General features: G+C 46.9%; 5 protein-coding genes and 1 long non-coding RNA gene across 22 annotated transcripts; 1 reads left to right on the plus strand and 5 right to left on the minus strand.

The window, feature by feature from the left end:
- Positions 1 to 5,093: 5,093 nt before the first annotated feature.
- Positions 5,094 to 30,362, minus strand: LOC149325302 (uncharacterized). 3 transcript variants are annotated; one of them, XM_089562376.1, is made up of 3 exons: positions 30,268 to 30,345; positions 28,538 to 30,189; positions 5,094 to 6,940 (listed from the first exon to the last, which is right to left on the minus strand). In XM_089562376.1, exons 2-3 carry the CDS (start codon positions 29,153 to 29,155, stop codon positions 6,782 to 6,784), a joined length of 777 nt encoding a protein of 258 aa, XP_089418502.1. In that variant the 5' UTR covers positions 29,156 to 30,189; positions 30,268 to 30,345; the 3' UTR covers positions 5,094 to 6,781. The 3 variants fall into 3 exon arrangements, with proteins under 3 accessions (XP_089418502.1, XP_089418501.1, XP_089418504.1); XM_089562375.1 differs by having other exon boundaries at positions 28,538 to 30,362; XM_089562378.1 differs by lacking the exon at positions 5,094 to 6,940 and adding an exon at positions 25,240 to 26,808 and having other exon boundaries at positions 28,538 to 30,362.
- A 4,709-nt stretch (positions 30,363 to 35,071) lies between these two features.
- LOC149325303 (uncharacterized) lies at positions 35,072 to 41,695 on the minus strand. 8 transcript variants are annotated; one of them, XR_016286480.1, is made up of 6 exons: positions 41,054 to 41,695; positions 40,222 to 40,278; positions 39,994 to 40,109; positions 39,677 to 39,842; positions 37,617 to 39,309; positions 35,072 to 35,218 (listed from the first exon to the last, which is right to left on the minus strand). XR_016286480.1 is itself a non-coding variant. In XM_089564071.1 (6 exons), exons 2-5 carry the CDS (start codon positions 40,364 to 40,366, stop codon positions 39,286 to 39,288), a joined length of 393 nt encoding a protein of 130 aa, XP_089420197.1. In that variant the 5' UTR covers positions 40,367 to 40,368; positions 41,054 to 41,680; the 3' UTR covers positions 35,072 to 35,218; positions 37,617 to 39,285. The 8 variants fall into 8 exon arrangements, 1 of the variants encoding a protein (XP_089420197.1); XR_016286481.1 differs by having other exon boundaries at positions 39,677 to 40,109; positions 41,054 to 41,105; positions 41,191 to 41,693; XR_016286479.1 differs by having other exon boundaries at positions 39,677 to 40,109; positions 40,222 to 40,368; positions 41,054 to 41,105; positions 41,191 to 41,692.
- Positions 41,696 to 42,539: 844 nt separating this feature from the next.
- Positions 42,540 to 44,789, minus strand: LOC149325304 (uncharacterized). 7 transcript variants are annotated; one of them, XR_016285999.1, is made up of 4 exons: positions 44,602 to 44,760; positions 43,784 to 43,840; positions 43,239 to 43,671; positions 42,540 to 42,871 (listed from the first exon to the last, which is right to left on the minus strand). It is a non-coding gene; the product is annotated as an uncharacterized LOC149325304 (long non-coding RNA). The 7 variants fall into 7 exon arrangements; XR_016285997.1 differs by lacking the exon at positions 42,540 to 42,871 and having other exon boundaries at positions 42,923 to 43,404; positions 43,556 to 43,671; positions 44,602 to 44,776; XR_016286003.1 differs by lacking the exon at positions 42,540 to 42,871 and having other exon boundaries at positions 42,926 to 43,404; positions 43,521 to 43,671; positions 44,602 to 44,766.
- A 1,539-nt stretch (positions 44,790 to 46,328) lies between these two features.
- LOC149325305 (uncharacterized) lies at positions 46,329 to 59,369 on the minus strand. 2 transcript variants are annotated; one of them, XM_089562990.1, is made up of 12 exons: positions 55,969 to 59,369; positions 54,985 to 55,059; positions 53,043 to 53,169; positions 52,778 to 52,854; positions 52,543 to 52,602; positions 52,295 to 52,354; positions 52,112 to 52,174; positions 51,358 to 51,420; positions 50,764 to 50,957; positions 50,294 to 50,453; positions 49,298 to 49,409; positions 46,329 to 47,455 (listed from the first exon to the last, which is right to left on the minus strand). In XM_089562990.1, the coding sequence occupies exons 1-12, from the start codon at positions 56,153 to 56,155 to the stop codon at positions 47,377 to 47,379; spliced, it is 1,257 nt and encodes a 418-aa protein (XP_089419116.1). In that variant the 5' UTR covers positions 56,156 to 59,369; the 3' UTR covers positions 46,329 to 47,376. The 2 variants fall into 2 exon arrangements, with proteins under 2 accessions (XP_089419116.1, XP_089419117.1); XM_089562991.1 differs by lacking the exon at positions 52,543 to 52,602.
- A 6,154-nt stretch (positions 59,370 to 65,523) lies between these two features.
- LOC149325306 (uncharacterized) lies at positions 65,524 to 97,691 on the minus strand. Its single transcript, XM_089563978.1, has 10 exons — positions 97,334 to 97,691; positions 90,741 to 90,835; positions 88,597 to 88,765; positions 83,892 to 84,003; positions 81,185 to 81,330; positions 80,107 to 80,245; positions 75,177 to 75,318; positions 71,158 to 71,263; positions 69,904 to 70,005; positions 65,524 to 67,546 (listed from the first exon to the last, which is right to left on the minus strand). The coding sequence occupies exons 1-10, from the start codon at positions 97,521 to 97,523 to the stop codon at positions 65,850 to 65,852; spliced, it is 2,898 nt and encodes a 965-aa protein (XP_089420104.1). The 5' UTR covers positions 97,524 to 97,691; the 3' UTR covers positions 65,524 to 65,849.
- Positions 97,692 to 97,770: 79 nt separating this feature from the next.
- Positions 97,771 to 116,008, plus strand: LOC149325307 (tRNA-splicing ligase complex subunit RTRAF). Its single transcript, XM_089562379.1, has 8 exons — positions 97,771 to 97,993; positions 98,668 to 98,792; positions 101,646 to 101,745; positions 103,753 to 103,842; positions 105,510 to 105,598; positions 108,816 to 108,887; positions 111,159 to 111,207; positions 115,645 to 116,008. The coding sequence occupies exons 1-8, from the start codon at positions 97,933 to 97,935 to the stop codon at positions 115,797 to 115,799; spliced, it is 741 nt and encodes a 246-aa protein (XP_089418505.1). The 5' UTR covers positions 97,771 to 97,932; the 3' UTR covers positions 115,800 to 116,008.
- Positions 116,009 to 121,510: the final 5,502 nt, after the last annotated feature.

A 121,510-nucleotide genomic window follows, 5' to 3' on the forward strand; every position in this document is an offset into this window, starting at 1 on the left:
GGATACTCTCTCCGCAGCACTTAAACGCTCCAAACAAGATTACTACCAAAATGAAATACTTAGAAATGGAAATGACACTCGTAAAAAAGGATTGGGTTACAATTAAGGAATTTCTGAATATAAGCTGAAAACAAAACGAGCATACCGAAAGTCTCTGACCGTGAGTGTACTTTAACTGATCAAACTGACATTGCTAATGCATTTAATTCCGTCTTCTCGCGCCGCGGTTCCCCGCCTCCAAGTAGTTACTGTGGCCCTCGTCGATGCCCTCCATATTTTTACTTGCGCCTTCCTTCACCAGACGAAGTCTTCCAAATAATTTCTAGCCTAAAAAATACCGCTCCTGGGATCGATGAAATTCCTTCTTTCAAAGTAAAGCTGGTGGGTCTTGAGCTGTCTAATGTTCTTAGTCACATTATTAATTTAGTATTTAGGACTGCTGTTTTTCCAACTGAACTTAAAAAAGGTAAGGTGACGCCGATATTCAAGAAAGGCGACAAAGAATGCCTAAGTAACTACCGTCCAATAACTATATTGCCTTTCTTTAGAAAAATAATAGAAAAGATAATTGTTACTCGCATAATGAACTACCTCATTAAATTCCAGCTGTTAGCAGATGAGCAATTTGGATTCCGGCCTAATTACTCCACAGAACTAGCTTTAATCGAATTCACAGACAGTATTAAGCAATATATTGATAATGGGTTGTTTGCCGGTGCTGTTTTCTTAGATTTCGCCAAAGCATTCGGCACAATTAACCCCACTAAACTGTACACTAAATTAGAATCTCTAGGCATCTGTGGGCCTGCTTTAGCTCTTTTACGCAGTTATCTTACTAACCGCATACAAGTTGTCCAGCTGCAAGAAACACTGTCTTCCCCTTTAACTATTAATTTAGGAGTGCCACAAGGTTCCATTTTAGCTTGCTTTTTCTCATTTTCATCAATGAATTACCTTTGTCCTTAATTAACACAAGATGTATACTTTACGCGGATGATACGACATTATTCACTCAGGACAGCAATTTCACAAGCCTAATAAACAAATTAAACATGGACTTACAGAATATTGTTTTATGGTGTGAAAATAACTTACTACAACTTAATCCTACAAAAACCACTTTCATGATATTGCGCTCTCATCAAAAGCATGTCATCCCGAGCCCAGCCATTTATCTGGGACATCATATTATCACTCCTCCGAATCCATTACATTTCTCGGCATCACGCTTGACTGTCATCTAAAATTTCATCTACACACCAAATCTATCAGTAAAAAAATTTCATTTGGAATAAGAGTGTTAATAAATACTAGACATATCTTTCAACGCCATGTTCTCTTATCCCTGTACTATGCTTTCATTAACAGTCACCTTAATTATTGCCTATCATCATGGGGTAATACCTATTCATGCCATATATCATGTATTTCTCATCTTCAAAATCAAGCGCTCCGAATTTTATCTTTCAGCCCATACACAGCCACTTCTTCACCTCTTTACTCTGACCTAAATATTCTTCCATTGAAATGCCTCCTTAATCTTAGGTTAGGTCTTCTAATCTACCGCGCTCGCAATAATAATAATCAACTTCTCTGTTTTTCCGCATCTTTCCTTTCTAATAGCAATAACACTAGATTCTCTGAACAAAACCATATGCCTCTACCAAAAGTGAACACAAATTATGGAAAACAAACTGCTTTTTTCTCCGCCATCAAAACCTGGAATTCATTACCACTAGCAATCAAATCCGCTCGTTCGCAGCCCGCTTTCTACACTTTACTAAAAAAAATCTCCTGTCAACCCATTCAGCTTCATGCCATGCTTAAGGTTGCCTTCATCTTATTTTCTGTTCCCCACTCGGACAGCAAACGGTCATATTGTTACTCATCTGGAACCTTTTTTTTTTCTTTCTTTCTCCGCGTGTGTTTTATATCTGCATTTATTCAATGCCCATTGTTATCTGATGTCTTTTTGTGTTCTTTCTATTGCTCTTATGTTTTGCTATTGTATGCCTTTTTGTTAAATTATGCCCGCTAACTATTGTATAACTTATTCATTGCCGCAAATTACACTAAAAGGTTTGAACTTGATTGTATACTTTTATTCCAGCTCCTCTGCCAAACTTATGCACTTTCCTTATGTATTCCTGATGGGAGGTCCCCCAGACAGTTTTCACTTTGGGACCTCCTACTGTACTAACTTCTTTATGAAACTTACAACTCATTTGTATTTCGTTTTAATAAACCTTCAATAAACAACGCAGGAATCAGTTATCAGGTTGGCAATCTCCGTGAGGTTGCTTGAGTTTACAATTAATTTTATACACTATGGCACTGAATTTTTTCTCTTCTGTAGAGCTATAATATTGCGTGTAACACGATGCGACGAGAATAAAACATACAACTTGAATTGCACACTGTGTAAAGTTCTTCGAGAGTTTGGGAGAGTGGGGGAAAACGCGACACAAATTTCAAACCGGCGCCATTTTTTTTATTCAAGGACATCAAAAGACAAATGGTGCCGAATTATTCCCTACCGTCCTGACCCTACTATCGCTAAATATGAAACGTAGAATTGAATAGCAACACACGGAAATCTAATGAAACAAACTTTCAAAATGCCAGATTTTGTCCACCCCCTGGGGAAAAGTGAGACAGTGAGCGGGGCAAAATTAGACGCCCTTCCATGTATGGCATCCATGAATTCCATGTATGAAATCAGATCACCGAATTATGAAGCTAATTTGATTGCTAGTTCAAAAGTTAGGTGGCATTAAGTAAAAAAGTGTCGCGTTTTGCCCTGTGTCGCATTTTGCCCCACTCTCGTACAAGTATGAGTTGAAACGAGTCAGCACAAAGCGACACGTCTACTAGAAGTCGCATTATAACGTGTCGGGTTCTTCAGCTTAAAAACGCCTGCATTGTTTAAAGGACTACGATATGACTTTAAGGCAGAGTTAGGAAGAAAAATCAATTTATGATTTCCGATATCTGCAGTTCTCCGCAATGTCTTGGCATAGACACTGCATCAACAGATGGCGGAGTTTGCTCTCTGCATTTAAATGTAAGAAAATTTCACCCGCTAAGTTTGGGTTATTGGTTCATTGTGGTTTGAAGTCCCAAAGCGACTCAGGCTATGAGAGACGCCGTAATGAAGGGCTCCGGAAATTTCAACTACATGGGGCTCTTTAAGGTGCACTGACATCGCACAGTACACGGGCCTCTAGAATTTCGCCTCCGTCGAAATTCGACCGCCGTGGCCGGGATCGAACCCGTGTCTTTCGGGTCAGCAGCCGCGCACTGTAACCACTGAGCCACCGCGGAGCGGCTCACCCTCTAAGTAGAGTGCTCGTTTGATGCGAGTATTTTTGCGCTGCCCATACTTTAGAGCAGATGATACTGGTTGGGGTCCTTGTCGCCGTTCCGATTAATGTGTGTTGTTGCAGTTCAGGAACCTGCGGTGACTTCGAAGCATGGCCGATGCAATGCTTTTCAGAATTCTGAATTTTTTGCCGTTCCAGTTGTAGTTCAGTTCAGTTTGTATCGTATGTGTGTCAGTTCTACGCTCGGTACTGTAAACAAGTACAGGTCCGATCTCATCCCGTACAAGTCAAAAATAAAAAAAAACTGACTGTGTCTTCGGTGAACCCAACGAGATCTGAATAAGGTACTATTCCTTAATTCCTTGAAATATTTTTGGATCTACAACATGACAAGGACGCGGAATTTGCGACGAGGAGTCAACAAACACTAAGCCAAACATGCAATCCCAAACATTAGAATCTAAGCATCTTTATTTTGGAGGCCATTCCCCGAGAACTTCAAATCTACTCCTAGTATTGCTTCCTACGGGCTTCAACTGCTTAATAAGAATGGTTATCCTCAAGCTCCCTTGGAATGCTCTCTGTTATCCTACAATACCAACGATTATCTGTACGCCATGCATCCTGCGCTTGTTAATTTTTCCTCTTTATCCTACCATTATAACTACAGTGAACTAACAGTAATGGTAGTGTAAAAAGCGGGAGCTGCGGCGCATGGGCGCCGTGGAGCCGGTAATGTCGACTGCCGACAGGGGCACTGGCATAGCGTTAATGGCCACGTCACGGCCAAGCTAGGTCAGGGTGTCTTAGAACGCGCAGCTACAAAAAGAAATTTAACGAAGAAGATGACACATGTGCAGTGTGCGGTAGATCTGTGGAAACAATTGAACACCTCACAATCAAATGTGACGGTATCCATCCGGATGTCGATGCAGGCGCAGTCACTCTTCTTGAGGCTTTAGGGTTTAAAGATAACAATGGTCATGTAAATAAATCTGCAGTGGAAGTTAGCAAAAAGCGATTGGAGGACTGGCGGCTGAAAAGCAGAGATGTGGCATAAGGTTAGAATTGTACGAAACCGTATGTAAAGATGGCAGCGATTTTTAATGAGAATTGCCAACACAGTAAACAAAAAAAAAAGAAAAGCTGAGCATGGTGGCAATTGCCACCACACCGTTTCAAAGGGGGCGCTCCTATCCATCCATCCATCCATCCATGGTGCGCGGATGCTACTTCCAAGCTTGTGTGTTACTGTGGTGCATTGGAACAATGTTATGCCGCCGTCTCCGCCACTGCTACTACGTCTCCGGTCGTCGGGAACCTTCGAGGTCGTTTACACGTTTGCAGCTTGGAAACAGGTAAGCCGCAGTCTGGGACAATAGTTCCTCAAGGTTTACAGCTGCGGTTGGTTTCCGATGGAGACGATATGTTGTCTTGAGATAACTTTTTAGGAAATCGGAATATGCAGTCGTTTCAAATTCTCAATTTCAATCTATTTCTTACATAGATACGCGACGTGAATTTTGTCCATGAGGTAAGGGCAAAGGAGACTGCTATGTCTCCTGACGAGGCCTTCACCCCAGATGTATACATGTCTCACAGGCGGCACAAAATCACTAAAAGTATCTTGGACACAATGATATTTAAAAACCTAACCATACAGGTATGCGCACAAGAATGAGCAGATATGAAGACACTGGAACACAATTTATTTATTTTATTTATTTCAGATACTGTCAATCCCATTGGGATTTTTACAAGATGGGCAGATAGAAGGTACAAATCGAATACAAATGGAATGGAATTCATTAAAACACTGTTGGTTACAAATAATTACATGAGTATGCAAAAAAATACCGATAACAGAAAATAAAACAGAAAACGATAAAGCATTTTTCACAGAAAAGGGTGTAACTTTATACATTGTTAGTATTGTGTCCATACAGATGCTGTTATATGCAGCGATATGAGTGGCCTGTTGTACTTGTCTAAATTTGTTTTAATTATCGCGCAACTGTTCTTCTACTACAGTTGCGAATTTCTACAAAGCTGTATTAGTAGTGATAGAGGGGTTCAAACTATTCCATCCTTTTATGGCAAGCGGGAAAAATGAATATCGGAAACAGTCGGTTCGGAATGCGTACTCTCTAAGGGTTAATGGGTGCTTGTTTGTGAAGACGGTTATATAATGTCTAATATACTGTTCATAACAATCATTGCCCAAGTATTTCACAAAGCAACAATACACCAATTTGACTCATGCAATTTAAACCGCTTTAGATATCAGATTTGGATATCGCGGTGCTCGGGAATAGAGCGCTAGCCACGCCTACGAGCTCGCGTCACACAACGGTGCGAGTGTCACGTGTTTCTTTCGAAGCGCCCGGCTGAAAGTGGCTAGCGGGTAGAAAGCACGTGGCAGGCGCGTCGATGCGCGACGCGCTCGATCGCGGGCTCAATCTGGTCGCATGGTTTCGGTTTCACCCGTGTACGGCCCCAAACTTGCTTTCGCAGCAGCGGCATCGCGAATGGCGTTTTCAAAAATATCAGAATTGATATGGATATTTCCTACGGTAAACTACAAGCCTCTTAATAAATGGGGAGCTTAGCGGTAATACTTAAAAAGTTAGTTAACTCTTTGATAATAGTTAACCAGCCTGCTGGTTCGCACGTCTTAGCTGCATTCTGATGCAGTACACCGACGACAATTATATGCCGAAAAAGAATGCTATTGCAACTAAAAAGGCCCTTTTCTTTAATTCCCCCAGCATTAAGTGAAACACCCTATATGTACACCCCCCGTCAAAACTCTCCAGGCCAAAGCGTCCACTTGTAGCGGAATGAATGTCCCTCGAATGCTCCAGGCAGAGGAGCACTCAAAGTACCCGACATGCATCAAGCTTATCTACCGAAATAAGAAACCTTCTCTTAGAATTTCAAGGCACTTTGGTCTTTAATCGTGCCGTGACGGCTCCATTATGCGGCTTAGGCGAAAAGCCGTTGGCCCCCAAGACTTTTGACCAAGGCTGTACAAACGGTGCGCACGAAAAGAAATTGCCATAAATGGTGAATGGCCGGAGCTCGGAGTTCGCGATACGAGGCGCTCTGATACCATGAAAACACCGAAGATGAGACTTGGCGGGAAGTCCAAAATTTGTTCATTCAAGGGGATAGGGGTGGTGTGGAGGTGATCACGGACAAATAATTTGTGCAAAAATAGTCTGACGACCTGTCCGCTTCTCCAGCTGTCAGCTCACGAGTGAGATAGCGCTTAAACCGTTTTGGAATGCGCAGACGCTTGCGGCGATATCAATACAATGGCATTCTTGGGGCCGCAGCAGACACTGCAGTCTTGCCAATACAGCGTTCTTGAAATCGTCCCCGACGGTCAAGTATTCGTTGAGCAAACAGATGTCGTGGCTCCCGATAAGCAAGAAAATGTGAACTTGTGCGCAGAGTCACTCATGGCCGGCAAACAACCAGTGAACAGCGGCGACGACACAAAGCGCACTAGCGAGCGGACGATTTCTGCCGATCCACCTTGAGCTTAAAACACGGGAACGGCCAGGAATTCTCATCGCCGGTTTGCATGCGCAAACGGAGATCCTCGTGTCGGCCTGTTCGCGCAGAAACGGAGCCTAATTAGTGGTCAATGTATTTTCATGCACACTGCACTCTGTTACTGCTAACTCCAATACCCCGCTACTTACCAAGCTTATGCTCCATCGTCAGAGAGCTAAATAGTACTTCAGTCTTCTTCACATTATTTCTTCAGCCTACAGATGAACATTGTATGTGTCGTCAAGCAGGAGCTCAAAATTTGTCCAGCAGGGATGTGTCATCAAAAAACTCGAAGTTACTCAAATTTCCTCCTGCAAGTTTTACGCAAACTGTTCTTCCCAATCTAACCCTGTGGATAACTATTGTAAACATGCAGGGAATAACAGCGGTGAGATCGTGTCCGTGGCTTGGCACCTGTTGTAATCGGCATTTCCAGTCTCCTTCTGTTGAGGGCGCTGTACATCACACCGCTGTACAGTTCCTGTAGATATACATCTCGAAGCGATTCGACACGAACTATTTGCAAGATTGCTGGCGTTTGAAATGAGCGAAATGCTTTTTAACAGTCAATAAAACGTATACCCGTGTGTTTCAGCGAAGCCTGCAAGTAGTTTTTAAAAATGGTCTTGGAGATATAACGATGGCTTATTACTAGACGCAGCGGTCCTTGGGAAACTAGTGATTCATGTCAGCTAGTAAGCTGGTTAACTAAATTCTAATAACTAACATTTTAACTTGCATTTGGGAGTATGATTGCAGCCAAAAATTTGCATCTATAGCTTTAGTGGTCACCTCAGTTTTTTTTTATAGAATTTCAAGAGTGAGATCACGCTCGGCGCGATCATCATCATCACCAGCCTCACTACACCCACTGCAGGGCAAAGGTCTCTTCCAAGTGTCTCCAATTAACCCTGTCCTTTGCTGCGCCAGTAACTTTGTTAGATGGAATAAAGAAATTCCGTCAGCGCACTCTGCTTCACGGAAGAACACCACAGTTCCCAATTCAGGCCCTGGAATAACAGGCGGCGAATAGCATTAGCGAAATCGTGTCTCCGCGCCTGACACCCTTCCTTATTGGAATTTTGTTGCTAACTTTATGAAGAACTATGGTAGCTGTGCAGTCATCACAGATGTCTTCTAATATTTACACATAACACTCTTCTACACCCTGTTTCCGCAATGCCTGCATGACTGCTGAGGTTTCCACTGAGTCGAATGCTTTCTCGTAATCAATGAAGGCTACATACTGGGCTTTGTTATTATTCTCATTCGCGATAGCGCAATGAATTTCAGCGATGCTGCGTGCAATTCGAAACTTACGCTTGTTGTGCAACGGCGCACGTTATTCGGTATTGCATTGGTCACGTGACAATCTCTGTCCCTGCCGCACCGTTGCTCCAAAGCACCCACACGGGCGAAGTATAAAAATGTGACGTGCGTCACCAACTGATGTAAACAGGTGCGCGCCCCTGTGTGCGCTTTTCAACCGCGTGGCTCTTGTATCACGGCCTCATAGCGCAATACATAATCACGTTTTCAAAATTCTAAACACTTGCATGGCAATTACTGAAGACCAGCTACAAATCTCTAAATCAGGTGCGGAACGGTAGTAGCCCTGAAGTAATTATTAGGTTTATAGTTTGTTTTTGTCGGCAGGTGTTCCACAGGGCTCTGTTTTATCGCCTTTGCTTTTCAATTTATTTGTACATGAATTATCAAGTGCTGTAGCAAAACATTACATTTTTCAATACGCCGATGACACTCTTTTGTTGTCAACAAATGCTTCGCTGTCTCTGGCCATGGATGTGGTGCATGTTATGGACTGGTTTCTAGATAATTCTATTTCAATTAATAAAAAAACTCGTCTTTTTTCATAATCCCTGTAAACAGTTTCCCCTCGTTGAACCTTTGTTGTTATTTTCTTCAGATTGCCTTAATTGTTGTTGCATTCATATTTATTCTTAAAATAGTGTCAAATGCCTTGGTATACTTTTTTGACAGAGAAATGTTTTGGAATAGTCACCTTATCTTAGTATGTAACAAGCTTCGTGGTTTGTCATGTGTACTATACATTGTTCGTTACTTATTACCTTTTCAGACTGGCAGGCTTACTGCACATTCCCTTATTTATGACATGCTCAGCTATCGAGTCACTGTGTTTTATCACTGCTCAAAAACTAGGCAAATGAATTTACGTGCAATACTTAGGAACATTCTTCGACCCGTGACATACAACTCGGACGCTTCACCTGAGTGCAATTTATTTCCACTTGTACAGCTGCCCTCTTTTGATGCCCTTGTTTGCCTTGTTCTCATTTCCCTGTGCCACGCTGACTAATCCTCTTATCTGAGTTTTACAGGTCCACTCAGCGCCTCCCCCCCGTCGCAGCCCGTTCAAAGCCTTTGTTCATTACACACCCCCCGGATATAAGTTTTTCCACTATAGCAGCTTAACGAATCAAGATTCACCTCCCTCCCCTTCCTGACACGCATCCCCCCTCTGACACCACTTTCCTTCCCCCACCCGGGGCCCCTTGCCATACCCTGTGAACATTATATTGCCAATAACTTCTCCTCGACTCTTTTCTTGGCCCCAACAGACCAATATGAAGTGCAGGGAATAATTTTGTCCATGAAAGATAATTCAGCTTCGGGCCCCGACGACATAAAGCCGAAACCATTAAAAGCAGTGAGTGGTATTGTAGCAGTCCCATTAGCCCACATCTGTAACCTTATCATGACAACAGGCGAGTTTCCAAGCAAAATGAAGTTAGCAAGAGTCACAGCCATTCATAAAGGAGGATCTTTTGATGATTTAAATAACTACAGGCCTATATCAATCCTCTCTGTCTTCTCTAAGATAGCAGAGCATATCATTAACAATAGGATAACCAGTTTTCTAAGTACACACAACATAATAACGAAGGAGCAGTATGGGTTCTGCAAAAATAGGTCGGTGGAAACAGCCCTTCTTGGAATTAAAGAAGAAATTCTTGATAACATAGAAAGGAAACTTTTCACACCAGGTATCTTTTTAGACTTCCGAAAGGCGTTTGATTGCATACAGCATGAACTTCTTTTGCGTAAACTACCCTATTACGGGATCCGAGGTGTAGCACTTGCTCTAATAAAGAGCTATTTAACTTCCAGATCACAATTCACAATAATAAATAAAGTCGAATCGGAGATGGAAATTCAATATGGAGTACCCCAGGGGTTTATTATTGGACCTGTATTATTTCCGCTATACATTAATGATATTGTTAATATTCAAGGGCACAAAAAAATTGTTTTGTACGCAGACGATACAAACATCTTTTTCTCAGGAGATAACATACATGAAATATGCGCGGAAGCTAATAGTTGGCTTAGAAATTTAAATACATGGTTAAACTCAAATAGGATGCAACTGAATACGACAAAAACAAAATATTTATTGTTTAGGTCGAAAGGACCAACACATTTTCCACCCTTACCAATAGAATTTCAGGGAGTATCCATTCAACACACATCAACAATCCGATTCCTAGGAATCGTGTTCCATGAAAACCTATCATGGACACCTCATGTCGACGCCTTAAGAGCAGGTATAGCCAGAGCAGTTGGTTTACTGAATAAAATAAGATCACTTCTCCCACCCCGCCGTGGTGGCTCAGTGGCTACGGCGCTCGGCTGCTGACCCGAAAGACGCGGGTTTGATCCCGGCCGCGGCGGCTGAATTTCTTGAAGGCGAAATTCTAGAGGCCCGTGTGCTGTGCGATGTCAGTGCACGTTAAAGAACCCCAGGTGGTCGAAATTTCCGGAGCCCTTCACTACGGCGTCTCTCATAGCCTCAGTCGCTTTGGGACGTTAAACCCCAATAAACCGAACCAAATCACTTCTCCCGTCTGGGGTTAAACGTAAAATATATTATGCACTTGTCCACTCGCGTCTCATTTATTGTTCTCTGGTGTGGTCAACGACAACCGAGACAAATATGAAATACCTATTATCATTACAAAAACGAGCTATGCGGGCCATTGGAAACGTGCCCTACACGGAAAGCACTGCCCCATATTTTACCAGATATAGCATTCTTCAGGACCAACAACTGATTAAACAAAAACTATCTCTGGAAGGGCTACACCAATACCGTGCAGATACACCGAAATTTCAAGAAAAATATCAAGCTAAACAGTCCACGTATGAACTAAGACAGAGCGAAATAGTTAGGGCCAGATCACGTACAAACTATGGCTTACAGAGGTTATCGTCGCAAATACCACAACTCTTCAACAAATACCCTGACATATTAAACTTAATAAGTTCTGTTGTGTCTCCTGTTCAATTGAAAAAGCAAGTTAAAGCAATATTTTTATCTGAACAAGAGGTGCATGGGTTAAACTCCTGAGCCAACTCTTAGTGCTATTAATGTGTATTATGTTGTATTATCATCGTGCACTATAGGTCATATTCCATTACTTATGCACACTGGATTGCATTTCACATTATCAATTTTTGTTTGGTGAAACATTTTTGTTTACTGATAAACTTGATGGAGTACATAAGAAAATGTTTTTGTATTATTACAGTTCAAATAAGTTATTTTCCTTTTCTAAGACGGTGTGTATCTGTATCTTTCTGTATTCTGTATTGATGTGCTTTACTTTGGTCTGCTTATGATGTGTAATCATATGTACACTTGTGCTGCTTGTGCTGTCAGGGGGGCATAGCCTAGTCAGGCCCCATCAGGGCCTTTTGCTATTGCCTCCTTAGCCAATTTGTACCAAATTGTCTCAAATAAAAAAGAAAGAAAGAAATGTCTTGGGGAAGGAGATTCCAGCTGACACAAGTTCGGGGTATGAATGAGTCATGAAAACATTTGGTGTGACATTTAGTACTATACAAATCGGTACTGACGTTGAACTGCTTTTTTTACTAGCTATACATTTGTATTATATGTTCCTGCCACACCCATTGCTGCCGGCATGCTCCCTCCTTTCTTGAATGGCTGCCAGTCCTCTCAACGTTACTTCTACTGAAGTCCCTTACCTCTTCTGTGCAGATTAATTTGAACAGTTCTTCTAGTTCTGTACCTCATCCTTGAGGATCGGAACTATCACGCTTTGCCACTTCTGGATAAGATCCTCTGCTTCCACGGCAAGCTTGCTAGAGAGAAATGGTGACCTGTACTGCCTTGACTTCGTAGCATGCACGTCCATAGTTTTCTCCAAAGTCTTCAGCCCACCACGATCGCGGCCGCAGCGCCAGCGTTGCTGAGTGCAGCTGCTGCTATCGCTCGTCGCAGTCTCCGTTCAGCCGTACTCCCGCTCCAACCACATTCGAGGTGGGTTACGAACTTTTGACAGATGCCCACTACACAGGTACGCGATTCAGATGCATGCTAAGTTTTAAGTACAGGTGCATAACAAGAGCTAATAATTAGGTTCACGCATCCATGTTAGCAGCGCATATAGTTACCCCGTGCTACGTTCCACTCTGGGAATTTCTCCTTTTCAATGAAGGCTTTGTCCTAAATTGTGCCTGAATGGAATGAGCTTCCAAGGCATTTCAAGGGGTAGGAGGTAAACAAAGAAATTGTTTTCGGCTGCAGAAGTGACGATCTTACATATGCTCGAGAAATTACTGCCCTTAAAGGGGTTCAGCCGCACGCGTTGGGTGAAGCATAGTTTAATAAGATATTCAACGTTGCCCGACTCGGCGTTTCCACCTGCATCGAGTGACGTCAGAGTGCACCTGCCTCAACGCAGGAAGGCAAGGCAGACGAAAGAAAGAACATGCAACACAAGCGCTTGTGTTGCGTGTTCTCTCATTCGTCTGTCCTTTCTTCCCGCGCTGTTTAGCAGAAAAAAAGCTCCTTAAGCTGTCCACTAATCTTTAGCTAGCTGCAGCCTCCCCGTTCTAGTGAAATTCTGTCTCCGCCTGCGCCCCCCCCCCCCCCCATAACATTTTGTTCCTTGTAACATTATTCGTTCCTTGTAATTCACTTTTAACAAGATTAAAGTTTTTAACCATTAAGGCCATTAACCATTGGCACTTTAAGAATAAGACTTTTAACCAAATTCATTGAAGTCTCTCTCTCTTTCTTATGTACAGTCTTAATGAAGAATGTTGTTAATCTGGCCTACAGCCATACATAAAAAGCTGCTCGGTAACAAGCGAACACCTGCAAAGAGTGCTTCACGCTCACTACATGCATGGCATAGGAATGCTCAGACTTACTGCTTCCAAATATGTTTTGACGAAACAAGAGCGGAACTGAGAGTATAATCTGCCTCGTAGGAACAGAACAAACACGGTTCGTCAAATACTTGCAGAGTATATGTTTAAGAATAAATGACTTCCGGTCGTCATGCAGCGTGTCTATGAAGAAATTAAGTAGCAGACGATACAGCGGTTGGGTGATTATATTGGCGAATACAGTCTCCAAAATGCGTGGCTCAGTTGTTCGCTACTTCTCCCTGTCATTCCTCTGTCTGCATCTTCGTCTTCCGGCGCTACAATATAATGTATCCCAAAAATTCGCCTCAATTTACACCCCTGTGCTGTAAAAAAATTGGCAGAGGCTCAGCTTGGTTAAGCCCGGAAATTGCGAAAGCAACTTCATCCGTTTCTTCAGCCCGCATCCGCCGTGTCTACCGCCGCTCTGCGCCGACGGCATGTTGTTGCGACATGATGGATGTCCAACATCCATGTCCAACTACCAGCAGAACCAAGCGCAGCCAGGTGTTATTGCTTTCGCACTCAGCCAGGCTTAACCAAGCTAAGCCTTCAGCCAATTTAGCAAGCCGCTCTTCTTTCTGTTCCGGCGTTTTTTCCGCACGGCGTTTTCTTCTCTTGTGATTATATCGCTCCGCACTACTCATAGATTCTTCTTCGGCATTAAGAGCGTCCAGGAAACTACCCTCGTTTAAACTTGACTCTGAACTTGTAGATGCACCCGCAGCAAGCCGGCGTGCTCGCCATTCTGCAGCATACGCACGTTGCTTCGCCAACCGTTTGCTCCCTTTTTTCGTCTGTTTCTTCGGCACGGCGCCGTCGATTGGCCGCGGCACACCGTTCCAGCCTCGCCTTGTACGCATCCTCCGACATAGCACAGCACTGCGAGGAGCACAGCCGCAGCCCCGTTTTATCCCAGTCGAGCGAGCGCCCTCACTCGGCAGCTGTGCCGGAGCGAAGGATGAGCCTCCATCGATGAGACGAGTTGGGCCCCCAGCTCTCCTCTTGTCGTGACATCACGCGGTCACGTGGTAGCGCGCCAGAGCGAAGGATGAGCCTCCATGGATGAGACGAGTTGGGACCCCAGCTCTCCTCTTCTCGTGACGTCACGCGGTCACCTGGTAGCGCGCCGCCGGAGCGAAGGATGAACCTCCATCGATGGCAGAAAAGTGCAAGCAGTATTGCTTTCGCAATAAAATACGTCCCATTACACGTCTTACAACATGCTAATCTGTAACGAGAACAGTGGTACGTACTAGCATTCATCTGTCGCTCGTATGTCGACGTAGCGAAACATGAATCACAGTGTTTTATTCAAGAAAAGCGAGTTTACCCGGCTACGAAGAAAGTGCACATTTGGGTGAAAGTGTGAAGGGCTGCATACGGGAGGCCTATATAGGCGTTGCTCAAAAGAACTCGCCCCGCCGACTTGTGCCGGAGACATTGTGCCTGTTTTCAAAATTATCGCCCTGCACACGTCTGCGAAAGCAGGACACACGTGCAAAGATAGCCAGAGGGCCGAAGATAGCCAGAGAAGAGGCCGCGCGAGGTGACCAACGCGACTGGAGGATTCCCTGCGGCCCCTGTTGTGCGGTGCACACTACCCCCCCCCCCCCCCCTTCTCCGCAAACAAGCACGCTTGTGCGTGCGTGCGTGCCGGCAGGCGGCCTTACTAGCAGCGGACACGACAGACAGCGTAACGGCTTGATGTGGCGGGGGAAGCCGGCGGCTGGTACCAGACGGGCTGCCAGCAGAGGAGGCGTCTCTGGCTTCAGGAAGCGTTGCGCTCCGAGAGACACCTTATCCCCTTCGACACATCCCAAACGAGGCCTTCTCGTCGTAACGGCCGCGGCTTCGTGGAAATTTGGGGGGCGCCTTTCGTTGGGTGCATGAGCAGCGACAGCTAAAAACCGATGGGCGAGGAGGACACCGAGAGAGAGAAAGAGAATCTCCAGGGAGACGCGGCGCCGGAAGGAAAGACGCCGGAAAGAGGATGATCAGAGACGGGCGAGGTGTACAGAGGTAAGATCGCGCTGGTCTACAGACGGCGACGCCGGCCTTCAGGGGACCGTAACAAACTGACCGCCAGCTGAGACGCCCGAGGAGCCTGAAGCCTCGACACGTCTTAGCACTGCCAGCCGCGTCGTCTGGAAAAACCGATCGTGTCAAGATCGAAACCCGGTCAGTGGTCGCCGGGCCAGTTCGTCGAACCGTGGGACCATCACCAAGCTGAGCACCAGCCCGCCTGAGCAGTCTAGAGCGAGACACCTGTTGGTCGGACTGGACCGACTCCTCATACAAGCCAGCCTTGAGCGGAACACCCAGTTTTAAGGCAGAGTGTCAATAAATAATGTTGGCCCGGAGGTGTCGTGTGTTGGCTTAGTTCTCCTCGCTTCAGCAGGACCCGCAGATAGCAACAAATGAGGTTGCTTTATGACTGACCCCTGGCAGGCCGGAACGTCACACAAGTAACGTGAGAGAGACCCATAGGGGGACCGCACAGTCCCAAGATCTACATTGGAATCACAGCAGGAATCACCGCACGTTGCTCGGGGGCTGCTAGTGCAGCTCATTCGCGGTAGACTTGTCGACGCCTCTGCCGGCCGGCTCCAGAGGTGACGTTCCTAGGGTAGGGCCAAGGACTAGCAGACGGTTGAATAATGCCACGGTGAAGCATGTCTTCTACTTGCTCGGTGATGACTCGGCGTTCTGGGGGCGACAGACGGTAGGGGCGCTGGCGGAGAGAAGCATGGCTGACGGTGTCGATGTGATGCACGACAGTGGTCGCACGGCGAAGAACGTCGAAATGAAGAGCAAAACTGGTTGAGCAGGGCAAGGAGCTGCATGCGGTTAGCTGTGCCGAGGTCGCGGTCAACGGAGCGGTAGAAAATGTCCGAGGACAGCGAGGGATCTGGAGCGGCGATAAGCGGAGTGAGGGCAGCGATGTAGGCACCATGGGAAGCCACTTTATCGTCCAAGGAAGAGATAAATTCAGCGAGCTCAATTCTGCCTAGGCACTCTCCACGAAGCAAGGCGAGCGTAGAAGAGCGTGTGTTTGAAACAGGGTGTCGAACCGGAACCGAACCTGAACCCGAAACCGGAACCGAACCCGAATTTCCACCCGGAACCGGAGCCGAACTGAACCCATATTTTTTTCGCCGTCTTGGAACTGAACCCGAACCGGAACGATTGAAAGGAACCGTTCCGAACCGGTTCGGAGCTCGGTTGAGCCCCACTTTTTTGCAACACGGCACACTTCTGTTTTTTTTTTTTTTCAGACAAAATGAGATAGCCTAGCGCGCAGGTTTACCCATCCGAAGCTGTCTGCGCTAGAAAGCGGGAGAATGGCGCCCAGTATATGAGACAACAAAAGTGAATGAAGTATGATTCGTGGGAAGAAACCTAATTGACTCTTCTGTAATGTACTAGCGCCAATTCTAAAGCATTGAAAGTCAGGTTTATGTGAAATCTTGAGTTATTACTTTTCCTCCTTTTCATATTTGTGTATGGCTTTAATCAGATTGTTAGCACTGATCTAACTCAATAAAGCACTATAGACACCAAATTTTTGCTTGCGTATTTTCTCTTTTGAAACGATGATTTCGACATTGGTATACATGGAGCACCCTGTGGTATTTGCGTACAGCCAATAAATAATTTATATTCGAATTTCTTCGTGACGTTGTTTTAGTTTCATCAGCAGAGCGAGTGTGTTACCTGTAGTTGAATTTAGGTTACATGAGGCAAGAAATAAAACGGCAATAACTCGTTTTTTGTAATTCTAGCCTTTGACGCAGGTTGGTTTATGTGCAGTAGTGAGTCAAAACAACGTACCAGCGTCTATATCACAGGTTTGCACGCCTCACGTGACAGTTCAACTGCAAGTCACAACACTTCTCGGTTGATGAAACCGAAACAGCATGTGAGCATAAATTCTTTTCTAAATTATTCAGCGGCCGTAGGCGAATACCGAACAGTGATCCAGGTATCCTAATATCTAAGTCATCGTTTGAAAGAAGAAAGCACGCAATAAAATTTGTGTGCACAGTCCTTCGAGCACCGATTGAGAATGCTGTTGCTAGGTGCGGGCTGCGGACTCAGTGAAAGCTAGGAATTGGGTCTTTATTCAGAGACTTTTACACAAAAGAAAAGAGGGCCCCAGACCCTTGGAAGCTACAGACTGGCTCCCCGAGCAGCTGCTCTCTTCCGCTGCTGGAGGAAGACTCTCTTTGTCCGTTGACGGTCGTTTTTTCGAACGCCGCGGTCACGTGACCAAGCCGCGTTTCTTGGAAGAAAGCGTCGTTGGGGGCCGAATCCAGACCACCCCGAGTTCCGATGCGAGAGGAGAGGGGAGAGCCGTGACCCTCATAAACGTCAATTTCGAGAGGGGTGCGTCTTCGGCTGAACATGAGCTCCGCGTCCGCGACGAGGCCGGCACCCTGCGGCGCCGAGTGTAGGTCGGAACGCTCGCGGCACAAACAGTTTTCCGGTGTTGGCGGGCTCGCACGCCAGCAGTGTCTCGCAACGCAACAGACTCCTCCCCCCCTCGAAGTCCTTCGCCGAGGCTGCGTCAGCAGATGCAGGGTCGGGAGAATGCGCTCCAGACGGCCACAGGGCAAATGCATGCGCTCATTTTCCACACACACACACACACACAAACACACACACACACACACACACACACACACACACACACACACACACACACACACTCAACACACACACAACACACACACACACACACAGTGCGGTTCTTTTTGGGCACCGACTACAAGCTCCAGTCTTTACGTCACAATCTTCCGTCCATATTAAACAAATATCAAGACATGAAATGTTTAACACCTGTTCAACTTCTACAGCTTTTTTCCAATTTGTAACGCAGTTTTCGCTACAATATTTTCTAGTTATTCGTTCATAGTTTCCTGCCATTTGCTCACGAAGATGCCTTCTCATCATTCATGTGATTTGTGTCAATCTGTAACAAAAAAAATGCAGTGTTTTTGCACACTTTTCCTACTGACCTACTTGTAAGTGTTTCTTATTTTTTGTAAAGATTAATATTTCATGTTAACCTTTTTTTTCATCATTATTATTAGTATTGTTATGAATTATTGGTGTCGTCTATGCTGCCTTGTAAGGGTTGCCTGGGCCTCGTCAAGCTGTTTGATTACAGCTTTTAGCCCAGGTGACCCACCAGCCTTTCTGGTAAATAAATCTCAAGTTCAGTTCAGTTCAGTTCAGGGATGCTATACTGCTAACGCAGTAAGAAGGACAACTGAACGAGTATGCATACTCCGAGTTGGATTCGTACCAGCGGCGGCGCAACAGAAAAGCTCCGTTTAGAGATGCCTTAGGCTCTCCGCCATCTCCGAGGCTTCTTTTTATCGTTGTTGCATAAAATATTAGGAACAACTGTGACCCTCCTCGTGCCTTGCTTGATCTCGTCGAATTCAAAGATCTCAGCATAAGTCCTTACGCCACCGTGGCTCCCTTACTCCGCCCGCACAACAAAATTTCGGAATGAGTCAGGAAATTTAAATTGAACACATAGTCCTCCAGCGGTAAAGAGCACTTTTCTCCGAACAGCGACCTCGCTGAACGCGGCGGTTCTGCGTGTTGATCCATCATGTGGGTGTTCCACACGCTAAGCTGTCCTACGAACACGAAGAGTTCGCACGGAATTCCGGAGTCTTTCGTCGCAAACAGAAATCTTATAGTGAAGTACATGATCTCAATGTCTATTTTAAGACACTGCTGAAGTATGCCCCAAAAACGCAGCATCACGACAAAAAGAAACAATTATTTTTTTGCTCAGTGATTTCTCGTTGCTCTCACAGGTAGTAATTCACTGACCACGGCACAAACGCCTCCTTGGCGCGAAGGTACGTCCTAACGCGTAAGGTCCATGTTTGAAGCGTGAACAAGGTTTTGCGGCCGATTGAAACTACAGTCGAGCCTATTTATAACGAACCTGACGGTCACGCGGATTCCGTTCATTATATCTGATGTTCGTAGTAAGTGGACTTTTCGTATAACTGCCAAAAATACTAAGGCCACTAAAAGTGGCGTTTATTTCTTATAAAACTACTTTATGCGCTCCTACTTGTGCAAGGCAGATCCTCCAGCGGCTCTTTCCAGGCTATCTAGGGTGGTCAGTTAATCCTCGTGGAGACCCTTGCTGCTAACCATCGTATTTAGAGACGGGGTATAACTAACCGTGGTTGAAGTGTCCACGGCAGCTGGTGGCAGGTCGGCCACATAAACAAAATTCCTGAGAGTACGGGAGTGCTTGTGCTTGGTGTTCGTCTTCGTCACAGCCCGCGCTTCTGCAATTTTGTGGTCCGCAGAAGCGTAATTGTCTGAGGAAACATCTGGCCAGCCATGGATCAACGAAGTTTGGTCACACATCTACATGCGTGCGGTCACGTGTGTTTTCGAGCTGCTTCTATAGTTCGTGTACTTATGAAGCGACAAAAGTAGCGAAGCGCTCGCGGCACTGAGTGCATCAGTTGCACTTTCCGCTGTGTGACGCTGCCTGCACGTGGTAGCAGCGCAAAAGATGGAGCCGACTGGGCAGGCTATGCATGCCACGTGACCAGCCCGTGGCTGGCACGCATGGCTAGCAGGGCTTTAAAAATTCTCAAATCGCTGCTGTTACTTGATTCACGATCATGGTCAGTAGCTTCGCTTTCGGCGATGCCCCTTTCTCACACGTACCGCGCTTCCACTTGAGAGGCTTTGCCCAGCCGGCGAACACGCAGGCAATGATTGCCCTCGTAGGCCATCGACGCGGGCTTGGCCTGCGGTTACTTACTGTTTGAATAGGGAGTTATAGCATACCGTTACCGTGTTTACGTTACCGTTTGCAGTGTTCCGAGACGCCGGATTTTTCCGGTTAGCGCTGCGCACTGCAGTGCCGTCTTTTATCGCATTTTTCGGTCGACATTTTCTTTCCTTAGCGGTGTCGTGAAGGTTGAGAGACGTTCTTTCACTCCGCGCTTACTGGAAGCACGACCTCTTAAAATTCGGGGGTAGTTTACGGCGCCTGCTCGTTCGCTATAACCGAGTGGTGCGGCCAAAGTTTTTCGTTGTATCTGCTACGAATTGCCGTTTCCCTTATGCATATTTTCACGGTAACACCGCACCCGTTCATAATAAGCGAGCGTTCGTTATATCTTCGGCCGTTGGGCTGGACTACATCCGCTGAATTCGTATCAAGAAAGGCTAGGTAAGGCTGCAGATATGTGGGTAGAGGAAGTAATGACCGATCACAACCTTTATCGTCTGCCTTGTGGAGAGGTCGTACAGGTATCCCAAGGAAAAGCGAAGAGGAAGAAAACCGAATGTATCAGCATAAAGTTCTCTCACGACCATGTCCAGAAAAGACAGACGAGCACTTAGCCGCCTATTAAGCACAGCTCCCAGAAAGGGGTTGTTTGTAGTTTTGAAAATAAATGCCCTGAAACAATTTGGTGGACAAATGGTGCGCGAAAGATTCACCAGACTCCACCAAGGGCTCCCTTTGATAGCCCACCCAGGAAAAGTTACAAAAACTCTACGTAGTGCAAGTACACCTTCTTCTTAGCAGAATGCTGCACCTACAAGAATGTTGCAACGCAACATCCCAACGAATATGTTACCAATTTGTGTCCGTGCAGAAACGAAGCGCCTCAACCTAACTGTTGTGTCCCCTTATTGCTTTTGTGTGTGTGCGCCCCCTCCTAACGACCACTCGCATTCCCCTCCTAACGACAGTTCGCATCCTCCTCCTAACGACCACTCAATCCTCCTCCTAACGACCGCTTGCCCCTCGTCGCACGCTGTCGCCGGATGCCCCCCCACGGTGCGCCCCCGCACCCTCCTCCTGTTCTGGGAAGCCACTCCCTGCCGTGGACGCTTCTCCACTCCCTCCTTTCTTCGGGCGGCCAGTTCGGCTCCTGCCTCGGTCGACGCTGGTCGCACCCTCATCGGCTTTAAATAAACGAAGTCTTAAAGTACCGTGTGCGTCTTTCGCTGCATTCAACACAGCGACCGGACACGACAGTGGCGACGAGAAAGTGGATTCGACCCGCGCTACGCAACGCTATTGACAAGCCATGGCTACGCGAGGGTTTCCCAATCAGATACCAGAATTCAACGGCTCATCGTGGTCATCGTGGGTTGGACGCCTTCAGTTCTACTTTGAAGCTAACAACATCACAGACCCAGCCTTGAAGAGGGCCAACCTGCTGACGCTGTGCGGGGAGCAGACCTACGATACTGTCTGCGCCCTTATTCAGCCAAGCACACCAGCGGCAGTGTCTTACGACGACATCGTAAAAGCGCTGCAAAAGCACTACGACCCAAGGCCATCCGAGGTCTACAGCCGGGCTCGCTTCCAACGACGAGATCAACTGGGAAGAGAAACTGTGAGCGCCTACGTAGCCGCGCTCAAGAAGCTCGCTGCCGACTGCAATTTTGGAACGCTGTCGACAACAGCTACCGGGCAGGAGGGAGACGCAGCTTCTTCTGCTAACACCACCATGCTTCCCTTGGACGTGATGTTACGCGACAGATTTGTGTGCGGACTGAGTGACGAGTCACTGCAGCAGCGCCTGTTCGCTGAGAAGGACCTCACATTCAGCAAAGCTTACGACATCGCCGTTCGAGCGGAGAGCGCCGGTCACCAGCAGAGAGGGATTCGCCGGAACACCGAGCCGGTACACCAGACAAGCAACCAGGTGCGCAAGCCTTCTGTTGTTGTAAAATCGGTCAAAAAGGCACAACGCTGCTGGCGGTGTGACGACCAACACAACCCCCAGGGATGTCGATTCCAGTCAGCCACGTGTAATTTTTGCCACAAGCGAGGGCATATCGAAAGAGCATGCATTACGAAACGGAGACTTGCCAAGATAAAGTCACCTTCCCAGCCTAATCACAGCGTCAACGCCTCAGAGAATACGCCGCTATCTGATCTCCATGGAGCAACATCAGCAACACCATCTGTGTTGTACGACCTGAACACCATGAATCTCGGCACGCGACCGAAGATTTTTACAGAAGTAAGCGTACATCACCAGCTGATTAAGTTCGAGGTGGACTCCGGCGCAGCCTGTACTCTGATCAGTGAGGACACGTTCCGAACTTCATGGCCATCTGACGCACCCGCCCTGCAACAAGACGACACGCACCTGCGAACGTGGTCAGGACAGAATCTGCCACTATTGGGCTCTGCCAACGTGCAGGTTAACTACAACGGCCAGACCCATACGCTACCTCTGCTTGTTGTGAAGGGCACAGGATCAAGCCTTCTAGGGAGAAACTGGTTTTCTCCACTAGGCGTGATGATATGCAGTAAACATCAAAACGCCGATGCGCTAAGCCGTCTGCCACTAGACGCAACTGTTGACGAACCATTTCCACCAGGAGACGTTCTGATGTTCGAAGCACTGCCAGAACCTCCGCTTACAGCAGGCACAGTTGCAGCATCTACGCAGAAGTGCGCAGCTCTCCGGCTAGTTTACACAGCTGTTCAACAAGGCAACGTGCATAAACTCAAAGGGGACAACTTCGACGCTTACCGCAGGCGAGCTACAGAGTTGAGCACCCATCGCGGCTGCATCATATTTGGGTCCCGAGTTGTGATGCCGAGAGAACTACGCGCACAAGCTATGTCTCTCATCCACGCCGGACATCGGGGCATCGTTGCAATGAAAAAGTGTGCCAGAAGCTACATGTGGTGGCCTGGCATTGACAACGACATCGAAACAGTGGTGCGAGAATGCAAGCCTTGCCAGAGCAGCCGGAGCGCCCCGCCGAAAGCTCCTGTCCCAGAATGGGAAAAGCCAGACACACCATGGCACACACTGCACATTGATTTTGCAGGACCAATTGAGGGCTGCACTTTCCTTGTGGTCGTAGATGCCTACACAAAGTGGCTTGAGATAAGGCAAATGGGACAGACGACTTCGGCAGCAGTCATTGACAACCTCCGATCACTATTTGCAACGTTCGGCCTGCCGCGCAAGGTAGTGTCGGACAACGGAACACCGTTTGTGTCTGCGGAGATCCTCAAGTTTTATCGCGACAACGGGATCTCATCAGTTACATCGGCCCCCTACCACCCAGCGACAAACGGACAAGCCGAGCGCTACGTAGCCGAGCTAAAACGCGCCCTTGAAAGAGATCAGACAGGCTTGCTGCAGCGCCGCCTTGCGCGCTTTCTCTTCAAGCAGCACACGACGGTTCAGAGCACAACAGGCGAGACCCCCTCGAAAATGATGTTCGAGCGTGAAATGCGAACCCAGCTCACAGCCATCCTCCCCGAGCCAAAGGCAGAGACGTTCCGGGAAGAAAAAGCAATTCCGCGCTGCGGCACGCTTAATGAGGGGCAGCGCGTCCTCGCCCGACAGTTTCTGAAAAAGCCACGCTGGGAGGAAGCTACAATTGTCAGACGCATAGGCCTGCGCTCTTGGCTCGTCAACATACATGGCACAGTAGCACGCCGACATCTCAACCAGCTGCGTAGATTTACGACGCCGTCTGAGAGCTGTCCGCCAGCGGAGAAAACACGTGCACCATCTTCCCACATAGCCTGGCACCTCTTCCCGGAAGAAGAGACTTCGCCCAGGACAGACCTAGGAGACACAGCGAACAACAGCCAGCCTACAAGTGTTTCTCCCCCGAGCGCACAAAGCCAGCGCGCCTCCACGCGTGAGCGCCGACCCCCTGCACGATACCAGGCAACTTTCTAAGGGGGAAGGAAGTGTTGTGTCCCCTTATTGCTTTTGTGTGTGTGCGCCCCCTCCTAACGACCACTCGCATTCCCCTCCTAACGACAGTTCGCATCCTCCTCCTAACGACCACTCAATCCTCCTCCTAACGACCGCTTGCCCCTCGTCGCACGCTGTCGCCGGATGCCCCCCCACGGTGCGCCCCCGCACCCTCCTCCTGTTCTGGGAAGCCACTCCCTGCCGTGGACGCTTCTCCACTCCCTCCTTTCTTCGGGCGGCCAGTTCGGCTCCTGCCTCGGTCGACGCTGGTCGCACCCTCATCGGCTTTAAATAAACGAAGTCTTAAAGTACCGTGTGCGTCTTTCGCTGCATTCAACACAGCGACCGGACACGACACTAACCTATCCAAGTGTGTTTTTTATCATATTCTTTTTATCAGAATAAAACAGGTCGACGTCATCATAATAAGTCATTGTCGTAATTTCTCACTGTACTAGCGAGAATCCACGACTAGCTGTCTCTTTGAAGATACTGAGAAACAGGGGCTCGAGATATATAAAGCGAGTCACAAAGGCTATATCGAAGAGGAGATTTCAATAAAATATGTTTTGGTACGCTCAGGGTGCTAGGGAGAGCTAGTGCTCCCACGAGGCTCTCGTTCGGTGGGGGATGGGTGATGGAGGGGTTCTCGCATATTCTCGTAACGTGTAGGAAAGGGGGGGGGGGGGCTGGCAAGTCGATTTCGGGACAACGAAAAGGTGTTTGGTTTGGTTTATTAGGGTTTAACGTCCCGAAGCAACTAAGGATATGAAGGACGCCGTAGTGAAGGTCTCCGGAAATTTCGACCACCTGGGGTTATTTAACGTGCACTGACATCGCACAGCACACGGGCCTCTAGAATTTCGCCTCCATCGAAATTCAGCCGCCGCGGCCGGGATACGAAAAAGGTGTCTGTCTGTATATAGGTGCCGATACATGGCAGCTTCGTTTCTCAATAGTGCGCGGGAACGTAGAGGCCTGGTGCGGCGGTCATGTTGGCGCCCGCGTAAGTGTACTCGCGGGGTCTCCGAAATTCCTCAAGCTGGAGAGTTGTGTAGATGCAAAATCCTCTGGCTTTTCGCCTTATACATCATCGGAAGGATTATAGCATACACATAGCCGTACATTATATTTCGAGTTTATTTCATTTTTCGGCTCTTGCCGTAAATTTGTCTTTTTGCCGCGGACAATACATAAGTGGGTAAAGTGAGAACATCTCGCATTAAACAAATTTTTGCCTTTTTATGCTATATATCAATGCCACAGAAAAAAGTAAACACCATAACAAGGTTGATTAAAACCCATCTACGTTCTAAATTTTTTTTTGCCCTGAACCCGTTTGAACCGGTTCAATACGGTCCGAACCGGAACGGAATGTTGCTTTGGAGCCGAACCCGGAACTGAACTCGAAAGGTGTGAACCTGAACCTGAACCGAACCCGAAAAAATTTCGGTTCGACACCCTGGTTTGAAACGACGATTTCGGTAGCACAATGGTGAATGTCGATGACGGCGAAGGGAAGAGGAACGTTTCGGCGAGAGCCAAAGACGGAGGAAGGCGAGAAGAGAACGGTGGCGTCAGAAACAGACACAGGGAGGAGCACAGCACTTTCGGGGAGAATGCCGGTGTCATCTGCGACAAGAAGCTTGGCACTGCGGCGAAACGTAGGGTTGTCTAATGGCGTATCGCAGACCGAAGAGAAGACGACGCGGGCCCGAACGCAATGATCGCACTGTGGCGAGACAGAAAATCCCACCCAAGGATAACTTCGTGGGAGCTTGATCGGAGGACTAAAAATTCAACAATGTATAAAACATGCACAGCGCGATGACGACTCGCGCTGTGCAAACGGCAGAAGGAATAACGGGCTCGGCGCTAGCAGTACAAAGGGATAGTGCTGAAGGCGGGGTAGTAACTTCACGTTGCGAACCGCAGAAGTTTTCGTTAATAACACAAACTGAGGCACCACTCTCTACAAGCGCAAGTGCCCGAACACCGTCGACAAAGATGTCGCGGAGATTCGGCGGTGAAAGGCGAGGACTTTATGTTGGCGAAAGGTGCGCAGTTCGTGCCCCAGGAACTGCGGCTGATAATTTTCCGAATCGGGTGGGTCGCTGCTACGGCGCATGGGCGAAAAGGAGCGACGGCGAGCAGAAGGGGAGTGGTTAGGAGCGAAGGCCTGGCGGCCGAGAGCGCGGTCAGGAGAGGTCTGCCGAAGTGTTCCGGAATGTGGGCGAAAGGTGCGGTAAGGTTGGGAATAATCCGGCATGCAGAGAGTGTACAGACGCCGGCCGAGTACGGCGACAAAGGCGGCCGACGTGGCCTGGCACATCACAAGCGTAGCAAATCGGCAGGTTATCAGCGGCGCTCCAAGGGTTGTACGACACCGGCGCGGAACGGAGTCGGAGAGCAAAAGGCCTAGGCACCGCAGTCAACGTATGCAAAGGCTTGCGGCCGCGGTAGGCGTGGGACGGCTTCGGCGTACGTGAGAGGCACAGGCGCAGGAGCAGGCGGCATGGTTACGACAGGGCCGTAGCTCAGAGGTGCTGCAACAGGGATGGGCTGTGTCGTAAGAGGGCCGACGTGGGGAGTCAAGGCAGCCGGCCGCTCAGGACCAGGCAGTGCATCGCCAAACTCTTGCGTGATGGTACGCCGGAGCTCTGGAGGGAGGAACGTGGGTGACACGGTCGTGCCAGACAGGAGCGAAAGTTTCCAGGCGACCTCATCCAGCATGAAGTCTTTAATGCGACAGAGCAAGTCATTGTCTGCGGCCAAGCCAGAGATGGACTCGGCAAGCGCGGGAGAGCGACGAGCGCAAAGGCGCTGCTTGCCTAGCCCGTCGAAGCTTTGCCATAGGTTGTAGACAGAGGCGACGGTGGCGGGACTTTTGGCCAGCAGCATATGTAAAGCGTCGTCGTCTATCCCCTTCAGGATAAGTTTGAACTTCTCGGCCTCTGTCATAGATGAGTCAACACGCTTGCAAAGATCAACCACATCTTCAATATAGCTAGTGAAACTTTCATCGATATGCTGGGCGCAGACGCCGAGCATAGAAGGCCAGTAAGGGCTTCAAGGGAGGAGGTATATAGGTCGAGGAGTGCTTATGCGGTACGCCCCCGGGGCGAAAGTGGTGCGGAGCGTGAGTAGCGGCACATGAACCACGCCCAGAGACATTTCCGCATCAAGATCGAGGTTGAGGGAGCCGGGAGTAGTAGGAAAGAGGAGTAGGCGAGTGGGTGCAGAGGTATCGGTCCCAGAGGGCCGCCAGGAAGTCATTATCGGTGAGTGTAAAGGAGTGAAGGAGATGGGAAATATTGCGCTGGGAGACATTGGCGTGTGTAGGGTCTAGCAACACGCTGAGAAGCGCCACGTGTCTCGGAGGCTCCGAAGGACCACGGGTCTCGGGCCATGCGATCACAGGTCGGGCCCCACTGTTACCGAAGAAGAGAGAAGCAGTGCTCCTCTATGTCCGACGCCAGCTGGGACAAACGGAGACGCAAGAGGCGATTGTGTTCCTGGGCCTGCCAGCGTCGATGGCCGCGTGATAGGCCTGCAGGTGGAAGGTGCAGCAGACGGCTGTCTGCTGCAGTGGAGTGTGGTGCTGCAGGAAGTGTGTAAGTGGCAGTGCGGACGTCCGCCAATAGGCAGAGCGATCGGTGATAGGAGAAGAGGAAGTAGAGAAAGGAGTGGAATGGAAGCGGTCCTATTCAACCATCTGGGTCAGACGAGTTGAGGGGCGAGCAAGGGAGGGTAGTGTGAAAGTGGTGCAGACGACCTAGTGATCGCTACCGAAGGTGACGTCTGCATTAGTCCAGGTCAGATCGGCAGCACTTTTGGCGAGGGAAAAGGTATGGATTGTTGTCTCGTTGGTCACTGGATCCGATCCTGGTGGGGTGAGCAATGTCATTAAGGACCGAAAGGCATTCGTTCTGGACCGAAGTCAAAAGTGAGTGACCCTTGCGGATGTTCTCGGAGTAGCCCCAGCTAGTATGGGGGGGGGGGGGGGGGCATTGAAGCCGCCTAGAACGACCAGGGCGTTGCGGCAGCGCAGGAGAGCGCTTTGCGGAGGACGAGAAGGAGAGGGGCTGAAGGGGCTTAGGGACGGCTGCACACATTGAGAACAAAGAGGCTTGCCTCAGTGCGACGGCTGAGAAGGGTTTCGAGGAGAAGATGGACGCAGTCCGAAATGTCCAGCTGGTGCAGCACAACGGTGAGGCTGCTGTGCACCAGCATTGCAACGTTTGGGTTTGCCTCAGAAGGAGGATGAAAGGTGTAGACGCGGAGCTTCACGGGAGCTAGGAGTTCCTGGAGTGCTACGACAGAGGGGAGAATGTCAGGAGGGATGTCCTAGAGGCGGAGCTGCTGTGTGTTCCGTTTGCCGCGGAACCCCCGACAGTTCCATAGCCAGGGATGAAGATGCGGGGGGGGGGGGGGGGAGGGGTCTGGCCACAATGGATGACGTGCTCCTCGGGCGGAGTTGGGGTAAGTGCCGGGATGGGTGGGGCGGGGAGCGAGAGGAACACGAGGGTGGCCTCAGTCGCGCTCTGGGGGCCCCGGGGTAGGACAGACGCGCTAGCGCGGCTGGCGCGACAGCACCTGAATGTGGAGCTGCAGGGCATCGATAGTGGCCTCGAGGGCCATGGTTTCGGGATCTGGCCTTTGTGGCTGCGATTTCTAGCTTACCGGTGATGTGGCAGTGGTGGAGTTGATGGTGGTGGCGGGGGCGGAGGGCGTCTCGGACCTAGGCGGAGGCGGGAAGAAGACGGAGCGATGGCGGCTGGCAGACCAGGCACCACTGGAGGCAGAGCGGCGGCGGGAGCGGGAAGGCCCGGAGGCCTTGAAGATGGGCTCGGTGGGACGCAATGGTGGGGTAGGCTGACGCTTGGAGGTGGTGACGACGGGCCATCCCGATCCAATCGGAGCCTGCACGGGCACGTGCCCGTGACGTGGGCCCCCTTGCACAGAATGCTGAAGGAGACGCAGGTCGGGGGCTCGACAGCCTTGTGGACCTGCCGTAGCGGTGTCAGAGGGAAGACTTGAGCTTGGTGCGGACGTCCGCACGTTGGCCTGGAGCCCAGTAGTTCGTGCAGACCTCGGCTTTCGGGCGGAACGGGTGGCAGTAGTAGATCCCGCAGCTGAAGACGATGGTGCGGAGGAGGATGGTGGAGCCGACGAAGATGATGAGGCTGAATTTAAATCGCCGACACGCTCCATCTGGCGCGTGTCGGCGATGGCGTAGGTGGTGTTGACATTCATACATTGGAGGTTTTGGACTTTTTCGTCCTCAGTTTTGCAGTTCATGGCGTTGTATATGATGCAGCGGAGTGCGTTGTCGGGTGAGGCTATGTAGAGACGAGCGGAGGTTGACCCGAAGGTAGAGACGAGCTTGCGGCTCAGATGAGGTGCCGACAGTGAGGGAGTTATTGTATGGATTCATCCGTACGCGGTCGGCGGTGCGGGCGGTGGCGTAGTCCATGGTGGCAAGGGTGCAGGGGATTTGGAGCAGGGCTCCGTTGGTGGTAGAGCGGAGGTCAAGCCGCCCTCCCGCTCTGAAGACGATTTTGAAGACCTCCGCTGGGAGGCTAGGGAGGGGAGCTGACGACGGAGAATGGCAGTACTTGCGGTGGTGATTGGCGGTGGAGTAGGGGTCGTGTGGGGTGGGGGGGAGGCGAGGCAGGCGGCGGCGAAACGGTGTACTGGTGGGCCGCGGCTGCACGGTGTGCCTTCACGGCACGGACCCAGCGTGATTCGGCTTCAAGCTCGGCAGAGATGATGAAGACATGAGGTTGGGTTAGTTGGTTCTTGGAATCAGTCTCTTCGTGTTGTCCCGTCTTCTTTGCGCAGTTTTATTATGAATGATGAAGACGCTGTCGACTTGGCACGCCATGTAGGCGGCTTGGGTGGCTGCGAAGGGCAACGGCAGAGGCGACGATACTAGGCAGCGACGGCCGCAGGCATGGCGCGGAGCCCAGCAGTACGCCGCACGCTACGCTTAGCGCGTCGGCGACGTGGCACAGCAGAAAAGTGGTCCAAAATTGTCGAAAATGGATGGAATCGGGCTCCTAAGGTGTCCAACGGATCCTCTAACCTTCACGGACGCGTTGCTGAAGTTTCATGATGAAAGAGTGAAGAGTTCCGGTGAAACTGGTCAAGAAGGACGGCACCCATGCGAGGCACGTTCGTTTAGCTCCGCGTCCGAGTAGCGTTAATCCACCAGCTGGGATCATATCTGTACCACCTTGGACTCCTGCAGCAACAATCCCGGTAAGCCCTGGCGCCTTCTGGAGTCGCTCCTTAGGCTCCGAGTCCCGCGGCAGCCCGGCATCTTGGCATGACTGAATATCAACAAGAAAGCACTCGGCTTACTTTTTGCTCAGACCTTTGTGCCACCGCAGACCGCCAGAGCCACACACCTTCAACCGATACTCGTCCCGTCGCCGCAGACTCTTGTGCCGGTAACTAAAGAAATACAGCGCAGGAAAAAAAACACGACGACGAGACGGGACAGGCGCTAACTTTCAACACAGCGTTTATTGCGGAAAAGGAGCATATATAGCCTTCTGAGTTAGCGCAAGGGAATAAACAACACAAACTACGTAAAGTTGCTGACAAACAGCCAAGCCTCGTGCTAAGACAAGATATCAAGCTCTTTCCGTGATAATGCCACGGAAGGCCTACTGAAACATTATCCCCACCCCGAGCTATCTCCAAAGCCGTGGCATTATCACGGACAGCAAACTGACACATTTATCCCTGCCCGAGCTATCTCCAAAGCCGTGGCATTGTCAAGGAAAGAGCTTGATATCTTATCTTAGCACGTGGCTTCGTTGTTTTTCAGCAACTTTTACGTGGTTTGTGTTGTTTATTCCCTTCCGCTAATTCAAAAGGGTGTATATGCTCCTTTTCCGCAATAAACGCTGTGTTGAAAGTTAGCGCCTGTCCCGTCTCGTCGTCGTGTTTTTTATTCCGAAAACAATACTACTTTCACTTTCAAGCCTTTGCGGAGCGACGGCGGTGCACATGAATGACCTTTCGCATGACCTCTGTGTGACGTCACGCCGAAGAGCTGGGCGACCATCTCGCGTTGTCCGTGTGCGACGGCGGTGCACATGAACGGCGGCCTAACTCCCGCTCTCTCTCTCCACCAGGAGCGCCACAGGTGTTGTGAAGTCACGCCGAAGAGCTGGGCGACCATCTCGCGCCGTCCGTGTGCGACGGCGGTGCACATGAACGGCGGCCTAACTCCCGCTCTCTCCGCCAGGAGCGCCACAGGTGTTGTGACGTCACGCCGAAGAGCTGGGCGACCATCTCGCGCTGTCCGTGTGCGACGGCGGTGCACATGAACGGCGGCCTAACTCCCGCTCTCTCCGCCAGGAGCGCCACAGGTGTCGTGACGTCACGCCGAAGAGCTGGGCGACCATCTCGCGCCGTCTGTGTGCGACGGCGGTGCACATGAACGGCGGCCTAATGCCCCAACTCCACGGGCCCTTCCTGGGCGTACGCGCTCAGCGTCGGCGCTTTCGGAGTACGCCAGAACCGGTCTGCGCATGCGCACTGCAGGAGAAGCCAGCGGACCTCGGCGAGGCGCCGATATCTGTCCGTGCTAGATATCGGCGCCAGCGCACGGGCGCTGGGGTACGCGTCCGGAGCGGGGTCCGGTTGACAACAACCGGAGGACCGCGGGGCTCTCGGGGACTCTTTTCTTCATAGCTTCGTGTTCCCCGAACTTTTCTTCGCGGTTTAATTCGTCCTTTCAGCGCCCCCCCCCCCAACCCCTTTTCTTCACGGCTTGGAATTCTTTCCCTTTACTCAAGAGGGGGAGCCAGTCAGCACCAGGGACATGGAGATGCATGCCTCTTTTCGACGCCCGTTCCGGCGTACGCCAAGAGCGCCGACGCTGGGCGCGCACGCCCAGGAAGTGTCGTTGGAGTTGGGGCTTAACTCCCGCTCTCTCCGCCAGGAGCGCCACAGGTGTTGTGACGTCACGCCGAAGAGCTGGGCGACCATCTCGCGCCGTCCGTGTGCGACGGCGGTGCACATGAACGGCGGCCTAACTCCCGCTCTCTCCGCCAGGAGCGCCACAAGTGTTGTGACGTCACGCCGAAGAGCTGGGCGACCATCTCGCGCCGTCCGTGTGCGACGGCGGTGCACATGAACGGCGGCCTAACTCCCGCTCTCTCCGCCAGGAGCGCCACAGGTGTTGTGACGTCACGCCAAAGAGCTGGGCGACCATCTCGCGCCGTCCGTGTGCGACAGCGGTGCACACGAACGGCGGCCTAACTCCCACTCTCTCCGCCAGGAGCGCCACAGGTGTTGTGACGTCACGCCGAAGAGCTGGGCGACCATCTCGCGCCGTCCGTGTGCGACAGCGGTGCACATGAACGGCGGCCTAACTCCCGCTCTCTCCGCCAGGAGCGCCACAGGTGTTATGAAGTCACGCCGAAGAGCTGGGCGACCATCTCGCGCCGTCCGTGTGGACGGCGGTGCACATGAACGGCGGCCTAACTCCCGCTCTCTCCGCCAGGGCGCCACAGGTGTTGTGACGTCGCGCCGAAGAGCTGGGCGACCGGTCATCTCGCGCCGTCCGTGTGCGACGGCGGTGTACATGAACGGCGGCCTGACTGGACTGGATTAGATTACATTAGATTGGATTGCATTGGATTGTATAACCGATGCATCGCCACAAGTCTAACCACAAGCACCACCACCAGCTACACTATAGTCGGATACAACTTAAGTCTGCAGTGAAGCTCCGCCCACATTCAACCTCCGCGCACAGAATCCCTCCACGACGAAAAAGTAGTCCACTGGTTAAACGTTTCTTGTCTCGTAAATAAGAACCTTACCACAAGAAAAAGATTATCAGTTCTATAATTTTGACACCTGGATTGTTTGATATAGTCAAGCATTAAAAAGCTCATTTCGCTTACTGTTGCGATTGGCCGGCGGAGTAATACAGAACGCCGCGGACCGCGGCCCAGTGTTAGCAGCTGCTGTTTTTTTAAGTTGTATCCTACTATACCAGCTGAACCATGGCGTAGGTACGTAATTTTTTTCCTGCGCTATATTTCTTTAGTTACAATGTATTACCAACACACCCCAGCCTATTCACTTCTTGTGCCGGAAAAAATTGGTAAACTGGTTTATGAGGAAAGGAAATGTCGCAGTATCTGTCTCACATATATCGGCGGACACCTCAACCGCGCCGTAAGGGAAGGGAGGAAGGTAGGAGTGAAAGAAGAGAGAGAGAAAGAGGTGCCGTAGTGGAGGTCTGCGGAATAATTTCAACCACCTGGGGATCTTTAACGTGCACTGACATCGCACAGCACATGGGCGTTTCTTGCGTTTCGCCTCCATCGAAACGCGGCCGCCGCGGTCAGGTTCGAACCCGGGTACTCCGGCTCGGTGGACGAGCGCCTTACCACTGAGCCACCGCGGCGGGTAGGTGTCGGCTTCCTCTTCAGCTGTCGTACAATCACCACACGACGCGCTGCATATCCTGTCCCACTCCCTGCACGCGCCACAACGCCCCAACGCTCCCTTACAGTACCGGCGGCGTCCCATTCGACCTTCTCCGCTGGGCATATGCAATCCGCACGCTGCCGAGGTCGTCGCTCTGTGTTCGGCGGACTTCACCCGCGCTGAACATCGACGCGCGTTGTCTTGGACGAAACGCCGGAGCGCGCCCAGAGCCGACGGTCTGACCTATCAAATGCTTCGCCTCCTCGATGGGTCACAGAAAGAAACTCTCCTGAAGTGTTTCAACAAGATCTGGACCTCCGGAGTGGTCCGGGACAGCTAGAAAGTCGCTGTGGTCTGCCCCATCTTGAAGCGCGGCAACCCCTCTAGCTACATCTCATCGTACCGTCCAGTTTCTCTGACCTCGGAGGCGTGCAAGCTATTCAAGGCGCTCGCTCTTCATCGCCTCGAGCGGATCGCTCGTGTGTCCGACGTGTTCGCCGAGCGCTGCTGACTCCATTGCGGACGTCGTCGCCACGCTTGAGGATGCCAGCGGTGGCAAGGAGTCAGCCTACCTACTCCTTCTAGACGTTGAATGCGCCTTCGACCGCGTCCCTCACAGCACCGTATTCACCGCACTTGAAGAACTGGGAGTCTGCAACCGTCATCCCAGTAAAAAAAAAAAAAACATTGGAACCAATTGGACATTCCAGTTGGAACTAAATGAACATTCCCATTGCTTCCAATTGGATTTCCCAATTGGAACCAGTTGGTTCCAGTTGTGTTTTTAGCCCCTGACCAATTGGATCCAACTGGACTAGCCAATTGGACCCATTAGGCGCCAGGCAGTTATTTCACCCAGAAAATATTCACAAAATATGTTACGTTCATTGAGAAAGGTAGCTAAATGTTTGAATAATATGCTCTAGGATCTTGGATAAATATTTCTACAACTTAACACATTGTTATGTGCAAAAGGAAAACTCATTTATGAGGACTGCAGGAAGACACTCTGCCTAGTGCCAATCAACATTTTTCTACGGAATTGAAATTAACATGCTTTTATGGAAATCAAAGCCAACAGACACACATGCATCACACACAAGCAACTGCGCATTCAGGCACTAGTAGCATACATTAGCTCAATATGTACATCCAGAGAACACACTTCTGCTCCAACTTATGTACCCAATTTATTAGGCTCTCATGCTGGGGCCAGTGACGCTTGCCCACTGAGCGCAGTTATTTAATTTAATTTCAGCTCCAGTGTTGGTGTAGGTGATGAGTACAATTTATTAGGCTAAGCTGCTGATAGCTCTTATTGTAAGTACCATATTAGTTCTACCTTTTTCGTCAAACATGCAAACATTCATTGGATAAATTGGGTGCAGTTGGGCGGACCAATTGGATGCAATGGGTAAGACCAATTGGAAACCCAAATGGTCCAATTGGATAGTCCATTTGGACCATCCAATTGGAACACCATTCCAATTGGTATCAATTGGAAACTACCCAAGCAACCACCGATATCCTTCGGACGGCCGACAGAGGTCTGTTTCGGATGTTCTGTACGTCCGCTGAATATCCGCAAACAGCCGGTAGACGTCCGTCGGCCGTCCGAAAGGTGGCCAAAGGTATACGGTTCGCCCGCCGACGGACGTCCAGTTGAGTACGTCCATTGGCGGATCTTCCTCGAATATTCGCATATATGGTGCATGCGTGCTTTTTTCACTCCGCGCGATGCAATAAAACCAAAAACAATTTGATGCATAGCACGCATATTTTATTGTGGTTGATGATACATCAGCAGAGCAATGGGTTATATTCGGAAAATTTCTTAAATGTGACTCTTCAAATGTGGCAAGCTTGGGACACACATCCGTAATCTTCCCACTCACAGGATTTCTGAAATAAAAAGAACGCGGCAAACATCAGTCATGTGAAATAAATGGCACAATGCAGCAGCCCAAATAAAAACATATTGGAACCAATTAATAGAAGTGTTTAATGCTGCAAGTATAAAAGACAATGCACTTTAACAAACACCTCAATAAGTATAAGGCAATAACAGCTCTCACTTTTCCACACCATATTTGACAATGTATCTGTTCTTTATTTATTCTCATGGGCCTTAGGGCACTAACCTGCGCAGCACTGTACGCGACTGTGCACAGAAAGCCGCAAAGCTTCCGTTGCGAACCACTGCGAACTACACGTGCTTCCTATGGTCTGCCTTTCGCGCGTTGTCACTCTTTATATAGGCACAGTGAACCTAGCGATGCCCTAAAAATTAACAAGATGCTAAAATACTCCGTCCCGCAACTTTGAAGAGGAGTGGGAATTAGCCGCGCGAGTTGAGGGCTCCCGCAGCTGTGTGATGTAGGTAGTGCACTGCACGGGCTCGGGCCGGCCCGAAAGCCCGGGCCCGGCCCGGCCCGCGGGCCGGGCCGGGCCGGTACACGATCTGTTTTGCCGGGCCTGTGCCGGGCCCGGGCCTGAAGTTGCGGGCCTGGGCCGGGCTCGGGCTTAAAGCTGCGGACGCGAGTAGAGCTTGGGTCCGTACAGAAACGGCTAGTGTCCGACTATTCATTCACTATTGCAGAGTGAAGTACACAACTGCGACATTGGAGCAGCGACACGGATGAGCTATGGGTTATAGTACGCGCTGAGAAAGAAACTAAACTTTATTCATTGACTTATTTACTTCCTTATTTACACGCCACGGTGACGTAGTGGTCAAAGCGCTTGATTACTGAGTCGGGGAACCACGGTTTGCTCCTATCCTCGGCGGCCGCATTTCTGTTTAGGCGGCAAGCATGACAGCCATGTACTTTGTAGTATCAATGCTCGTTGAGGAAACCCAGGTGGTCGAAATGATCCGGAGCCCTTTGCTTCGGTATCTCTCACAGCCTGACTCCCCTTGGGCCCTTAAGCCCCAAAAACATAGCCTTAATTTTATAGCTATATTTTTCTCATGTGAGAAAATTCACAAACTAAAGCGCGTTTGGTTTTTCTTTTTGATGAGCTGACCGGAACGTCTCGTAAATGAAATAACCACAAAAGCTCGCGAGAGTTTGTAAATATCATCGAATAAGCACATCTATCTCTCCTCGCTTCTTCAGCCTGGTTGTCATGACAAGGGTTTTGCCCTGTAAGTTATCACATCGTTCGCACGTTATCTTCTGCTCCACCAGTAAGAGTAAAATTCAACCGGTCTTAATTGGCCATTGATCATTCGTCATCCCAAAGTTTAGGACGCTTATAGTCTTCAAAACACACACCATGAAATACTCAGGTCATTTAACTTTTCGTTTCTGCTGAAAGGCGACCAATTCGGCTATGATTTCAACCTGTGAGATCGCGTTCACTAAAAAAATGTCATCCCACTGCTCGCTAGGCAGCTTTAATGTTTATTCTTCCAGGCGGCAAAATATAACTGATTAAAATCATGGGGAATGCAAAGTAGTCTATTACGCGCGTATGCAGCCCTTTTTATTTCGCTTTCGGAACTTCCGAGTTTATCTTTGCGCACCTACACGAGATCACTGTCCAAAAGAGGGCCTGGCGAGCACTACTCTTAATCACTTCCTTCTGGGTTAAAAAGAACCAACTTTCTGCAAGCCAAACTGCCATTTCAGAACCTTTGTCGGCCAGTTCCTTATCGGTCTAGTAGCAGTCTACTTGCTCAGAGTGAGCAGTGTACCTCAAGCGTTACTGTGAAACGGGCCGGGCCGGGCCCGGGCTGGGCTTCACTCCGGGATTCACGGGCCGGGTCGGGCTCGCTAGAGCGATAATTTAACGGGCCTGGGCCGGGCCCGGGCTTGAAGCCGCGGGCCTGGGCCGGGCTCGGGCTTCAGGTCTCGGGGCCGGGCCGGCCTCGGGCCCCAGATTGAGGCCCGTGCAGTGCTCTAGATGTAGGCTCCCGAAAGTGCGAGAACAGCACACACTTGTGGAAGCCATCTCCTCGCGCTTACTGCTCCCACTGTCCTGTGAACGAATGTTATATGAGCATGCATTGTCCTAGAAGCAAGTTCCAAGAAGTGTACTATACGTAAGTACTATCGGGGACAAAAGTGGTATACTCCAGGCGGAGGAAGCCGGAGCAACGAAAAACTGCCTTACAGCGCCATCTAAAGGCGGCATCGGGGATCGAGACAGCCAATGAGCGACCTTTACTATCAGCAGGCATGTCGCTTGGCTCGTTTCAATGTTTCGTGCTTTAGCTCGCCAAAATGTCGCAGTCTTCCGTTCCTCCGGCTCCCGTCGCGTGGAGTATACAACTTTTGTCCCCGACAGTACATACCTTCGTAGGCAATCCCATGTGCACTAAGCCTTCTTTAAACCAAGGTCGACGCAGTACGGGATTCCGGTGTTCCACAAGAGCTTCAGGCGCTTCCCGTATCTTTCGAATTGCTTAAGTTACATGCTTCTTTCGTCCACAGACCGAACAAAGCCACACATTATAATAACAGAGCTATAAAGCTCTGCGCGACAGCACTACGCAGCACTACGCAGTGCAGCGCTAGCAGCGCGCTACGGAGCCGTACTGATGGATTGGATTGGACGTGGCTTGGACTGACCGCGAACTGACATCTATGATGATGGTGATAGCAGAATGCACGGGAGTTTTGATACTTACGAATGGTTTCAATGGCAAGTTTAGCTAGCAAAACGGTGGACATGTCGCACAACTCCACTAATTTGGAGCAGTTTTATAAATATAAAACTAGTCATTAGTTCTTGCAAAATTCTGTAGCACCTGCTTCTCCTCTTAGATAAATTTAGCTCGTTGGCGGCTCTTGCACTGCAGGTAGGAGTGGAATCGCACCAATTTACAAACATCTTCGCGTCAAACCCTCCAACTGATGTAAATAAAACAGTATGCATACACGAAAGACGCGAATTTTCTGTGAAATAAAAAACGTCCATACTCATGGCCTGGGAAAATACTCAGCCTTACATCCTTCGGACGTACACCTCGTCTCTCATGCGGATATACAAAAGTGGACACTGTCCGTACGTCCGGCTGATGTACGAATACGGATATCCGAAATCGAATTGCGTTCGTAGGTCCGATGGACGTCCGATCTCGGCAAAGGACGTTCGGATCTAGCTCGTACGTCCGACGGATATCTGTGGTTGCTTGGGTAAACTCATCCCATTGCAACCAATTGGAAATCCAATTGGTTCCAATGGTTTTTTTTTACTGGGATCTGGTTCCCACGAAACACAAAAAGCGCTAATAGACGTCTAAAAAAAGTCTCGAAAAAAAAAGCTTGACATCTAGGAGAAGTTTCATCTAAGCAGTTTTTTAGACTTAGACGTTTACTAGCCCTCTATTAGCTCTGCTAACGCTACGCTTGTATACGGCTAGAAAACTTCTGAGGTAGAACTTTTCTAGAATTTTTTTAGACGTTCCTTTTTCTTTCGAAATGGGTGCCTGTAATATCTTACGCATTTCAAGAATGATTTTTAGTGCTGCCTTTAAACCCTCTAAAGCTTTAAAAATGTTATAGTTCATTTTTCTGGTATACACCACTCAAAAATGAACTCAAAGCTGATTTGCAATGACCCGAACAATGAGCCCACATTACAAGGGATGTATGGCTGTAGTAATGAGCCACAAATGCATGTGCTAGCACACTTTTCAGTCACTGCGTTACTCTTTATTGAATCCAGTGCATACACCCACACAAAAAAGAAAGGGACCAGGAAATTAATGTTAGAAGCCATGGATGAGGTAGCTTCACTGGCTTGGCAGACATTACAATGGTAAGCACTTGGATGGCGGGAAAGTGTCGAACAGCAACCAATTGTTAAATCAAAAATTCATTCGGCCCCAGGCCTTGTTCACAACGGATGCGTTGATGATCAAGTTGCTGTGATGTGGACGCCAGTGAAGAGCTCGCTAGGTGTTCCAAACATCGCTTTTCTTGCAAGGAGTATGCCAACTAGACGGTAACAAGGGGAAGTCAAATCCAGTTCTGTTCAGCAGCCTGCAGAAGTGAAAAAATTAGAGTAACCAAAAGCACAGTCAATCAGGCGCATGTAGAAGGGCCAATGAGGAGTCGGAAGCAAATAAGACCAGAAAATGGCAAGGAGTGACAGTACAGGCAATAGAATAAGCTAACCAAAAACATACGCATATGATGTCATTACAAGCGGCATTTCAGCAGAGTGCAACGGCTCACCATAAACTCAAGAAGTCAATCACTGTGGAGGCCTTTAACCGAAGCAAAATTCAAACAGCATGCATGTACACTGAAAGCCAAGCAGTCAATAGCAAGTGCACTGCCTTACTGTGATGCACACTGTAATCACAGAACCTCCTAAGCTGCATCTTGCAACCAGGCTTTCTCTTACTTGCAAGATGTGGCTGAATCAAAAGTGGTTGATGGTTGACATCTTGCACCGTAGCACGAAAACATAGCAGAGATGCTGCTGTCCTTGTAATACCTGTATCACTTCAGTATACACCAGACATGGGTTAAATCTTGGACCTTTCCTTGACAGCCACACAGGGGCACATCTGAAAGATAAGACAAATAAAAGTGCGTGTGTATAAGGTTCCTAACACTGCATTGCCAAACAAGCCCTCTCTAATCTGTACGATGAAGCTCAAACAGCGGGCAAGAGATTACTTACACCACTGCACAAGAAGCATTTGTCCAGATTCCCACCTCAGAACTGAAACAGTCTCCAGGCCAAGTCTTCTGAACAACCAAGTACAAGGTGCTGCGATTAATTTGCGTGAAACTAGACCAGGTCCTTGTTCCTCCGGCCAACAGTTGGGGTTCTAAAGGACAAACAAATAATGGGGCTTGTGGAATGAACATTAGCAAACAGCCTAGACCTGTACAAGAAATCATGTAGTGAAAGAAAAGGTGTCAGCTGCAAAGCGTGCTTACCAAAACTTGAGAAGTTGAGCAGGCAAGGAGGTCCTCTGAAAACAACTGTTGAACAGCCTGTACCCAAAACGAACTGCACACACTGAAGCAGGGACAACGCCAGCTGTGCCTGCGCAATGGTTTTCCAAAAAATAAAAGCTGCCATGCCTGCAAAGAGCCGTAGTACTTCACTGCACTGTCAAACAGACTGCACACATAAAGAGCAGCACCACTGAGTAAACTACCTTTGTGCCGGGGCTCTCAATTGTAATGAAATAAAAGCTTGACGCAGTTAAGTTAACCAAAACCTGAAGGCACAGCGCACGAAGGACAGGACAGGTCCTTCGTGCGCTGTGCCTTCAGTTTTAACAATGTACAGACTAGCCCAAACAAATACCATAGTGAAGATAACCAAAGCGTTTTTAACGCGAGATTCACTGACGGCAATCACAGCAAGGAGAATTGGAGCACACAGGTGGCGAGATAAGAGTCCTTGGCAAGAATAAAACCCTGCCAGAATGCAATAGAGCACAGACTTTAATCAATGTCTAGGAAAAAATTCGCGCCTTATCAACGTACGCTTAAACAAAGCTGGTTGGTTTGAAGCTTTGTCACGTTCACCTTGTCACCGCCTTGGTAAAGAAAGCAACTCGCATGCGAGAGCAGCCTAGCTGTATCCACTTAACAAAAGCTCAAATAGCACTTTAGTATGTAAAGCAGTGGCTGATACTGCTTTGTAATTTGTAAACCAAAGGAGTGACACACTAGCCGACCGTTCAATCAGGCGCGTTAGAGGCTTAGCTAAAGCAAGGCCGACACTATCACCACAGAAAAGAAATGGAAGGTTACTTACTTTTGCGGAAAACGAGGCTCACATCTCAGTGCAACACTGGCAGTAAACGATACTGCAGAAAAAAGGGGAAACTGCGAACTGCAGCGGCGTGAAGTGCCAACCAGCGCGGAAAAAAGTGCGCAGCGAAACGTACTTACAAGGTACGCAGCATCCACCTCGCGCGCGTAGCTATCGCTAGCCTCTGCAACGCTAAATGGCCAAATGAAGTACTAAATTTCTAAACGTAAAAATAAACAAATCATCAAAGAACCAAAAACAAATTGAATCTAATACTTTCATGTAAAACTATAAGCACTTGCAGCTTGCACTAAGATTTCTTTCTGCTTGAAACGGTTAAAACCACTTTGGCAAACTAGCCTGCATCGCCACCGTGCGGAGCGATACCAAGCAGCAAGCTGCGGCGTGACTCAAGAAAGATTGCCTCCAAGATACGCCGCCACGAAAAGATAGCGCGCGGGTGACCTACGCGATAAACCGCGCGAGCGAGTACGGCGAAGGCTGCGGGAAGGCGGCGAAGGCAGCGTGCGCTGCGCCTGTCAATCCGCATGCTGCCGCCAGCTACCCGAGGCGTAACAGAGGCGTTCGCATCATGAAGCAAATTTTTTCACTCGCGTAACTACCGTCGGCTTTCAGGGCCATTATATGTTACCTATATCCAGCCTTACGAGTGGCGGGTTAGCTGCACTCGATGTGGAACGTGATTCGGGCTCCGTAGGAGAAAACGCGCTTTCTGTGTTCGAATACAAAGAGCGGTCTTTGCACCGGCGCACCTGCTCTTCGAAACGTCAAGCAGGAGAGCCATCTAATTTATGTTCCGTGATTTACAGCATGTTTAATCCACGGTGGCAACTCTCTGCTGATTGCTGGCGCATCTCCTTGACGTGGTCTTAAGTTCCGAGTTAGAAACAATTCTAGAAAACATCTGACTACAGATGTTTCACAGAAGTTTCACAGCAAACGTCTGACTGCAGCTGTTTAAGAGACGTCGCCGAGGAAACTTCTTGTCGACATCTATGAGACGTTTGAACACAGCGCAAGACGTTTGTAGTCATTTGAAGCTGTTCCGAGACGTTCGTAAGACGTTTTGTGTTTCGTGGGCCCACGAAACACGAAAAGCGCTAATAGACGTCTAAAAAAAGTCTCGGAAGAAAAAGCTTGACATCTAAAAGAAGCTTCATCTAAGCAGTTTTTTAGACTTCGACGTCTACTAGCCCTCTATTAGCTCTGCTAACGCTACGCTTGTATACGGCTAGAAAACTTCTGAGGTAGAACTTTTTAGAATTTCTTTAGACGTTCCTTTTTTTTCCGAAATGGGTGCCTGTAATATCTTACGCATTTCAAGACTGATTTTTAGTGCTGCCTTTAAACCCTCTAAAGCTTTAAAAATGTTATAGTTCATTTTTCTGGTATACACTCAAAAATGAACTCAAAGCTGATTTGCAATGACCCGAAAAATGAGCACACTTTTCAGTCACTGCATTTCTCTTTATTGAATCCAGTGCATACACCCACACAGAAAAAGAAAGGGACCAGGAAATTAATGTTAGAAGCCATGGAGGAGGTAGCTTCACTGGTTTGGCTGACGTTACAACAGTAAGCACTTGGATGGCGGGAAAGTGTCCAGCAGCAACCAATTGTTAAATCAAAAATTCATTCGGCCCCAGGCCTTGTTCACAACGGATGCGTTGACGGTCAAGTTGCAGTGATGTGGACGGCAATGAAGAGATCGCTAGGTGTTCCAAACATCGCTTTTCTTGCAGGGAGGATGCCAACTAGACGGTATACAAGGGGAAGTCCAATCCAGCTCTGTTCAGCAGCCTGCAGAAGTGAAAAATATTAGAGTAACCAAAAGCACAGTCAGTCAGGTGCATGTAGAATGGCCAATGAGGAGTCGGAAGCAAATAAGACCAGGAAATGCAAGGAGTGACAGCACAGGCTATAAAATAAGCTAACCAAAAACATAAGCATATGATGTCATTGCAAGCGGCATTTCAGCAGAGTGCTACGGCTCACCATAAACTCAAGAAGTCAACCACTGTGGAGGCCTTTAAGAGAAGCAAAATTCAAACAGCGTGCATGGACACTGAAAGCCAAGCAGTCAATAGCAAGTGCACTGCCTTACTGTGATGCACACTGTACTCACAGAACCTCCTAAGCTGCATCTCGCAAACAGGCTTTCTCTTACCTGAAAGAAGTGGCTGAATCAAAAGTGGTTGATGGTTGACATCTTGCACCGTCGCACGAAACCATAGAAGAGATGCTGCTGTCCTGGTAATACCTGCATCACTTCAGTATACACAAGAGATGCGTTAAATTTTGGACCTAACCTTGACAGCCACACAGGGGCACATCTGAAAGATAAGACAAATAAAAGTGCGTGTGTATAAGGCTCTTAACACTGCATTGCCAAACAAGCCCTTTCTAATCTGTACGATGAAGCTCAAACAGCGGGCAAGAGATTACTTACACCACTGCACAAGAAGCATTTGTCCAGATTCCCACCTCAGAACTGAAACAATCTCCAGGCCAAGTCTTCTGAACAACCAAGTACAAGGTGCTGCGATTAATTTGCGTGAAACTAGACCAGGTCCTTGCTCCTCCGGCCAACAGTTGGGGTCCTAAAGGACAAACACATAATGGGGCTTGTGGAATGAACATTAGCAAACAGCCTAGACCTATACAAGAAATCATGAAGTGAAAGAAAAGGTGTCAGCTGCAAAGCGTGCTTACCAAAACTTGAGAAGTTGAGCAGGCAAGGAGGTCCTCTGAAAACCATTGTTGAACAGCCTGTACCCAAAACGAAATGCACACAGTGAAGCAGGGACAACGCCAGCTGTGCACGGCGCAATGGTTCCCCAAAAAATAAAAGCTGCCACGCCTGCAAAGCGCCGTAGTACTTCACTGCACTGTCAAACAGCCGGCACACATACAGAGCAGCACCACTGAGTAAACTACCTTTGTGCCGGGGCTCTCAATCGTAATGAAATAAAAGCTTGACGCAGTTAAGATAACCAAAAACTGAAGGCACAGCGCACGAAGGACAGGACAGGTCCTTCGTGCCTTATGCCTTCAGTTTTAACAATGTACCGACTAGCCCAAACAAATACCTTAGTGAAGATAACCAAAGCCTTTTTAACGGGAGTTTCACTGACGGCAATCACAGCAAGGAGAATTGGAGCACACAGGTGGCCAGATGAGAGTCCTTGGCAAGAATAAAACCCTGCCAGAATGCAATAGAGCACAGACTTTGTCTAGGAAAAAATTCGCGCCTTATCAACGTACGCTTAAACAAAGCTGGTTGGTTTGAAGCTTTGTCACGTTCATATTGTCACCGCCTTGGTAAAGAAAGTAACTCGCATAGCCTAGCTGTATCCACTTAACAAAAGCTCAAATAGCACTTTGGTATGTAAAGCACTGGCTGATACTGTTTTGTGATTTGTAAACCAAAGGAGTGACACACTAGCCGACCGTTCAATCAGGCGCGTTAGAGGCTTAGCTAAAGCAAGGCCGACACTTTCACCACAGAAAAGAAATGGAAGGTTACTTACTTTTGCGGAAAACGAGGCTCACATCTCAGTGCAAAACTGGTAGTAAACGATACCGCAGAAAAAGGGGAAACTGCAGCGGCGTCAAGCGCCAACCAGCGCGGAAAAAAGTGCGCAGCGAAACGTACGCAGCATCCACTTTGCGCGCGTAGCTATCGCTAGCCTCTGCAACGCCAAATGAAGTACTAAATTTCTAAACGTAAAAATAAACAAATCATCAAAGAACCAAAAAAAAACAAACTGAATTTAATACTTTCATGTAAAACTAAGCACTTGCAGCTTGCACTAAGATTTATTTCTGCTTGAAATGGTTAAAACCACTGTGGCAAACTAGCCTGCATCGCCACCGTGCGGAGCGACACCAAGCAGCAAGCTGCGGCGTGACTCAAGAAAGATTATTGCCTCCAAGATCTGCCGACACGATAGCGCGCGGGTGACAAGCGCGCGAGCGAGCTCGGCGAAGGCGGCGGGAAGGCATATGGGAAGGCGGCGTAGGCAGCGTACGCTGCGCCTGTCAATCCGCGTGCTGCCGCCAGCTAGCCGAGGGGTAACAGAGGCGTTCGCAACATGAAGCAAATTTTTTCGCTCGCGTAACTACCGTCGGCTTTCAGGGCCATTATATGTTACCTAAATCCAGCCTTACGAGTGGCGGCTTAGCTGCACTCGATGTGGAACGTGATTCGGGCTCCGTAGGAGAAAACGCGCTTTCAGTGTTCGAATACAAAGAGCGGTCTGTGGACCGGCGCGCCTGCTCTTCGAAACGTCAAGCAGGAGAGCCATCTAATTTATGTGCCGTGATTCACAGCATGTTTAATCCACGGCGGCAACTCCCTGCTGATTGCTAGGCGCGTCTCATTGACGTGGTCTCAAGTTCCACGTGTTAAAAACAAGTCTAGAAAACATCTGACTTCAGATGTTTCACAGAAGTTTCACAGCAAACATCTGACTGCAGATGTTTAAGAGACGTCGCAGAGGAAACTTCTGCTTGTCGACATCTATGAGACGTTTGAACGCAGCGCAAGACGTTTGTAGTCATTTTTAGCTGTTCCGAGACGTTTGTAAGACGTTTTGTGTTTCGTGGGAAGTGCCTCGGCAACCCGCCTCTCCCAGTGAACACAGCAACATCTCTTAGACATCTACAAATTGTCTAGGTAAGACATGGAAGATGTCTATATGACAGCTAGCCAGATATTTTAATAGTCTATTGAACATCTATGAGAAGTGTTTGCAAGTCACTCAAGACATCTAGAGTTCATCTTGGGAAGATGTTTCAAGACTTATCAAGCTGGTCAGTAGCAGTCTCATAGCTGGGATAACGCACCATACATTTTGGGTTACAAGACGTCTTGGAAGACGATCGTGTACACATCTTAAGGACACCTACTGCATGTCTATGAAAGAAATTTGGCACGTCTTAGAGATGTATATTTCTGTGCTAATGTGCCTTTATTTTCTCCTTAAAAGGCTAAAAATATCTTGCATAGACGCACTCAAAATACGATCTGACAGACTGAAGTTATAACCACTAACTGTTCTTATATGTAAGAGGCTTATTAGCACTGTTGATCTGCAGCAAATCTTAATTGCTAACATCAAAGCCTCTTGCATGTAAGAACAGTTAACGGCTAGCCTGCACCCGCCACATTTATAAACTTGGCAATTTACAGAAAAGTCAGCCAGTTGCATGCAGTTCTAGCATGCAAATAGCTTTAAAAAATAACGACTCAGTGTTGTGCAAGCTTTCACTTTAATAGTAATCAAATACGAAATGAAATACTTTTTATTTACACCCTGCTCAAGGGCCAAAGAGGGCATTACACACAGGATTCAGAAAAACCAATCTACTGTGGCAGTTGATTAAACAGTAGGTAAAGGCCATAACAAAGCAGCAGTCTGAAAAAAAAAAGCTAGAGAAGCAAAACAGAATGAAATATAAACATGATAATGTGAGGCGCACTGAAAAATAAAAATGCATAGAAAACGAACATGACAGACTTATGCACTGAGAAATATGGCTTGTCACAGCAACACCGTACACAAAACTGAAAAATAAGCATGAAAAGTAAGATTTGCTGGAAAACACAAGTACTTGGTGTTGTGAGTAAGCAAATAAAAGCCTTAAAAGAAAGAACATGACAAGGACTTATGCGCTTAGGAGCATGGTTTGCCGACAGCAACGACAAACAGAACTGAAAAATAAGCATAAAATGAAAGATACAATTTGGCGTGGCAAGTAAATAAATAAATATAAAAACATGACTAGATTTATGCACCTGAAAAAATCGTCCAGGAATTATCTAAAGAGAAAAGCATGAAATTCAAGATATACTTGTCCCTGCAAGTAAATAATTATCTGAAAAAAAAAAAAAAAATGACTAGACTTATGTGCTCAGAAACACTGTCTACAGCAATGTAATGACCTGAAGAGAACTGAAAAGTAAGCAAGAAATGTAAGATATACTGTAAAACACAAGTATGGCAGTTGGCACTGTGAGTAAAATAAAAAAAAACATGACAAGGACTTATGCACAACTACACAACAGCAGCGATGTAAACAAAACTGAAAAATAAGTATGAAATGCAAGATATGCTAAGTGCAGTAAATAAAAGAACACATGACAAAGAATTCGCGCAACACAACAGCGACAATGTAAACAGAACTAAAAAATAAGCATGAAAACAAGTATTCCGCTTGGCGTCATGAGCAAATAAATAAAAATCTTAAAAAAACATATGGCATGGACTTGTGTGCCCATAAACTTAGTTTCCCTGGAATAACTAAATGTTCGCAGCTTCCACAAATGCTGAGACTGGCTGGCAGGTGGAGGTGAGGTGATCAGGAGTCCCCTTAGACATCCTGCAATGAGAAAATTATAGGTAACATACTTCAGTATGCTTTTATGAAGTTATGAAATAAGTGCCTTATGTTTTGTTTCCACATTAAGAATGGGACCTACATAAAAATTTTGCTTTGTTGTCCGCGGTCACACTGTCATACTGAAAAAAGCTGTATCATGCAAGGCAAAATGAATTGTCTGCAAAGAATGCCTTGTTAGCAACTATAGTGGTGCGAGAATAGTATTCTGAAACTAAACTGAATAATATAGTTTTGCTGGCAAAGTATATATAGAGAGCAGAAAAAATCAAACTGAATAGTGAGAACCAAATCAAACATCCACGCGATTATTCCCTGTGTTTGTGGATATTGACACAAACCAAACATTCATCCAGGAATGCTGTAACTAACGACTGAACACAGTCAGATTTTGCCCGATGATATTCATATTCACATAATGAAATTGCTTGTTCTTTCTGACGGTGATGGAAACAAGTGCTACACTTTGGCTGACATGAGGACAAGAGCAGTGCGCCACGACCTCCAATATCCGGCAAGGTGATAGGACATGTTTACTGAACCTGGCTGAACCTTGTTGATTCTAAACCATCGTCCATAAATTGGATTAATTTGCAGTCCTAATGGCACTGACTGCTCCTTGCACAAGCTGGCCATGCTGTGCATTGTCAGAGTAGGCTCTGTTTTAAAATAAGTCATCAGAAAAAAAAAAACACGCCCTATTCAAATTTGGTGCCTATGATCCAAATGCCTCACTTTATTCTGTTAGCTGCAAATTATTTGAAATGTGCACCTTTTCACTTGTTGAGTGAATCGAAACGGACATTTAATGTGTTATGAGAAAATACTGAATATTTGCACACCTGTTTAGTTAACTCAGCCTCTTGTAACATTAACAAGCTTTTTCTTTTAGGTAAGCTGCAGCCAAACAGTGGCCATGAGGCATCGCAGCTGTGTTTCAACAGCACAAAATTTCAGCATGCAAAAATGTATCACTGCACAGTTAGCTTCTTTTCCAATCCATCCCTGTGTGGTGTTCCACTACACATTTCACATCTTTTAGTCACATATATACAAAACATACGTAACATGCATTACTTCAAACAGCAGACCTGCTCTCTACCCCTGCAAATGTTACAAGAATCAAAAGCAAAATGCTGACTAAAAAAGTGAGGACAGGAAAAGAAAAAACTAAACACCAAAATCATTTTTTTAAATAGCCCCCTAGGACTTCTGCAGTATCCTTGATTAAACAGCTGTTGCAATAACAATTGTTAAAAGGGATTACATGACTCTATAGTCACTGTTAATTGGATAGCCAAGTCAATGTAATATCTAGTACGGTATTGCAGTAGATAGCACCCACTATATAAGAATATAAGAACTTTTAACACAACGGTAATTTCATATTTGTTCACTTTGCAAACAGTGAACAAAAAAAAAAACCCCGCAATACTTTACGAAGCTGCACAATATTTCATTTTTGCCGTCAGTCTTTTATCCATATGATTTCTTCACAAGTGCATTCAAATTGCTAAGGCACACCTCTGATGTCCAGGCTACTGGTAGTTTACACCTTCATTGTTAACAAGTGCAAAAAAGATGACAGAAGATAGAGAAGCCAACACAAGTGCCTATTCCTATAACTGGGCTTAGACCTAGTGACAGGGATGGGCTAATTACAAGCAAGGAGCTCAACCCATTAAACTAGTGAAATAGCCTGCCTCCACTTTCAAACAGTAGGGGGAAAAAGACAAGCCCACATGAGTACAAAGGTGACTTTTTTTTTCAAATTCTCAGTACATGTGGATAAGTGTATAAATCGCATCAGCACAATCCAAGTACCTCTTCTTGGCATTCTTCAGCCGTGCAGAGCAGTTCTTGAGCCACCCTTTAACTCCTGTTTGGATATCCTGCAGTGATGCCAGCGAGAGTCCATTCATAAGCCGTACTGCTTCTGTAAGAGGCAAAAAAAAAAAAAAATGACGGCATAAAAAACACTAAAACACAATCACGAGCACAACAGTTTCAAGGATCATGCTCTAGAGTATTATATGATCACGGTACATCATGATCGTTCTACAACACAAGACAGTGCAATGTTAGTTTAGTGCATTTTTGAATCAGCAGAATATGCTGAGCAAAACGAGATGCTACACCATCTGTCAGTAATCTGAAATGCACGTTGGCTGTTTTTGTTGCGTCTACCCGCTGGTCTTGCTACACAACGCAATGCACACGTTTTGGCAATGTACAAAGTGTGTTTTATTCATTAACCACACATTTACGTTCAAGTAGGCCCTAAGCTGGCTAAAGAAGGACCTTGCTGTGTCGCTTGCGGCTCGAAAACTATGACTTCAAGTAAAGGTCAAACTGAAACCGAAACTGAGGCCAGATATGCCAGAACTAAAGCACTGCTCCGCAGCCTTGGTTGCATAGCCACAAAAAGTTGCCCGGGAGTAAAGGTTTTTTTGCCAGGCGAAGTAAGAGAGGGCTTCAGCTGAGTAGGATACAACGTGAAAACAGCAGCTATCCTACTAAAACAGCAGAACTATGGGCAATGGTACGTATGCAGCATGTGTATTACTGAAAAGTAAAGAGATCAGTTTTAATTTTTGACAGTAACAAACAAGTTAGAGACCTAGAAATTCTTGTGCCGATATGATGCTTTAACCACGAACTACTATATCAATGAAAAATTATGTATGTTGTTTGTATCCAGCTATGATATGACCATATATCTTACAAGCGCTGTTTAGCGGTTTGCAAAAATTTCAGCACTCAAGAATCTAATGCCAGAACTGCCTTGAGTAGTCATATGTGACATGGGAGTATACTCACTCTGGATCACATTGAATAGTTCCAAGTTAGCAAACACCTTCTTGCCTTTCTGGCCATACAAGCTATAATGTTGGCCCAAAGAGTCATCAATCAACTTTGATAATATCCTTGTCGTCGCAGCTTGGGCAGTGGTTCCACCTATACCAGCAAGCTGGCGAACCTGTAAAACCAGTAGGGGTTATGTAATACATGTTTTTGGCAGGAAATCTGTCCAGCAGCATTGCTAATGTAATGCCCACATTGCACTTGCTTTTACTTTACATATCCATGGCCACATCCTTCTTTAATTTCCTGCCACACTAATTATGTGCTCCCAATGAACCATATATGCACACTACGAGCAACTTGTGCACTCTGCTTTATGCCTTGCATCCTTCTCTGAGTACCCTGTCAGGTACATGAACTGGCAACTATGTTTATTCACCAAAAGCAAATGAACCACACCAGCACACTTGTAAAATGAAACATACCAGTCGTGCATGAAACTCTTGACATTTCAGCTTTTTTTCAATTTCTTGGATATCCTCCTCTGTTTTCAATGGTAAAATGACAGATTCTCCAGACCCTCCACTATCACCGCACTGTCCTTTTTCCAACAGCCCTTTTATCGCTCTAAGCTCTTTCTTCACAAAGCAAACTTCTCGCAGAATCCGAAGTGCATTATCTGAAAAGAGTAACCAAGAAACAGAAGTAAATGCATTAAGCCATAAAGTAGAAGCACACGTCATGCCTGTTGTTCTGATGGAGCAAGTATGTGGCATGCTGTATACAGATTGAAAGGACTGGATATTACATGGTGCTGCCCACAAAAGCAAATTGTGCTGCAGTACCAAGCCCAAAGAGCCAGCACAACTCTACAGCTTGATTTTGACAGAAATCTGATTCAACTGGCTGAGTAAAGCAGTTCATACTTGAATAAATTTACTTTACTGTTGACACAGTTCTTATTGCACATGAAACAAACTTTCCTACTCTCTATATTTACTGAGACAGATCCATTGTGCAATTATTTCCTGCATGGTGCTCAAGTATTTTGTTTTCTATTTGCAAGAATTTTTATTTACCAGAGCTGATGCTTCCTGCTTCTGATGCTGCCCGGTCTTTCACATGTGAGCATCCAAGGCAGGCTGCATATAAAGCAAAAATGTTAATACAATGAATGATGAACCTCTTCCATATTATACACCAGTGTTTTTAACGTTCATCAATATGTAATGTTTTTGCTACTATGCTGAAGTTAAAGTACCCGACGAACCAAAATTTGAGAGGTCTTTCGGACCACAACTGCCCCAAATAGATCAAACAAAGTAAGTGTTCACTTAATAGCAAAAAGTACTGCAAGACGATAGAAATAGACTCTCATAAATTGATTACAACTCAAAATTTCAATTGAAACAGTTACTTCTAGCTTCAAATGACTGAACATGAAGTCAGATATATGTGCATTCATACTGAATAATTTATGCTCAAGCCCAACAATCGGTGTCACAGTATGCTCAAAGAAGTAACTAGACACTGCTTCCTGGTGGCGACTGACTGTGCCCAACATAACATAAGGTAGCATTTGTATACCTCAAGGATTTGGTGGCAAAAATCCCATGGAAGTGTGTGATGCTTCAGAGCTCTGTTTTACTGCAAGCAAAAATAACTACACATAGTTGGATATAGTTACATAAATGCTGCGTCCATTATGCTGCACACATTACTATACAGTTAGACCCGAAAAGCAGTCATACGATGCTCAGACTGGCAATGGAAACCTATGCAGCTTGATGGCACCTAATTGCACTTAACATATAATAAGGCAGGTGTGCGTACCTGAACTTGGTGACATAACGCCTGTGGAAGTGTGGGCTGCTCCGAATTCGAAGTGCCTTTTCTCTGTGGGCAAGGATGATGCGTGTAGCTTATAATAACATATATACATACATATGCAGATACAAAGACATGCGCAGGGTTCTGCATTAGGGGGAGGCAAGTTTCACCGCAATGCAAGCATACCTTGAGTACTTGGTGGCAGAACACTTGTCGAGGTGTGAGATGTTTCAGAATTTCGCCCCTCTGCCGGTAGAAATGATTGCATATAGCTGGATGCATTTACACTAAGACTGTATCGATCACACTCTACACATATACTATAATGCAAGCAAATTATAAACTGAAATACTCCAAGCCAAAGAACTTCAGCAACACTGATTAAAAGCTCTTAAACTCAAATGAAATTAGCTGCTCCTAGCATTTAACAGTACCTGAACGACTTGTTGCCAAAATGCCAGCAGAAGTGGGTGATGATTCAAAACTTCTTTCCCCTGCAGACAATGGAGACTGCATATAGCTGGATATATTTACATGAATGTTGCATGCATTTCCCTAAGCAGACTTGCTTAAGTAAAAGCCTGAAACACCTACACCAGCAAATAAGCACTGTGCAACTCAGTGCTGCTTAACAGTACCGAATTCATATGGTAACGCTAGTGACCTCACCTGAAGGACATGGTGACAAAATGCCTGTGGACGTGTGCAATGCTGCAGAACTGTTCTCTCCATGCAAAGTTGAACCACTGCAATTAGAAGCAACAACACAAAATTAACCAAACAAGAAAAATTATAACCTCCATGAATATGGTGTTTCTTTGTCATGAAAAGAGTACTTTTGAAATTCAGCTCCTAAATTAGAACAAGCTCTTTGAAAGAATCAGTTATTTTCTTATCACCCAGAAATGTTCTTGAGAAAGGGAACGTTCCATGCCTTTGAGACCTGAAAGGTGAGGGTGGAATACCACGGAGTCCAAAATCTTTGTTTCCATCTTCAAAATCAGAGATATCAGAGCTGCTCAAACTTGCCGATACCTTCTTTCGCTTCCCACGACCCTTCTCTGAAAATGAAATGTGAATTTGCAGCAAAATGTTCAAGGCGATGTCTATACTGGGTACCGATTCTAAATATCAACAGTTTGTGAATGCCACTAGCACGAAGGTGAGAAATTCACCACATAAATAGCCACCCCACTCAGAACTCCATAGATAAGACTGCTAGAAGTGAATTTACAATTTTTTTTAATTACTATAGATCTGCATTTTAAAAATTATGATGAGTACCCTGGTGTAGCCTTTGCAGATTGGTTATACAGCGAGGCAGGTATTCTGGTTGCTACAGAGCTAAACAATTCAATTAGCTAAAATCAAGTAATGAACTTCATTTTTGATTTCAAGGGCAATACTCTATAATTTGATGGCCATCAAAAAAGATGATTCTCCTTTCTAAATTTTCTTAATTGGTCTTATGCCTCAAAATTTCAAACACCAGATATAGTATCTGGAAGGTAGTTGAGCTTGCTTTCACACATTGCACATTTATAAAATAGCTTTGCTAGGTGCAGTACTGTCACCAAAAATCATATTATATTCTTTCACATAAATATGCAAACAGTATTCAATATTACTACTCAAAAATATAAGCAGTACCATTTTTAAATGTGCAATGGGTGAATTGCCAACTCGAGAAGATTCCAGATGCATAATTTTGGCTTCTAGAGATGCTGTGGCGAAAGTGAAGTGAAATTGTGAAAAAAAAAAAAAAAGGCACTGACTTTTACTGACAACATACTCTAGCGAGGCCGCTGTCATGCAATCCACACAGACTACATTGGTCCCAAACAAGCACCTGTGCTATGATTTAATTTTCTGCTCAGCACACCGCTCAAGAGCTCTAGATAAATGATCGAATCGAAATGCACAGATAGCACTGAGATGTCTCTCATAGTTTGTTTAAAGACATCTGTACACAGGGTAACAAAGGAGAAAGGAGATGGCTACACAGTATGAAAGAGCACTGAACAAGGGTTGAGGGGGCCCGAGCCTGCAAGCCAAGCCAACATTTTAACAAGGGATCTTGTCTTCATCTGAGATAAGCCCCTTTGTTGAAATGTTGGCTCGCCTTGCAAACCAAGGTACCCCAACCCTTGTTCAGTGCTTTTCCATATATCTGTGCATAGAGACATCACTCGCTATAACTCACTTATCAAAACATGACTCTCACCACTTCAGCTATATCGTTTCAACACCTTAAAATTTAGCTGCTAACAGCAAATATGCAAAGTAAGCATGTGTTGCCAGCTATGAAATGGGAAAATGTCATTTCAGATAAAGAGCAAGCCAGTTCTCATGCCAAGTAAAGTACAGCCAGCCGTCACAGTTTCAAAGAACCTCTTCACTACTATACTTACAGCTGATCATTGTTTAAACAAGTTTATTTACATCATCCCTTCTTATAATGTACACTAACAGCAAAGTCCAGTGCAAAACATTTTTTCACATGACAGATGATGAAGCAGGTGGCCTACTCACTCCGAAATTCTACCACTGATAGGACACAGAAAGATGCGCCAAAGCCTCTCTTGGGCATGTGATCAATCAGATCAGTAAGATTCACTGAGTATTGCATATCCAAATGGCAACTATTCAAAGCATAGCATCATGCAAAGATAGTATCCAGCTTAGCAAGTATTGAGCAAATTAGGCTACTTTGTTTGCATAAATGATAAATGGTTAAGCCATAAAGCTGTGCAGTAACTAGTTCTTAATTCACAGTATTTTCTTGTTCACAACTTTCAAAGCCAGAGTACACCTTTTCAAAGCTCTAGTGGCAGTACTTCTGAAATATTTAATACTTGGAATTGAGGGCTACATACCTTGATCTGTTGAAGTTGCGATGTCATCTGTATCCTCAGCTTTTCTTAATTTTGATCTTGCCCTTTGGTATGTGTCTAAAATAAAACGAAATTGGACGTTCAGCATTCATTTTAGCCCAATTTAAAGCCTCCAACAGTGAATGTCAAAAACAATTGTTTAAAAATCTAATGTGAAATGTTTCCTTATGACTTCAGTAAAAATAACACTACTGAACATACTGTCAAAGGCAGACCGCAATGAAGAAAGAATTTTGGAGGTTTGTCCTGGTTAGACCACATTATATGAGTAACCTCTGTCAATCATGGCAGTATATTTGTATGGCTTAATAACCTTTCCTTCATTCCAGCAAGCTATATTGGCAAGATGATCCGACTCAGTGCCTGCACCATAGAGTTGACATATTCAAAGCAGCGCGTGCCTTATTTGCGGCAAGACTGAAGGGCCATGCACCAGCAAATCAGCTGTTCTACCCTGGCCTAGTCACTTGGTACACAGCAGCATCTCTCCCCAGCAAATCATGCATGTTACTTCATATGGGAACACCTCCAGCAGAGGAAGGTCGAAACCGTGCCTAATTTGATCATGAGAGTTGCAGTATGAAAAGTAGAGCTTATACTCTAAAATTTCCACTCCAAAAATACTGATAAATTTTATAATCAGTTTTAACAAATGAAACGTCAACAGGACAAATGAAACACGACCACTCTGCTTCCAAAGCTAAGAATTATGGTGATCTATATTGTGGAAATCCAATTTTCACTTTGTATAAAAGTAAAACTCAACTGTGCTGGTGTTAACTATGAAGTGACTACTATCTTGTTTCACTGTTTGTGCTTCATCGCATCCATGTTGCATTAAATGCAGACAGTTCATGCTATATTAAATATTCCTTTAATTAACCAGCAGAATTCAACATATATCCTCTTTTCTTAATCCCATAAGATTAAGAAAAGATAACAGGGAAAACACACTGGTTTTCTTACCTTCAAAACTCAGAACGTGAACAGTGTGCTTCTTGAAAGAAGCATCTGGCACTTCTCGGTGTTTCACCGCCTTGACGGTACGAGTTGCACGGAACGCTGTTGGCCACAGACACTCGTCCCCTTTTAGCCAATTTGTTGGCACCACATCGACTGAGTCATCGGATAAAAAACGAACTATAGCAAACATTGCCTGAAAAAGTGAAAACTATTAGGCTGCAGACAGTAAAAGCATTGAAGTGTTGGTAAAAAGTAGACAATTAAAGATACAACAACACATACATCTGATGATGAGGCAAAATTACATAGTATGAAGCAATGGAAAAGCTAAATACTCAATATTGGAACCTAAATAAGGAAGCAGCATACATTTTGACTGGACACGCGATACCGGCCACACCTTGCAAGATGACAGATGAGATACAACAAAAATGCCCACGTCACTGGAGCGGCAAGGTACAGTGTAGAAATCTCTCACCTCTGTGAACTGTCTGCCCACAATCACTTTTGAACCTGCTTCATCAAAGCAAAAATCGGAGACTAGGATTACGCAACAGTTGGAGAGAATGCAGCCATTGTCTCCAATAGCCGATTTAAGGACAAACTTTGGAAAGACGGCAGTGTGAAACTGTGGCCCCCTGCAGTCATTCGGTAGCTGTCCTCCCATATGCATCTTCTTGAAAACAATGGAAGGTTCTGGACCATTCTGGAAGGCATTGAGGTTGCCACTCTCTTTGAGCTCAATTAATCTGTTGTGCAACTGCTCAAGCGGGCGAGTTGAACTGCGAAGCAGCTGTTTCAGACGAAACATAAAGCTTTCAGCCGGGAAGGCACTGAAATTGTCTAATGCTCCATAGTTTGCTACATCATCAGCAAGATGCACTAGCCCATGGACATTATATGAAACTTTCCCGCGACCATACAATGACTTGAAACTGCGAACAAAAAAACAAAGAAGGTCCTTGGCATAATTATTGTATGTCATGCACATGGATGGGCTAGCAAGTATGATAATAGCAACATGCAGTACGAGGAAATGTTCATACCTCTCTTGCCCTAGGACACCTTTCAACACTACTGGACCAAAGTATAAAACAAAGGAACGGAATTCAGTTGCCTTCCAAAAGCCAAGATCCTTCAAAGACCGTGGTAGTCGTGCCAGTTCACCGCAGCAAAATTGTTTCAAGTCAACCAAACGCTGAGATATTTCATTTACAGACAGTGATGGCAGGCGGTAAGATTTACTGCCCTTAATCCACAGAAGCAGCAGCTTCTTCACAACACCAATGCAGACCAAATGCATATAATCTAAAGGAAACTGTGTGACTAGGCCTACAGGCAAGGACTGAAGGGGCGTGTCTTTTACATGGTGTTCTTCTTGTGCTTTTTGAGCAAATGACTGATCTGTTCGCAGCTGTGCGTCAGATTCAAGAAAAACGACCGTTCCATCTACAAACTCGCCCTCTTGTGTGCACTTTCCGCAGCCAAAGTAGCCGGAGTGCGACTTGGTGCCTAACAAGAATGCTTTAGCCGGTGCGTCACAAACAAATCCCCTTACATAAACAGAGAATATTTGTCCACAGAAATGGAATCCATTTGCCAAGAGGTCTTGAAGCTCAGCAAGGAAATCCGAAAGGTACTCCTCAACGGAATTTGGCTTTGCATGGCCATGATAACAGCCAATCAAGAATACTCCACTATGAGCTACGTCCTGAGTTTTACCAAGAACTGGCCAAAACTGACTGTGAGTGCTTTTGGTTAGTGGCAGCCCATCAACATAAAACATTATACCAATTTGGGGTGGTATGGTCGAAAGGTCACTGACTTGTACAAGTAGGCTTTTCAAACTCTCTGCAATGCCGAAGTGAAAATAGGAACCTGGTGGCACATCTCTAGTTACTGCGCATGCCCTGCGAGGTGTAGACAGCAAAGTTCTTGGGTCGCGCGGCAAGCCTGAGAAGATGGGGTAACGCCTCAACTCATTCATAAGTGAGGAAAGGGCTCCATGAGTGATCTTATGATCACCAGACCATTCAGTCAGGAAGTGTTTCATGCGACACACTGAATCACTATTTGCCATGGCACTATTTGTCTGTTTTTCACTGATGCTGCTCAAAAAAGTTCCAGGCAAAGCCTCAACCTCGGAATCTGTAGAGAATGCATCTGAAGGGAAGCTCTTGCTTGACGCAGTTTCATCTGAGCTACTGTCGTGAACAGGCACAGGTTCAGAATTAGTGCATCCCACTCCTACCTGCAGACAGCTGTCATGAAAAGCACCATCTTGTGCCAACTCAGTTGGGCAAGATCTGCCAAAATCGGCCCCCCTTGCAAGGTCACCACAACTGCTTGAAACTGAAAAAATGCGCGCGTTCGGATTATCCTCAGAATTCGAACTGCCTGAAACCGAAACAATGCGCGCGCTCGGATTATCCTGTTCAAAGGACGGCAGCTCAGATGAAACCTCTTCATCTCCAGAAAGGGTATCAGCATGACTACTAGGTGAATCCATTCCCTCATGAGAGCTGCATTCAGATACGTCACCACCAATCTCGCATTCGAACTCTGACGTAGTGCAAACATTATTGGAGGCGTTACTGTCCACCCAGTTACTACAGCTTGCTTCTGCAGTGCTCCGGGTATCAGTCGTGATAGGCTGAGAGCTACATGTAGAAACTTTTGACACAATTTTATTTAACCGGCGCCTCTTCTGCCACCGCGAAAGACTTTCAAAGGGTTTCTTTGGCCGCTCCATATTACACATTGCGCGCACCTGACAATCCGGCGGGTACACCTACACGCTCATCTTAGTTGAAAATGGAGCACTGTCATACGAGAGCTCGCGGGTCGGCGCACACGTGCACGATGTAACTAGCGAGAAAGAAACGGGGCAAGCCTACCGGAGTCGGCAGCACTAACAATTAACACCGAGACGCCCCGCTGACGATAAAGTCAGTCACCAAATATGCAGTCAGCAAAAATTCCAGTGAGGAAGCGCTAGTTTTTGCCCAGCATGCATATAGTTCTATATTTTTTTTTGGCCGCGGTACATAATTACATTTCGCGTGCACGTGGATGCATGCCTGTAGTACATCTGACAATCCGGTCGGGATACTGGATACACATAAAACACCTATACGTGCAGGCTATCCTAGTTGACAATTGAGTACTGCTCATCAAAAACGTAAGGACACTACCCGAATATAGGCGCCGCTCCCACACCGGGTTGATGTTGACACCAAAGAAGCACGATCAATAGCGACGACGGAGCAACCGCTCCAGTTCCTTTCTCCGGCTTGTCTGACAGTTTGCGCGGGAACAACGGTCAATGTGCAGTACCGCAGTTAACAAAATTAAATCAATTCAAGATACGAATACAATAATTTCAAGTGACAATTAAAATGAAAATAAAAAAAAAATAAAATATGATGAGAAACAAATACTAATAATAAAATTAAGTTTTCAATTTTATCAAGGTTGGAATCGCTGCAGTCCTGGGGTGAGTGCGGTTGAGGTAGTGACGTCGGCAACATCCAGTAACGGTAGCTGAGAAAAAGTAAGCCGGAGAAGCATCACAATGCATTGTGCTTGTTACAAACGTCTGGCCGGTCGGATCCCGGAGCTGGAACAGATCCCCCTGATCTGATCATAGAGATTACGGAACTCCGATAAATTAATTCAAACGTAGCATTTGTCGGCAATTTCCTCACTGGCGTCCCAGAACCCTCCTCGCAGCTAGCGCCGCCTCTCCTCCTCCGCTCTTTTCTCCCTTCTCCTCTTTTTTTCTTTCACGGCTGTTGCGCTCTTTGGTCTATTCCTCCGGCGAGTCTGCCTCCGCGCACCGCCGCCGCGAATCTGCGCGTCTTCTGAACCGCGGCCTGGTCAGTGCGCCTCTCAATGTGCTGACGCATGAACACGTAGGTAGTGGTGGAAACGTTTATTGCCAATGATGTAAATCGTAGGGGGCGCCTGGTTTGCCGCAAAAGTTTGCATGATTACGAGAATTGGTCTGCAGCAGTATTGGGAGCAGTCCGGGTTTGTAGTTGTCGCCAATGTGCAGCCTGCGCTATGGTGAGGGACGGAGCGGGGGGTGCGTATTCCCTTCTTTTGTCTCGGTAATACGAGAGAATATCACGGAAGGAGACCAGGTAATGCGCGGGCCGCGGGCGAACGGACCGTCGTGTGAATCGCCCTTTAACGCCATTTTAAGTACGTGCGCAGTCGCCTTCTTTGCGCGAGGAACGTGCCGGCCACACAAATGGCTCGAAGGGCAACGCGAAAATCGCGAGCCGGCCGCCCTAGAAGCTCGCCAGGAGCAGAACAGCTGTGAAAGACAATACGAGCAGAATCGCTTTATTAAGGCGAAAGCCTTTAATGCCTCATACTGTCGTGAGCAGGGAATGCACTACCTGGTCTCCTTCCGTGATATTCTCTCGTATTACCGAGACAAAAGAAGGGAATACGCAACCCCCGCTCCGTCCCTCACCATAGCGCAGGCTGCACATTGGCGACAACTACAAACCCGGACTGCTCAATACCCAATACTGCAGCATGCCCGATACCCAGACCAATTCTCGTAATCATGCAAACTTTTGCGGCAAACCAGGCGCCCCCTACGATTTACATCATTGGCAATAAACGTTTCCACCACCACCTACGTGTTCATGCGTCAGCACATTGAGAGGCGCGCTGACCAGGCCGCGGTTCAGAAGACGCGCAGATTCGCGGCGGCGGTGCGCGGAGGCAGACTCGCCGGAGGAATAGACCGAAGCGCGCAACAGCCGTGAAAGAAAAAAAGAGGAGAAGGGAAAAAAGAGCGGAGGAGGAGAGGCGGTGCTGCGAGGAGGGTTCTGGGACGCCAGTGAGGAAATTGCCCATTTGTCAACTTATTCAGGCGCGGATTTGAGCGGCAAAAAAATTGGTGTGGCTTGATTGGTTTATGTGGTTTATATTAATATGTTATGACAACATCCCTTTGAAATAAAGCGACTGAGGCTAGTTATAGTTATGTGAGACTCCGTGAAGGGCTGCGGAAATTTCTACCACCTGTGTATATTTTATAGGGTTCTTTGGCGTGCCCTGATATCGCACGCACAGTGTAGGTAGCTGTTCCTGATCCTACGGGGTTGGGATAGGTAGGTCAACGCCGCTTGCGGCGGGGGCTAGCCTGCCACAGGAATTTTATCTCTTGTAGGCCGTCATTGCACCTGCCGCTTCGGTGGCGGACGACGGCTGTTGCGACGCGCGTCTTTCTCTCTCGCTCTTCTTTTTCTTCCTTCTTTCTCTATTTTCTCTTCTGTCCGCACGAGGCAGCGGAGGTGGCTCAGCAACAGAGCCAGTAGCAGGCCCGTGCAATTTCTTTTCCTTCTTCCTTCAGTCGCAACAACAACAACAGCACACGCGCGTGCACGTACGTGGGCGCCGGCTTTTCGCCGCCATAGAATTACTGCCTTTAATTTCATAGCCCTTAATTTTAGAAGTGCGTGCGCAGCGCTATGGCTGAAAATGTTAATTTTAGTTTGCTGTATATATATATATATATGATACATATAATATTGTGCAGGCTTTAATTTTAAGCTTTTCGCTCGGATTCTTATAATTGTTGCTAGTTCCGTTTCAGCTTTTTTTTTTTTCGATTCACGGGAATATGGCGCGACAGTCGGCTACTCGTTCATCCGAGTTGTGACCTAGTCGAAGCGCCGAAGCCAATTGCATCATGTGTACGCGGCCACAAAAATGTCTCCCGGGGATGTCTTGGAGACAACTTGCTAAGCCAACTTCTAAACGCCTTGTGTAGCTGAAGACGCAAATATCCCTCCAAAGAAATCTTCCAGGCGTCTTGGCTAAGATGTCTATTAGACGAGTGTCAAACACCGTCTTGTAGATGTCTTTTGTAGCCCAAGATATTTATGACTTTTATAGATGTTTCTAGACATCTACAGGATATTGTGTGCTCAGTGGGTCTGTAGCGGCTGCCTCGGCGCGTGGTCGTTTTGAGGGGTCGCACTGTATCGACCACGACCTTGCTGAAGAGGGTGTCGACGATATAGGCACCCGCTCCGAGGGAACCTTCCGCACAGTGCCGCGCGCCACGGTCCTCTGACATATATGTCGCATGATATGACAAACCTTCCCTCGTCTCCATGTAATCCGGGCCAAAAGAAGTCCGCGAGAATGAGATTCGTTGCCTTCTCTCAGCTGAAGTGGCCTGCCATCAGCCCCTCATGTGCATACTGGAGAACCTTCTCGCGATTCTTCTGGGGAACTAGACAGATCTAGGTCGTCTTCGCTCCGGTGTCCGGAACGTACTCACGGTACAGCAGGCCGCCATGAAGGCAGAATATGAACGAACCGCCTACCTTCGCATCACCGTCTTTCTCTGCTTTTGCGCCTCGAAGCAAACTAGGAGGCCGCTGTCCTCTCGCAGGTCGTGCATCATTTGGTCGGGGCTGACCTCAGGGAGAGTAGTAGAAGCCCGCAGCCTACGGAGTCGTACCTTTGTATTATCGGGCCGCTTGCTGGAGGGTCATAACTTCGTAACGCAACTTCGTAACGGAGTCCCTGTCGCCGGGCTCAACAGCTTGTGAAAATTGAACGGACGCGAATTGTTTCATACGACACCGAGACTCGTTAGCTCTCGGCAGACATCCACCACCTGCACCACATTCTCTTCGCCGCGATGACCTCACCTTGTGGATAATACACGGTAGTGATGGCCAGATCGCGACTCTGCCGACAGCCATCGATCGCGAGGGTACCCACCTGGCCTGGTCAGGATGTCTTGCTCGGCCACCAAGTTCGAATACATCATTGTCCCGACCCTGGATAGATGCCCCAAACCACCTCAGGCATCCTTTAGTCTGCAAGTACAGGTTGCCCTCACATCCCGCACCGACCGAATCCGTCTCCTGGGCCTTCATCTACAAGATGACTACTCTCGAGCGAATAGACCAATCTGTAATCCAGATCAGTGCTACTCAAAAGAGTTGCTGACAAGTACGAAGGCATGCGCGAACCCAAACTTTCGTGTCACGTACAAGCCTCGTACAAATCGAATTTTTGAAATAGCGCGTCAACCGGCACAGGGAGCGCGCTGTGGCTACTGAGAAGACGTAGTGGCAGGTTTAGACAACAAACTGCCAGTTTCAGTACTTTGACCGTTAACTGGCGAGCTGCAGCCACTGAAGTGAGCAAGTGCGCAAGCTGTTCATTGGATTAGTGCCAAAAAGACAATGAAAGAGCTTGAAGAGCAACCTGCGTGTGTGTGAAATTTTGCTGCAAACTTTGCAAAACTTCACAGAGACATTTAAATTGTTTAGAAGAGTACGGGGAGGACTGTGTGCGTCGCACGCAGTGCTATGAGAGGCTTAGGTGTTTTGAACACGGCGCCATGTCGGTCAGTGACAAGCCCAAGCTTTGACAACCTTCCACATCGACAGATAATGACCATGCTGACATAGTTCATGCCGCGATTCATGAAAGTCGTCATTTAACTTTGTGAAAAGTTGCTGGCGAAATGGGCATCATTGCAGCATCAAGCCATAAAATTTTAGTGAAAAACTTAACTGGGCTGTGTAGGTGCAAAATTCATGCCGCGTTTGTTGACTGGCGATCACAAACAGATCCGTGTTGAAAACAACCAGGAACTGCTTATCACTACCAATGACAATGAAAACTTCCTTAAAAAAATCATAACAATTGAGGCATAGGTTTATGGCTATATGGTATCGAAATGAAGGTGCAGTTAATTGTCGCAGAGGGTGGGCAAAGGACTTCTTCATCAAAAAAAGCACGCACGAGTCGGCCAAAGATCAAGGTGATGTCGCCAGTTTTTTGAATGCCAAGGCATTTTTCATCAGGAATTTGTACCACATGGTGAGATGGTAAACAAGGACATCTACCAGGAAATTTTAGTGCATTTGAAAGGTGCTGTGTGCAGGAAGAGGACTGAATAGTGGGAAAACGTAACTTGGATGTTGCATCATGACAATGTGCCAGGTTACGTATCGCTCCTCGTCTGCAGCTATCTAGCGAAACATCATATACTTTCGTTGTGACCCAACCTTCGTAATCCCTGGATCTAGCCCTAGCAGACTTTTTCCCGTTTCCCAAACTTAAAACCACGTTGAAAGGGTGTCGCCTCCAAACCATAGAGGAGATTCAGGACAATGCGACAAGAGATCTGCGCGCCATCCCAGAAAGTGGGTTCCAGAAGGCTTTCCACAATGGAAGAAATGTTACAAACGGTGTATTACCAGTAGAGGGGACTACTTTGAGGGGGACAGTGTTTAAAATGTTGTACAATAAGCAATACAGATGTTGCAGCAAAAGTTCAGTTTCTTTTTGAACACATTTCGTATTACTGTAAAAATCATCATATAATACGAGGGTTCTTCTTTTTTTAAAATTATAGCATGTCAAATTTAAACCTCGTATTATATACAGATCGAAACAATTTTCGGTGAAAATCTGTGTGAGATCAGCAGGTTTTGCAAGGACCACTCGTCGCGTCGCTGGGCACACCTGGGAGCGGTACCGAGAGGATGTTCCGCTCGCGCGCTCCCGTCTCAGTGTTTCGCATATGCGCAGAGGCGTTTCCGCTTGCTCGCTGAGCGGAGCGGATGCACAAACCCGCTCTGCTAAAACTCTCTAATTGCCATCGTCATCACGCTTCCAGCGAGATGAGGTGTTATCTAGCGGTGGCGTAGGTCATAGTTTCGATTTTGATGCCACTTCATTATGCCAACCTGACATAGCGACGCTCAGGATAATCGCACCTCGCATGACATCCGGACCGCAAAAGCAGCACTCGGCTGCTTTTAAAAGTAAAGTAATTGCAGCTGCCAAGCATCGGCACCGCGTCAAGTGCTGCTGCATGGCCTTTATGAGGGAGCCTGCAGTTACTGCTGATGGAGACGGGCATCTCCAACCATGCTGTGCATCTGGATTGCATGCACTTGAGCCAGTATTTCCGAGGAGCTTGCCGGTTGTTATTTCAGGAAATGCGGGATATCTAACATGCTCGAAGGTACCGGTACACAAGGTGATGACGATCACTAAACCGCTGACGTTCACTTCCGAAGCATGCGCACCAGCGAGTATGCCAGGACCGGTCTGCACATACTCGTGGCACAGGGTGCGAGCACGGCGCATCTGTACCTGTCACTCACACGCTGCACGCATTGTATCCGGTGTGCCAGTGTACACTAATAATCGGAGGGCGTTCAGCTTCCGAGACTGCTGGAATGTCTTCGAGCTCACTGCACTTCCTTACTTGCATTATACGCGGATGAAAACTTTTTTTTTCCGTTTTTGGTATCCCCAAATTACACCTCGTATTATATGCGAGTTTTTACAGTATATGTCTCGGGAAATTGGATGGTAACAGGTGGGCAGCTAAGATATTTCAATGTCAATACTGGTGCAGAAATAGCATCAACTCACTGTGGCAGAAAAAGACTAGAAAACCAACCAGCAAGTTTTGGCGCAAGCGTGGCATCACAGGGGTGAGGACTTGCCCAGCTCTAATAATAAAGGTTCCCACAGATGCAGAGAGCACGATCAACAAATACAAACATTTTATTGCTATTAGACAAACAGCTCCTCAGCGATTTGCAACCGCAGATTTGACCTCTAGCAAAAATCGTACACTCTGTATCACAGCCTTCTCTTCCTCTCATTCAAATAAGTCGCCTGTTAGATTTAAATCTGTTTATTTAGATCAAATGTGTTCCTGAGTTCCTTACCTTCAGTCTTTTTCACATAAAAAAATATCCTATTAATTTACTAACCAACAACACTTTGGTGTTCTGTAGCCTGCTAAAGTTTCAACAAACAATGATGACTAAACAGCCCTTGCAATGTATAACTGACAGATAAGCACCAGCTCAATAGTGGCTATTCGCTTCCAGCATTCTCCTAATGTACCACTGGTGCCATCCAAACCAGTTTCGAGACCAGTCCAAATAAGCAGCAGCACCACTCGGCTGCACATGTGTCCGAGAAGGGAGCCACATTTCTGCTGTAGTGGTCCGAGTCGAATGCTGCTCCCTGTAGCACGTTGCTCTGATATCATCACACTTCTGAGTGCACTGATAGCACAGGCCTGTCAGTGGAGCTGTATACATTTGAGACAGGTTACTCTCTCGTCCTGCCACGGGAAAGCGTGTCATCACAGATGGTGAAGGCGAATCGGGGCTGTTCAGCGGACTCCGTGAAACTGGCTGCTGTTCAGGCCTCCTGCTGCTGACACAGGGCACGATGTTGTCTTCATCGCTGGCTTCCTCAGAACTGCTACTCTTCAATTGCTGCCTGTCCTGATAGCTCACTTTTTTCCTCTCTTTCGATTTGCCTGTCCCAGTGTGTCTTAATTCTGCAGCAGCAGCATTCGGCTTCAGCTGACGACTATAACTGTCACCACTCCTGGTTCTTCCTGTTCCCTTCCGCTCCAAACTTTGCTGCTGTGATTCCGACAGCACACTACTTGATTCCTGCAAAGGGCGATGCCTCTCGTGAACTTTGCTTCCCGTCTCTTCTGTTGCGTCCGAATTTCTCGCATTTACATCTGGAGAGCTATGCACAGCGTCCTCTTCGTTCTGCACCTCTCTTGTCATGGTTGGTTCAGATTCCAAATCCTTGCTGCCTAACCGCAGCGGCGGGGTTTGAAATGTCTCGGGCTCCTTAGCATACGCCCGTTTTGGACCCGGGACATCGGACGCCGAGGAAACGCCACTTATCTGGAAAGTTTGCTGCTTAACACCAGTGTCAAGCTGAAGCACGTCACTGGCCTGTCCTGCCTCTTCAGCAACACTACTCTCCGCTTGCTGTTCCTGGAACGTGCTCTGGTCAGCATCCCTCTGCAACACACAGCTGTCCTCTCCCACTTCTGTTTTACCCTGCTGGCTTTCCGCACTAGCCTCGGTCCCAGCTCGGGGTGCGGAACTATCGTCGCTCCTTCCCCCAGTGGCAAGCCCCCGTGTTCTTATGGGTCCGAAGGTGATGTTGTAAGCCCTACAAAATGCCTCCTTCTCCTCTGCGATGCAAGCAGCCAGGGCTTTGCCCAGCGATGGATCCGGTGGCCAGGGCAGAATGGGTTTTACGGGTGGGCCCACCCTTTTGCCACTCAGGGCTTCCTGGAATGTCAGAAAGGGACCCATCGTTGGTCTCAGAAGACAACTTTCAGGTATCGAGGGTTGCAGACGAGGACTTTCTGTCTTCGTTGGTTGCGAAGGACTGCTCTCAGTTATCACTGGCTGCGGCTGGTCACTTTTAGTCACTGCTGGTTGGAGAGGACAACTTTCAGACATTGTTGGTCGCGGACAAACACCTTCAGTCACTGCTGGTTGCAGAAGATCACCTTCAGTTGGGTGCGTGCCCTCCGCTGGAGGCAATTTGACTTTATCTGAAGATGGCTGTGTTGGTTGAGGAAGATCACCTTCAGTTGGATGTGTGTCCTCCGCTGGAGACGATTTGACTACATCCGAAGATGGCTCCGTGGCTTGGATGCCCATTTCTTTGGAGATGCTCTCGGTCGCACCACCATTCACTTTGCACTCCGTGTCCACATTGTCAAGGCTTGGAAACCCTGCAAAGTACAATGGAACTCAGCAAGCTTGCATTCCAGCAAAATAGATGACATGATGAACACAAGAAATGCAAGACCACTGCACGTACTTACGAGGCATACAGCCACAAAGGAGCAGACATCAATACTAGGCAATAGTTCCATGGATGCGGAAGCGAATGTTAGCCAGTCACACCATAACTGCTACAGCCACCAACCGATTTTTCGGACTCAGCGCGGATCACTTCAAACATCAGATATTTGTATCTGGAGTCAACTTTTTTTAGGCCAGTAAGGGGTGTGAGTTGGGGGGGGGGGGGGGGGGTCAACATACAGGTGGCAATACAGTAGAAACCTGTTGATACATTTTTCACACGACCATAAAAAAAAAATGACGCAAGAGCTGGAAAACGTAAGAGTCGGGAAGCAGGACAAACTGAAGAATGACAGTAGTGGGTAAATAAACACGTGTTCACTGCAGTGCTAGCAGATGAAAAAGTTGTGCAGTGTCGTCTGCCATTTTGTCACACCCGGTGAGCACAACTCACTTCTCCAGAGCTTGAAGTGTCGTGTGGCTCTCGCGATCGTCGAGAACATACCTTCTGAGAAGGTCTAATGCCGCTACAGCCGAAGTAAAGGTTGGTACCGGCAGCGGCTCACCCTCCTCCTCTTTGTTGCCATTACTGTGCGCATCGACACACACGGCCGAGATCAGCTTAATGGTCAACACCTGGGAGGTGGCAACGGCATCATCCGCAGAAACAATTGTTTTATGCGAGCCCGTTAGCGCCAACCGCTTCCATGGCTGTGCCGAGTTCTTCGCAGTCCACAGTGGATCCGTCACCTATGGTTGCAGATTCTGCTGCGCTGTCTGCATCACCGCAACACTTTGCAAAACAGTTTCGAAACGAAAGCTTCACTGCGGGACCTCGTGCTTCAATCTACCGGTGCCTAGTTTCGACCTTCAGCTGAGTTTGAGGTCAAACCATGAAAAGAGAAAAAGAGATTGAATCAATATCCATGACTGGGAGTCGAACCCACCTTTCGAACAGACCACCTTTAAGGCCCACTCAGTGAGACCACTAGGCTATTGCCGCAGCCAACACTCCTTGTGCTAAACTGCACCACTCTCTCACGCTGTGCATTGGAGAGCGTTGTCTTCATCAGCTTCCATCTGCTCCGTCCTGCAGCACTGCCTGCTCACTGTCTTCTACGTAACACAGATCCGTGCTTTCGCTCCGATTCGAGTGTAGTAAACATTATCTGTAGTTTTAATGAAAGAAAGTGCACATAACTGGCTCCCTGGGTCAGTGGACACCTGAACCGCGCTTACAGGTACGTGGGGTGGTGAGAGAGAGAGAGATGTGGGCTGCATGCGTTAGCACTGATAACGTTGTGGCAGACACGCGGCACTGCAGGTATAGACCGCAGCTTTCACTGGCTGTGCAAACTCTCGTGATCAACCATTAACTGCCACCTACCAGGCTGGTAGGGTGGGTGCGCTGCCTATCCAGTTTCCGGAATGCACTCAACATCACAGACCGTGTATGTGCTTGCGAAAGTGCTTTGCGCTTTCTTGATGCCATTACGCTATAGCACGACGACAATGGCACACGAGGCATTCATTCGTTTCGTCTTGCATGGCGTGTGCACAGCAGGTAAAGACATGCAAAATGATTCTTAAGTGAAGCGATGTGATGATATGTGCAAACATGAAGTCAGTCGCACTAACACTAGCCACGCAGAGGAACAAGGATGGGTAACAAAAAAAAAAAGAGTGCAAGCACTGCTGCTGATGATGATGGTGTAGCCCGCCCATAGCGGCATAGCGGCACTAGACATGCCAGGACGAGCCAGGCCAAGTCACGCTGCTTTAAAAGTAAACATGGCTGTTGCCACTAGTCACTCCTGGCCTGCGCTGCCAGTTCACAAAGTATCATGCGGGAATGTGCCCAAAGTTACGATGTGACAGCAGGGCTTCTAATGCATGGAACCCTATAAGAGTCATTCTGGGATGCGACCAGAAGAATGTAGCAGCCAAGAAAACGCAGCACTCGAGAATGCAACAGGCCTTTCACTGAATGGTCTGGTGAACATCCAGGGAATACTTTCCGGTCAAAAACGAGAAGCCCACCACGAGCCCAAAACATCCAAAGCAGGGTGGCCAGCAGATGTCAGCTGGACGTCAAATGCGATGTTGGGGGGGGGGGGGGGGGGGGGGGTTGACATCAATGACTCGAGTATGTTCAGAGATGCGAAACGGCATTCTCATTCAGCAGAACCTACTATGCTCGCTCGCAAGGAACTGGGGAGAGACACAACAGGAGTCTGACGAGAATGACTTGAAGAGGACCCGACACCCCAGGACTGCCTCTCACCTGGCAGTGGCTTTATGTCCAGGCCCAGGGGTGAGCAGAGTTCCCGCAGCTGGCCCAGTTCGGTGCGTCCCGTCACCAGCGTGACCGCCTGGCCCGCAGTGCCTGCATGGCAACATAGAGGGACCCGGATCTCACTCATGCATTTTGTGCTTGGAGGCCCCTGAACACCTCTCTCCGAATGCCATTATAATTGACAGCCCAAATTGTCACCAGCCCTGTGCACACAACGGGTTATAAATGCAACGGCGGATACAGAGACATCCACATAAACACACAGTGCAGCCATAATTTCGTTTTGAATGCAATCATCCGATCCTTTCTACTATCCCCTCACCTCTTTCATTTCAGCTCTACTCTACACACTGCCCGCTATCCTTTATTTCCGCTGCCCCAGCTGTGGTGCTTCCAGCAGCGATGGCAGATACCGAGGCTAGCAACAATCTTTTTCCATCTATTTATTATGTATAATTAAAACCACTTACTACTACTACTACTCATCCGACATTCCCCCAGAGAGGCCCCATGGCGTCAAAGTGGAGTCTCGAAATCTGCACAGCAGTTGTAAACGAGACAAAAGGTATTGCAAGCAGTGATGCTGTGTAGAATTTGAGTTGAACCACAGCTTCTAGATTACACACTCCTAGGGTTGTGCGAATAATCGAACATTTCGAATACTATGCAGGATGCGTGGCTTGGTGCCGCACAAGTATGAATTGTGTCCAAAATTTCAGCATTCGAGAAATCTGTCAGCAACTTTCACATTAAAATCAGCGGCATATAAAGAATCGTAGAAGTAAGTGCTCCACTAGTGTGTTGTTTTTTGTTTTTTTTTTCTCCTGAATCGTCAGTAGACTTATTTGTATTCATTTTGGGATCCACGACTAGCCTCTGGCTAAGGATCCTTGAGTGTCTTCATGTAATTACATGTGTACTTTGAAATAAAAAGAAAGAAAGAAAGAATGAATGAATGTTTACAAGTGCCTGTAAAATAACCCAATATATAATATTCTGGCAAATTAGGGGCAATGGCAACAATTTTAAAAGGACCTTCTGCCTCAATGTACAGTAGACTGGATTTAACGTTTTCAGAATGCTGTGTTAAAAACTGAACGGACAAGTTGCATGCGGCAAGCTAACGTAATTTCCCTCATGTCCCCTATCATGCTATAACACTCTAGTATTGAGTGAGCAACGATGTCAGCATGTTCGCGATGGCAGCTGGTTCCCCCCCCCAAAGGCATCATGCTTGCTCACCATATCGGCCGGCTCGCCCTGAACGGTGGAGGTGCGTCTCTAGGTCCCGAGCGATGTCAAAGTGGACCACCAAGTTAACCCGCTCAGCATCGATGCCACGGGCTGCCTGGAATGATAACGAGAACGTTACGTCATTCACAGACAGGCATGACCACAGCACTTAAGTAGGAGAAGCCGTTTACTGGGACCCATTTCTTAAGAGAGCCCTGCACACAGAATCTGACAGCCACAGTTGTTCCAATGCCTCCACTGCTTTGTGTATGTGTTGGAAGCTTCCACTCAACATCACTAAGAAAGCCAAGCCAAGCCCACCACATTGGCTGAGACTTCCATGTTCTCTGTCCCACTTGGTGTCAGCTGTTGTTGAGAAGGTATACGGTGCAATCCTCTTATAACGATACTGAGAAAACCAGAAAATCTCATTATTACAACTGATTACTACAACTGACTACAACTGAAGTTTGTCAAGCGAGCCACCGTGGCCGGAGCTCCCATCAAAAGATAAAACATGCCATGGTGTTATCAGCGTGCAGCATCTTGGCGTGCTGCAAGCTCTGTGCTGTGCACAGCGCGAAATGAAGGAATGCACTAAGAAAAGCTAAAAGCTAATTCTTCAAGAAGAAAAAAAAAGTAAACTATCAATGACAAAAGTGGCGGTGGATACAGAGTTATCGTCTTGCACTATTTCTACCCAGTTAACAAATGCACACACAGGTGGAAGCTGGGCCTGTGTAACCTTAAAAACTTCACATTATTGTCCTCTGCAGCCGATTTCCCTAATAAATTGGATTAACCGCCCCAGCTCTTGCCTTTTTCTTTTTCAAATCGCCTCCGAGTAGGAGTCAACTGACGCATGGAGTGCCTTTCAGCCAGTCACTTTTGCTTTTATTTTGTTTTTTAGGTTTCCGTAAGTAGATAGTTTCAGTCGCAGACAACATAGCCGCAAATTAGGCCCACAGAAATAAAAATACACGAGTACTCTGCTTTACGTATCACTCCGCCGATGGCAGAGTGGCAAACTGCCATGCAAATAGCTGAAATGCACTCCACGCGTTGGTTGACTCCTTCTATTCTCAGAGGAGAGTTAAAAAAAAAAGGCGGGAGCTGGAACGACTAAATCCGATTTCATACGGAAATTGGCCGCACAGGACAATAATTCTAAGCTTCTAAGAATGCTTGGAGATGTTTGGAGCATGTAGATTGAGTTCCCGTGGTAAAAAGACAAGCTCAGAATCCTTTTCAGTGCAGCTTTAAGAACAGTAAAAGGTCATTAATTCAAACTCCAAAGAGATGCCAATGCAGTTTGAACTAACCGAAGTTTTAACTGACAAAAGTGAACAGAATGCAGTTCACTGCGATCTGGAAGCAGCCGGGTAGTGAGATTACCATATTTTATTACTCTAAAATATTCCATCATCACCTTCTGTTTTTACTCCGCCGCGGTGGCTCAGTGGTTACAGCGCTCGGCTGCTGACCCGAAAGACTTGAGTTCAATCCCGGCCGCAGTGGTCGAATTTCGATGGAGGTGAAATTCTAGAGGCCCGTGCACTGTGCGATGTCAGTGAACATTAAAGAACCCCAGGTGGTCGAAATCTCCGGAGGAGCCCTTCACTACGGCGTCCCTCATAGCCTTAGTTGCTTTGGGACGTTAAACCCCAATAAACCAAACTAAACCTTCTGTTTTTTTTTGTTTTTTTCCCAGAAGGTACCGGCCAACATCCTCGTTTCTAAAGCCTGAAAGCCTGCACTTATAACAAGGCCTCTTCTTTGCCTTCGAAAGTGAAGAAGCAAGCAGGTGGCATTCAGCATGTCAAAAGTTGCATAGCGTGGGGCTGCTCCAGAGTCTGCAGCCATCTGTGAGCATGGGCACAAGGCTGGAAAATTGAGCAAAGCTGTCCCGCGACGTGTTGCATTTCGACAAAAACGATGCAAATTCACACTCGCGAGTCGCAGAAGTTGTGCAACTGTTCAGGTCGAAAAGCACGAGTCGCCAGGACGGCAGCGTGTACGTTACCTCATTTTCCAGCCTTCCTACTCTGAGTCGCAAACTGCGAAACCAACGAGCATGCTTTTGGCGATGTCCTGTTTCCATAACACACACCAGCATCGACTTCACACATGGTTTCAATGTTCACTTGGACCGCTCTGATGTCTTAATTACAGCAGATAGGCGACATTTATAAATCACTACACCATGTGACACACCGCATGGGTCCACGGCTGCAGCTAACTGCATGGAATGTGACACAAAGGGTACTGGAAAACCGAGAGGAATATGTGCAGCAAACATCTGCAAAAGCTCTAGTTCGTTCGTTTTGTGCATGTTTTGCGAACATCACAGCTGCGTGTATGACTGCATGGTTTCGGATTAGGAATGCTGGAGACACTGCGACATGTCTGATTCGCCATAGCTTGTCGCTGGTCGCATCATCAATCACCCAAAAACCAGAGCTAACACATCAAGCTACAAAAGCCTTTGAGATCAGCAGCTACAAGCAATAGCCAGGGACAAATCTCGGAGGAGATTGCAGGTAGCTGTCGCCAGCATGGCAGCCATGCCGCCGCTAACACCGCAACTCCAAGTTCTAACCTCTTTATTATGACCAATAGGGCAGGATCTACAAGAATAAGCTAACACTTCTGTACAATTCTTTAACAGTAAACTGCCCGCTCAAGTTCGGCACTGAACAACACCCAACTCAATTTAGCACTTAACGTTTCAACCGCCAAATTAATTCCAGAAAAACCTTCCAAAATTGGCAAATTGTTTGTGATTTTTGCCACAAATTACTGCTGTCAGGCTTGAAACGCGCTCTAGGCACAAAACATGCAAAACATTGACAACTACCACCCTCTAGTGTTGAAAACTACAACCAACACAACTGCCAACCATAACTCATCTTTGGCAGAGGGAGCGGCACAGTGCAGGGCCGGACGAGTACAAGTCGTCTCAGGTGATACTGCTGCAATCTCCCAAAACGAGTACAACTTGGGGTTGGTGACTGAACGGTTAAAGGGACACTGAGGAGAAATTGAAATTGGCTTGTATAGACAGAATACCAGCTCCCGATTACAAAAACGCCCCTCATACTGACAACAAAGCTCTTGTAACGTAGAAAAGAGCAAGAACCAAAATACAGGTATCGCCGCCACAGGCCAAACTCGCAAGTACAAGCGTGATGACGTCATAGGACAAGACAGTGTTGCTAGAACCAATGGTTCTAGCAACTCTAGGACCCGAGAAGCCACAAATCCTTGAGGCGCAGCCAATGCATGCGCAAATGTCCTTGACGTCGCCAGATGGCGCCATGTGCCCGGCAGCTATGCGCGCTCCTGAAGCATCGGGACCAATCAGCGCCTGTTTTCCGGCGGTAGGCAGGCTCCCGGTATTCCGCTAGCGGTAACAAGGTACACGGTATGCTAAAGGTGTCTATTTGCAAGAACTTCGTTGACGGCTTCGAGAACGAAATCCATCGTAACGCTGGCAAAATGGCAGTGCAAATGTAAACGAAACGACTGTAGCGACGGCTGCAATAGCCGATAGATGCCTTCAACGTGCGGGCGGCGGTAGCTTTCTCTTCGGCTGCTGCTAGGCCGCAATGCTGGACGCTGGACACCAGAAATCACGTAGTCTGTGTTACGTCATCTGCACGTCATGTTTCACGTCACTTAGTCCTGTGTCGCCATAGGAGAATCCCAAGTTTGAATCAGAGCGGCGGGAAAAACTATTTCAACTTCGAATCCAAATTTCTTAGAAATAAATGCATCTTTCGCTGCCGGCCAAGTGGCAACAAAGCCATGAAATGCCGAACTCTCGGATTTTGCTATAAAAAAAATATTGATAGTGCTCTCCTCACTGTCCCATTAAAACTGGGCTGTCTTTGTCTAGCATTCTTAGCTAGGTAAGTGCTGTAAAATCCCTCCTCGCGCACCTATTATTCATCACCACTCTGACTAGAGTTTCATTGTGCGCACAAGCTTTCCAGTTGCGCCTCTCCCACACACGCCAGTGTCCATACCAGATCGGTGGAGACGAGGATGCGGCACCGGAAGGCCTTGAGCCGCACCAGGGCCCTGAGTCGCTCCTCCTGGCCCTGTGCCCCACTCAGGAGCTGTGCGGGAAAGCCCGCATGCGTCAGGCGCTCCGCCAGGGACTGGGCCCTGCACGTGGGAGGGGCCACACCAGGTCAAGCAACAACTGTGTCGGTCAAACACCAAAACCACTGTCGCACAGAGGGAGACAAAACATAGCACAGTGCTTCTCTACTACTGCTTATGTTCTCTCATCTCAGCCTTTCACGCTCTGGAATCCATCTTTTAGAAAACACTGAGTAAGCAAGTGCCTTCGCAGGTGGCTTAAGAAATTTGGAGGCAATCTCAAAATCACAGATGACTGGCGCATAGTACAGTAGAATCTCGATGATGCTATCCCGGTTGACACAAATTCTCAAACCGCTCTGGCCAGAGAGCATTATTTGTGATGTGACGAAATTCCGGTGTTATGAGCAAACCCCCTGCCCCACTGCAGATGATACGAACCCACAAGCCGCGACCACACCTTCGAGCACCAAGTCCTTGTTGCCCGTACATCGCCGATAACGCAATTGTCAGTCGCATGGTGCGTGTCGCGAGCGGCGGCATGCGACCAGCACTGCGCCACCATCATGAGTCAGCAGTGGCGTGCGGCTGTAAATAAGCCCCGTCAACCGAAAATAGACCTACACAAACTCTCCGTAAGAATTTTGTTCATTTTACATGATACGAATATTTCTCATGACCTCGTGAGATTTGCATGATCGAGATTCTACAGTACAGCTAACCCTCTTTGTGTACCTCTGGTACACTAAAACCCGTGGAGGTTTCTGAAAAAAATATATACATATATGCTAAGAAACGCATTATCTGGGAAAAGTATGATCCAAAGCACCTAATTTTGAAATCTGTAACTGCTGAATGAGATACAAAAGTATTTACTGAGATTTTCAGTTAACAAAATCTCCATGTAATACACCACGTGGTCTACTTGGTGCACTTGGGCAGACACACCATGAGGCGGTGTTCACTGTTGATCCAGGGCCTGTTTGCACTGCTAAGAGTGACACTGGGATGTGCTACACTTGGCCTTACCTTTACAGCACAGACTCAACTGGTGCACGTGATACGATGTGCCACAGCGGTGAAATCGAGCTGAGCATGGTTTTGATTGAGGTCACATGCCATCAACTAGCCCAATCCTATGCTTCTACAGCCGGGAGATGCATGCCACAAAGCCTCAGAATCGAATCGTGGCTTTGGCAGTGCTGCATTTCGACCGAAGCAAAATAAAGAAAACACTTGCATGCTCTGCTATGTCAGTGCTTAGTAACCCATATATCCATTGTAAAAACAGTGTGAAAAAACACAAAGATACCCATATACAGTCAAGCCCACTTATAACAATATTCAAGTGCCATGGAAATACCATTGTTATAGCCAATAATTGTTATAACAGGGTTGAGCCGAAAAAAAGAAAGGTGACAAACTTCAGAGCATTTATTGACAGTAAATACCCAGAGGGATTTGATTGTTCTAATGCCTGTAAAAGCTCGTTAAATCGAAATTCAGGGAACCGGAACAATGTTCACCGTTCACCGATGACCAAAGCACCGCCATCACTGCGCCACCGGGAGTTTCGCGCACCTCCGCGTCACAGGAATCAAGCCGGCTTTCCGGAAGTGATTCTTACGGGAAATTCAAGAAGCATGCAGAACCAAGGGTGCGGTGACAGCTGACAAGAGAAAAACCCGCTGGCTGCATGCACGCGCATTGCACTGACTGATTGGGGGTACGCATGGCGCGCGTAGCCAATGCAGCAATGCAGCAGCTCTCGTGACGCGATGACGCCTGCCTCTTTTGCTTTTGTGGCGTTGCTGCGCCAGCTTAGTCCATTGGTCAGCCCCACACGTGCACGCTTTTGTGTTGTAAGCATGGTTTTGCTGGTGTGGTTTTAGCATTCCCTTATTTTTTTTTCTATAACGGTTGACGCTCAATTACCAGATTTAATTGTTATAACCAATAATGTGCCTTGACAGCATTGCTATAAGCAGTTTATTTTGCCATAGAACACATAGCAAAGCTGATGGTGCCATGACTGACCATTGTTATATCTGATATATTGTTATAACCAGTATTGTTATAAGTGGGCTTGACTGTATGCCCATATATGCATGTAAGAGCCGCACCCATGTATGGGGCCGCACCGTGTTTTCCTGAAGGAATTATTAAAAAAAAAAATAAAACATCCGTGTAAGAGCCACACCCAAACTTTCCATGACCCACGTATGGATAGGCTCCAAAATGCATGCGTCCACGGAACTGGGCGCCGCCCACGGATGGCGCCTGAGGCCACGGGTCATCATCATCGTCAACTTTTTCCTCCACCATGAGCTCCCGCTATCCATATCAGCATCAGCATCACCAGCTCCAGATTTTGTGGCTGCCAAAGGCAAGGAATCTGTGGTAGCGTGTTAGTTCATCGAAGTTGAGGCTTTTGTGTGCTGCCGCCGAGCATTGCTATTTTAAAAATAGCACGACAGGCAAGCACCTTAACAGCTAGATGGCTGGGAGTTTGCTCTTGAACATGGTAAGCATGCGGCAGACAAGAAATTTGACATGGCCAAAAAGTGTGTCCAACGATGGTGCAACCAAAAGGATGCTGCAAAAAGTGTGCTTTCTGAGGGAAGCCTTGCAAGTTTTTTGAACAGGAAGAGCTGCTCTGCTATGTGATGGAAGTGCAGAACAACGGCTATGCGTTGACAGCAAACATGCTGTCACTTCAGAGTCAGAAGACTCTGTGAGTGACGACTGAACGTAGAATAAATGCCGCTCATTCCCTGATTGGTGTCTTTTTAATTAAAAAAAATAAAAAATTCATATGCTGCGTGTATGGGCCGCACCTCGAAAATTGGCCCTCGAATCTGGAAAAAAAACTGCGGCTCTTACACGCGTTTACCGTAAAGACCCGCGTATAATACGAACCCGAATATAATATGAGGCTAAGTTTTAGAGACGCGAAATGGGAAAAAAGTTTCACCCGTGTATAATACGAGTGACGCAAGCTCATAGAAGACATTTATTCAAATCGCATCCCGCACTTCACTTCAATTACTTTCTTCTTCAGTAGCGCTTTCTTCGGACATTTCTTTGTCCGACAAATCATCCCAAATGTACTCATCTTTCGTGCCATCGAGGGCGTTCGAGATGCCGCACTTCTTAAGCCCGCTTCGGCCGCCCGGTTGGCGTCACTGCAGGCTCACCTGAGCGCATCCACTCTGCATAGCACCGCTTGACTGCGTCCTTGAACGGTTTGTTTACACAACCATCAAGCAGCCGCGAAAGCTTCGTCGCGTTCCGCTGCACGCGAAAAGGGCTTCTTTCTGTTGTGGCCATCCACGAATGCTTCCTTCGACGACACCAAACTGCCTCCCGGCCGCACCGTTGCCGATGTTCTCCGCAGCCAAAATCGCTTGAAAGTAGCCGAGTACTGTTTTCGAGACCGTGACATCGTGCTCCCTAAAACAATATCCACTTCACGAAGCTTGCCTTACATGCGAGCACGTGCGTTGTCAACAGGCGCACGGCACACCACGACCCCCCGGCGCACCCAACGGATCAACAAAGAAACGATGTCGTGACGCCGTTTGTCGAGAGTAACGAAGCCAAGCCGTAGCCACGCGCCAATAGCAAAGCCAAGCCATAGCCACGCCGCAAAAACGAAACCAAAACTTCGAGCAACTTCGAAAATTTTTGTTCGGATCCGCAAATAGTACGAGGTGGAAATTTAGAACGCTAATTATGGGAAAAAAACCTCGTATTATGCGCGGGTTTTTACGGTATATGGTATGCCTCCTACACACGCTTTTCGTCCTAAATGCAGAACACCGCTTTTTTGCACAGTAACTTTAAATGTTTATTGCGTAAAAGCAGGCACCCACTAGTGTAGGTTCAAGACAGTCTGAACTTTTCCTGCGCACAAGCTGGGTTTTGCGCGTTCAGTTTTGTGTGCTGCGTACGTTCAGAAAGATACGCCAGTCTTCTCTGGATGCCATTTTCGAAATTCAACCCCATCGACTACACTCCCACTCTGCAAGAGAAGTAAATAATTTTTACACACTGTCATAAGGAGACCACCACGCATGATGAGAAACGTGATTTTAAAGTCAAATGTTTTTAAAGTCAAATGTTTAAAGCTTTACCACACATAGCAGGTCACAAATTTCCCTATAGTCGGATACAACTTCAGTCTGCAGTGAAGCTCCGCCCACATTCAGCCTCTGCGCACAGAATCCCTCCACGACGAAAAAGTAGTCCGCTGCTTAAACGCTTCTTGTTATCTAAACAAGAAGCTTATCACAAGAAAAAAATTCCGAGCGCCAGAATTTTGATACGTGGAATGTTTGACATATTCAAACATTAAAAAGCTGATTTCGTTTACTGCTGCGATTGGCCAGCGAAGTAATACAGGCCGCCATGGACCATGGCCCAGTGCTACCACCTGCTGTTTCTATAAGCTGTATCCTACTATAGTATCCAACATTGAAGGACAACTATAAAGTCGGTGTTGAGAAAAACATTTCCGCCAATAAAAGAATCATTCCGAAATGTGAAGTTAAAACAAACATTTTATTCACAAAAATTACTTTTCAAATTTCTGAACTTCCTGCATATATAGGTCAAGGTGCTTGAAATTAACCAGGAACCCTCCCCTATGGCCACTCTTTCTCTCTGCCTCCTTTCACTGCCTGCTTCACGCCTTGTGGTCTGGGTGTCATAAAAAGCTTCTGCTTACACACCACGTGATTCCAACCGTGCGTGCCACGACCTGGCTCATCTGAGCACATTTCGCGACCACCTGAACGAGCACCAATCAGAGGTGGTCGAGGCATGCGCGGAAGACACTGCCTCACCCACCTGGCCTGCGAGTTGAGGAACACCAGGCACTGGGAGAAGGGCAGGCGTCGCAGGATGGACTCGAGGGCACGCAGCTTGCGCGGGAACCAGGCCGACTCCTCTGTTGTCCCCTCGGCCACACAGTAGAACTGGGACACCCCTGCACAGCAGGTTGAGACGACAAGAAGAGGCTCACAAAGCAGGCTTTGAGGAGCCCACGGGAAGCGTTCTTGGGTCCCCCAAAGCAGACAGCGACTGCATACCTGTGTGGTTCTAGGGGGCTCATTCTAGTTTTCTACACACACTCACTCGTCGACTAGCTCTCCACTCCAGTCTGTGGCTCTAGGAATGCAACGGCAGCGATGACCCCCTCCTCAGACAGCGCGTCTCACAGCAGCTGCTGCAGATAGACCGTGCTGCATTCCTCCATTCTTGCCATATTCTACTTCCTCCTTTCATGGTAACTGCTCTCCAGTTATGCAATCCTACACTCTTGCCATGCCCTCCTTTTTCCCTGGTAACCCTCCCACTCCAAGGGTAACCACATTCTGGATGGTTTCCGCGGTAACCACCTTCCAGTAATGCCGTCTTACACTCTCCACAGGCTCCACATATGGGTCTCACACCCCCCAGATACGCTGCCATCGCACGCAGACCAGCTCTCCCAAATTCTGATGGCCATTTTTGTAGAAAGTTGATACAGATTCAATGCAGTCCCTCTTTTTTTCACGTAATAGTCTTGTGTGTTTGAAAAATACATGATTTCGAAAATGTCTAATGCGTCGTTCAGCCATTTTGGTATGCCTGAAGTATGCTAAATATTCACTTCGAAATTATTCGAACAAAATTACTATTTACTTGCAATTCACTTCAAACCAAAAGACCACACGCCTAGTCAGAACAGGAAGCAGAAAGTGCCGTTTTTATCTGAGTGTCTGCAGAACAGCTAAAACCTTGGCGTGGTCTAGTTGGTTGGTCATCGCGGAATTCAAGCGGGGCAAAACAGGACAAGAACCCCATCTGCACCAGGCCTGTGAATTCCACGTTCCCCATCATCCTCCATCTGCCTCTCACTACCTGTGGACAGAGTTGCACTCACCCAGCAGAGCAGGTGTGCCGTCCCCGAGACGCACGATGACGGGCTCGTGCAGCAGCTCTTTCTCCAGGGTGTGCGCCACTTTGGGTGGGTAGGTGGCGCTGGTTGCCACCACCTGGAGCCTCTCTGGCAGCCGCCCCCACAGTTCCCTGCAAGAGGGAAACGAAAGCACAGTTAAGAGCGTGCGTTGTTGGGCTAGTCAGTCAATCATGGTAAATAAAAGGGGCTACTGCACACAAAAAGACGCGGACAAGAAGGTAACACAACAAGCGCACACTCGCGACTAACTTTATTTGAAATACCAACACTCCTTTTATAACTTCAAACTGTCACATCACACACATGCACAAACCAAAAACCTGTCTTCATTATGATAAAGTCTGATCGAAGGGTCCCTTACACAATCTTTACCCTTCTGTTTGATCTTCTCTTTCATCTTTACCCTTCTGCGCTTGTTGTGCTACCTTCTTGTCTCCGTCTTTTTCTGCGCAGTACCCCCCTTTTATTTACCAAGAAAGTGCAGCCATCCATGATGTGGCTTTGGAACAGATTTTAGACTACGTCTCTTGAGAAGAAGGCACAGAAGTAGGCCTATGTGAATATTCACTATTTTTGAATACCCGGCTGAACAGTAAAGCATTTCATATTCGATTCAATTGGTTTGGTATTCGAAATGTCTAAGTATTTGTCTTCGAGTGAACAACAAGTCTAGAACGCTAGAACACCAGCGACACACGCCAATCAGTGCCCAAAACATCGGTTGGCTGGGTGATGCTGGCTGGTTGAGCCATCGTCGCCATCGGTGTCTGTGTGAAACCTCTACCTGCCAACCATGGTAGGCAGTATTTTGGGAGATTTCCCTCTCATCACCTGCCACCAGCCAACCACCCCCTTCTTTGCAATGGAGAGGAGGGAGACGCCAGATTAAGAATGACTCGGCAGAAAGTGAAAATCCAGAAGAAAATTACTAGGACAACAGCAGGCCTTTTTACAAGACAGACTATCTGTGCAGAAATGAGGCTTGTGAGAGAGAGATTCCTTTTTCGCATTCCTCGGGAACAGCGACCTCGGTCTCACAAGCCCAGCCAGTGGCTCTGCTTGAAACAGTCAACTGCCAGTGCAGTGGCGCAATGCTTAACTGCTCTGCCACTGCACTGACAGTGGTATGAGGAGTCTCCACATTCTGTGAATGTTAAGTAGAGAATGACCAATTCCGCATGTATGGGCATTAACCCACAGAGCTCTGAATAGTGTGCGGTTTCGTGACCAACGCGAACTAAGTTACACAAATGCACAAACCACAAATGCACCAACAGAAACAGCAGTAGTGCACAATGCTATCGCATTCACAGCACATAAAGCAGAGTTAAGTGTCCCAAGTAGTTGTTTATTCCCCCAACATTTGGCTCTCACTAAGATATACTTATCTGAATAAGCCTTGAGACATGGCATGTTTTCTGAGTGCGAAAACTTGCGACCACTAACCCATCCACGTGCATTGTTGATGCAAATCTTATGTGAAGGCATACAAGAAGCAGCACAGAACAGTAGCTGATGTAATGGACTGGGGGTGGGTAGCTATACCAGGGAACCATGAATAAAAATAACAAAGAAAAAAACTCAACAGACAAAGTGAGGTTTTAAAATGGTAGGGCGGAATATATATGTGTACAGTAACACCACAGCATTAACACTCTTGTACTGCAGAAAATTCAGGTGGTGGCGGCGGCGTTGCGAGGGAAAAATCCCCAGAGAAGCAACCTAGGTGGGCCAGGTAAGTCCATGACCTTATGATGTCATGACAACTAGCCCACCAGCTTGTGAGCAGCCTGCCCAGCGTGCCGGATGGCAGTTAAATTAATGACCGGTCATGGCAACCCGGGTCGCGCAAGCACCACTGGTACCAGCACCTGCCATTACAGTGCACTGGCGCATAGCTAAAGCGCTGCACCATTGCACCAGGAGTGGTACAATGACTCTTGGGGATCTATGAATGAAAAGTAAAGAATGATTAAATCCACATGTGATGCCATTAACCCAGAAATGCTATCGCATCATACCCTTAAGCCTTTTGGGTGCCATTTCTTGTTTTGACTGAACTCAATTATTTTTTCACCTAAGTAGTACATTCAGGCCTCAAGAAAGGGAATTTGTTAGTTTTCGAATGTGGAAGACCAGCAGGTCAGTTTTTACAACAATGTGGAGAATTCCGTACAAAGTGTCAGAGTTGTTAGAAATGGTAGCATTGAAATGTGTGAGGTAAGCACCCTGGGAATTGTGGAATGACTGTGTTTCAAAGGTGCACATTACGCTCGAAACTGAGCAAAAACAATCGATGTTTTCACTCACAGCAAAATCTGTCTGCATAAAAACGGTGGACAAAGTGCTACGTAGCTCACTCTTATGTGAAATATTACTTACTGCATTCGCTACATGGTACAAAAAAGCAACTTATTTGCGACAAGAAGGGTGCTCAATTTGACTGAAATAATGAAATCTCTGCCAAGTGGTCCAGTTTCTCAGAAAAAGCTGCAAGTTTGTCGCGTACGCAATTGTGTACAAAGCGTCTGAAAGGGTTAAGGCGGAGCTCAAGTGGCCCCCTCCAGTTTTTCCTCTGCTGTTCTGTAACCAACAGTGAAGCCATCGAGCCCAGCTACTAAGCGTGGTCCACACGGCTCATGCTGCAATGAGACAGCAGGGGCCAGCGCACCTGATCCCCTCCTGGAAGCCCTCCCCCAGAAGCTGGTCAGCCTCGTCCAGCACCAGCAGCCGCACCCCGTCCAGGCACAGCTGGCCCTGCTTGACCAGCTGCAGCAGCCGACCTGCACAGAGGGGGGGGGGGGGGGGGGGGGGGGTCACACCAACCTGTTCATCAACCTCGACCGGTTCTTCTACAAAGGCTACAGCCACCATCCCTGTCACATCAAAGAGGAACAGGCAGCCAGCAACAGAACAGTGAAGACACGGCAGGTGCTGTAATCACATTCAGCTATTCAACTGGTGGTGAAGAGCTGTACTTATCAGACCTGTTAAAGGTTGTGGGGACGCCTTCGTCCCCTGCGTTAGCTTCCCTGCGAGGCACTCTTCTCAGTTGGGTTCCTTTAACTAACAGGGGAGGGCGCTCGCGTCGCAGCGACGCCAGCGCCACGGATGGCGCGTTTTCTGCTCGCACGCGGGGGAGCCACGGCCCTCTTCTCCCTGGGACCGGGAAAGCGAGCGGACGTTTCGCTCGTGGCTTCGCTCTTCATCGACGGGCGCCTCTTGGTCGAAACTTGCTCCCGCCAAGCCCGTCCCGTCTGGCCTTGGAGTTTTCCCTCTGCCCTAGCGTGGGCGAACGTTTGCTCTTAACCATGCTGGTGAGTCGGACATCCTCGATTCCTCAGCGTATTTTGTTGCTAGCTGGCGTTATTGTTGCTATAGCAATAAATGCCTTGTTTGTGTCAGCCAGTGTGTCGTTCCTTTGTTCCCGCAGAGCAAGGCCCGCCGTGGTCGCCGTGCGCTCGGTAGAGCTCGCGACCACGGGGTGGGGTCTGCGCGGTTTTGAACTGTGTCAGCCGCGGTTAAACGGGGAGAACGGATTTATCTCCCCATTTAAACCCCACAAGGTGCACTAAAGAGGAATCTGAACTCGTCTTTTTACCGCAGGAACTCGATCTACACATTCCCAGCATTCTTAGAAACTTCGACTTATTGTCCTGTGTGGCCGATTTCCCGAATTTAAATCAGATTAAACGCCCCGGCTCCCGCCTTTTTTTGAGCTCGCCGCAGACGGTAAGAGGAGTCAGCCAACCTTTCAACCAGTCCCGTGGCAGCTTGCTGCTCTGTCATTGGTGAGTGAAACATAGCGATCGGCAAAAGCAAACAGTCCACGCATACTTTTATTTCTGTGGGCCTAATTTGCAGCTATGTAGCCTCTGACTGAATCTATCAATTCAAAGAAACCTAAATAACAAAATAAAAGCAAAAGCGAAGCCGCCATGCGACTGCCTGAAAGGCACTCCACGCGTCAGTTGACACCTCCTACCGTCTGCGGTGGAATTTAAAAAAAAGGCGGCAGCTGGATGTTAATCCAATTTAAATTAGGGAAATCGGCTGCACAGGACAATAATTCGAAGTTTCTAAGAATGCTCGGAACGTGCTGAAGACAAGTTCAGATTCCTCTTTAGTGCACATTTAAATCACCTGTTAGACCCGGTGGTTAAACTACACATCATTTAATCTCGTTTTTACATGCATTCTGTGCTCAATAAAAATTAGCAATACTCACTTGAGTAGTAATAACGTGCTTGAAATTAAGCAATAAAAATTAGCAATACTCACTAAAGTAGTAATACTGTCCTTCATATTAGGCAATAAAAATTAGCAATACTCCCTTAACTAGTAATACCGTGCCTGATATTATACTTGAGGAGGTATATTCCTCCATATCTCATGTACTATCTCATATTCTATCGTATCTCATGGCCCGCATTTTTCAGTCGTAGGTCCCCTAAACATTCAAGGGCATAAAAAAATTCACAAGTCACTTGTCACAGTACATGTAAAGAGCACAGGTGAAGCCAAATTATTGACTGAATAATGCATTTTCATGTCCCAGAGCAACACTGTGCAATGTGAGGAACACTTTGCTTTATAAAGGGCTTTTAAATAATTTCAACCATCTGGAGTTAGGCATTACCACACAGGTGTCTCTTCCATTCTACCTCTACCAAAATGCATTCACCATGGCTAGTATTAAACCTAGACCCTTGGTCTCAAAAGTGGCACAACACAGCATTGGAGACTTCATAGTAGGCGCTGAACATTTTGCATCATCACTACAGGGATATGAAGACGCACATAAAGGACACTTTTGTCATTTCTGTGTGCAATATCTGTCCTGCTATACAATTACATGGTGAATTACCGTATTTACTTGCATAATGATCGCACTCGCATAATGATCGCACCCCAGAATTTTGTTGGCAAAATTCATTTTTTTTTATTCCCCGCGTAATGATCGCACCCCAAACTTGCCGCGGCAATTTGTCAACGATGTCGAGTCTAGCCGACGATGATCGATGATCGTACTTACTATCTGTCTGACAGATGGCACGTGCAGATTACAATCTTGCTCTGTCAGCATTGCAGCGGCAGCCGCCTGTTGGTTGACCTGCGGTCACACGGGCAGTCTAAATGCAGTTATGCTTAACCGCGGATACCAAACTTAACTGCGGTTATCTTGAATCACGGTTCGCCGCTGTTGCAAGTCTCGCCACCATTCTGGGTTGCGGTGCAACGAACGAAGTGACGTGATGATCCGGCTAAACTTTATTGCTCTCGTAAATAATAAGCCCTGGGATACGGGAACGTCACAAATGAATCCTCCTTGAGGATCGCGGGCCTGTACCGAGTTGCTGGTAGGAGTAATAACTGCGATACAAGATAGTTTTACATTCGCAGCCACATAGCAGCTGCCGCCGTTGCAGCGCGAGTGACCCGATCTGCTTGGCCAGCTGCGCTGCGAAGGCGTTGCTGAAATCAATCGTATATATTTCTTTCAATATGAAACAATGAGGTTGTCAGTAAGGCAGTGCCATAAGTAGAACATTCAATATAGCATTGGTCAATTCAAAAGCGCCGTCCACTGTGGCTTCGATACGAAACAAGTTAGGCCTCGACGACTAGGGAGTAAGAGCGCCGGCACCATTGCGGTAAGCGCGCGCAATCCAGTGCTCCGAGCGTTGCGAACGTGTCACCTAAGTACATCAACGATGCGGCAGGGACCGGACATTTTTCGGCGTAACGGCGGTAAAATGCGTAGCTTGAGCGCCGTGGGACGTTGCTGTTGTACGCTGTTGCCGCGCTATCGGACGAGATCGAAGGCCGCATAAAAGCGCCGTCGTGCAGCACTATACACACTGCCTATTTTGATGCGTTGCTCTTGGAACATGATTTTGTGCAAAGAAAGTACGTTCTTGAAGTGGACCAGCTCTTGCTCTTTTCGCACTCTACCTTCTCGGTTAACGATGTAAGCCGAGATCGCCGAGATCGGTTCGCGATAACCGCATTTAGCAGCGTGACTGCGGGTAGAGCGCCCGTGTGATAAGGGCTGTCTGCTTGCGACTTGTTTGCGTTTTCGGTGCTCAAAAATTTTTTGTAAAAAATTTACCTCGCGTAATGATCACACCCCTAAATTTGCGTCAATTTTTGGGAAAAAAAGTGCGATTATTATGCGAGTAAATACGGTATGCATAATAGGGGCATTGCAGGGCATGGCATGGCATAACATGGTATGCAATGGGACAGTAAGGTACAGTACATGGGGTATAATGTCCCATAGATGCACATGGCGCTGTGGGTAAATTACGAACAGGCCAGATGGGGTTCTTTGATGTGCACTTACATGGCAACACAGGCATTGTGCACAGTTCTTTTTACTACTTCTTCATGCCACCTGCAGAGGGAAACACTAGACACAAGAGTGTTGTGACTGCTACTCCTCGCACTCAGTCCCTTGATTAACTAGCAGTGAAATAGAAGTCACACAGTTCACATCAGCCTCTCAGGAGCTAAGTTTTCAAAGTTGTTCGTGCATCACAATGGCCCATGATTTCACGAGCACCTTAGTTACCTGTACATCCAACTACTGAAATTGCTAGAGAAATGGGGACAAGCCAGTCAGGAGCTGCTATCGTGTGTTAGAAGCTTGGGGTGTTTCAGCCACTGGTAGACACAAAGCAAGGAATTTTTTTCAAGAGGGCCCCCAAGGTAATTTCCCGCACTGAAGCTGCTGAATTTCTGGGGAACCACTGGATACATTCCAGCGCTTGAGCATGCATAAAGTGTGAGACAGTTGGGTCAGAAACGTGGAGGCTAACAAAGTGGGTTCAGCTTAGTAAGTTAAGGGCAACGCAGCGAGCTATGGAAAGAATTTTGATAGGTGTAACGTTGAGAGATCGAAATCGGGTGGAGTGGGTGAGAGAACAAACACGGGTCAATGACATCCTAGCTGAAATCAAGAGGAAGAAGTAGGCTTGTGCAGGGCATGTAATGGGAAGGCATGATAACTGCTGGTCCTTAAGGGTAACGGAGTGGATTCCAAGAGAAGGCAAACGTAGCACGGGGCGGCAGAAAGTTAGGTGGGGAGATGACATTAGGAAGTTCACGGGAATAAGGTGGCCACAACTGGCGAAGGACAGGGTTAACTGGAGAGACATGGTAGAGGCCTTTGCCCTGCAGTGGGCGTAGTCAGGCTGATGATGATGATGATGATGATGACTGGGACTTGTGCCCATCGCTCATCTTGCAAACTAGGCTACCAAGAGCACCTACATTTCATGGTGGCTGTTGAGATTAGGACAACCCTGTGTATACTCCCAGTGTTGTACCACCCACTTCTTCATTTGAGCCCAGGAGGTTCGTCGACCGCTCACCCAGGGTGCCGACGGCCACGTGGCAGCGTGCCAGCTTGCGCACGTCCTCCCGCACGGACACGCCCCCGATGAAGGCGTACACCTCGAGGCCCGGCATGTCGCAGCCCAGGCAGCGCACCGTGTCACACGACTGCACCGCTATCTCACGCGTCGGGGCCAGGATGAGGACCTGAGAGAAGCAGAGGATGGCTGCAGCCGACGTACAAAGGAACCAGCCATAAAGCTTTGTAGGGGGGCTAGTTGGTCATATGTTTAGGGGAATCCCCCAAGAAAGCTGTATAGCTTTCCTTTGTAGCCGCATGGCTGCGCTCGGGTGGATGCCAATGAGTAATTACTCCCTTATTAGGGGGCTAGTTGGTCGTGCATACTGAGACTGGGCAGCGCTAGGTTCTAGACAAAGGAACAACACACACAAAGGAATAACACAACACACATTGCGCTCTTGTCTCGTGTTGTTCCTTTGTGTGTGTTGCTTCCTTGTCTAGAACCTAGCGCTCCCTAGTCTCAGTGAACCAGCCATAACAAGTGGGAGGATGAGAACAGAAGGGGTAAGCTTTGTCGCGATGGACACATGTGCTGGAATTAAGCCATGCCCTGAAAAGGGGAATGACAGAAACTAGCTGCACCATTTTTCGTTGCAGTCAAACCTTATTACAGCAAACAGGTTGATTAGTTTGACACAGCCCAAAATTCATACTACAAGAATTTCATCCAAAAACAAATACGAGAGTAGCCCAGTTTAGTCAGCAAAGTGACTAAATCTCAAAGAACTCCACTTTCCGAATTTTTAGCACCAAATGAAAGGCACTTGCGGCAACAGCGGAGGCAAAGAAAGACAGTGTGACAAACGACATCTAGGTTGGCTTTTGCCCACAGCAACAGCAGAGCAAATGCCAGCAAGGGCGGCTTCCCCACATTACAACAATGTCGCATGAAAAGTTGGTACGCCAGACCAAAAGCCGGGTATCATCGGGTATCACCCCTACTGCTCGTTTTCACTACCTCTGGCTGCCGACGGCTGCTAATGTGGCTGCAGGCTATGCTCTCGCGGAGCACTTTTTTGCCACTGAAGGTAATGTGGAAGAAGCATTAGGGCATATCTACAGCTCGCAGAACTTGCTTTCAGCGGCACGATTTAGCAAGAAAAAGCACAGCATGATGACCAACTATTTTCCTTAGGAGACTCGACTTCGCGACTAATAAAAATGCTGTTTTCGTGCTTTGTGCTTAATTGGAAATTTGTTTAATTAACGTTTTTTGCGGTCCCCGTGAACTTCGTGGGGTGGCAGAAACTTAGGTGGCCTCAACTGGCCAAGGACACGGTTCATTGGAGAGACATGGGAGAGGCCTTTGCCCTGCAGTGGGCGTAGTCAGGCTGATGATGATGACCAGATACATGGCGAGTCATTGGAAGGTGTCCTGTATATGGGAGGCAGCGGGTTCAATGTCCCCGGTGCCGGTGGCGAAATGCTACCCAGGTTGGCCTGCCCTAGACGGGCAGTCGCATATCCCGGTCTTCCTTCGCACGGAGGATCTTTGGCTGATGATGATGATGAACTTCATGCTAACAGGAGTTGACTGCATTAAGATTTGCTGAAGGAGGTACTTTCTGCAGTCACTGATAACGTGCATACACACAGTAGTGCATTTAAGCGGGAAGGAGCACTACTCATGAATCAGTTTTTATCCAAGAGGTGGTTTGCATTCCTTCTTTTTCTGACCGAGTCTTGCTCACGCTCCTTCCTGTATGCATAAGCGTACTGGGGAAAGAATGGCAAGTTATTGGTTTATGTAAGAACGTGGCAAAACATTATGCTGGACCAGGTGTCACATAGAATAGTCACATGTGGCCGGGTTTCCGGAATGCAGTAGCCAGTCGATGCCAGCTTGAGTTCGTGATTTCAGTTCTAAGCAAAAGTTCTGATTTTAGTTTCGTCACCTCGTGCAATGCATCACACGTGTTTTTTTTTCTTGCAAAACAAACTTTTCTTGCTTGCACCATTGTGATGTAGAAGCCGCATAGCAGGGTTTGTGAGGTAGGTAGTGAACTCCAAGCCGTGTTTACAGCAGAACAGGTAGCCGCACTTAAGACGTCACTGACAGCGACCACAGGTCTTAGGAAGCAGCTGGTGGGCAAGGCTCACCTGGATTGCATTCCTGGAAGTGTTGACAGCCTGCAGGGTCAGCACGGAAAAGACGCACGTCTTGCCTGTGCCAGATTTGGCCTGCACCACCATGTCTGCAGGAGAGAAGAGGAAGGCAGAGTCAATATGAACAACAGTGGGCACTGGGCAGAGTGAGCACTGTGATTATTGGAGTGGAATATGAAAGGGGTTTTGTTGCGAAAGCGACACTACGCCAGCCAGCTTGGCTGGTTGCGTGGTCCCATTTCAGCCGTATGCCGTGGCCCACGAACAACCTTGAGCTGCCGTTTCCTAGCAACGCTGCAGCCGTGCTTCAACAGATGGCGCCGACGGCGGCGCCACTAGCTCCACCAGATGTGCTCCGCTGGGGTAGAGGTAGAGAAGGTGTCGTGACATAGAGAGTTGCGTGACCTAATCTGCAGTATTTTCTCGTTCTTCAAGGTTGAATAATTAGTCAAACTTAATTAACTAACTTTTTAATTATTGACTTGAGGAACAAAGCGTCAATGGAAAAGTTGTAGATCGCTTTGAGAAACAGCTTACTGAGACATTTGCAGCAAAGTAATATTTACGTAAAGTAGTTTTTTTACTGGCCTTTAACCATAACCCGCACAATAAAAAAAAGCTTCCACATGACAACTGTGCCACTTGAACGTCCCAAGACGGGCTTTAAACAATAAAATCCATTTTTTCTGAAGTCCTCTCCTCGACAAGACTTTGGGTGCACATTGGGGCAGAGAAGTAAGCGAGCAGCTGGTCACGTGACAAATTTCTTTTAAGGCCCATAAATGAAGCTACGTAAATCGTAACTTGACGGAAACAGCACTACTAGCGGTTTTTCGAGGTGATCTAAAACTTTTTCATGGACACTTTTTTCCTGAAGTCAATAATTAAAAAGTTAGCTAATTGAACTTAACTAATTAGTTAACTTTTAAGAGGGGAAAAATACTCAGGACTAGGCCACGCGACTATGAACAACCCTGAGTTGGTTTCACTGGACTAGGACACTTCGCCTTTTTTAAAAGTTTGGTTACATTTAGCTGGGACACCCGGTATATTACACACATGTGCTTTGCCTCAGTGGATTGTAGTCGTTATGGAGAGTGCGAAAGAGAGGCAACAACGAAAGAACGAAGCGACGAAGAGACAACACGCTCAATTGCTTTCGCAATTAAACTAGGGTTAACCACAGCTAAACCACAGCCAATTTTTTTAGTTTCCAGCAATATTTGAACAGGCAGATCACATCTGGACTGTGTGAGCAGAAATTGCCTTGAATTCTAGTTTGGCGGCCAGGGACGAGCAGTGCCCACGGATGTCACAGACGTCATCAAACATGTGCAGTTTATACACTGTGGTTTGTTGTAAGTTCACAACCCAGTGACAAGGAAGCAAAAGTCCTCGAAACAGTTCAGCACAAATATAGCACAAATGATTGTGCAAGAATGCAAAATACAGTGCACACATGGTAAGCAAGCTAAGATATTCACTTACCCTATTAATATTTGCATCCATGTGCTACTTTTTAGGATACATTTTTTCTAATGTTTCCACTACACATCTAATTCAGTGTATACCTGATCTGAAATATTCCAGTGCCCAATGCTATTTTGATGAAAACGAAAGCACACAAGAAGACGGGGACATGCGAGAGAGACAGGGCAAAGCACTAACTAGCAAATGAATTTTACTGACATGGAAACATATAAACACTGAGGTGAGTACAACAAAACAAAGAGAAGAACTCAATGCATGCGCAAGCCAGTTCTATCTAAGAACGCTATTTCCTTACCCGAGAGATTAGGTAACGATGTACTGACGCACTTGGTCACCTTCCCGCAAATCATTCTTGATCTACAATCCCACGCATCTGTCGTTCCTTGCGCCTCGCTTCAACCACGCACTCAGTGAACAAAGGCTCACAAGTTTTGCTGGGAAAACCATGGCAGTGCTCTAACAAATGAGCATTTCTTGGTTATGTCCCATTACGCTTGTGTTCCACTTTTCTGGGAGAATAAGCCTTTGTGTTGTACCCACAGATATAGAGCAGAGATCAGTAACATTACCCGAAGCACAGTTATGCCCCTGTCACACGGGCACTGTAAAGGTACTTTCAACTAAAGCTCCATTACTCCAAGGGAGAACGCGCGCTGCCACACGGACGCGCCTAAGGACACCTAGTTCAAAGGAACTTCGAATCAAGGCAGCTCGAGTTTGTCCTTTGAGGCTGCAAGGGAGTACTCTCTCTCCCAGTAAGTTAACAGCAAAAATAAATGGGGATAAGAAACGATCGATGTTCTTTTCTTAAATTTGCTTCGTAAAATTATTGGTCTTTTAAAATATAAGGTTATTTGTTTTGTGGCGGTTTCACCACGCCATACTCTCGTCCCGGATTTACAAGCGCCACGGTAACAACGACGCCATGTCGGCCATGTTGTTTGTTGTTTTCAGCAAGTCCGTACAGTGGCGGACAGCAGCTAGTGATACATCTTGACGGAGATCGCCGAACACAAGGCACAGGGAAGAACGTGAACAGAATCGCAACGATCGCAAGGCCAAAGAAAATGGAGGAAAAGAAGCAAAGGGAAGAGCCGAAGAACCAAGCCGAGCCAGTTGAGCTCAGTGTGGCCAGCGCTGTGATGTTATGCTCTGTGCTTGGCAGATCATGTCATTATTGCAGTTGAAATTGCGTTGATTGAGCACAATATTGATATAAAACAAGTTTTTTTGATGAAAATACGTTACACTGCTATATTCTCATGTGCACTGAAGTCTGCAATTGTAATCCACTTTTTTCACCGATGAGGGCGCTAAAATAGTTTTCCAAAGGTCGTTCCGCGACCGTGTAGCACGGGCGAACTCCCTTGAAGTAGTGCTCCTTTGGTAGTGTAATGGAGCTTTAGTTCAAAGTACCTTTACAGTGCCGTGTGACAGGGGTATTAGTCAGCAAGACGAAGGATGCTAGCACGTCTCTGTTCAATCAACACCAGAGGAATGGCACCCTATCCAAAGTGAAGACAAAACGAAAAAGTTGTGCGAAAATTTGAGCCTTGACCAGCTATCCAACCATATAGATAACAGTGAAAGAAAGTTTGCAGGTGTTGTTTACAGCTAAGTTCCACAAAGTGGGGTGTCCTCTAAGGCTAATCATTCTAAAATATGAGTCATGGCAGAAAACAGTCTCTACATTTCTGCGAGGCAAATTAAATATCTTAAACATCAACGATCCATTTTTGGTGAAGAATTCTGAAGGTGTCCAAGATTTTTTAGCAAATAATTTTACCAAGCGCATCACAGCCATGTTTTTAGACATAAAAGATCACCATTACTGACCGGCTGATTGCTTGTATGGAAGAAAGCATCGATGATTTTGGGTCAGCAGCATTTCAGAATGCAGCAGATGAATCAGTGACAAGGTTATGGGAACTGTTCCATCTTTATCCGAACTTTACCTATATTGAGTTGAATGATGATGTGTAGTATTTACAGAAAAGCAGTGTATGTATAGAGTCCTGCATAGCACCGCCTCTTAGCGCTTTGTTTTTAAAACACTGCGACAGGGTGGTAGCCACCCATCCACAGGATTAAGGTTTCAAAGCTTTTAGATATCTTGGCAATTTTTAAACTTTTATTGACAATAGCCCAGCTAGCATTGAAAGGAACCTTACATCCTTTTTAAGCCTTTTTAACCATATTTTAGCGCACTTGAGTTCACACACGAGCTACCAATTAACAACAGATTGCAGTTTTGAGATTTAATGTTAATATTCTCAGTAACCCACCTGAGTTGGTATTACCACACGAGCGCCAACAAACCACTCTTGTTTCATTGTTGATCCCACACGAAGCTTGTCAGAAAGGCAATAGTGAACATGTGCTTCACCGACGTCATGATAAAATCTCTTGCCCCCTCTTTGATACCCCTTGGCCTCAGTGAGAGAGCCAGTCGCCTTTCTTTGGCTGGTTATCCTATGGATGTGTAGATTTCAGTGGCTGAAGACCTGTTGAAGAAGTGTAGAAAAAGCTGTTTCAAGCAGTCCACCAAAAACAGAAAGATGGTGGTGATCCCGTACATGCACAGCATTTCGCGCAGGCTTAAAAGGGTTGCCATTAGAGCAAATGTAAGGTTGGCATTCTCTACCCTAGAAAAGCTGCCAAAATTGTGTAGGATGACCAATGCATTTCCCAGCAGCTCAAGGGGGGTGTAAAAAGAAACATCGCAGTAAGCTTGCAGAGCGCACAACAGGCGTGATTGATCGCATTCCATTGACTTGGGGTCGGGCATACATCAGACTGCCAGATGCTTACATGAAAGACTAGCGGAACACAAGCGTAATGTGACACAACCAAGAAACGATCACTTGTAAGAGCACTGCCATGATTGTCCCAGCAAAACTTGCGAGCCTTTGTTCAGTGAATGCACGGTTTAAGTGAACACGAGCAAAGACTGACACATGCGTGAGATTACAGAAGCAAGAATGATTCGCAGGAAGGCGGCCGAGTGTGTCAGTACACTGTCACTTAATCTCTCAAGAAAAGGGCATTCCTGGATGGAACTAGCTCGCACACACGCTGTTCTTCCCTTTGTTTTGTTGTACTCGCTCCAGTACTTATATGCTTCCCTGTCATCAATAAAATTCACTTGCAAATTAGCACTTTGTCCTGTCTCTCTCGCATGTCCCCGTCTTCTTGTGCACTTATGTTTTTGTCAAAATAACATTGGGAATTGGAATAATATTTCAAATCAGATATGCACTGATTTCGGGATGCAGTGGAAACATTTAAAAAATGTTTCCTAGAAACTAGCACATGCATGAAAAATTAATAGGGAAAGTGCATGAATATCTTGGCTTGTCTAACATGCGTATACACTGTATTTTGCAATCTTGCATAATCATCTGTGCTATATTGCCTGCACCACTCCGGAAATACCTTCTACACTCGCCAATGGAAGCTTACATCTTTTAGATTACAACATTACCCAAGACTGCTGGTCACCGCTGACCACCATTCTAGCAGCTGCAGAAAATTACACGCAGCCCTAGCACACAAAATGAATGTAGAACGAGCAGCAGACATGGTAAAACAAAGAAATGCCCAACTGCCACTGCATTGTTTCAGTCACAACACAACCAAGGGAGATGGTAGCAAATTTAACTAACAGAAATGTAAAGCAGCAATAGTAAAAACTTAACACTTATGGAATTAGAAGAACTTGTTGTTGGGCTAGTTGGTAGTTATTCATCATTAAATTCAAAGGCGCCAAACCATACACACACACACACACACACACAGGAGAAGAAAGAAAGACGAGACAGAGCGCCATTCACAACTGATTTAATGTGCAGAAAGACACGTACATATATGTCACTGTCGGCGTATGCGCAAGGAAGACATTCAGCTTCGTGAAGATAAGCAGTGATCAAAAAACGCTTTTTCAGCCTTATACAGGTTTATCGATGTTTCGCTGACGCACAAGTTGCCCCTCTTTTCGATATGGAATGCTTCTATCAGTTCTCTGGCTTTTGTCACACTACTCTTTGCCAAAATCCGCACATCAGAAAAGCATGGTTCACAAGTGCGCGACGGGCAGGTTCTGATGTGCATGGGTAAATGGGGGCCATCTTTATTTTGTTCTACATTTCTTTGGTGTTCTCTGATCCGCTCATTGACACATCGCCCGGTTTGTCCGATGTAGGAACTGCCGCAGGAGAGGGGAACTTCGTACACCACCGGGCGAAGTGTCAATGAGCGGATCAGAGAACACCAAAGAAATGTAGAACAAAATAAAGATGGCCCCCATTTACCCATGCACAACAGAACCTGCCCGTCGCGCACTTGTGAACCATGCTTTTCTGATGTGCGGATTTTGGCAAAGAGTAGTGTCACAAAAGCCAGAGAACTGATAGAAGCATTCCATATCGAAAAGAGGGGCAACTTGTGCGTCAGCGAAACATCGATAAACCTGTATAAGGCTGAAAAAGCGTTTTTTGATCACTGCTTATCTTCACGAAGCTGAATGTCTTCCTTGCGCATACGCCGACAGTGACATATATGTACGTGTCTTTCTGCACATTAAATCAGTTGTGAGTGGCGCTCTGTCTCGTCTTTCTTTCTTCTCCTGTGTGTGTGTGTGTATGGTTTGGCGCCTTTGAATTTTACTTATGGAATTCAACAGATTACAGCGCCGCGCAAAGCGAAACTATGATGTTTGGAGCCGCAGGTTGAAAAGTATTTTTTTTTTTCCCCCCTTTATAGTAACGCCGATTTCAAAACAGTACACAATGTGTCTTTGTCCGCTTGCTTTCATAACTCGTTTCTTTTTTTTTTTTTTTTGCTATTCAGTTAGTGTTTTGCTACATTCGTTCACTCACTCAAGTTTGTTGCTGCTTACGCTATTTTCTCGTCATAAGGTCCCTCAACTTCTTGCCCTTTCTCAATGGGTCCTTCACTAGCCACAGTAGTAATGATTGAAAATAACTTTGTGTACAGTCTTTAGAAAGGATACGGGCCACAAAATGAATAGAAACTTTCAACCACGTTTGCGTCAAGGGCCAATTTCGCTTTCACCCAATGCAGTGCAATGCGCTCACCAAAACCGCACAGGCCCAGGGGAATGGCACGCAGCTGTATGGGCGACGGCCTGATGAAGCCCGCCTTCTGCAGGCCGCTCAGAACCCGATGGGAGAGCAGGAACTCGTGGAAAGTGGCCTTCTCCTCGGACTGAAGAACGTCCTGGGAGCGCCACTGGGACTCCAACTTGTGCGCTAATCGGCGGGTCATATTGTCCCCAAAACTGAAACCGCGGGCCCAGTTTCAGCCCAGTCACTACTCTTCAGCGTTCGGACGCGAACGCCAAATTCACCTGTTGCAGCTAACCAAACAAACCACTTGCGCGCATTTGAACATGCGCCACTGACAAGCGCATCACGTTGTTTCGCACGCTGCTCTTGCGTTTGTACAGAGTGGATTGGTTCGGCTACCAGCAGCAATGCCTAGCCAATAGCTGAGACCATCTCGAGCCGTCGTTAGGCGCTGTCAAGTCGAGCCGTGGTTGGTTTTTGCAGGCTCGCCGGCTGTGGCTCGCGAAAGTGTTCATTTCTCGCGTTGTGCATAGTTGTGGACGGTTTTTCGTGTGCTGTTTTGTAATCTTCCAAAGCGCGGACGGTCGGACTCTGGCCTTGAGTACAAGATGTTCAAGCGAAAGTTGACAGCGCTTGGATTTAACAACACGGACAATTTCAACATCCAAAGCAAGTGCTGCAAGCCCACGTTGTCAAGTTTCAGTTCACTGACAAGCATTCATGGCAATTTCTGTATCTTCATATAAGCTCATGCATGGGAGCTGAACTTATGACTCGCAGGATTATGAAATGCTACCAGGGCGAGGTTTTGTCGTTGCCTTGGTTTCGTCGTTCTTCGGATCGATGTGCCATCTTTCATGCCGGCTAGCTGTCTTGCAGTTTTCCCGTCAGGTCCGAAACCCGGGAAGTCACCACGTGCTTGTAGCACGTACTGAATGCAGCTGATTTGTATGCTATTAGTTTTCTTTTCTCGCTTTGCGCATTTGCTACGGCTGACAGCCACCTATCAATTGCAAGTACGAGACTCGAGTGCTGCTTTGTGTTTGCACTAGAATTTCACAATTGAAACATCTACCGGAAGGCTTTGACGCAAACATGTGGAATAAACCGTGAGTGGGCCACACCGCGTGGTACCTAGGACTTACGTGTTTATTCGAATTGCTGGGTTTAGGCTCGCAATGCGTCTAACCCCGCAACCGCTCTCTGGACATATTGCTGCTGCTGCACATGTTTGTGACAGTGTCGCCGTGGTTCAGCCGAATGCTAGAACTGTCGATCGTAGACTGAGTCAATGTGCGTATGTTTGTTTTTGTTCGGTAGAAAAACCCTTTTTTCCCTCCCAGGTCAAGGAGAGTTCCGCAGCCTCGTTGCTTGGCTCGAAGACCAGAAGATCCGCCACTACAAGCTCGAGGAGCGGGCAGCCTTGAGGTCCATCGACGACCCAGGATGGATGCAAGCCTTTGAGACGGTACACCGACTTCGCCATCGTTTGTTTGGTGCCTCGTAAATAAATAAATAATAGCCCTAATTATTACTCACTTGTTTGAACGTGTAGAATTTTGCGGTTTCAATGTGTTATACTGCACTTAACCAAATGTTACCCAAACTCTGCCTTCTGTATATTTACCATCATTTGTTATGAGTTGATTTGTTATGTGTGCTTTCTTTTAATCATTCCCCCCCTATGTAATGCCCTCTTCTGGGTCTTTAGGGTAAATAAATAAATGTCTGGACTTCTTTATAAACATCCTGCTGACCTGGAAAGTTTCTTCCATTTCCACCAATTGTCAAGAACTAGCTCAAAGTAGGATAAAGAACGAGAAACGTAAGACACAGTGGTAGACCTCAGGTGATGTTCTACTAGAAATCAGATGCAGGTCGCATGATCTTCGAATCAAAAGCTCGGAAACAAAGCTTAGAAGAAACAGCCACCTCAGTACCTTAATGCAGAAATGTTTCTCAAGGCATGCATTCTTTATGATGGTCACTGGAGGTGCACTTACACACCTGTCTGCCACTAACTATTTCAGTGAAAATAAACTTTTTGTTGCCTTCCTTTCACTGTGCATGGTGAGACATCTGCTGTCGGGTAATAATGTAGGAGGTATTCACTGAAGCCATAGTGGTCGCCATTTTGGCGACCATGTAGCACGGCGAAAGGCTACGATGCGTGTCTAATCAGCCTACATCGCTAAAGCTGGGCGTCGAACACCAAAATGGTGCCACAGACGTCACGTGAATACCTCCTATAGTATGAATTTTAGTGGCTCAGTAACAACTAGGGTGGAATTTTGCATGCGCCCGTGGCTTAGATTGGGCAAGAGGCTGCCTGGAGGAATGCACTACCTGATATCAGGTGCTCCGACAAATGGCCATCTGCTATTACAGACCATGACCCTCTAGGCTGAAGTGACATTTGCTACAAGCCTAGAAAGTCAAGTAAACCAATATTGCTTTGTTACTGACAAACTGTGGATGAAGCTTTTTCCGCGGGCTTCATTTCACTTAGCATCGCTGACTGTGTGACTCAGCTTTGGGAGCTTTTCCAATGCACAGACAAATGTTTGGGAAAGAACCATCAATTAGCCCAACTCTCCTATTCAGTAAGTGCATATGACCTTCTGAGAAAAAAAAGCTGCTTACTGGACAGCAGGTACTCTGGAACATTTTCTGTTGCTTTGTTGATGGTAAGTTCTTCAGGTACGGTTTCATCGCAGCCCTTTCTTAGTTCACACTGTTGGCTACTTGACAGCTCTTAAAAGGCCCGCCATTAAAAAGAAATTATCAATATTTCTTCAGCCACCAATTAGCCAGAATGAAATTTATGGTGGGCCTTGGATGCAGAACATTGCCCTGAAACTAGTGATCCTGGCTATTGACACATCGTAGCATGGCAAAAAGATTTTTATACTGTACGTTCTTATAACCACTGTTCTTGTAACAGTGATGCAATCTGTGCAGAAAGCCAGAAGAACAGAAAATACAATGAACAGGATGACAGCACAAATGCGTCATGTTGTAGGGCCACACTAGTGTGTGTTGTCACGGTCGTTATAGATCGATCCCAGTTTCAGCTTTTTAGAGCGTGCAGGACATTACCATTGAAAGGGGCCATGACACCACTTTTCAGACTCAAGTTGTTTATTGCACGTTGTTTGCTTTGCATCTCGGAGCAGCTGGGCAAAATTTGAGCTAGTTTGGTGTAGCGAGTAATTTGTAATTGAATCTTTAAAAGTTCTGAACCGTGGGTAGGGGTTTGTTCATTGTTCGTGCTAGGGGTTGCTATAGTGCTGGGAAGCCCGCATCCCACGGCAGGGGTACAGATGTCTGTGTCCCTACCTTTACAGTCTGAGCCCAATGTTGGCGACTTCACAGCAATGTGCCAAGGCCTGACTCGAGTAAGCATGCGCAGGCAATTTAGCCGCACACGATGGCGCTGTTCGGTCACAATGTCACTCAGGCTGCTTCAGTATTGGTTGTAACTGCCAGGGGGAGGGGCTTAGTGCTGATAACTTCTAATTGCAACTTCGAGCTGAAATGCACGTGTAGAGCCCTATTTCTTCTTTAAGTATGCATAATAATATCGTGGCTAGTAGCTGCAAGGTGAAACCACAATTTGTTGGTAGACGCTGTCGTGATCCCTTTAATTGTGCATAAAATTAGGCTTCCATACTCCAGTTTATTTGTTGATTTGTTGATTTAGTCACATTATAAACTGATGTATCATGTAGGGTCATCTTTTTGCTGCTTAAAAACAGAGGAGCGAAAGAGCGTGCTTCTGTAAGTGAGCTTGTGAGGCGAAGCGGGTTGCCCCCAGTTGTTGAGCGCAATCGTGTTTGTCGATTAAAGTTTTTCTTCCAGCTTATAAAAGGTCATTATAAAGTTAATACTTCTAATTATTTTGCTTATTCCTCACCAGGTAAACACCAGGTAAAGGCATGTACTAACACTAACCCTTTTGAACGCGCAAAATAACTGCTTTAAATATTCTTTTTTTCCGAGGACAGGTACTGATTGGAACAACCTTAATAGCAAGACTGTTAATCATAATTCTTTACTGATGTTTGAAAAGTGCCTGCAAGTGCCTGCCTGAATTTGAGTGTTTATGTGCTTCTGTTTTGTTTGTTTTTTTTGCCACCCTGCTCTGATTTGTGCTAGATCGCAGTATCTACAAATAAATAAATAAAAAGCTGTTGTTGCCAGTGCATTGGTCAGCAAACTGCAGCTTTGGCAGCACTGCTTGGCCCTGCAAGTTTTTCGTCATTTTAGAACATGGTTTGGCCATCCTGATTCAGCATTTCTGCCTGGTTGTTGTGTGCAGTACCTGCAAGACCTGGGCTGTCCTCACAAGAGCTCAGACACCAAGACAGTGGTTGACTGGCTACTTGGCATGGCCGTGCACCTCGAGTATTCAGACAATCGTGAGTGGGTCCTGTGACTGGCTGCATGTGAGGTGTTACAGAGTAGTATTGCAGCATCCCATGTCTTCCATCTCCGAATCTATGCCTTATTCTGTGTAGTTTTCTCTTGTGCAGAAAATCTGCCCCCTCTGGGATGTTCTATGCACGTGGCTGAGGGTCTTTTGAGGCAGTGTTTCCTTTCTCTTTTATCAGAGAATAGTTGCTTTGTGATTATAGTTTTCATCATAGCTTGTTTGTGTTCAGCTCAACTGCTTTTCATCTTAGCTGCAGAGCTGTGTGTGATGCTTTTTTCTGTCTTACATGTCGCTTGAGCATTGCAGCTCATTTAGTCCGTCACAACATTGAGCCCTTTCTAAACCCATCAAACTGGCTGCTTCTTGGTAACACTTAAGTGTCTGCTTCAGTAATAGTGCAGAATTTTAATGGTGACATGGGCAACATCCAGAGTCTGCCATAATGCAAGACTTGAGCATAATTTCCGGGTGGCTGAACTCTGCAAAAACCGTAGGCCAACAATTTCAGAGTCCTCCTACTGACATGCGAGCCACGTGCATTTTAATTTCATTTTAGTTACATTCATTCCTGGTCAGTTCATGAGTGACCATCTGTGTGAGCCTTCACGTCACCCACCCTATTGAAACGTCGTCAAGGCATACCTCGAAGGACTGCGGAAAAACTACATGCAAAGCGGTGGTGCACCCTAACTGAAAATGGCTTAAATATATTCACTTGACTAGTAAAGGATGATACCGGGGTACAGTTAAACCTCGATGTAATGAACTTCAGTGTGATGAAATCCTCGATGTAATGAAATATGCCAGTTTTCATTACTTTGCATCCATAGAGCACCATGTATTTTTAGCTTCAGTACTATAATACTGATGTGTTTTATAAATAATTTAATATTCTGGACCTTGGGTTGAAGCTGAAATAGTCAGGTGAGGACAGCAATGTCCCATGTCGTAAGTAATAATTCCCTCAATTTGGCCTGAAAATCCCTATTTCAAGTTTTTTTTTTTTTTTTTCCCCGCAGTAGGTTGAAAGCATTGGTAGTTTGGAAAAAGTGACACAGTATTGGTTCTAAAAATTCCCCTTTTGCCACATTTTACCTCACTGGCTAAGGAGCTTAATCTGTGGCATGCATTAATCATCATCATCAGCCTGACTACACCCACTGCAGGGCAAAGACCTCTCCCATGTCTCTCCAATTAACCCTGTCCTTTGCCAGTTGCGGCCACTGTATCCCCGCAAACTTCTTAATCTCATCCGCCCACCTAATTTTCTGCCGCCCCCTGCTACGCTTGCTGTCTCTTGGAATCCACTCCGTTACCCTTAAAGACCTACGTTTACCTTGCCTTCGCATTACATGCCCTACCCAAGCCCACTTCTCCCTCTTGATTTCAACTAGGATATCATTAACCCGCGTTTGTTTACTCACCCACTCCGCCCTCTTCCGATCTCTTAACGGTACACCTGTCATTTTCCTTTCCATAGCTCGCTGTGTTGTTCTTAACTTAAGCTGAACCCTCTTTGTTAGCCTCCACGATTCTGCCCCATAGGGGAGTACAGGTAAGATACAGTTGTTGTAGACTGTTCTCTTGAGGGATATCGGTAAACTGCCATTTATGGCATGCAGTAATACAAGTGAAATTCACTCTAGTGTCACTGACAGGCGCATCCATCCGAAGTGGCGACCATCATCAATCCTGTTCCATTCAAAACCGCCATTCAAGACCATCTATGTTTATATTAACTCTTTTGTTTGCCCACCGCTCATGTAATGTCCCCTGTGGACCCTTGAGGAAACAATAAATAAATAAATAAGTATGCCAGCGCACCTGCTTTTCACATCCAGATCAAGCGGTGCGTGCAGCTTTGCTTATCATTATCATCTGCCTTCGCCCTCGAATTTTGTTTCTTCTTGCCTGCCTCAGATCCGAGTTTATCGGGCCAGCCTTTGTTTGAGCGTTTCCGTTCAATGCACTCCCTCTCTCTCTCGCTGTGCAGCGGACAAGTTTGCCGAAGCGGCCAAGAAGGCCCAGGAGGACACGGGTGCCCCCAAGATGGTGCACTCCAACCCACTGGACGACCTCGACTGTGAGTGGGGCTGGCACTGCGTGTCGGCCTTGGGGGCTCTTTCTCCTTGTGTGCTGGGAGGCTGTGCTAACACACTCTCCTTTTATCTCTTGCAGCGAAAGCTGTAATGGCTTTATACGAGTCATTTAGTACAAGCCATATAAGGCTAACAAAGAGGGTTCAGCTTAAGTTAAGGACAATGCAGCGAGCTATGGAAAGGAAAATGATAGGTGTAACGTTAAGAGATCGGAAGAGGGCGGAGTGGGTGAGGGAACAAACGCGGGTTAATGACATCCTAGTCTAAATCAAAGAGAAAGAAAGGGGCTTGGGCAGGGCATGTAATGCGAAGGCAAGATAACCGCTGGTCCTTAAGGGCCAACGGAGTGGATACCAAGAGAAGGCAAGTGTAGGAGGGGGCGGCAGAAAGTTAGGTGGGCGGATGAGGTCAAGAAATTTGCGGGAATACGGTGGCCACAACTGGCGAAGGACAGGATTAATTGGAGAGACATGGGAGAGGCCTTTGCCCTGCAGTGGGCGCAGTCGGGCTGCTGATGATGATGATATAATGCTCTCTTGTCAGTGGGAGAGAGTGTTGCTATGGCATTGGCCGAGCGCAATGCATTGACGAGGAGAAGGAAAGCCACTTTAGCTCCAATTGGCATAGCATAGCAAAGAGGACAGTGAGGGAAGGAAAGAAGAAGGAGAGTCTCTTTATCGCTCTCTCTCTCTCTCCTCTGCAGCAACCGCTGTTTGTTGTTGTTCCTCATTTCATTTTTGAGGCTCCCCGAGTGACCTGAAGGTGCCCAGATGGGTTGCTGGGCTGGACATGTCTCTCGTATATCTTGCCCCTTGTGCAGTGTATGTGTTATCAACTCTATGAGCAGGTTGACCATGCACCTTTTTGTCCACCACAGACAGTGCCCATGTAGTGCCAATATCGGGCCACCTCTACACTGCTGCGGTAACGCGTATTGGGACACCATGTCAGTTAGAAATTGAGCTCCCGGCTGTTTAATCTCTAAGTGAACGAGCGGGTCTACTCTTAGGCCGCCGCTGGCAAAGCGTGGCACGTGGAGCACTCGCGATGGCAAGATATCTGGCATGCCTTGCTCTGCGCACAGGTAAGAGCGAAGCCTTCTTCCGCATAGGCAACAGTGGTAGACAGTGTCGCGCAGACACCCCTTGAGTGCCATTGTGCGGGGTCGCCAGGGTTCGCAGTTGCTGTGACGGTTGGTCTTAACCGAATCACAAGTAAAACAGTTCGTCTTAAGGGGATTCGTTTTGTAGATTGGATTCCATGGGGAACCAACCAAATAGTATCACATCGTTCAACTTATCCTAGAGTTCATCGGAGAGAAAAGGCTACGATGACCAGCGATACTGCTGCACAACAGTACCATACACGCTTGGCTTTGCCACTCTGCATTTGCTTTGTTATCCTGCATGTGTACTACTGTGTATCAGAGGTTTAAGTGCATGAGACGCCGTATTGATGTGCGAGGACACAGTTTAAAGAATGGTAGCTGCGCGTGCCACTCCCTTTTTTGTGACCACACACTTTTGTTGGGTGGGTCCTCACTTGACAAAGGAACAAGTTGTGAGAGTGTTTGGCCAACGTGTATATCTTTGAGAGGATTGGCTGTCTCAAGTGTCCCGCTTGAACCGTGGTCGTCATTATACCTCTGCAGTTGACTGCCAGGAGTTCCGACAGGGAGTCCAGGCCCTGGCCCAGTACATGGGGGTCACCCAGCACCCCGACCACCTGGTCACCCTGCAGGTGAGACCGACCACTGATGGTGACTCTGCAGACCCCCTTTTCCTTCAGGCACAAGGCCTTAATTCACTCACGGATGAGTACTTACAGCTGCCATGACTGTCACAAAGAGGCCTGGTGCACGTAGGTGGCGTGTGGGTGATGATGTGTCACTTGATGTGGTGTCAGCACGGTTATGCCCGTTTCACATGATGCGATTCTTGCCACAGCGCACTGCGACAGAAGGGCACGCCGTTCCCGTCGCAGAGCGGCTGCAGCAGGCTTCCAACCAGTTGGTCGCACGCCGCACGGTCGCAGCGATCGTTGCGAACGAAGCGGCCGTCAGCCAATAGAATTCAGAGGTGTGACATCACAGGAAACGACATAGCGGAAGCCGTCGAAACTGCACCAGAGGTATTTTCACTTTAGCGCTGCCGGGTCTGTTGATTTCTCAACATGTCACACGCATTATTTAACGAGCTGTCATCGTAGTTGCGTGTAAAAGCAAAAACTTAAGAATAGCTTCTTTGCATAAGGTACTTGATATTATAATAAAAATACATTAATTCAATAAAAAAAGTAAAACTTAAGCGTGTTCTACGTTTATTATTGGTAAATTATGCCGGTGCCGCTCGTGCCGCACCAACAGCAATCGCAGGCACCGCAAGCATGTGAAAGGGCTGTCGCGACTGGCGCCGCTGCGACACTGCGACACTGCGACTGGACTGAAGTTTTTCGTGCGCGCCGCATCATGTGAAACGGCCATTACCAGCTGGTAGCGCACGGTGTAAGAATAGGCAATGGGTTGGGGTACACTACTGCAGGTGCAAGCATGTGGCCAGGTAGTGTCAGATATGAAAGAATAGTAGTTGGCACTTTCGGCACCACGGAAAAAAATGACCTATTTTGAGGCTTTTGAAATAAAAATTATTTCTTGAAGAACTGACCAATTCACTGCACATTGTAATGCATCACAATGTAGCTTATCATTTGGGCTTTCGAATGAAAGGAAAAAAACGCTGGACATTTGTGTACAAAACTTTTTGGAAATTTATTGGTTAAATGCTGAAAACACAGAAAATGAATACAGTCACTGACCAGCTTTGTGGACCTCAGGGAACCGCAAAAATGTGTGAAAAATCGAGCAATTCGAAAAATTTAATTTTTAGCAAAAAAAATTGCTTTACCTCAACTTTAATAGCCAATACGGTGGAGGAAGTGGGGAGACGTTCTATGGCTGTACTGCCTTCGGCACGTCGCAGACAAACGCGTAGGTTGGCTCGAAGTCCAGGCTCAAAAGCAAGCCCATTGATGCAGGGACTGCGCTAAGCCTGCCATACGGACGACAAAGATGATGGTAGACTCCCTTTAAAGGTGCCCTGCGACGTAGATAAAGCATGGGGTCTTTATTCTTTGTATGCAGAGTAAGGGACATTGTGAGTCTTGAACGCGCAATGAGATTACCGAAATCATAATATTTGATATTTTAATCTTCGCTAGAAATGCTTGTTTCGAGCCGATGGTGGCGCAACGCGGCGGCCATTTGCGGCAGCGGAAATGAGCTTGCATCCAGATAGGGCGCTGCCTTTCTCATTGGTTGGGCGTCCAGTTTGCATATTGTTCCTTTATACTTGCGAAATGGATCCAAAATGCTATGTCTCTGAGTACTGAAAGCTTTTCGCATGCCACAAAAACTGGAAAGAAGCAAGGAAAGCGAACGAAAACTAACAAGAATAAAGCTAGGGGCGACACTTTCCATTTCGCTTCAAACCTTCGTGGCGGCCAGCGCTGTTCAAAAAACGTTGGCTCAAACCAGAAAGCGCGCGCGTCGAAACCGGCCGTGACCATACCAAGACGGCAGCGAAAAAAAAAAGCCAGTCGACACACCTTGCCCAAAATTGTGAAGAGAAAGGCCAGACAGGAGACGGGAGTCGAGTTTGGGGGGAAGGGGAGCTACTGCCGACAGCCTTCCAGTCCGACTAAAAAAGAAACTTCGGGGAGCTTCCTTTGTTGTTAGTCGCCCCTGCCTTGACTACGGCGTCGCGTACACGGGGGGAAGACGCCATCAAAATGCGCGGCTGTCTACAGCCCCGGCAAAGCAACAACAGCATGCACGCTTCCACTGCGTGTGCGCTAGGCGCGGTTCTGATTGGTAGCGCCCAATCTCGGTACTGGGTGAGTGAAATGTGCGAGTGAAATGCGTTTTCGTCTGAGCTTTTCATTTCAAATTTTCAGAGTGGAATAACTTTCGTTTGCATGCTCCGATTTCAATAATTCTTTTTGCTCTGGTCTCTGGAAAGCATGCTGAATCTATTTAATGATATTAAGTGGTACGGTGGAAATCATCGCGGTGCCCCTTTAAGACCAACTTTAAGGGACCAGCAAATTTGTTCATCATAATAGAAGTGCTCCCCAAAAAGATATTGGCGTGAGTCTTTGTAGAGTTCGCTTGTTCATTCTTCAAAGCTGCCTGCTTGCCGTTTTATTGCTTTGTGATGCAAGAAGGGACCAGATTTATCTTGATTGATCGCGTCCAGGAGGAGCCGATTCTACGTTTTTCCGGAATGCTCTAGTAACTCTGCACACTTTTTCTCGAAAATTCGCTATCAGCTTTAAATTCAGCACGTCCGACTTCTCCGCTAAAGCCCCTACCGAGTGTCTCCGCGAGAACGACAAGCCATCCGGGACCAAGTGGAAGAAATGCTTCACAACGACGTCATCCAGGCTTCAAAGAGCCCCTGGGCGGCACGTGTTGTTCTAGTGAGAAAGAAAGACGGTGCACTTCGATTCTGCGTTGGTTACCGGCGCTTGAACAACATCACAAAGAAGGACGTCTACCCAGCACCTCCACCATATGTCATGTAGTGGTGACTGCCGTCCAGAGAGCAGGAAGACAGCGAAAATGGCTTCTAAACAGAACTCTTTATCTGGGCTGACTTGCGCCCGCAAAGAACTGAATGCGTTGGCGGTGGCGTAGTAGCAACAAGCGAGCTTGGCGGGCGTTCAACTGAATGCCCTCTGCTGCTGGCCGTGCTGAATTTAAAGCGGATAGCGAACTTTCGAGATGCAGCAAATGCAGGCACCTCGCTGAAGCCAACTTCTGGTGAAAGAACATGAATGTGTAGGGGATCAGGGAATTCCTTTTCTTGAAGGAAGTGGACGGTGTTACAAATTGTCCTCCTTCTATGCAAAGGCAGCGAATGTTCCTGCTGCGGCATCCTTCCTTTCTTTTCTTCCCCAGGGTGTGTGTGCCTTGATCCAAGAGCGGCTGTCCACGGCCGGCCAGGAAGCGGTTAAGCAGCGCAGCAAAGAGGTCAGTGCCGGCAACATATCTGTGGGTGGCGCACAGTGGGCATGTTGGAGGGATACTGTTATCAATCAAAGAATATTTATTTGCTCATCCAAGGAAACCTCGTACAAACTATTTGGGTCGATAGCCTACATGGCTAGTATCCGGTCCAGTACAAAACAGCATATTTGGGTAACCTCATACGAAATATGTGAATAATTTTTAAATGCAAAAAAAGTGAACAAAGATGAGGAAATGAGGACTCATGACCCAACAAGGTAATATGTATATAAGTCAAGCCCACTTATAACAATACTGGTTGTAACAATATATCGGATATAACAATGGTCAGTCGGGGCACCATCAGCTTTGCCATGTGTTCTATGGTAAAATAAACTGCTTATAGCAATGCTGTCAAGGCACATTATTGGTTATAACAATTAAATCCGGTACTTGAGTGTCCACTGAGATATGGGAGACAGTTACTGTGCAATTTCCTTTCCTCAAATGCTACAACCACACCCGCAAAACCATGCTTACAACACAAAAGCGTACATGTGTGGGGCCGACCAATGGACTAAGCTGGCGCAGCAACGCCACGAAAGCAAGAGAGGCAGGCGTCATCGCGTCACGAGAGCTGCTGCATTGCTGCATTGGCTACGCACGCCATGTGTACCTTTAATCAGTTAGTGCAGCGCGCGTGCATGCAGCCAGCGCGTTTTTTTTCGCTTGTCAGCTGTCACAGCACCCTTAGTTCTGCATGCTTCTTGAATATCCGTTAAGAATCACTTCCGGGAAGACTGCTTGATTCCTGTGACGTGGAGGTGCGCAAAGCTCCCGGTGGCACAGTGATGGTGGGGCTTTGGTCATCGGTGAACAGTGAACATTGTTCCGGTTCCCTGAAGTTCGATTTAACGAGCTTTTACAGGCATTAGAACAATCAAACCCCTCTGGGTATTTACTGTCAGTAAATGCTCTGAAGTTTGTCATCCTTTCTTTTTTTTCGGCACAACCCTGTTATAACAATTATTGGTTATAACAATGGTATTTCCATGGCACTTGAATATTGTTATAAGTGGGCTTGACTGTAGGTGCTTTTGCTGTTGGTCTCGGCACGGCTACATGGCTGCAAGAGTGAACCATGTGGCTGTTGGGTGTATAGTGAAAGGGCTGTCAATAAAGTTGCGCCATGCCTGAGAAGTTAAAGGACACCGCTCCACGATTATCGTCCAGCAGGAATTTTTTTAATGCCTTTTGTAGAAGCCAAGTTATCTGTGGTCAGAATTTGAATTTCAGCGTCTTCACACCTTTCCCTCTTCTCTCGTCACATTGGCACTCCTTGGCTGGCCCCATTGTTAATGCACGTGGGAAATCCCTGGGTGGGGGAGGGGGAATAGCTGCAGGGCTATCAAGACTCTTCCAAGGAGGATTTGACATAGTTTTAGTGTATGGATGTGGCTTATTTCGAGAAAAAAAAAAGAACAAATTGAACTAACAGGGGTTGAATGAATGAGGCTTTCCTGCATATGCCCCTCTTAAATAACTTTATGAGGTATAACAGGTTTCTTCCAAAACTACACAGGTAGGGTTTTTTCCAAGGTAAAAGCTTGGGCAAGTTGGTGGTTGAACCTTGCTGTGAAACCCACGCACACAGATTTCAGCTGTGATTTGCACCTCTAGTTGTTGGCACATCCTGTTACATTTTTAAGGGGAAAGCCTTTAATGCCTCATTGTTGTCCACAGAAGGTTGTCAGCAGAGGTGTCATGGTTTTGACAGGTGTCCACTGAGATATGGGAGACAGTTACTGTGCAATTTCCTTTCCTCAAATACAATTTTTTATTTTCTTCATTAGGGCCCCTCTTTCTTCTTTCACTCCCACTTCCCCCCTTAGATGACAGAGACTTACTGCGCCATTTCCTTTCCTCAAAAAGCGTTGGGAACGGGTGGTGGTGTTCATGGACTCCCTGGCAGCGCTACAACATGCTGTCGCGTTCCACTCCTAAAGGCTAAGCTTAAGGGGTAAGCTTAAGGCTAAGCTTAGCAGTTAATTATTACTCCATCATCAATCAGTAATTAGCCATTAATTAGTAATTTGTCATTACTTCGTCATCAGTTATGTGTGACGTCATCCAGTGGTGACATCACCAGTGCCCCAGAGGCAGTCAAAGTGGTGCGGAAAATGCTTTCGCCTCTACTCACTTTAGACAGTGGCCCCGAATTTTTATTTTTTTTTCTGTGCCCTTTTTGCTTGGAGTCTGAGCCACCCTGTCCCCTTGTCCCGTGTGTGTGTGCAGGGCAAGCCCTATCCCCTGAAGGAGAGCAGCCTGGGATTCGACACCGGAGGTGAGGAGGTTGCCCTTGTTGTAGAGGTGCTCATGCTTACAGTAACCTCTCATTAATTCAAACTTCAAGGGACCGGAGGTATTTGTTTGAATTGTCAGAAAGGCACCTTAAGGGGCACGAGGGTCTTAAAACTAACTTTTTTATTCATGGCCAGAATCTCATGAAATTTTGCACACAGATGTGTTTTTCTCTTCTGATTCCAACAAACATGTAATCACAATTGAGGTGGTGGTCTTAGATCTTACAAAGTCTAGAATGTAATTAGGTAATTTCTTTAGCAGCTTTAACGAACTTTCTCATTGCGTTTTGTTGCTTTAACTTGCATGAATTGATAGCCAGAGAATTCTCATATCCGGTGACATTCTTACTTTTTCTCTAAAAGCATGTCATCTTGATATACTACGTTGAGCGTAAAAGGTCGCAGTATCTGATACTGCAACTCGTTAAGCTAATTGTAAATTGCTATTTACACGTGGCCTAAACAAAAAAGTAAGAATGTCATCAGGTATGGGAATTTGATGACTATCAATTCATGTAATTCAAAGCAACAAAATGCAGTGCGAAAGTTCATTAAAGCAGTGTAAGAAATTACCTAATTACACTTTAAAATTTCAGATAACTTTCGGCCTAAGACCACCAGCTCAAATGTGATTACATTTTTGGAATTGGAAGAGAAATACACATATGTGTGCAAAATTTCGTGAGATTCTATCCATAAATAAAAAGGCCAGTTTTAAGACCCTCGGCCCCTCTTAATATGACCGCAAGACTAAACGTGATTCGCTTTATAGACATCCGTGCACACAAATAGTAATGTAGAACTATTTCACCGTGCAAGCATAGCTAAGTGCTGTACCACAACATTAAATATGGGTGAAAGGCACTGATGTCTTTACTCAACCAGCAGCCTCCGACTGCTTGTAGGGTTGGAAGAAAAGTCATCAGTAACCCATTAGGTTGCCAGTAGAGTAAAACCTCGTTGATTGGGAGCTCAAGGGGCAGAATTTTCAGCTCAGGCCACCGCAGATGTGACTTAACTGACCTTGGCCACCGCTTTTTCGCACACGAGGAGCGTTGGAACAAGCAAAAAAGTTTGAGTTAAGCACATTAAAGGTGCACTGAAGAGGAATCTGAACTCGTCTTTTTGCCACGGGAACTCCATCTACACGTTCCGAGCATTCTTATAAACTTCGATTTATTGCCCTGTGTGGCCGATTTCCCTAATTAAATCGAATTAACACCCAGCTCCCGCCTTTTTTTTTAATTCTCCCTCGTACGGTGGGCGGAGTCGACCAACGCGGTGAGTGCCTTTCACCCAGTCCCGTGGCGGCTTGCCGCTCTGCCATCGGCGGAGTAATACGTAGTAATATGCGAAAGCAAATAGTACGCGCGTATTTTTATTTCTGCGGGCTTGATTTGCAGCTATGTTATCTGCGAATGAAACTATTTAATCACGAAAACATAAAAACAAAATAAAGCGATAGCGAAGCCTCCACGGAGCTGGCTGAAAGGCACTCCTCGCGTTGGTCGACTCCGCCCACTGTACGAGGGAGAATTAAAAAAAAAAAAGGCGGGATCCGGGCGTTAATTCGATTTAATTAGGGAAAGCGGCCACACAGGGCAATAAGTCGCAGTTTCTAAGAGTGTAGATCGAGTTTCCGTTCTGTTCTTCACCCTGTTCCTCACTGTTCTTCACTGCATACAGTTATACATCTCAGCCACTTTCTCAATCATGAGAAGGAGGCTGAGGTCTTTTTCTGAGTTGTTGGGAGCCTCGAAATCCTTGCCGAGCCAAGGATGTCTGCGGAGGTAACCCAACCTTTAAAAGTTTCTCTATCAGACATTTTTAAAATTCTTGTCTTTTATCAGCTAGTTAGTAAAATAACTTTTAGGCCCTTTACACCAACGTTTTTATCCACTTTGTTTTCAAACTCTGCTCAAGCATATTTTTTCCATACCTTGTTCTTGGCGCATGATAGCCTTAGCTGCTTATGCGCCAATATAAACCCAACACAACACAACAAAAAAAAAAAAAAACGAGTTTCCGTGGCAAAAAGACGAGTTCAGATTCCTCTTCAGTGCACCTTTAAGCAGATTTAAGAGAATCCATGGTATGAACTACACGGGGCTGTGGCTGTGCAAAATATGATTATCATTACTTCCAGTAGCAGGTTTTAGAGTTCTGTTTGTAGCATGTGTCATTACAGTGTACTCAGGTTTCTGTGCTCACACTTGGGATGGTTCAGGCGACAAGGCATCTACAACCAGCAGCTAGCTGAGGTCTAGAAAGGATGCGATTTTCCCCACGCCATGGTATACTCCTTTTCAGACTTGCCTTTGTGGGCGCAGCTGTATTTCCACCGACCATTTCAATGTTGGCGGATTTCACGGAGGCAGCCGACTGCACATGCGAACATTCTGTGCATAGTACATCACAGCATGTTGGTTACATTAAGTGCAGTGCAATCAGTGAATTAAGGGGGGATGTGGGGATCAGATCGCAAAAATTGCGAAAAAAAATTGATTTTTGAAAAGTACACTTTTTGGCATCTGGGACACTCTTTCTATGTTGTACTGAAATATTTCACCCAAAAATAAACTTTAAGCACTCCAAATAAATATATTTGCTGGCATCTACACATAGACAGTGTGTGCTAGCTTAGAACTTTCAGGCTTGTTTTCTGAAAAGTTTGTTTTGAGCTTAATACCTTGCTCGTGGAAAGCGTATGACAACAATGGGTGCATGGATTTTTACCCTGTTTGTTTTGTTGTGATCACTGAAATGTGGTCTGTGTCAAAACAGTCTCAGATTTACCACTTCGGCTCACATGTTTTTATTACATGGTAATTAGAGCATGATACATTCTAGACATATAAGAAGGTGCATATTGTGTCCTTTATGAAAAAAAGCAGAAAAATCTTTAAAAAAAATTTAGATAGTCTTGATTTACACCACACTTCTCAGTAAATATTAAAAGCATTTACAGACCTGTAGCCTGTCTTTTTTGTCATGCTAGGCTTTCCACGAGAGAGCAACATGGGGACAACATATAAACAGTGATAAAAGGGAACCTAGTGAAGCTGTCATTATGAAACTTTGTATTGGATTGCTTGATGCTGTTTTAAGCCAGTCTATCAAATTTCATCACTTTAAGTTGAAAAAATAGAAAAGTTGCCTTCGATCCCCTCATCCCCTCTTAAACATTTTAATCACCCACCGTGGCGGCTCTGGTGATCCCAAGGCTGCAGGTTATTCGATTCTAGCCATGGTAGCCATGTTTCAATGGATGCGCATTGCAAAAATGCCTTTAAGGAACTCCAGGCAGTCTGAATTAATCCGGAGCCGTCCACTACAGCATCCCTTAGCCCGTGTGCCACATCGAGACGTTGAACCCAACAATTTAGTTTTTATTTTCTTCCCTATTCCACATTATCCATGACATAGGGTTGTTGCTGCAGTCTAGCGCATCTCAGTGTCAATTTCGTGGAGTGTGAGCACTATGTAAAATAAATTTGCAGCTCTTTTAATCATAAGTTGCAAGCACACTTAGGTTTAGAGCGCTTGATTGTTCCTAACACATACACGTGGCCCCGATTTATCTCAGCATCTGGATTAGCAAGCATCCTACATACACCACAGTCATGTGGACCGAATCAGAGATTCTAATTACCAGGAGCTACGAATTAATAGGAGATAAATGAACAAGCTTTTACAATGGTATTTATTTTTAAACGTACGTGACATGGCGTGAAATCCACTATGTCCTTACATGTTGCATCCTTGACTTCTCACTGTTACATCTCAGCTACATGTAGTTAATTGTGTCCCAATATGAAAAGAGGTAGCTGGACTTAGTACACTCCCGCTGCTGTCTTTTTATTATTTATTTATTTATTTACAATACTGCCAGTCTCAGTAAGAGGCCGTAGCAGGTGGGCAATCAGTACAATATAGAGTTCAGTACAATACAGATAAATTACAAGCAGATCAACAAAAATGAGAACTCTTACATAAGCGTTACATACCTAACTACTAGTAGGCAGGTTAGCAAAGAATACCTCGAAAATTCAGAACTGAAACAAAAAGAAATCAAGTACAGCAGGAGTCGTTCATTCCAGCAAACATGCTAGTATTTGAAGTATTTTACAATAGAAACTAGAAGATGTGCTAGATGAGAGCCTGGCCACTGTGAACGTGAGTGATGCTGTTGCTAACTCCCCAAAACTGTTGTGCAGTGTTGACTGCTTTGCAGGAGATGCTTCTGGAAAAATGGTTCAACTTTTGCGAACTGATTCTAACGCGTGCACTGTTTTCCAGAATGGCACACTGTTTTTGATTCGACACTTGCTCTGTGGTTGTTTTGAGTCTACCAACACTGGAGTCATAATGAATGCGCGAGTGAATGTCGTCCTGAAAAGCTTGCCCCCTTGCCCCAGATGTGGTGCTGAACCAGGCGGCCAAGGTGCTTCGGCTGCTGTACGTGCAAGACCTGCGCGACCTGCAGACACGCATCAATGAGGCCATCGTGGCCGTCCAGGCCATCACCGCCAACCCAAAGACCGACACCCGACTCGGAAAAGTGGGACGCTAGTAGCCCCCCCCCCCCACTCACCCCTTTCCTCTTCATCCACTGCAGCCTCCCCCAACTTCAAAGGACAGGGTGCTTCGTCCACTGTGTGTGCGCACTGTGCATTTATATCTACCAGCCTCTCTCGGCCCAGAAATCCGCCTGTGCTGTGGGCCCTCCTCACGTGGCTTTGTGTGCATAAAGCTGCCTAGTGACTTTGCTGCCCATTGTCATCTGTGTTTTGTCGTCATTCATTTGCTCTGCCACCACCGGTGGGCAGGAATTTTGACAGAGCAGCAACCCACCACTGGAGTGCGAGTCACTCGCTCACCCACACTCACTCATTCACTCGCTCCTCTCACTCACTCATTTGCTCCACTCTCACTCACTCAATCCTCTCTCACTCACCCACACTCACTCGCTCCACTCTCACTCATTCACTGCTCCACTCTCATTCACTCCTCACTCTAACTCACCCACACTCATTCCTCTCACTCATTCACTCACTCGTTCCACTCTAACTCACCCACACTCATTCACTGCTCCACTCTCATTCACTCTTCACTCTAACTCACCCACACTCATTCACTCACTCGCTCCACTCTCACTCATTCACTGCTCCACTCTCATTCACTCCTCACTCTCTCACCCACACTCATTCCTCTCACTCACTCCACTCTCACTCACCCACACTCACTCATTCACTTGCTTCACTCACTCACTCCACTCTCTCACACAGACAGACAGAGAGAGAGACATTGCAGTCACTGTGTGCCATATCTCCATGGATGGAATGCTAGCCCCACCATTTAAAGTGCACAGCACATGTGACTTTGGGGCTGCGGGTAGGTGGATCGAGGGTGGGCATCCCCCTAGCTATGGGGATTACACCAGTACTCCCTTTGCAGCAAAAGTTTTTCAGACCCCCCCCCCACAGATTTGTAGCGTGCCACATCAATGGAGCGGGGCAAACAAGCATGCTCTATAAGCAGGACTCTGTGAAGAGATGGGAAAGTGCTCACAGTAGTTGTGTAGGAGTGGTACGTATATATGCGGGTGCCCTGAGGTTCCTCGAAAGAAGCGTACTGAAGCACACAACGCGGCAACCAGAAGGAAAGTATTTATTGCCAGCTTGCAACGCAGCATAACTATGAATGCATAGGAGCAGTGACAAAAAAAAGAAGAAAAGTTGCTATTTCCACGCATGACAAAAGCATAAGCAACATATACACACAGGTGTCACAGAATACGATATCTTGAAAGGAGACTTGAAGAAAGGAAACTGATTTGCCATTCCACGTTGTCACTCACTGATACAGTGAGGACCGTAAGCGCACACTAATATTTTTTAGGAACTGCGGACTCTCAGTGATGTGCAAGTTAATGTGAAAAATAGCTCGAGTATAGGAACTTGGGGGGGGGGGGGGAGAAAAGTAAAAAGTGCTTCATATGTCACAGACGCAAATGTAGAACAAAGTTTATTCAAAGTGCACATATTCTTCGAACGGGCTCTGGTAGTGGTACTATGTGGTATGTGGGGGCTTAACATCCCAAAGCAACACATGGGTTATGAGACACGCTGTGATTTACTGTGTAAATGCGGGCTACAGATCTGATTGACATTTAATTCGAATAACTTATAGCTGGACCATACAAAATTGCCCTGTACTGCACCCGAGTGAGTGTCCAAGGCATCTGCAGCGAATAAAAAGACAGATAGAAAGCCAGGCGGTACGGCTGACATTTGCCACAATTCACAAAGGATACCACTTTGTGTGGAAACCATACCGTTGACAAGGCTTGTGCATTCTGTACAACATGAAAGTGTAGGCATCTTGACACTATATAAGAGGGCATTTATTTGAAATAAAAGAAGAAAGTATAAATATAAATAGAAGGGAAGCTGAGACAATGCACTGTGCAGAGTTGTTCACGGGTGAGAGAATAGCTCCTAGGTCATTCGGCCTCGCATTGCAGTAGTTTTTGAGCGTAACCACCACTGAAGGCACATTCCGCATCTTAAAACAGGGGTGATTGTTCTGCTGGACAAGGGAAACTATTCAACCTTTTGGTTACTGGCTGTTCGACCACCGGCCTCTCACCCCCACGTCTGAGTCAAAGGGGGGGGGGGGGGGGGGGGGAGTTGGTCTTGGAAAAACAATTTTAATTAACGATGTCGCAATTCTGAAATATTCAAGGAATGTATTTTTGTGCACTGATCCTAAACACTTGATTTAATTGTATGTTTAAAACAAGTCCTTGTGCACTTATGTCATCATCATCATCAGCCCGACTATGCCCACTGCAGGGCAAAGGCCTCTCCCATGTCTCTCCAATTAATCCTGTCCTTTGCCAGTTGCGGCCACCGTATCCCCGCAAACTTCTTAGTCTCATCCGCCCAACTATAACTTTCTGCCGCCCCTGCTACGCTTGCCTTCTCTTGGAATCCACTCTGTTACCCTTAAGGACCAGCGGTTACTTGCCTTCGCATTACATGCCCTGCCCAAGCGCACTTCTTCCTCTTGATTTCAACTAGGATGTCATTAACCCGCGTTTGTTCCCTCGCCTACTCCGTCCGCTTCCGATCTCTTAACGTTGCACCTGTCATATTTCTTTCCATAGCTCGCTGCGTTGTCCTTGTCGTTGCGTTGTCTGGAGCTAAATTTGGCTCGAAATAAAATGCTAGGAAGCTTTTTGCTGTTGTCAGATGAGCAATTATAATGCTGGAGAAAATGAGTGGCAATTTCATGCAACAAAAAACAAAAAGAAATCATTTAAAAAAAATTATAGCCTACCCTGTTCCCTCAAGAAACCTCCAACTCAAGTTTTTGGGCGTTGTCAGGCTGATAATTTTACCCTTACTTCATTCCTTGATGTCGTGAAGAAGCAAGTTCCTAGCAGCACAATTTCTTCAGAGCTCTTGGCAAACATATTACATATCTCCATAAGTACTAGTTCTACATCAAATTAAATGACATGGTATATAGGATCAGCACGCAAAAACACGTTCCATGAAAATTCCATAGCTGTAACTAAGATACTAAAAATTTTTCTTAGTGCAGTAGCATTACTAGGCCCTTCCAATTTCGGGCATGCATATGTGCATGGAAGGTATTGTAAGGCATGTAAGGTATTTGACCAAAAGGTCTTTACCATCAAAGCCTTTACCAAGAAGGCATTTATCATCAAGACCTTTGTCCTAATAGCATTTACCTTGAAGGCAGTCACCCAGGTGAAGGCCTTGAAGGCAAATGCCACTAGGGCAAAGGCCTCAATGACAAATGCTTTCTCGGGAAAGGCTTTCGTGGCAAAGACCTTCGTAAAATGCCTTCAGCGGGTAAGGACCTTAAGCGGCCACCGTAACCAGTGCTACTGCACGATATTCCACGCTTAGCCATGCTTAACTGTCCGCTATGTTTTAAGACCAGCTTTTCCCCTCAAGCATTCCTCGATATTTCCACCCAGTGGGATTTAATTATTCCTCATCTCCCACTTCCTGCAAGGGTCAAGATATTTTTCTCAAGCTCCAGCAGAAGTAAGGATGGCTGTGAATCTTGAACGGCAAGCCCTAACAGTCCAGCAGAAGAGCATCATCCATGCTATGCTGTGCGTTAAGAGTGGACTACAGCACATTGCTCTTATCTTTGGCCCAAGTCTCGGGAAGTATACACATTTTTTTTTTTGCACAACCTTATCTGTGGGGCACGGATTGCTACCACCAACACATAAATGCTGGCATAGGTGGCCTTTCACTGGAAGGCCTTAGCAGAAAAGGCCTGCATTGAAAAAAAAAACAAATGCAAAGTATTGCGGTGGGTACAAGCAGCCATGCAGTTTCATACAAAGAATACTGGAGGATAATGTGGCACTGCTATCTGTTGGAACTGCCAACATGGCCGCTCTTAACTGAGGAAACACTAGGCAGTAAGTGCACCTAAAGGACCACAGATGCTAATTTTACTTGCATGTTTTCTTCTTTTGAATGATGCGTTCGCCACAAAAATCAGTGGTTGACCACATGGTATTCACCTAAGACCACTAAATGATTTATAACTGAATTTCTTCTGGACGCTTTTTTCAGTTTCGGTGACGTGTAGTTGGTGTTTAGGTCACGCGTGCAATGAAAAACACTAAAATATATAATCATTGATATGTAGTTTTAATTCACAACAACATTTGAGCAAGCCTGCTTCAAGACCTGGAATGACAAGAAACGACTTACGAGGTGGGACCCAAAAATAACCAGAATCGTACTCCTGGGCATCGTGTACGTGTACGAGGTTGCACTGCTAGGGCACTGTCGGAGGACATCTCCCGAGTCAGTATGCCAAGTGGTGTCAAATGACGACGCATGTGGTTTCTCTAGCAGCTCTATGTGCATTCGTGGCACGAAGAAATGGCAGATTCTCACAAACAACGTCCGGCTGGGAAGTTTTGTTTTTTATTCAGCTAGAACGCAGCAGAAATGGTTGTGATGATGCAATCAGTTTAAACAGAACATGCTCTCAGTAAAACGCAATTGTACGAATGGTTTGCTCAGTTTAAAACCGGAGAAATGACCAGAGAAGATCAGCCCCGTTCAGGTCGTCCTTCAAGTGTGCGAACCGAGGACAGCATCACCAAAATCCGTGACCTCATCAGGGAAGATCGACACAGAACAACTGACCAACGCAAAGACTTATCTGAATTATCAGGGCATTTTGCACAACAATTTGGCAATGCAATGAGTGGCTGCTAAGTTTGTGCTCAGACTTTGCACCAAAGAGCAAAGAGATCGTCACGTGGAAGCTGCCGTGCAATTAAGGACGCAGTCACAGACGATCCAGACTTTTTCAACAATAACATCACAGGTGACTAGTCATGATGCTATGGGTACGATCCCGAACGTATGATATTTCCTCAAATCTAGACTGGTACTTTTTTTTTTTAAACATTTACGAAAGTTGGGTGCCGCCTTAGCTTTGAGGACTTGGTTTGCCCACAACTGCTAGACACGTAATGACATCTCGTGGCCACAGACTTACAGCCTGCAGGTTTGCAGGCTCCATAATCCATTTTGCGTGTTCAAACACTGTGAACAAAGATCTCGTCGTTTCGTGCTTGCTTGTGACCGTCACCGTGTGACCTCGAGAAGCGCCTCACTGCGATAACCCGCACCAAACAATGCCATTACATGGCTTTTCAGCGGAAGATAGTTGAGCGGAAGATAGTTTTGGAGGCGGAGAGAACTTCAAGCCCACAAGTCCAACACAATTTTGGCATGAATGAGAAGAATGTGCACTGAAGGCAGCAGCAGTGGAACGAACTTTTCAACTGTGCTGCAAAGCGAATGGCCTTCACTGGACCCAAAAGGATGACACCACGAGGTGGAGAAAGATGTCGGTGACTTTGTCAGGAAGCAAAGAAAAAGTGCAATGCCCGTGACGACGGAGATAATGTAGGCAAAAGCAAGGGAGATCGCGAATGTTAGAGGTGTCGCATGGACCCAATTTAAGGCCACCAGGGGCTGGGTCACTTGTTTCACGCAGCGTTTCAGGTTCAGCCTGCAGCGGCAGACTTCCTTGAGACAGAACCTACCCCCTTGACTTTGAGGAAAAGCTGGTCAGGTTCCAGCACTTCAATATCAAGAAGCGGCTGGAGAAGCAGCACACACTGGGCCAAATCGGTAATGCCGATCAGACTCCAGTGTATTTCAATATGCCTGTGATGTACACAGTCAATGAGAAAGGCGAAAA

Source organism: Amblyomma mixtum, chromosome 10 (genome assembly GCF_055824585.1).
Source record: "Amblyomma mixtum isolate Tamu chromosome 10, ASM5582458v1, whole genome shotgun sequence".
In the NCBI taxonomy this organism is placed as follows: Eukaryota; Metazoa; Arthropoda; class Arachnida; order Ixodida; family Ixodidae; genus Amblyomma; species Amblyomma mixtum.

What these genes read in the sequence shown, in the direction of transcription:
- LOC149325302 (XM_089562375.1), bottom strand. Translation starts at nt 29,155, where the DNA reads ATGAACTGCAAAACTGAGGACGAAAAAGTCCAAAACCTCCAATGTATG. An exon ending in CCACCACTGCCACATCACCG is followed by an intron (nt 6,941 to 28,537) that starts GTAAGCTAGAAA and finishes CTGCGCGAACAG; the next exon opens with GCCGACACGAGGATCTCCGT.
- LOC149325303 (XM_089564071.1), bottom strand. Translation starts at nt 40,366, where the DNA reads ATGGCAGCTTTTATTTTTTGGAAAACCATTGCGCAGGCACAGCTGGCG. An exon ending in GCTCAACTTCTCAAGTTTTG is followed by an intron (nt 40,110 to 40,221) that starts GTAAGCACGCTT and finishes TTTGTCCTTTAG; the next exon opens with AACCCCAACTGTTGGCCGGA. An exon ending in TGTATACTGAAGTGATACAG is followed by an intron (nt 39,310 to 39,769) that starts GTATTACAAGGA and finishes TCACTTCTGCAG; the next exon opens with GCTGCTGAACAGAACTGGAT.
- LOC149325305 (XM_089562990.1), bottom strand. Translation starts at nt 56,155, where the DNA reads ATGTTTGCTATAGTTCGTTTTTTATCCGATGACTCAGTCGATGTGGTG. An exon ending in TCACCTTTCAGGTCTCAAAG is followed by an intron (nt 52,855 to 53,042) that starts GCATGGAACGTT and finishes TTCTAATTGCAG; the next exon opens with TGGTTCAACTTTGCATGGAG. An exon ending in AAGAGTTTCATGCACGACTG is followed by an intron (nt 50,454 to 50,763) that starts GTATGTTTCATT and finishes CTGGTTTTACAG; the next exon opens with GTTCGCCAGCTTGCTGGTAT.
- LOC149325306 (XM_089563978.1), bottom strand. Translation starts at nt 97,523, where the DNA reads ATGACCCGCCGATTAGCGCACAAGTTGGAGTCCCAGTGGCGCTCCCAG. An exon ending in CGTGGCCGTCGGCACCCTGG is followed by an intron (nt 84,004 to 88,596) that starts GTGAGCGGTCGA and finishes CCCTCTGTGCAG; the next exon opens with GTCGGCTGCTGCAGCTGGTC. An exon ending in TCCTCGTCTCCACCGATCTG is followed by an intron (nt 71,264 to 75,176) that starts GTATGGACACTG and finishes TTATCATTCCAG; the next exon opens with GCAGCCCGTGGCATCGATGC.
- LOC149325307 (XM_089562379.1), top strand. Translation starts at nt 97,933, where the DNA reads ATGTTCAAGCGAAAGTTGACAGCGCTTGGATTTAACAACACGGACAAT. An exon ending in ACCACCTGGTCACCCTGCAG is followed by an intron (nt 105,599 to 108,815) that starts GTGAGACCGACC and finishes TTTCTTCCCCAG; the next exon opens with GGTGTGTGTGCCTTGATCCA. An exon ending in TTAAGCAGCGCAGCAAAGAG is followed by an intron (nt 108,888 to 111,158) that starts GTCAGTGCCGGC and finishes GTGTGTGTGCAG; the next exon opens with GGCAAGCCCTATCCCCTGAA.